The sequence below is a fragment of the Manis javanica genome, chromosome 17, assembly GCF_040802235.1.
Source record: "Manis javanica isolate MJ-LG chromosome 17, MJ_LKY, whole genome shotgun sequence".
In the NCBI taxonomy this organism is placed as follows: domain Eukaryota; kingdom Metazoa; phylum Chordata; class Mammalia; order Pholidota; family Manidae; genus Manis; species Manis javanica.
The window spans coordinates 15,760,531-15,877,160 of NC_133172.1; the positions used below are offsets into that span (position 1 = coordinate 15,760,531).

Sequence of the window (116,630 nt, forward strand, 5' to 3'; positions counted from 1 at the left end):
CAAAAATGGAAATATATAAACCTATACAATTTCAGGTGGCTGTGGTCTCCTCTACACCCATAACTACAGGGAAACAACTCATGCTTAAGAACTCCTGTTCTAGACAGTTGAATTCTGGCTCAGTCCCTTAACTTGCAAACGCACATCACAATTAACCTCACATTTACTTTGCTTCTTAACTATAGAAACTTGAAGAGGAATAACCAGAGTTACCACACTCCTGGGCATTTATTGTTCTCTCCATGGCTACACCGGCTGTGACCTCATACATACAATCACAATGAAGTAAGAAGAGAGAATTCACAGCAGGTTCTTGCCATCAGGGCTCAAGGAACTTTGTCAAACTCAAATATGATGCATATGAATCCCACAGAACTCCCTGAAAGGACAGTCCCAGGGCGGAAACCCCATTTTGAAGTCTCTTATCCACACGTTCCTAGGAGCCTGTCTCGGGGCAATTCTTGATCTAAAACTCCCACCCTAACAACAGGTCTGTACCTTCTTACCAAAAACCTTCATAATGAGCACACTACCTGGTCTCCCCCTTTGGTCATTTGTCTGTGGCAGTCACACGCGACTGACAGGAGGGTGGAGGAAGCAGCATGGGACAGAGGGCCACGGGCCACTGGAGACACTATAGAGCCACTGCAACCCACGCTCACACACAGGACAAACACCATAGTCGAATAGATGTGTGACCATCTGCAGGGCAGTCAGCAATTCCGGTCTGTCTTCATCTGGTATGATTGAAGCTGCGAGCAGCAGCAGCTTGAGCTCCCGCCGGGCGTCCCGCTGGTCCCTGCAGAGCTGTGGCGCTCTCTCGCCCTCGATCCGCCGGGCTTCCTCGGCCTCCCCTCTCAGGCAGCGCGCCGCGCTGACCCCGGGGTCATTCTCCCACAGCGCCTGCGCGGCAGCCCCGCCGGCCTTCTCTGCTCACGCGCGTGCGCTCCTGCCCTCGCTACCCCGAGGCTGCGCTGGCCGCCGAGGCTCCGCCGCCCGGGCCCGCCTCCGGGGCGAGCTCGGGGTATCTCTGGGCCGGGGAGGCAGCGGGAGCGGGACGCTGGGGCCGCCGGGACGAGCCAGGCGGGCGCGGGGGAAGGCCTCCCTGCCCGGCCTCGCTCAGACTCCCGCGCCTCCTTCCCCTGGAAGCGGGGGCCCGCCTCGCCCCCTGCGCCGCCGCCGCCGAGGTTCCCTGAAGGCCTGCGCCCGGCGGCGAGAGCACAGTCACCGCGGCGCCCCTTCAGCGAGCGGCCGCCGCCGGCTCCCCGCGCCCGGCGCTCCCGCCCCTCGCCGCCGCCTGGCACCGCTACGGGGCGCCCTCAGCCCTGCCCGCGCCCACCGCCCGCATGGCGCGCCTCTAATTGTGAGTTAAGTGCTGCTAGATAATTCTAAAATTAATAGTTTTATAATTGAGATATATTGACATATCGCATTGTGTTAGTTTTAGGTGTACAACATAATTTGGAGTATGTATTACACATTGTGAAATGATTACAGCAGTAAGTTTAGTTAACATCCATCACTATGTATAGTTAGGAGTCTTTTTTTTCTTGGGATGAGAACTTTTAATATCTACTCTCTCAACATTTAAATCTACAAATACAACATTGTTAACTATATTCACCATACTATATTTTACATCCCAGGACTACTGCGTTTGGTAACTGGAAGTTTGTAACTTTTGACCATCACCCATTGGGCCTACCTACCCCTCACCCCCGCCTTGTCTGGTTTTCACCAGTCTGTTCTGTATATGTATGAATTCTCTCTTTTTTGTTTTGTTTTAGATTCCAAATGTGTTATCATACAGTGCTTGACTTATTTCACTTAGGGTACATCCATGTTGTTACAAAATGGCAGAATTTCCATTTTTTTACTGAATAATATCTCATTGTGTGTGTATATATATACATATATATATATATAATATATATACACAACATTTTCTTTGTCCATTCATCCATCAGTGGACACTTAGATTGTTTCTATGTCCTGGCTGTTGTAAACAGTGCTGCAGTGAACAGAGCAGATATTTTAAGATTGGGATTTCACCTCCTTTGGATGAATACTCAGAAATGGAATTGCTGGATCATGTGGTAGTTCCATTTTTTATTTTTTATTGAAGCTCCATACTGTTTTAGGTAATATCAGAACCAATTTACATTCTAACAGTGCACTGAAAGGGAACCCTTTTCTGCACATCCTCACCAACACTTGGTATAACTTGCCTTTCTGATAATACACATTCTAACAGGTATGAGGCGATATCACTTTATGGTTTTGATTTGCATTTCCTTGATGATTAATGATGTTGAGCACCTTTTCATGTACCTGTTGGCTATTTGTATGTGTTCTTTGGAAAAATGTCTATTTACGTCCCTGCCCATTTTGTAATTGGGTTGTTTGGTGGGGTTTTTTTCCCTACTGAATTGTGTTAACTCCTTCTATATTTTAGGTATTAATCCCTTATCAGATATGTGATTTGAAAATATTTTCTCTCAATCTATAGATTGTCTTTTTATTTTGTTGATTGCTTCCTTGGCTGTACAGAAGCCTTTTAGTTTGATATAATCCTACTTTTTCTTTTTACTTTTGTTGCCTTCTTTCAGTCTTGGTGTCAAATTCAAAAAACCATCAACAAGACCAGTGTAAGTGAGCTTACCTTCCACATTTTCTTCTAGGAAGTTTATGATTTCAGGTCTTAATGTTTCAGTCTTTGATCCATTTTGAGTTGATTTTTGTGTATGGTATAGGGTTTATCTCTGAGCTCTCTATTCTGTTCCATGGATCAAGGTGTCTGTCCTGTAGTGGTTTGATTATTATAGATTTATTAATATAGTTTGAAATCAGGGAGCTTGATGCCTCCACCTTTGTCGTTCTTTCTCAAGATTGCTTTGGCTATTCAGACTTTTGTGGTTCCATATGCATTTTAGGTTTGTTCTAGTTCCATGAAAAATGCCACTTGGGTTTTGATAAGGGGTTACATTGAATCTGTGGATTGCTTTGAGTAGTATGTGATGATAATTGTTTCAGTCTATGAGCACAGACTCTTTCCATTTTTTTACATATTCTTCAACTTCTTTCATCAGTGTCTTACAGTTCTCAGCATACAGATTTTTCACCGCATTTGTTAGATATATTCATGGGTATTTTATTGTTTTCAATGCAATTAATTATAAATGGAAGTATTCTCTTAATATTTCTTTCTGATAGTTAACTATTAGTGTGTGGAAACACAGGTGAGTTTTGAATATTGACTTTACATTCTCAATATTATTGACTTCATTCAGTTAGTTGTAACAGCTTTTTGAGTCTTCAGGATTTTATATATATAATATGTCATATACAGATAATGACGGTTTTGCTTTTTTTGTTCTGATTTGGATGCCTTTTGTTTCTTTTTCTTACCTAATTGTTCTGGCTAGGACTTCCAGTACTTTGTTGAATAAAAATGCAGGAGTGGCACCTTGTCTTGTTCCTGATCTCAGAGGAAAAGCTTTCAGTTCTTCACAGTGCTGATGATGTTAGGTGTTGTCTTACCACATATGACTTTTATTATGTTGAGGTATATGCCTGCTATACATACTTTGTTGAGTTTTTGTCATGAATAGATGTTGAAGCATTTCTGAAATGCTTTTTCTGTATCTCTTGCAATAATCATACGATTTTTTTTTGTTGGTTTTTAAAAATATTTTTATTAAGGTATTATTTATATACACTCTCATGAAGGTTTCACATGAAAAAACAATGTGCTTACTACAGTTACCCATATCAAGTCCCTATCCATACCCCAATGCAGTCACTGTCTATCAAGTGCAGCAAGACGCCACAGATCACTATTTGCCTTCTCTCTGCTACACTGTTTTCCCCCTGATCCCGCACACCGTGTGTACTAAACATAATACCCCTCAATCCCCTTCTCCCTCCATCCCCACCTGCCCTCACACACCCCTCCCCTTTGGTAACCACTAGTCCCTTCTAGGAGTCTCTCAGTCTGCTGCTATTTTGTTCCTTCAGTTTTGCTTCATTGTTATACTCCACAAATGAGGGAAATAATTTGGCACTTGTCTTTCTCCGCCTGGCTTACTTCACTGAGCATAATTTCCTCTAGCTCCATCCATGTTGTTGCAAATGGTAGGATTTGTTTCTTTCTTTTGGCTGAATAGTATTCCATTGTGTATATGTACCACATCTTCTTTGTCCATTTATCTACTGATGGACACTTAGGTTGCTTCCATATCTTGGCTATTGTAAATGGTGCTGCGACAAACATAGGGGTGCATATGTCTTTTTTAGTCTGAGAACTTGTATTCTTTGGGGAAATTCAAGGAGGGAGATTCCCGGGTCAAATGGTATTTCTATTTTTAGTTTTTCGAGGAACCTTAACATTGCTTTCCAGAGTGGTTGAACTAGCTTACATTCCCACCAACAGTGTAGTAGGAGAGTTCCCCTTTCTCCACATCTTCGCCAGCATTTGTTGTTCCTAGTCTTTTCAATGCTGGCCATCCTTACTGGTGTGAGGTGATATCTCATTGTGGTTTTAATTTGTATTTCCCTGATGATTAGTGATGTGGAGCATCTTTTCATGTGTCTATTGGCCATCTGAATTTCTTCTGTGGAGAACTGTGTCTTCATATCCTCTGCCCATTTGTTAATCATATTATTTGCATTTTGGGTGTTGAGTCGTGTGAGTTCTTTATATATTTTGGATGTTAACCCTTTGTCAGATATGTCATTTACAAATATATTATCCCATATTGTAGGATGCCTTTTTGTTCTGTTGATGGTGTCCTTTGTGGTACAGAAACTTTTTAGTTTGATGTAGTCACATGAGTTCATTTTTGCTTTTGTTTCTCTTGTTCAAGGAGATGCATTCAGGAAGAAGTTGCCCATGCTTATATTCAGAAGATTTTTGCCCATATTGTCTTCTAAGAGTTGTATGGTTTCATGACTTATATTCAAGTCTTTAATCCATTTTGAGTATACTTTTGTGTATGGGGTTAAACAATAATCCAGTTTTATTCTCTTACATGTAGCTGCCCAGTTTTGCCAACACAATCTGTTGAAGAGGTGTCATTTCCCCATTGTATGGCCTTGGCTCCTTTATCATATATTAATTGACCATATATGGTTGGGTTTCTATCAGGGCTCTCTAGTCTGTTCCATTGGTCTATGAGTCTGTTCTTGTGCCAGTACCAAATTGTCTTGATTACTGTGGCTTTGTAGTAGAGCTTGAGGTTGGGGAGCATAATCCCCCCAGCTTTATCCTTCTCAAATTGCTTTGGCTATTTGCAGTCTTTTGTGGTTCCATATGAATTTTAGAACGATTTTCTCTAGTTCATTAAAGAATATTTTTGGTATTTTGATAGGAATTGCATTGAATCTGTAGATTGCTTTAGGCAGAATGGCCATTTTGACAATATTAATTCTTCCTATCCATGAGCACAGGATGTGTTTCCATTTATTGATATCTTCTTTAATTTCTCTCATGAGTGTCTTGTAGTTTTCAGAGTATAGGTCTTTCATTTCCTTGGTTAAGTTTGTTCGTAGGTATTTTATTCTTTCTGATGCAACTGTGAATGGAACTGTTTTCCTGATTTCTCTCTCTGCTAGTTCATTGTCAGTGTATAGGAATGCCACAGATTTCTGTGTATTAATTTTGTGTCCTGCAACTTTGCTGAATTCAAATATTAAATCTGGTAGTTTTTGAGTGGATTCTTTAGGGTTTTTTATGTACAATATCATGTCATCTGCAAATAGGGATAGTTTAGCTTCTTCCTTTCCAATGTGGATGCCTTTTATTTCTTTGTGTTGTCTGATTGTGGTGGCTAGGACATCCAGTACTGTGTTGAATAGAAGTGGGGAGAGTGGCCATCCTTGTCTTGTTCCCAGTCTTAAAGGAAAAACTTTCAGCTTCTTGCTGTTAAGTATAATGTTGACTGTGGGTTTGTCAAATATGGCCTTTATTATGTTGAGGTACTTGCCCTCTACATCCATTTTGTTGAGTTTTTATCATGAATGTATGTTGAATTTTGTCAAATGTTTTTCAGCAGCTGTGGAGATTATGATGTGGTTTTTGTCCTTCTTTTGTTGATGTGGTGGATGATGTTGATGGATTTTCGAATGTTGTACCATCCTTGCATCCCTAGAATAAATCCTACTTGATTACAATGGATGATCTTTTTGATGTATTTTTGAATTAGGTTTGCTAATATTTTGTTGAGTATTTTTGCATCTATGTTCATCAGGGATATTGGTCTGTAATTTCCTTTTTTTGTGGTGTCTTTGCCTGGTTTTGGTATTAGAGTGATGCTAGCCTCATAGAATGAGTTTGGAAGTATTCCCTCTTCTACTCTTTGGAAAAGTTTTAGGAGGATGGGTATGAGGTTTTCACTAAATGTTTAATAAAATTCAGTGGTGAAGCCATCTGGTCCAGGAGTTTTTTTCTTAGGCAGTTTTTTGATTACCAGTTCAATTTCATTGCTGGTAATTGGTCTGTTCAGATTTTCTGTTTTTTACTGGGTCAGCCTTGTATTTTTCTAGAAAGTTGTCCATTTCTTCTAGGTTATCCAGTTTGTTAGCATATAATTTTTCATAGTATTATCTAATAATTCTTTGTATTTGTGTGGTGTCTGTAGTGATTTTTCCTTTCTCATTTCTGATTCTGTTTATGTTAGTAGGCTCTCTTTTTTTCTTGATAAGTCTGGCTATGTGTTTATCTATTTTGTTTATTTTCTCAAAGAAACCAGCTCTTGCTTTCATTGATTCTTTCTATTGTTTTATTCTTCTTGATTTTATTTATTTCTGCTCTAATCTTTATTATGTCCCTCCTTCTACTGACTTTGGTCCTCATTTGTTCTTCTTTTTCTTGTTTTCTTAATTGTGAGTTTAGACTGCTCATATGGGGTTGTTCTTTCCTGAGGTAGGCCTGTTTTGCAATATACTTTCCTCTTAGCATGGCCTTCGCTGTGTCCCACAGATTTTTATGGAGTTGAATTATTGTTGTCATTTGTCTCCATATATTGCTTGATCTCTGTTTTTATTTGGTGAATGATCAATTCATTATTTAGGAGCATGTTGTGAAGTCTCCATGTGTTTGTGGGATTTTTTATTTTCTTTGCATAATTTATTTCTCGTTTCATACCTTTGTGGTCTGAGAAACTGGTTGATACAATTTCAATCTTTTTGAATTACTGAGGCCCTTTTTGTGGTCTAGTATATGATCTATTCTTGGAAATGTTTGATGTGCACTTGAGAAGAATGTGTATTCTGCTGCTTTTGGATGTAGAGTTCTGTAGATGTCTGTTAGGGCCATCTGTTCTAATGTGTTGTTCACTGTCTCCTTTTTTATTTTCTGTCTGATTTATCTGTCCTTCAGTGTGAGTGGAGTGTTGAACTCTCCTAGAATGAATGCATTGCTTACTATTTCCCCTTTTAATTCTGTTCATATTTGTTTCTCATATGTAGGTGCTCCTGTGTTGGGCACGTAAATATTTATAATGGTATATATCCTCTTGTTGGAATGACCCTTTTATCATTATATAACATCCTTCTATGTCTCTTGTGACTTTCTTTGTTTTGAGGTCTATTTTTTCTGATACAAGTACTGCAACTCCTGCTTTTTTCTCCCTATTGTATGCATGAAATATCTTTTTACATCCCTTCACTGTTAGTCTGTGTATGGCTTTGGGTTTAAAGTGAGTCACTTGTGCACAGAATATAGAAGCATCTTGCTTTTTTATCCATTCTGTTACTCTGTTTCTTTTGATTGGTACGTTCAGTCCATTTACATTTAGGGTGATTGTCATAGACATGTACTTACTGCCATTGCCCGCTTTTGATTCGTGGTTACCAAAGGTTCAAGGGTAGCTTCTTTACTATCTAACTGTCTAACTTAACTCACTTATCACGCTATTATAAACACAGTCTGATGATTGTTCATTTCTCTCCCTTCTTTTTGTTTCTCCTCCTCTCTTTATAGGTTAGGTATTTATTCTGTACTCTTTTGTCTTTCCCTTGAGTGATTTTGTGGATTGCCCATTTTATTTTGCATTTTATTAGTATTTGGTTGGTCCGCTTTCTTTGCTGTGGTTTCATTTTCTCTGGTGACATCTACTTAGCCTTAGGAGCACTTCCATCTAGAGGAGTCCCTTTAAAATTCCCTATAGAGATGGTTTGTGGGAGGTGAATTCCCTCAACTTTTGTGTATCTTGGAATTGTTTAATACTTCTTTCAAGTTTAAATGATAATCTTGCTGGATACAGTATTCTTGGTTCAAGGCCCTTCTGTTTCATTGCATTGAATTTATCATGCCATTCCCTTCTGCCCTGTAAAGTTTCTGCTGAGAAGTCTGATGATAGCCTGATGGGTTTTCCTTTGTAGGTGATCTTTTTTCTCTCTGTGGATGCTTCTAATACCCTGTCCTTGTTTTGATCTTTGCCATTTTAATTATTGTATGTCTTTTCCTGGTGTTGTGTTGTCTTCCTTGGGTTCCTTGTGTTGGGAGATCTGTTCAAATGTGTTGTTCAGTGCCTCTGTCTCCTTTTTTGGTCCGAGAGACTATTTCCTTCCCCAGATTGGGGAAGTTTTCAGCTATTATTTTTTCAAAGACTTTCTATCCTTTTTCCTCTCTCTCCTTCGTCTGGTACCCCTATAATGCAAATATTGTTCCATTTGGATTGGTCACACAGTTCTCAATATTCTTTCATTCCTCGAGATCCTTTGATCTCTCCCTGCCTCAGCTTCTCTGTATTCCTGTTCTCTGATTTCTATTCCATGAACAGTCTCTTGCACCTCATCCAGTCTGGTCTTCAATCCTTTCATTGTTTGTTTCATTTCGGGTAACTCCCTCTGGAATTCATCCCTTAACTCTTGCATATTTCTCTGTAGGTCCATCAGCATGCTTACGATTTGTGAGTTCTTTTTCATGAAGATTGGTGATTTCGATGTTACCAGGCCCTCTGTCTGGTGTTTGAGGGATTTCGGACTGAACAAGGTTTTTTTGCCTTTTCATGGCGATGCAAGTGATCGCCAGTGAGTGGTGCATGTGTCAGCTCAGAGAACAAAGTTCTTTCCTGTTTGCTGGTCGCCTTGCCCGTCTCCGATGCCTGTGCTGGTCAACCGCACACAGGGAGCAGCTTCTGGGTTAATCCCCTGAGCTACCGTGGGCTGGGTGGCCCTCGGGATGGTCTAGGGCACTGGCTGCAGCGTGTGTTCATTGCAAAAATAGAGCTCCTTTGTACCTTCTGGACTCTGTGACTGTCTCTGGTGTCTGTGACGGTCAACTGTGGGCAGGGGGCAGCTTCTGGATCTGACCCGGTCAGCTGTGCACTGGGAGAAGCCTCTGTGTGGTTGCTGTGGGCAGTACTGCTCCCAGGCTGCTCTGCAGCAATGGCCAGTCAGCTGGTTTGCTTGAAGTGCCGGCGGCGGTGAATGAATGGCAGCCTGCTGATCGCTGTGAGGGGTTTTGGAGCTGCGTTGCCACCCAGGAGGTTAGGGTGCCTGAAGTTCCTTAAAGTTCCCAGCCTGCTGGGCTGAGTGTGCCATGACGATTTGTTAAGCCCTTGTCCCTTTAAGACTTTTCAAGTGCTCACGTTTCTTTTGTCCTAGGGCAGCCGGCTGTGGGAACCTGTTCGCAGTCTTAGTCTTAGATTTTACTTTTCTGTTCCTCTAATATCCAGTACACCATGCAATGTGTGTCTGTGCTCGTGGTGCAGATTACTAGGGCTGGTTATTTGGCAGACCTCTGCTTCCATGCCCTCCCCACTCTGTTTCTTTTCCTCCCGCCAGTGAGCTGGGGTGGGGGTAGTGCTCGAGTCCTGCCAGGTCATGGCTTTGTATCTTACTCTTTTCATGACATGTTAAGTTCTTGGAGATGTAGATGTAGCCTGGCTGGTGTACTGTATCTTCTGGTAACTCTTTTAGGGAATAGTTGTATTTTTTGTATTTTCAAAATATATATGGTTTGGGGAGGAGATTTCTGCCAGCCTACTCACACCATCATCTTGAGAATCCCTCTACTTGCCTACTATTATTTGTATGATGAGTGCCACACCTGGAGGGGTAATCTTAGTACAGGAACAACATCCATTCTTACCTACTGCATTCTTACAACAGCTAATATATTTTTGAAAACAAAAATATGTTCTGTTCCTCTAATAGAATTGATTGGACGGTATAAAATGGAAGAATTTACAACCCCCAATTACTTCCCATGGCACTTGAAATTAAAAATTCCAAATTCATTACCATGGCTTACAGTGTGACTCAGTCCCTTTTGTCTCTCTGACCTCAAACCCCCTCTCCTCCTTGCTTTCTCCTCTCTAGCCACATTGTCTGAATCTACTGCTCCACCCAAGAGCTTTCCACAGTTTTTTTCTCTTCCTGGAATGCTCTTATGCTGATCTTCGCCTGGCTGGCTCCATCATGTCATTCATGTCTTGCTTACATGTCTCTTCTCAAAGATAACTTCTCTGACCACCCATTCTAAGTAGCCACCCAGTCATCCTCTATCAACTGGTCGTGTTTTAGCTCTTTTCAACGTCATTACCACTGTCCACTATGATCTGGACTGTTCACTGTATCTCATTGCTCTGAGAATGAAATCTCCAGGAAGACAGGAACTTCTCCCAACTTGTATACAGCTCTAGCCCCCATGCCTGCAACATCCTGGGACCCCAGATGACACTCCATAAAGATTGTCAGATCCTCAACTGATGTTAAAATAAGTGTTTTCTCATTGTCACCAAAATGAATTACAAGGATGGGTAGACAATTATGGTGATAATTGAGATGAACAATGAGAAACCTTGGCCATTATGCTCTAGGGACCAAATCTTCTTTACTAGGCAGTTAAAGCTTCACTAAAGAGCAAATATTTAATGAGTACCTATCACATTCATGGATCTGTGTCAGGCAATAGGTCTATAATAGTGAGCAAGAAAAACTCAGTTCTTGTTGTTTCAAAGCCCTCGTGGACAAGGGCTTATAGCTGTCAAAAGGAAGAAAATCTTGACCTTTTAGGCCATCATAGAGACGTTGGCTTTGACTCAGAAAAATGAGGAACCATGGAAGGGTCTGAGCAGGATAGAATCTGCCTTATGTTTTGAAAGGATCGCTCTGGTGGCTATGTGACAAATTAGAGAGGCAAGGCTGGGAAGCCAGGTAGGACTGTAGTTCACAGCATAAATAGGGGAGGCCCCCAGGACACCCCAGCAAATTAACCAGGGTGCCACAAGATACTTCACAATTTTGAAGGATGCACAGCAATACCTGCCATCTGTCAGATACGACATGAGCTTCTCGCTAGTTCAGTAGTTTACAGACTGAACATCAAATCATGCTGTTGTCCTTTCAGTGCCCTCACATTTTTTTTTTAAGATTTTTTTATTAAGGTATCATTGATATGCACTCTTATGAAGGTTTCACAAGAAAAACAATGTTGTTACTATATTCACCCATATTACCGAGTCCCCCCCATACCCCATTGAAGTCACTGTCCATCAGTGTAGTAAGATGCCAGTCACTATTTGTCTTCTCTGTGCTGCACTGTTTTCCCTGTGACTCCCCCACACCATGTGTGCTAATCATAATACTCCTCAATCCCCTTATCCCTCCCTTCCCACCCATCCTCCCCCACCCCTCCCCTTTGATAACCACTAGTCCCTTGTTGGAGTCTCTGAATCTGCTGCTGTTTTGTTCCTTCAGTTTTGCTTCCTTGTTATACTCCACAAATGAAGGAAATCATTTGGTATTTGTCTTTCTCTGCCTGACTTATTTCACTTAGCATAATACCCTCTAGCTCCATCCATGTTGTTGCAAATGGTAGGATTTGTTTCTTTCTTAAGGCTAAATAGTATTCCATTGTGTATATGTACCACATCTTTATCCATTCATCTACTGATGGTCCCTTAGGTTGCTTCTATACCTTGGCTATTATAAATTATGCTGCAATGAACATAGCGGTAGATACGTCTTTTTGAATCTGAGAACTTGTTTTCTTTGAGTAAATTCCTACCTCTGAAGAGCTTTAAATGGGAGAATCTGGTTCATTCTAAGAATATCACTCTGACACCTTTGTGGACAATAAATTGGAAGTGGGCAAAAAAAACTACTGGGTGGATGAGTTAGGAGGCTTTTGCAGCAGGTCAGGCAAGAGAATACAGTGATTTAGAAGGGTGGTTGTGGTAGTGGAGAGTTCTTGAATACATCCTATGTGCAAGGCTAGGAATTTTACAGGCATGTTCTCATACATTGAATGTCTCCAGCATCAGGTCTATATTCAAACTCATCAGGATGCCCTTCATTTCTCTCTGCTTCTGTTTTTGTCTTCTTTTTTCTCAGGAACTTTATCAGTTAGTATTAATTTTTGGCTGCAGGAAACCCAAAATAACGGAAGCTTAAAAAAATAGAAGTTTCCTTGTTGTGCAAAAGAAGATGGGAAAGGGTCAGTCCAGAGCAGGTATAGTACTTGATGGCATCAGACTCCTTCTCCCTTGTTGCCGTGCCAGCCTTTGTATACATGGCTTCTTTCTCATAGTTCAAGAAGGTTGCTGGAGCTCCAACCATCCCATTTATTTTCTAGCCAGCAGGAGGGAAAAGGGACAAAATAAGCTGTACTTTTTCTCTATAAAGATGTTTCTTAGAAGCAACACATGTCATTTCCATTCATATCCATTGGTTATTCACATTGCTGGAAAAAATGTAGCCTTTATTATTGGAAGCCATTGCTCCTTCCTGGGTTCTCTTACCAGTGAAGGAAAGAAGGTCTGTTGGGACATAACTGTAGGCTCAAAACCATTTGCCATCCTTATACCCACACCCAACTCTATTCAACCGTCTATTCAGGCATTAAGCCTATGATTCTTTTTTTTTAAATTTTTTTCTTTTTGGTATCATTAATCTACAATTACATGAAGAACTTTATGTTTACTAGGCTCCGCCGTTCACCAAGTCCCCACCCCATACCCCTTCACAGTCACTGTCCAACTGTGTAGTAAGATGCTGTAAAATCACTACTTGTCTTCTTTGTGTTGCACAGCCCTCCCTGTGCCCCCCACGCACTATACATGCTAATCGTAATGCCCTCTTTCTTTTTCTCCGCCCTTATCCCTCCCTTCCCACCCATCCTCCCCAGTCCCTTTCCCTTTGGTAACTGTTAGTCCATTCCTGGATTCTGTGATTCTGCTGCTGTTTTGTTCCTTCAGTTTTTCTTTGTTCTTATACTCCACATATGAGTGAAATCATTTGGTACTTGTCTTTCTCCACTTGGCTTATTTCACTGAGCATAATACTCTCAACCTCCATCCATGTTCTTGCGAATGGTAGGATCTGTTTTTTTCTTATAGCTGAGTAATATTCCATTGTGTATATGTACCACATCTTCTTTATCCATTCATGTACTGATGGACATTTAGGTTGCTTCCATATCTTGGCTATCGTAAATAGTACAGCGATAAACATAGGGGTCATCTGTCTTTTTCAAACTGGAGTGCTGCATTCTTAGGGTAAATTCCCAGAAGTGAAATTCCTGGGTCAAATGTTATTTCTATTTTGAGCATTCTGAGGAACCTCCATACTGCTTTCCACAATGGTTGAACTAATTTACATTCCCACCAGCAGTGTAGGAGGGTTCCCCTTTATCCACAACCTCGCCAATATTTGTTGTTGTTTGTCTTTTGGATGGTGGCCATCCTTACTGGTGTGAGGTGATATCTTGTTGTGGTTTTAATTTGCATTTCTCTAATGATAAGCGATGTGGAGCATCTTTTCATATGTCTGTTGGTCATCTGAATTTCTTCTTTGGAGAAGTGTCTGTTCAGATCCTGTGCCTATTTTCTAATTGGATTATTTGGTTTTTGTTTGTTGAGGTGTGTGAGCTCTTTATATATTTTGAATGTCAATCCTTTATCGGATCTGTCATTTATGAATATATTCTCCCATACTGTAGGATATCTTTTTGTTCTATTGATGGTGTCCTTTGCTGTACAGAAGCTTTTCAGCTTGATGTAGTCCCACTTGTTCATTTTTGCTTATGTTTCTCTTGCCCGGGGAGATATATTCATGAAGAAGTCACTCATGTTTATGTCCATGAGATTTTTGCCTATGTTTTTTTCTAAGAGTTTTATGGTTTCATGACTTACATTCAGGTCTTTGATCCATTTCGAATTTACTTTTGTGTATGGGGTTAGACAGTGATCCAGTTTCATTCTCTTACATGTAGCTGTCCAGTTTTGCCAGCACCGTCTGTTGAAGAGACTGTCATTTCCCCATTGTATGTCCATGGCTCCTTTATTGTATATTAATTGACCATATATGTTTGGGTTAATGTCTGGAGTCTCTATTCTGTTCCACTGGTCTGTGGCTCTGTTCTTGTGCCAGTACCAAATTGTCTTGATTACTGTGGGTTTGTAGTAGAACTTGAAGTTGGGGAGTGAGATCCCCCCCACTTTACTTCCTTCTCAGGATTGCTGTGGCTATTCGGGGTCTTTGGCGGTTGCATATGAACTCTTGAACTATTTGTTCCAGTTGATTGAAGAATGCTGTTGGTAATTTGATAGGGATTGCATCGAATCTGTGTATTGCTTTGGGTAGGATGGCCATTTTGACAATATTAATTCTTCCTAACCAGGAGCATGTGATGAGTTTCCATTTGTTAGTGACCTCTTTAATTTCTCTTAAGAGTGTCTTACAGTTTTCAGGGTATAGGTCTTTCACTTCCTTGGTTAGGTTTATTCTTAGGTATTTTATTCTTTTTGATGCTATTGTGAATGGTATTGTTTTCCTGATTTCTCTTTCTATTATTTCATTGTTAGTGTATAGGAAAGCTACAGATTTCTGTGTGTTAATTTTGTATCCTGCAACTTTACTGTATTCCGATATCAGTTCTAGTAGTTTTGGAGTGGAGTCTTTAGGGATTTTTTATGTACAATATCATGTCATCTGCAAATAGTGACAGTTTAATTTCTTCTTTACCAATCTGGATTCCTTGTATTTCTTTGTTTTGTCTAATTACCATGTCTAGGACCTCCAGTACTATGTTAAATGACAGTGGGGAGAGTGGGCATCCCTGTCTTGTTCCCGATCTCAGAGGAAAAGCTTTCAGCTTCTCGCTGTCCAGACGTTGGCTGTGAGTTTATCGTATATGGCCTTTATTATGTTGAGGTACTTGCCCTCTATACCCATTTTGCTGAGAGTTTTTATCATGAATGGATGTTGAATTTTGTCAAATGCTTTTTCAGCATCTATGGAGATGATCATGTGGTTTTGTCCTTCTTTTTGTTGATGTGGTGGATGATGTTGATGGATTTTTGAATATTGTACCATCCTTGCATCCCTGGGATGAATCCCACTTGGTCATGGTGTATGATCCTCTTGATGTATTTCTGAATTTGATTTGCTAATATTCTGTTGAATATTTTTGCATCTATGTTTATCAGGGATATTGGTCTGTAGTTTTCTTTTTTGGTGGGGTCTTTGCCTGGTTTTGGTATTAGGGTGACGTTGGCTTCATAGAATGAGTTTGGGAGTATTCCCTCCTCTTCTATTTTTTGGAAAAGTTTAAAGAGAATGGGTATTATGTCTTCTCCGTATGTCTAATAAAATTCCGAGGTAAATCCATCTGGCCCGGGGGGTTTGTTCTTGGGTAGTTTTTTGATTACTGATTCAATTTCATTGCTGGTAATTGGTCTGTTTAGATTTTGTTTCTTTCTGGGTCAGTCTTGGAAGGTTGTATTTTTCTAGGAAGTTGTCCATTTCTCCTAGGTTTTCCAGCTTGTTAGCATATAAGTTTTCATAGTATTCTCTAGTAATTCTTTGTATTTCTGTGGGGTCCGTCGTGATTTTTCCTTTCTCATGTCTGATTCTGTTGATGTGTGTTGACTCTCTCTCTTAATAAGTCTGGCTGGAGACTTATCTATTTTGTTTATTTTCTCGAAGAACCAGCTCTTGGTTTCATTGATTTTTTTCTATTGTTTTATTCTTCTTAATTTTATTTATTTCTTCGCTGATGTTTATTATGTTCCTCCTTCTGCTGACTTTAGACCTCATTTGTTCTTCTTTTTCCAATTTCGATAATTGTGGTGTTAGACTATTCATTTGGGTTTGTTCTTTCTTCTTTAAATATGCCTGGATTCCTATGGACTTTACTCTTAAAACTGCTTTTGCTGCATCCCACAGAAGTTGGGGCTTTGTGTTGTTGTCATTTGTTTCTATATATTCCTTGATCTGTATTTTAATTTGGTCGTTGACCCATTTATTATTTAGGAGCACGTTGTTAAGCCTCCATGTGTTTGTGGACCTTTTTGCTTTCTTTGTATGATTTAGTTCTAGTTTTATACCTTTGTGGTCTGAAAAGTTGGTAGGATTTCAATCTTTTTGAATTTACTGAGGCTCTTTTTGTGGCCTAGTATGTGGTCTATTCTGGAGAATGTTCCATGTGCACTTGAGAAGAATGTGGATCCTGTTGCTTTTGGATGTAGAGTTCTATAGATATCTCTTAGGTCCATCTGTTCTAGTGTGTTGTTCAGTGCCTCTGTGTCCTTACTTATTTTCTGTCTGGTGGATCTGTCCTTTGGAGTGAGTGGTGTGTTGAAGTCTCCCAAAATGGATGCATTGCATTCTATTTCCTCCTTTAATTCTGTTAGTATTTGTTTCTCATATATTGGTGCTCCTGTATTGCGTGCATATATGTTCATAATGGTTATATCCCCTTGTTGGACTGAGCCCTTTATCATTATATAATGTCCTTCTTTATCTCTTGTTACTTTATTTTGAAGTCTATTTTGTTTGATACTAGTATTGCAACACCTGCTTTTTTTCTTGCTGTTGTTTGCATGAAATATCTTTTTCCATCCCTTGACTTTTAATCTGTGCATGTCTTTGGGTTTGAGGTGAGCCTCTTGTAAGCAGCATATGGATGGGTCTTGCTTTTTTATCCATTCTATTACTCTGTGTCTTTTGATTGGTGCATTCAGTCCATTTACATTTAGGGTGATTATTGAAAGATATGTACTTATTGCCATTGCAGGCTTTAGATTTGTGGTTACCAAAGGTTCAAGGTTAGCCTCTTTACTACCTTACTATCTAACTTAACTCATTTGTTGAGCTATTATAAACACAGTCTGATGATTCTTTATTTCTATCCCTTCTTATTCATCCTCCTCCATTCTTCATATGTTGGAGGTTTTGTTCTGTGCTCTTTTTAGGAGTGCTCCCATCTAGAGCAGTCCCTCTAAAATACCCTGTAGAGGTGGTTTGTGGGAGGCAAATTCCCTCAACTTTTGCTTGTCTGGGAATTGTTTAATCCCTCCTTCATATTTAAATGATAATTGTGCTTGATACAGTATCCTTGGTTCAAGGCCCTTCTGTTCCATTGCATTAAATATATCATGCCATTCTCTTCTGGCCTGTAAGGTTTCTATTGAGAAGTCTGATGATAGCCTGATGGGTTTTCCTTTGTCGGTGACCTTTTTTCTCTCTCTGGCTGCCTTTAATACTCTGTTCTTCTCTTTGATCTTTGCCATTTTAATTATTATGTGTCTTAGTGTTGTCCTCTTTGAGTCCCATCTCTTGGGAGTTCTGTGTGCCTCCGTAGTCTGAGCAACTATATCCTTCCCCAGTTTGGGGAAGTTCTCAGCAATTATTTCCTCAAAGCCAAACACTTTCTATCCCTTTTTCTCTCTCTTCTTCTTCTGGTACCCCTATAATGCGGATATTGTTCCTTTTGGATTGGTCATACAGTTCTCTTAATATTGTTTCATTCCTGGAGATCCTTCTCTCTTTGCACCAGCTTCTATGCATTCCTGTTCTCTGGTTCCTATTCCATCAATGGCCTCTTGCATCTTGCCCATTCTGGTTATACATCCTTCCCGAGTTTGTTTCCCTTCTGTAATCGCCTTCCGGATGTCTGTAATCTCCCTCCGGACGTCATCCCTTAGCTCTTGCATATTTCTCTGCAGCTCTGTCAGCATGTTTATGATTTTTATTTTGAATTCTTTTTCAGGGAGAGTGGTTAGGCCTGTCTCTGCAAATCCTCTCTCAGGTGTTGTCTGAACTATCTTGGACTGGACTAAATTTTTTTGCCTTTTCATGGTGATAGCCATGGCTGTAGGCAGCTTGCAGGTGTGTCAGCTGGGAGAAGAAAGTCCTTTCCTGCTTGCTTGATTCCTTGCCCTTCTCCTCTGCCTGTGTCGGTTACTCGCACTCCTGGAGCAGCCACTGGGTTAATCCCCTAAGCTGCTGTGGACAGGGTCTCCGTCAGGGCAGGGAGGAGCCCTGCGGGGAGTGGAGTCACGCCAGGTGTGCTTCTCCATGATAGCGGCACCCCTGCCAGGCAGCTGTGTGCCAACAGTGGCCTTTGGGTTTGACCCAGGCGTTTGTGCATTGGGCTGGGATTCCGGTTGGCTGCTGGGAGCCCATCTGCTCCCACTGGCACCACTGCAGGTGCGCATGGGGCTCTCCCGTGTGGACCTCTCCTGGACTCCTCTGGCTCCACTGCCGCCGGTGCTCACGAGCTGCACCCGGGCTGTTTGGTAGCCGCTGTTGCGGGCTCGCACAAGCCTTTCCTGGTCCTCTCTGGCACCGTTGGCGCATGATATCTGCTCCCGGTCCCTTCCGGCGCCGCCTTCCCCGGCACGTGCTGACACTCTCCCACTACTGGGCTGGCATGTCGGGGTTCCGCGCTGTTTGGAGAAACGACTGGCAGGCTGCTTAGTGTCGTGAGGGGCTTCAGAACTGCGCTGCTTCCCAGGGGTTTAGGGGGCCTAAAGTTCCCTGGGAATCGGAGCTGCCTGCTAAGTGTGCCGGGACAACTATGTCCAGCTATGGGGTCCTTGTCTCTTTAAGACTTGCAGAAAGCACTCGGTTTTCTTTTGTCTCAGGGTGCCATTTGTGGGGACCTGCCCACAGGTTTTGCTTTTCCGTTTGTCTAATATCCAGCACTCCGTGCATCTTGTGTCTGTGCTCCAGGTGCGGATTTCTAGAGCTGGTTGTTTAGCAGTCCTGGGCTTTCACTCCCTCCCTGTTCCGACGCCTTTCTTCCCGCCGGGTTCTGGGGTGGGGGAGCGTTTGGTTCCCGCCTGGCCTCAGCTTGTATCTTACCCGCTTCGTGTGATGTTGTGTTTTCGCAGATGTAGATGTATCCTGGCTGTTGTACTGCATCCACTGGTGTCTCTTTTAGGAATAGTTGTATTTATTTTATTTTCATAAATATATATATGTTTTGGGGAGGAGATTTCCTCTGAACTACTCATGCCGCCATCTTCCCTTGATCCCCCCTCATATTCCTTTGAAACCAGTTTTTGGCAGTAGCTGTCACAGAAAGCAAGTACTGTTTGAAAATCGATGTGAAACAGGAAATAAGGCTGGCAGTTCAGTTACTTCTAAGGTTTTGGAAATTGTACAGTGCCCAAGAATCACACACTTTCCATTAGCATGGTAATTGGGGTTAAGATTGAAATAAAAATATTTTTCCTTTTATATTATTATTTGTAAGTGTCTAGTTGTTGCTATAATATACTGTATCACTGGATCATGTTTCCTGTGGCTGCTCTAACAAATCTCCACACGTCGGCAGCTTAAAAAAGTAGAAATTACTTTATACAGTTCTGGAAGCCACAAGTCTGAAATCAGTATTACTGGAACAAATTTAAAGTGTCATCAGGGCTGCACTCCCTCCGCAGGCTCTCAAAGGAGAGTTCATTCTTTGCCTCTTCCAGGTTCTGGTGGCTGCTGGCATTGCTTGCCCAGTGACTGCAACACTCCAGTCTTTGCTACATGATCACATTGACTTCTCCTCGTCTGTCTGTATCAGATTTCCATCCGCCTCCATTTTGTAAGGACATGTGGTTGCATTTAGGGATCACCCATTTTGTAAGGACATGTGGTTGCATTTAGGGATCACCCTGATAATACAGGATAGCTTCCTCATCTCAAGATCCTTAATTTAATCAAGACCAAAACCCCTTTTTCTAAATAAGGTAGAGTAATATTACAGGTTTCAGAGATTAGGACCTGATCTCTTTGGGTGGTCATTCATTACCCAGCCTACTACAAGCATAAATACTTGTTAGCTTGTTGGCAGCTAACTACTTAATAAATGGAATTATAAAGTATTTCTTTCAGCCTAGAGGTAAGACACCAAAGGCTCAGTGAATCTAAAAACTTTGGGAACCTCTGAGGTAGGAGGCTCTCCCAGTAATCCTGGCAGAAAATGATGGGGCTTGAACTAGAGTGGAAGGGGATAAAAGTGATCGGACATGGGAAAGTTCTGGGAACAAATGGAAGGTAAGGCAAGGTAAGGCAGATGGAATTTGCTGATGTTCTGAATGTGTGGTTGGGAGGGAGAGAGAGGACTCAAAGGACTTTAAATGTTTGTGGCCTGAGCAATTAAAAAAAAGGATTACTATGAACTGACATGAAGAAAACTGAACCTGGACCAGGTTTTTTGCTGGGGAGGAGGACAGATTGGAGATTCCATATTGTACATGTTTAGGAAAGTAGATACAAGGAGAAAGAAAAGAGGGAAGGAAAAGACACAGTTTTTTCCAGACTTCCCAAGTGCCCACAGGTTTATTCCACCCCTTGTGGTGGCCAGATGTCCCTCCACTCTTGAGCTAGTTATGTTGTTATGTTTTGACTTCTTCACAACATGGACTGAGCAAATGCAGACATGAGGTGCCATGTAAGACAAAGGAGACACAGAAAGCCTCATCTGACCCAGAGTCCTAACAGGAGAGGGCAAGAGGAGCTCTGCTTTGGGGGACTTCACCACCTTCATAAGAGTGTGTATCAACGATACTTTAATAAGAAAATGAAAAAATGAAACACCATGTGGTCACTACATTCACCCATATTATTGAGTCCCTACCCATACCCCATTGCAGGCACTGTCCATCAGTGTGGTAAGATGCCACAGAGTCACTACCTGTCTTCTCTGTGCTGCACTGTTTTCCCCGTGATCCCCCGCCCCCACACCATGTGTACTAATCATAATACCCCTCAATCCCCTCCTCCCTCCCTACCACCCACCCTTCCCCACACCTCTCCTTTGGTAACTGCTAGTCCCTTCTTGTGGTCTATGAGTCCAGTGCTGTTTTTGTTCCTTCAGTTTTGCTTCATTGTTATACTCTACAAATGAGGGAAATCATTTTGCATTTGTCTTTCTGTGCCTAACTTATTTCACTGAGCATAGTACCCTCTAGCTCAATCCATGTTGTTGCAGATGGTAGGGTTTGTTTTCTTCTTCTGGCTGAATAATATTCCATTGTGTATATGTACCACATCTTCTTTATCCATTCATCTACTAATGGATACTTAGGTTGCTTCCATTTCTTGGCTATTGTAAAAAGTGCTGCGATAAACGTAGGGGTGCATATGTCTTTTTCAAACTGGGCTGCTGCATTCTTAGGGTAAATTCCTAGGAGTGGAATTCCTGGGTTACATGGTATTTCTCCTCTATACCCATTTTGTTGGGAGTTTTTATCATGAATGGATGTTGAATTTTGTCAACTGCTTTTTCAGCATCTATGGAGATGATCATGTGGTTTTTGTCCTTTTTGTTGATGTGGTGGATGATGTTGATGGATTTTTGAATTTTGTACCATTCTTGCATCCCTGGAATAAATCCTAATTAATCATGAATGATAATCTTTTTGATGTATTTTTGAATTCGGTTTGCTAATATTTTCTTGAGTATTTTTGCATGTATGTTCATCAGAAATATTGGTCTGTAGTTTTCTTTTTTGGTGGGGTCTTTGCCTGGTTTTGTTATTAGAGTGATGCTGGACTCATAGAATGAGTTTGGAAGTATTCTCTCTTCTTCTAATGTTTGGAAAACTTTAAGGATGATGGGTATGAGGTAAATGTTTGATAAAATTCAGCAGTGAAGCCATCTGGTCCAGACATTTTGTTCTTAGGTAGGTTTTTGATTACCAGTTCAATTTCTTTGCTGTTAATTGGTCTGTTCAGATTTTCTGTTTTTTTCTGGGTCAGCCTTGGAAGGTTGTATTTTACTAGAAAGTTGTCCATTTCTTCTAGGTTATCCAGTTTGTTAGCATATAATTTTTCATAGTATTCTCTAATAATTCTTTGTATTTGTGTGGTGTCTGTAGTGATTTTTCCTTTCTCATTTCTGATTCTGTTGATGTTAGTAGGCTCTCTTTTTTTCTTGGTAAGTCTGGCTATAAGTTTATCTATTTTGTTTATTTTCTCGAAGAACCAGCTCTTGCTTTCATTGTTTCTTTCTATTGTATTCTTGATTTTATTTCTGCTCTAATCTTTATTATGTCCCTCCTTCTACTGACTTTGGGCCTCATTTGTTCTTGGTTTTCTAGTTTCATTAATTGTGAGTTTAGACTGCTCATATGAGATTGTTCTTCTTTCCTGAGGTAGGCCTATATTGCAGTATACTTTCCTCTTAGTACTGCCTTTGCTGCTTCCCACAGGTTTTGTGGTGTTGAATTATTGTTGTCATTTGTCTGCATATGTTGCTTGATCTCTGTTTTATTTGGTCATTGATCCATTGCTTACTTAGGAGCATGTAGTGAAGTCTCCATGTGTTTGTGGGATTTTTCATTTTCTTTGCGTAATTTATTTCTGGTTTCATACCTTGTGGTCTGAGAAACTGGTTGGGACAATTTCAATCTTTTTGAATTTACTGAGGCTCTTTTTGTGCCCTAGTATATAATCTATTCTTGAAAATGTTCCATGTGCACTTGGGAAGAATGTGTATTCTCTTGCTTTTGGGTGTAGTGTTCTGTAGATATCTGTTAGGTCCATCTGTTCTAATGTGTTTTTCAGTGCCTCTGTCTCCTTTTTTATTTTCTGTCTGGTTGATCTGTCCTTCAGAGTGAGTGGAGGGTTGAAGTCTCCTGGAATGAATGCATTGCCTTCTATTTCCCCTTTTAATTCTGTTAGTATTTGTTTCACATGTGTAGGTGTTCCTGTGTTGGGCCTATAGATATTTATAATGGTCATATCTTCTTGTTTGATTGACCCTTTTATCATTATGTAATGTGCTTGTTTGTCTCTTGTGAGTTTCTTGAAGTCTATTTTGTCTGTTAAAATTACTTCAACTCCTGCTTTTTTCTCCTTATTAGTTGCATGAAATATCTTTTTCTATCCCTTCACTTTTAGTCTGTGTATGTCTTTGGGTTTAAAGCGAATCTCTTGTAGGCAGCATATAGATGGGTCTTGCTTTTTTATCCATTCAGTGACTCTGTCTTTTGATTGGTGCATTCATTCCATTTACATTTAGGGTGATTATTGATAGGTACCTATTTATTGCTATTGCAGGTTTTGGATTTGTGGTTACCTTACGTTCAAGGTTAGCTTTCTTACTATCTAAGAGTCTAACTTAACTCACTTAATATGCTGTTGCAAACACAATCTAAAAGTTCTTTTTTTTTCTCCTCCTTTTTCTTCCTCCTCCATTCTTTATATATTGGTTGTCATATTCTGTACTCTTTGTCTATCCCTTGATTGACTTTGGGGATAGTTAATTTAATTTTGCATTTGCTTAGTAATTCACTCTTCTGCTTTCTTTACTGTGGTTTTATTATGTCTGGTGACAGCTATTCAACCCTAGGAACACTTTCATCTAGCAGTCTTTCCAAAGTACACTGTAGAGAAGGTTTGTGGGAGGTAAATTCTCTCAGCTTTTGCTTATCTGGAAATTGTTTAATTCCTCCCTCAAATATAAATGATAATCTTTCTGGATAAAGTAATCTTGGTTTGAGGCTCTTCTGCTTCATTGCATTAAATACATCATGCCACTCCCTTCTGGCCTGTAAGGTTTTTGCTGAGAAGTCTGATGATAGCCTGTTGGGCTTTCCTTTGTATGTGATCTTCTTTCTCTCTCTGACTGCTTTTGATAGTCTGTCCTTATCCTTGATCTTTGCCGTTTTAATTACTATATGTCTTCCTGTTGTCTTCCTTGGGTCCATTGTGTTGGAAGATCTGTGGATCTCCATGGCCTGAGAGACTATCTCCTTCCCCAGATTGGGGAAGTTTTCAGCAATTACCTCCTCAAAGATACTTTCTATCCCTTTTTCTCTCTCTTCTTCTTTTGGTACCCCTATAATGTGATTATTGTTCCATTTGGATTGGTCTCACAGTTCTCTCAGTATTCTTTCATTCTTAGATATCCTTTTTTCTCTCTGTGCCTCAGCTTCTTTGTATTCCTCTTCTCTAGTTTCTATTTCATTTATTGTCTCCTCCACCATATCTAATCTGCTTTTAATACCCTCCACTGTGCTCTTCAATGATTGGATCTCCGACCGGAATTCATTCCTGAGTTGTTGAATATCTTTCCGTACTTCCGTGAGCATGTTAATGATTTTCATTTTGAATGCCTTTTCAGGAAGATTCATGTGGTCGATGTCATTAAAATCTTTCTCAGGAGTTCTATTAATAATTTTACTTTGAACCAGATTCCTTTGGTGTTTCACATTTGTATATGGTGCCCTCTAGTGCCCAGAAGCTCTAGTCTCTGGAGCTCCTCAGCCCCTGAAGCAATATCGGGGGTTGCAGGGATTGGTATTTGTACCTGTGGGGAGAATAGAGCTGTTTCCTGCTTCCCGGCCGCTATGCCTGTCTCCATTGCCTGAACCAGTTGGCTGAGCACACAGGTTTAAGCCTCTATGCTTTCTGTTTGTAGTTGGTGTAGACAGATCTTCCCTCTGGCTGGTCTAACGCCATGGTAGGGTTTGCTGGTTTGTGAGCCCGGTGGGGCTGGCTGGGAGAAAGGCGCAATAGGCTGCATATCACGGAGGGGGTCCTTGGAGCTGTGTAGCCATCCAGGGAACTGGCACACCTAGAAATCATGAAAGCTCCGAACCTGCTGGGCAGAGGGCACCCAGACCATTTTGTCTACCTGTCCTTTCTCCTGAGCAGTAAGCTCTGTGCAGTCTTTGCCCCTTTAGCCAACCCTCTTGCTAAGGGCTTCCTTGTTAGGGAGTCTTTCAGACTGCCTGCCTTTCTTTTGTCCCAGAGCAGCTGGATATGGATCACTGCTTTCCACGAGTGGCTGAAATCTCAGTCTCTCTAGGAATTATACCTGTCTTAGCTTTCCAACCCCCTAATCATGAGAGTACGATGGAAGCACCATGAAATGTAGGTTTGTGCTCCCAGAGCAGAACTCCGGAGTTAGGTATTCAGCAGTCACAGGCCTCCACTCGCTCACCACTCCATTTCTCTTCCTGCTGGTGAGCTGGAGTGGGGAAGGGCTTGGGTCTTGCCGGGCCACAGCTTTGGCATGTTCTGTGAGGTCTGCTCTTTTCTCCAGGTGTATACAGTCTGGTGCAGTTCTCTTTCCTGTTGCTCTTTCAGGATTAGTTGTATTAATTATATTTTCATATTATATGCAGTTTTACAAGGAAGCCTCTGTCTTACCTCTCATGCCGCCATCTTTTATCTGATCTCTGTATGTTCTTAATGTTATATTTTCTTCATGGGTTGGCACTTTTTATCAGTAAATAATCCCCTTCAATATCTCTTGTAACAATTCCTTACCTAAATTCTGTTGTCTGATATGAGTGTAGCCACTCAGCTTTCTCCTGATTCCTACTTGCATTGAATATCTTCTTCGGTCCTTTGACTTTCACTCTCTTTAGATCTAAAGTGAGTCTTTTGTCAAAATTATGTAGGTTATGTTGTTTCTTAAATTCATTCTGCCATTTCTACTTTTAATTGGAGAGTATAGTCTATATTTAAAGTAATTACTGATAGGAGAGGAGTTAATTTTACCAGTGTTTATGTCACGTCTTTCTACCTTTTTCAGATTCCCATTACCACCTTCTTTTGTGTTTAATTGACTTTTTGTAATGTCCCATTTTGATCCCCTTCTCATTTCCTCTCCTTTATACTTTTTAGTTATTTTCTTTGTAGGTGCCTTGGGGATTACAATTAACATCTTAAACATGTAACAAACTAATATGAAATGATAATCAATTTAGCTTCAATAACATGTAAAAATTCTCCTTCTATTCATCCCTGCTTCCACCCTTTATATTGTTATAGCCACAGGTTATATCTTTATACTTTCTATTCCCATTAACATAGATTTATGATTAGTATTTGATGCATTTGTCTTTTAAATCTTAGGGGAAAAGAAAAGGAAGTTATGAACTGGAAATACACTGTTACTGATTTTTATATTTACCTATGTAATTGCCTTTACCAGTGTTCTTGTGTAGGTGGCCTTGCTCCTGCTTAAGTTTTCACTTAGTTGCCATGAGCCTTTGATCATCTTACAGAGTTCTGTTAAGGTTGATTTGACAGTTTTTGCCAGGTATTTTGGTGTTTCTAGGGAATGGACAGGCCTCTCGGGTCCTCTTTCTACCATCCCTCCAAAGCAGTTTGTACCCTTCCACGAATAGCTACTATACGTCTTTCCCAGGTCTGCGCCATAACAGACTCTTTTGTAAAACTCTTCCGTCTTTCTCCTTATGTAGTTTTTGCAGTAACAGTCAGCAAGACTGTGTACAATCCCCCAGTTTCTGTGCCTCCAGTGGCCTCACACTCTCATGTATGTACACTTGGTTTCCCCCACTCAATACAGGCTCCAGCCTTCTGAGTGGTGTCCAGTTGTGTCTCTTCCAGGTAATCTGGTACTCATATTTCCTGTCTCCTTGCAGGCAGCAGTCTCCTTAGCTTTGGGGCCAGGGTTAAGCTCTGATGTCAGCTTTTTGATGGCTTCAATAAAAGTCATGAACTTAAAGTTGGAATATTTTTGTTGTTTTTGTTGTTGGTGGTAGTAGTGGTAGTGGCAGTGTTACAAGGATGGCAGGTAGTAGTGGTAGTGGCAGTGTTAGAAGGATGGCAGGGCTGTCATATTCAACACTTTAGATCCCCATATGGAAACTAGGATTTTGACCTGTGGTATTTTTTTAGTAGTATTTTCTAGATGTTCTATAATTGTAGTTTTGCATTTCCTATTTGACTCAAGCAGAAAGTTTGTTTAGGGGAGTTTTTGTTGTATTTCTATGAAGTTGGGTTCATTGTTATGAAATAAGTATTTATAATTTCGATGTATCCTGATCAGAGATTGTATTTGATTCTACTTCTGTTTTAAGGATATATAGAGATTTTCTTTGTGGCTTTGAGACAGGGACCCTGGGTGTAGTCAGAGTAGGGTGAGGGCCTCCAGGAAAAGCAGGGCAGAATATATATACTGTCAGAGCAATGTAACAATGGGCAGAGAAGTCCCTCATGAAACTGTGTTAAGCATTATGCAAAGGCAAGGTCACACTAATTCTCTAGGGAAAAGATACCAGACTAAGAATAAAAACATCTTCAGTGAGATCAGTTAAAGGTCAAATGACCAGGAGCAACTTGGCCTGGAATAGTTGAGTGTCCCACAAGGGTATCTTAGCCATAACTGGTGACTTCACTGTAAAGAGCCCTAGCAAACAGACAGTAGCCCAGCCCACCTTGAGGGCTGGGCAGGTGGTTCAAGTCCACACCCTAAGCCCCCAATTCCCAAAAATTCTCAACTGCCTATAAATCCCCTAGACAACACACCACCCACCACCTGGGGCTCTCTTGTCCCCTCCTGGTGTGAGCTAGGAGCTCTTTCCTCTCACTTTATTTCTAAATAAAAGCCTGTGCCCTTGCTCTCCTACCTTGACTGCTTCGACTCAGCAAACAAGAACCCAGCATCATCTTAATGTATGTGTAAGTATTCCATGGTTGTCATAAAGGAGATACAGTCTCCATAATAGAGAATGGCATTCCAGTTATATCAAATCATTCACTTTTATTAATTATATTAGTTAAATTATTTTCAAATATTGGTTTTTGTGATCTGTTCAAGACCTGTTAGAACCTCCAGTACTGTGTTGGGAAGAATATCTTGTCTTGTTTCAGATTTTAAGGAGAAAGCTTTTCAGTGATTATGCATGATGTTAGCTGTGAGTTTTTAATAGATGCCCTTTGTCAGGCTGAAGAAGTTCCCTTCTGGTCCTATTTTACTTAGTGTGTTTAATCATGGAAGGGTTTTGGATTGTGCCATACTGTAAGTCTGGGGAGAAGAAATTCCGGGACAAAATATCTCTAAAAACCGAAATCAGTCAAAGGGAGAAATGAAGTTTAAAGTCCGTTTATTGCTCACAAAGTGCAGTCTGGGGCCATTTTTTTCTTTCCTGCTCCAAGCAGAAGCCAAAAACCGGCCCTGCCCCTCTCTTCACAGATACAGATAAGCCCTCCTTTGCCCAGGTAATTACCCATTGATATGGAGATGAACTTCTCTCCACCCCTGAGGAATGAGCAAATGCCTTAAAGCCATACTTCTTTCCACCATTGTACGCCTATTGATATGCAGATGTACTAAAGCCAGGTGAGATATTCCAGAAATGTTACAATTTTAACCTGCACATACACTTTTTCTGCGAGTATTGAGATGGTCACATATTCTTTCGTTATAATATGGTGTATTACTTTGATATTCATATGTTGAACCAACCTTGCCAAAGGATAAATTCAACTTGGTTTTGATGTATAAGACTTTTTCTATGCTGCTGGTTTCAGTTTGCTAGTATTATGTTGAGGGTTTTTCCATCTGTATTTATAAGGTGTATTGGTTTGTAGTTTCCTTGTGTCTTTGTCTATCTTTGTTATCAGGGTAATACTGGCCTCTAAGTATGAATTGTGCCCCTTAATGAAAAAACACTCATTTTCATAAGTTTTATTGGTGTTCTTATATTAAAAATTTAGTCTTAAATTCTCTCCTAGGCAGTAAAAGGGATTGCTGAATACCTCAGGCCATCAAGTTTGCGTAGAGAGTACCAAAACAAAGAAGTGGAAATTTTCATTAGTTTTCTTTGCTTCGCCCGATTTAGAAACCCTGGTTAGTTTAGGCTGGACTCAGATCAGCAATCCCTTCTTGAACGCTGAATTTGTGTGAGTGTGGTAGAAAGGGTATCTAGCAGGAACCCCTACCCCAATCAAAATTATTCTAAAACCGAAAGGCAGCTTGAGTATCAGTCTGTTTAATGGCTCGGTTCCCACGCTACCGCGTCAATCTAACTGGACCAAACGGCGGACTTTTCCTCAGGCGGCGGTGCTACCGCTCTAGGTCCTAAATTCTCCCCAGTGCAGGTGAAAGTCCGTAGGCAGGGGCGGGGCGGGGCGGGGCGGGCGCCTGATGTGACGTTCCCGGAAGCTCAGAGTGTCATCTGCCGGGACAAGCGGGAAAAGGTCCTGGGAGTGTGACGGGGGCCGGGGACCGAGCGTTGGCGGGCTGTGGAGGCGAGCGGCCGCTGGGAGTGTGGGCCTGCAGCCTTCTCCTGCCGTGCGCCCTCTACCCGGGCCGCCGCGCGCGAGGCCCTTCGTGGTTCCCGTCCCCAGCCGGGTCCAGCGCGTCCCCGCCTGCCGCGCCCGAGGGACCCGGAAACCTTCAATGTTTTTGCCTTCGGTTGGCAACTTGGTCCTGACTGCCTTCAAAAAGGGAGGCTCAAGCAGTTTTCAGGCGGCCCCTCTCGACAGTATACTCCCCCTCCGCTGGTCCCCTGCCCCCTTCAGGCCTTTTGGCCACTTTCCTCCTGTGTCTGTGGACACTGCATCTCCTCTTAGGGATGTTGCGCAGCCCTGTGGTACCAGGCTCCGCCTGGCCTCCTTAGGGGATTCCATTCTCCTCCCAAAATATCCTCTCCCGAGAGGTGATGACCACCCACTGCTTTAGTTTGCTTTGATGGGCTCTGGGCTGTTTACTAATTAGGCAACTTGGGGACGTTTTAGATTTGCTAGCGGCTTTCTGAGCCCCTAAAAAAGGCTTGATGGGAGATGGGATGACTCTGTGTCTGTCTCTTGTTGTCTCTACAGCTTTTTGTACTATTAGTGGGTGTTTTAGAGAGCAAGTTTGGTGCAAGAAGCATGATCTAGGGATAGAACTGGCCGAGGGAAGACTATCTCTGAGGGACGGTTAGAGTGGAACACAGAGAAACGGGATAGGCTAGTGATTGGTGAGGATTTCTGGGCAGATCAGAATCCTGACTGAAGTAGAAGATCTCTTTTGGGAAGAAGGAAGGCTTAAGACTGAAAAGATAAAATGAGACCTGTTGACCTAGGGCCTTGATTTCCAAGGTGAATTCAATAATAGCTTGTATATTTTTGAGCATGCGAAATGCTAGGGTGTGCTGTGTTTTGATGTGTATCAGATACCCAGATTCTTTTTGGAAATGGTGTAGAGTTATATCTGATTAGAAATTGGAATCTGATTCTAACAGCAACAATATCTAGAAAGATTGTAGAATTACTGCAGCTTGAGACCCAGGGAGGGAAACTCCCAGGTTTTTTGTTGGTTTGCCTTTGGCAATGCAAGTTACTTTTGTGCCCTTTTGTTATTCAAAGAGTGCTCACTCATTGAAGATAGATTTGAATAAATTGTTTTCAAGATCTAAATTCCTTGCCCTGATATGATGAATATAATGTTATAGATTGACTGGAATAGTGGTTTAGTGAGCAGAGTTAGAATTATGAGTGTAAGATAAATTTTAGCCAAAATAAGCAGGCGAAGAGAGGCAACAAAGGGCCAGGTAGTTTATTTGAGCGCAACTCCCCGGTGATGTTCCGCGGTCTGGGTATTACAGGCTGGGAAAGTCACACCTGGTCAGGGAGGTGGGGGCTTATAAGGGATTAGGAGGGGGAGGAGTAGGCAAGCTATCCTAGGGGGTGTGGAGAGGTATGATTGGCTAAAGGTGACATAATAGACAACTAGAAAGTTTTTTCCTTCCAAGAGGGAGGAGGCTGACATCCGGGTCTTAGTTGGCACATCAGAAGGATGTAATTCAGGAAGAGCTGTCCTCTTTCCATATAAGGCACAGACCTTGGAGTCTGGTCTGTTTTCCCCCTGTGGCATCTCTCTGTTCTGTTTGCATGTCCTTGTTTTTCCTTCCTCCAGCCTAACATTCCTCCCCAGACCAGTTCCTTTAACTTGTGCTCAAATATGAAAAAAGTACACCATAGAAAAATCTTAGTTGCTCTCACATTAAATACAAATAATCAACCTGAGGTCAGTTAGCCATTACCATGACAGTTCATTGAGTATACTCTGCCATGAGTGGATTGAAGTGGGTATCTAGGAAGAGAAATCATGCAAAAAATTTAAGATACCATCCCTCCTTTTATGGTGCTGATGGCTGGGCCACCTAATGGTAGGGAATGATAAGCATGCAAAGTAGATGTAGATTATATTCCTTGTACCCCCTACTTCTGGCACAGGGATTATGAGTTTCTGAGTCGGCCTGATCACCACTGTGATCAGGGCGTCTGTGAGGGTCTCAGCCTTTTCATGGGAAAGAGACCTCATTTGATACGAGCTATATGATAGGGTATTTTTCTCTTAATTTCTTTGTCATGTAGAGGTTTGTGGGATGAACACTCTGTGTGCTAGCTTGTGCTGGCCAATGGGGCCATGGTTGATGCCGCCCTTTTTTTTTCTTTTCTGCTCAGAACTTGGTCCTGATGTTTGATCATGCAGATGTGAGTCTTCTGCCCGAAGACCAGGTGAGGGCTCTCTCCCAGATGGATAGTGAAAGGGTATCTTGCCATGACCCTCCTTACCCAGAATGACTCAGGAGACACAGGCCCACACAAGAGACTTTATTATCTGAAGGAGAGAGTGGCTGCCCCAGAGGGGGTTGGAGAGAGAGAGGGAGAGAGAGAGGGAGAGCAGGGAGAGAGAGCAGGGAGAGCGGGGGACAGAGAGACAGAGACAAAGAGAGAGAGAGAGCAGCAGCGGGGTGCAGAGCGTTGTGCCTTTTATTGTGGCGGATCCGCTTGGCCTGTTGCCTTGGGGGGAGGGTCGGGATGTTTAGAGATAAGGTGGAGTAAGCCCCAGGCAAGCCCAGGCATAGTTCTCACCTGCTTATGTGCTTGGGACCATGGGGCAAATGGAGGATAAATTACTATATTCTTACATTCCTCCCTTTTCTGTTTTATAAGTGGTAGAGGATTTGGGAAGGAGTGAAGGTTAGTCTTCAGTAACTGCTTCCTGCTGATTAGGGGCGATGAAGTTCATTTTTGTATTGATGGTGGGGGGATTCTCAGATGAGCCCTTGGTGTGCAGTGGTGATGGCATTTTCCAGGTTCAATAAAAATCATTGTCTTTGGAGAGGGGTTGGTAATCCTGTAACATAAGCTGGTTAAGGTTTGGTTAGAAATTTTTTGCATTTGGGTGGCTGAATTAATAGCATTCTTTGGGACATATGTGTAGGCAGAAAGAGAAAAAAGGGCTGGTGTTGGGAAGATAGGTCTGGTGGGAGAATAAGTGTTGAGACCAGGGTTAACAATCCTGAGGCATGAGGCATGGCGGTTGTAAGGGAGGTCTTAGGACTCTGTGCTGGCAGAAACTTCTTCAGTGATGAATGGAAGTGGAGATGAGCAGCGCGAAATGCGGAGAGTAAGAGGTCCCTTCAGGGTGGAGGAGTAGAAACCTGTGGGAGATTTGGTGGGAGGGGAATAAGGGGAGACAAACGGCTTAAGGTGGAAGTTGTGTATCCAGTGGGGAAGACCCTGAAGTTTAACTGCAGTTGGCATGGAAAGGATTACTGTCTATGGTCTTTACCATTTGGGAGTTAGGGTTGGTGTTGCTGGGTGTTTGGAAGGGGCATGTTTTGGAGAATTTTTTTCCTGTCTATGGTAATGGCTTCATAGCGCGGGGAGAGCTGAACTCCCAGGTATGTGACCGGACTGGTAGACAGCTGAATTTTGGAGGGTGAAACTCGAAAGCTATGTTCTGAGAGAAAGTTTAAAAGGAGAATAGTATCCTGTTGAGAGGTTTGTAGGGAGGGACTGCACGGGAGGAGATGATCTACGTATTGAAGGAGGGTGGAGCTCGAGAGAGTAAGGGATTTGAGGTCTTGTGTTAGAGCCTGTCCAAAAAGGTGGGGACTATCTCTAAAGCCTTGGGGAAGGACTTGTTAAGTGTTCTCTGAATATTAAAAATTAACTTAACATAAGGAATTTCCTGCCTTGATTTTTCCCTGGGATACTGGCGTCTTGGTCTGGGAGCATATCAAAAGGCTGCCTGCTCAGCTCCCAAGGTGGGCTGAGGTATTGTCTATTTGCTGAAGAATCCTGCCTTTTACTATGCCATCTGCTGCTGGGTCTGCATGCTAAGTTAGCTGCTCAGTTTGCAAAATTACCTTGTCAGATCTGAAGGAGGAAAGACAGCACGTAGGCCTGGGCCTTTGAGTATGCTAAAGTGAATCTTATACACGATTACAAATGATTAGCATAATAAAACATGTGCTACTCTTCATTATCTGGGGAACATTAACTGATATCACTGAAGAAAGATTCTAGAGCTTAATGTTCAACATAGTTTTAGTAGGGGGGGTTTCCTAGCATGTAGTTACATTGCTCTGACTGCAAATATCCTGCCTTGCTTTCTCCAGAGGCTCTCACCTTATTCTAAGCCTATGGTCCCTGTCTCATTCTCCCCGCTACAGATAGAGACTCTAGCTGCTGCTAGGGAAAGGGGGCGATGACCGCTCTGGCTGCTTCACGCTGAGAGGGGGCACAGTAAAGGGTGCAGCTGGGTCTCCATCACTGGTCAGTTCAGAGGGCTTCGGAAGGTTGGCGCTTCTACTCTGGGTTTCATTTCTATTACTATTTGCAGTTTTGTGGCTTCTAGGCAAGATAGAACAAATTGTTATTAGGTTAAGTAGCAACATCTGGAGTTGGATTTTCCATTCTGGAAGGACAAACTTGACGAGATTAAGAATACATGGCTGAATATGAGAACTAGAAATATGAAGAGTCTTATTGAGAATCACAGCCAGGTATCATGGGGAAACTAGAATTCTGGATCGAGTTTACATCTCAATGACTAGTATTAGGATTTAGTATAGATAAGACTGCAATATTGAAACAATACTTTTCTCTAAAATCACCCTCATTTTTTAAAAAAATTTTCTTTTGGTATCACTAATCTACAATTACATGAAGGACATTATGTTTACTGGGTTCCCACCTTCACCAAGTCCCCCTCACATCCCTGTTCACAGTCACTGTCCATCAACATAGTAAGATGCTGTAAAATCACTACTTGTCTGCTCTGTGTTGCACAGCCCTCCCCATGCGCCCCCCACACTATACATGCTAATTGTAATGTCCCCTTTCTTTTTTTCCCGCCCTTATACCTCCCTTCCCACCCGTCCTCCCCAGTCCCTTTCCCTTTGGTAACTATTAGTCCATTATTGGGTTTTGTGCTTCTGCTGCTGTTTTGTTCCTTCAGTTTTCTTTTGTTCTTATACTCCACATATGAGTGAAATCATTCGGTACTTGTCTTTATCCACCTGGCTTATTTCGCTGAGCATAATACCCTCTAGCTCCATCCATGTTGTTGCGAATGGTAGGATTTGTTTTTTTCTTACGGTTGAGTAATATTCCATTGTGTATATGTACCACATCTTCTTTATCCATTCATCTACTGATGGACATTTAGGTTGCTTCCATATCTTGGCTATTGTAAATAGTGCAGCAATAAACATAGGGGTGCATCTGTCTTTTTCAAACTGGAGTGCTGCATTCTTGGGGTAAATTACTAGAAGTGGAATTCCTGGGTCAAATGGTATTTCTATTTTGAGCATTTTGAGAAACCTCCATATTGCTTTCCACAATGACTGAACTGATTTACATTCCCACCAGCAGCGTAGGAGGGCTCCCCTTTCTCCACAACCTCGCCAACATTTGTTGTTGTCTTTTGGATGGTAGCCCTCCTTACTGGTGTGAGATGATATCTCATTGTGGTTTTAATTTGCATTTCTCTGATGACAAGTGACATGGAGCATCTTTTCATATGTCTGTTGGCCATCTGAATTTCTTCTTTAGAGAACTGTCTATTCAGCTCCTCTGCCCATTTTTCATTGGATTATTTGGTTTTTGTTTGTTGAGGTGTGTGAGCTCTTTATTTATTTTGGATGTCAACCCTTTATCGGATCTGTCATTTACGAATATATTCTCCCATATTGTAGGGTACCTTTTTGTTTTATTGATGGTGTCCTTTGCTGTACAGAAGCTTTTCAGCTTGATATAGTCCCATTTGTTCATTTTTGCGTTTGTTTCCCTTGCCTGGGGAGATTGGTTCAAGAAGAGGTCACTCATGTTCATGTCTAAGAGATTTTTGCCTGTGTTTTTTTCTAAGAGTTTTATGGTTTCATGTCCTACATTCAAGTCTTTGATCCATTTCGAATTTACTTTTGTCTATGGGGTTAGACAGTGATCCAGTTTCATTCTCTTACATGTAGCTGTCCAGTTTTGCCAGCACCATCTGTTGAAGAGACTGTCATTTCCCCATTGTATGTCCATGGCCCCTTTATCAAATATTAGTTGACCATGTATGTTTGGGTTAATGTTTGGAGTCTCTATTCTGTTCCATTGGTCTGTGGCTCTGTTGTTGTGCCAGTACCAAATTGCCTTGATTACTGTGTCTTTGTAGTAGAACTTGAAGTTGGGGAGTGAGATCCCCCCTACTTTATTCTTCCTTCTCAGAATTGCTTTAGCTATTCGGGGTCTTTGGTGTTTCCATATGAATTTTTGAACTCTTTGTTCTAGTTCATTGAAGAATGCTGTTGGTAGTTTGATAGGGATTGCATCGAATCTGTATATTGCTTTGGGCAGGATGGCCATTTTGGCAATATTAATTCTTTCTAGCCAGGAGCATGGGATGAGTTTCCATTTGTTAGTGACCTCTTTAATTTCTCTTAAGAGTGTCTTATAGTTTTCAGGGTATAGGTCTTTCACTTCCTTGGTTAGGTTTATTCCTAGGTATTTTATTCTTTTTGATGCTATTGTGAATGGAATTGTCTTCCTGATTTCTCTTTCTATTAGTTTATTGTTAGCGTATAAGAAAGCCACCGATTTGTGTGTGTTAATTTTGTATCCTGCAACTTTGCTGAATTCTGATATTAGCTCTAGTAGTTTCGGAGTGGAGTCTTTAGGGTTTTTTATGTACAATATCATGTCATCTGCAAATAGTGACAGTTTCACTTCTTCTTTACCAATCTGGATTCCTTGTATTTCTTCGTTTTGTCTAATTACCATGGCTAGGACCTCCAGTACTGTGTTGAATAACAGTGGGGATAGTGGGCATCCCTGTCTTTTTCCCAATCTCAGAGGAAAAGCTTTCAGCTTCTCGCTGTTCAGTATGATGTTGGCTATGGGTTTATCACATGTGGCCTTTATTATGTTGAGGTACTTGCCCTCTATACCCATTTTGTTGAGAGTTTTCATCATGAATGGTTGTTGAATTTTATCGAATGCTTTTTCAGCATCTATGGAGATGATCATGTGGTTTTTGTCCTTTTTGTTGATGTGGTGGGTGATGTTGATGGATTTTTGAATTTTGTACCATCCTTGCGTCCCTGGAATAAATCCTACTTAATCATGAATGATGATCTTTTTGATGTATTTTTGAATTCGGTTTGCTAATATTTTGTTGAGTATTTTTGCATCTACATTCACCAGGGATATTGGTCTGTAGTTTTCTTTTTTGGTGGGGTCTTTGCCTGGTTTTGGTATTAGGGTGATGTTGGCTTCATAGAATGAGTTTGGGAGTATTCCCTCCTCTTCTATTTTTTGGAAAACGTTAAGGAGAATGGGTATTATGTCTTCTCTGTATGTCTGATAAAAATCCGAGGTAAGTCCATCTGGCCCAGGGGTTTTGTTCTTTGGTAGTTTTTTGATTACCACTTCAATTTCGTTGCTAGTAATTGGTCTGTTTAGATTTTCTGTTTCTTTCTGAAATCACCCTCAGTTTTATTAGAAGTAGCCAGACTAAGAAAATAATTAACAGTTGACTTGATTATTTGCCTAAGTGCAGCAAGAAGAGTAATTGATTACATGGGATCTTTTAAATGTGCTTTGCTGGAACTTTTTATAAGGAATTTCAGATTGAACTTTTAAGGGCTTCTTGAGGACAGAAAGCCAAGCCAGACTTTCCATCAGGTGGTGCCTGCAGTACCTGTAGATTTGGGTGAATTCCTCTCTTCTTGAGGTTCCCAAGACATTCCTCAGGTTCCTGCGTCTGCCAGGAAGTGACCTTCCTTACTCACCTGGTAAGGCTGCTGGGAACTCTGTAAGCAAGGTACCAGGCCAGTTCTTCTAAGGGGCTTTGTTGGCTTTTTAAAGTCAATCATAGTTCCTTAAAGCTGTCTGTTCATATCTGAGTTTACACCTGTGTCTCTCAGGTATGACGTTCCAGTTAAAGCCTTGGTAATATAACCAGTGTTTTTATTTGGTCCTTTTACAAGGAAAGCAGATTATTATTGTTAGGAAAGAGTATAAAACTTAAATGTGATTTATTCCCACTAGGATGTTTAAACATTTTAACAGTAAGGTATTAACAAAGGTCCACGTGGTGGAAGCTTCTCGGGCTGAGAATGGGGGTGGGAGAATTGATAAGGGCCTGGCTATACCTGTTTGAGTTTTTTAAACCTACCAGTAAGGATAAGACAAATGTAAAGGAAAGATATAACGGACTTAGGCGACATCTGGGGAAGACTGTGTGAACCCTGTAGTACTCAGCCAATGAGGGACCAGGGGAGGGACTCGTGCACTAGGAGATAAATTATTGGCACCAGACTCCCCAGGTGTGCCTGCTCACCAAGACACCCGATCTTGCAAGACCGTTATTAAAGCCTCGCTCCGCTATTCTCTTTGTCTCCGTGTCCACTTATTGAATTTGGACCAGTGTGTTTCTCACATTATTGAACTTGTGAAAATAAACATACTGCCATGAAATATAAAAATAGTCACTAAGAGTTTTTAAATTCTGGAGGGATCAGGTAGAGAGAAAGATAAAGTTTCAATTCTGTTTATAAAGGCAGTCATTTACTAAACTGTTGTCAGCTTTAGAGAAAAAGCTTGAAACACTTTATCAACAGCATTTGAAACAAAAGCCACAAAAGTATCTTCCTTAATTTACTTAATCCTATGTGACTAATACCTGTTCTGCTGAAATCTAGTTTTTTACTAGTTTAGGAGTAATAAAACAGTGAGTATAGATGACAAAAGACTTACAAATGACAATGGTTAAAGATCTGATGAGAGCTTACTGTAAGACAGTTGTCATAAGGAAATTTAGATCTTTCTGTAATACAAAACATTCAGTAACAAAGTTTAGCATCATTCCCTGTGACAGTGCCTTCTAGGTAATTAAGCAGGTAAATAAGCCAGATTAGCCAAATGTTTTCTCCAATGAGAAAAAATTCCTCTGACATGTTCCAGGGGCCCTCTGGAAAATATCAGAGTGAACTAGAGGTAAAAAGCACCTTTTTGAATTTCATTTTGGGAAGCTGTTAAAAGTTTTAAGGCACTTGCTTAAATAGTAACTCACATTACACAAAGCTACACTTCACTTTAAGCATTTTTCTTTGAAAGATTTAACAGATACCATCATCTTAAATGACTTTAGGTAAACTTAGGCAGCTGATAACCATAAGGACATGTCTATTCTGTTCAACTTAACTTAGCATTAATGCTTAATATCTTCTATTAGAATTTTCTGGAAATTTTAGAATGCCCAAATTTTACAAGTGCTTGTCTTTAAATCAATTTTTATTAATACCATCCGGAGGTAGAAAAATATTTTTCATTTACACACTTAGACACAAACATATAGATTGAGACATAATGATACAGTGAGAGGACAGACAGAGCTCCTGGCATGAGCCAGGAGGGGACAAGAGAACCCATGCTGGTGCATTGTTTAGGAGTTTTATAGGCAGTTGAGGATATTTGGAAATGTGAAAAAAGCTTAGGGGTGTGGACTTTAAGGCAAGTAGTAGGTGTTTAGGATTGCAGGAGAGACAGAGAGAGAGCTTGGTTCGGAGGTAGGAGAAAGCCTGGATATATGGGGTCTCTTTCCATTTCCCCATGCGCTCACGGAAGTTGTATAAGTCGTGGAGAATTTTAGGATTTAAAGAGCCATTTGGGGGCCATTTAGACTGATTGTGGCCAGATCTCATTAGAGTAGCGAACTGGTTTGAGGTCTGGAGTGAGGTGGAAGGGCTTTAGATTATTGAGTAAGCACCCTAGCGGTGAATCTGCAGGAATGGAGGGGCCAGATCCCATGGTGAGAACGAGACCATTCAGAAGTCGCTCAGGACGTTGAGAAGGTTGCAGAGAAGACCAGGCACAGTTAAGGGGTCATCACCACCTCTAACTGCGGGGTCGAGGCGAAAACGCCGGGAAGGCTCGGTACCTGATACCAGGAGTTTATGAGTAGAAACGTAGATAAAGGGAGACCGGGCCTCAGTGGATGACGATTCTCACCATGGGGATGCAGAGAAGGGTCAACTATGGGGATCAACCATGACTCTGAAAGTCGTGGTTGGGGGTGCCCCTGTCCCAGAGGAACCCTAGGGGGTGCCAGACACTCAACTGTCACTTCCCAGGTTCCAAAGGGACATTTAAGTCGACCGTGAAGGAGAGACTCACCAAATCGAAGACCGGTGTTGGGCGAGAAGATGAGCGACCGGGGAAATGGACAGTGAGCCCGTGGAGGAGGATCGGGCAGTGAGGGTTCCCAGAGCAGCTCAGGTTCCCAGAGGAAGAGCAAAGTCAATGGGAGAGCCTCATCCGAAGTCACGGCACCAATGAAAGGATATCTCGTCGTGACTCTCCTTAACCAGAATGACTTAGGAGACACGGGCCCACGCAAGAGACTTTATTATTTAAAGGAGAGAGTGGCTGCCCCTGAGGGGGTTGGGGAGAGAGAGAGGGAGCAGAGAGGAGAGAGAGAGAGAGACAGAGAGAGCAGGGAGAGCGGGAGAGAGAGCAGGGAGAGCAGGGGGACAGAGAGACAGAGACAGAGAGAGAGCAGCAGCGTGGTGCAGAGCATTGTGCCTTTTATTGTGGTGGATCCACTTGGCCTGTTGCCTTGGGGGAGGGTCGGGATGTTTAGAGGTAAGGTGGAATAAGCCCCAGGCAAGCCCAGGCATAATTCTCACCAGTTTATGTGCTTGGGACCTTCGGGCAAATGGAGGATAAATTACTATATTTTTACAGGCAGTACGGTGCAGTAAATGAATATATTCTACCCCGTTGGTACATCTGCTCTGGAGTTGATATGATCAGAATGGCCTCCATTTACTGTGAGGATGGCAACCTGAACATGCCTTCATCCCTTACAACAAGCACATCACATAAGACACCTCCGGTTTCCTTCTTCATTTCTGGTGACTGATGCCTCACTCTTTCTGCTCTTGTGCTCCTTTATTCTGCTCAGAATTGCTGAAACTGGAGAACTTGACACTATCATTAGTATTGATCATTTTTACTGGCAACCCCTACGTACTGGCTATCCTTGACATTCAAACACATGGGTACCAAAAGTATTATTCTTAAGACAGTAATTTCATGAGTAAGAGACCTAGCTCTTTGACCTGCTCCCTGTGGCCCAGCTGTTAGGCAAGAGAGTTGGTGATTAAATTATACAGGTTTTGTTTTGAATAATGTTTTTCTGTTTTAAGGCAGCCCATCATAGGATTGTTATTAAGATTAGCAGAGCCAAGATTCCTCATCTCTGCTTATTTTATAGCAAGTTGAGTGATTCAGGAAAAATTTTTTCTTCTTAACCTTTATCGTAATCATGCAAATCATCAAATAAGTATGGAGCACCTACAGATTGTGTGGCTTATCGTAAGACCTTCCCCTGAGTTACTTAGATCTTAGGTAGGCAGCATAAATAGAAGATTTCAGTGCAGTTGTTAGGCAACAATTCCTAAAGCTGCAGTGATAATGAAATGATGTGTAATTTAGGAAGGGAATAATGTTAAAGTCTCTCATTTACATTTTTAGTCTTTATCTTTCATAATACTAGGTCCTTCTTTAAAAAAATAATAGTGTTTTGTATAGTTTTTAATAGTTCATAGAGTATTTCACCTCCTTTACTTCATTTGGTCTTCACAGTTCAGTGTGCTCTGAGTTGGGCGCATTATCCTCACTCTGTAAGTAAGGAACCATTCTCTGGGTCTAGTGACATGCTTTGTTCCACAATTTGGAGTAATAAAACCTGGATTTCTAGCTCCTTCAGGATTCACTCGGCATTATACGCAACAATCTTTTTGTTTTACTTTTGGTAATTCTCTGTGAGCTGAAGATAGTCTATGGAAATTATAGTCTAGAGCCACACGGACCACTTTTTGGTTATTTTAAAATTATTTTTTGAATAGATGACATGTACATATACAAACTTCAGAAAGCACAAACCGATGTGTGTGTGTATGTGTATGTGTGTGTGTGTGTGTGTGTGTGTGTGTGTGTGTGTGTGTGTGTATGTGTGTGTGTGTGTGTTTAAAACTAAAGTCTCCCTACCGCTCCTCTTTTACCCCAAACCCTCACTTCCCCTGCCCTGAGACAGTCACTCTTACTAGTTTCTTATATGTCCTAGAGATGATATATGGGTAGCAATTATATCACATTAGATTTTTTTTTTTGAGAGGACATCTCTCATATTTATTGATCAAATGGTTGTTAACAACAATAAAATTCTGTATAGGTGGGTCAGTGCTCAATGCACAATCATTAATCCATCTCAAGCCTAATTCTCATCAGTCTCCAATCTTCTGAAGCATAACGAACAAGTTCTTACATGGTGAACAAATTCTTACATAGTGAATAAATTCTTACATGGTGAACAGTACAAGGGCATTCATCACAGAAACTTTCGGTTTTGATCACGCATTATGAACTATAAACAATCAGGTCAAATATGAATATTCGTTTGATTTTTATACTTGATTTATATGTTGATCCCACATTTCTCCCTTTATTATTATTATTATTTTTATTTTTAATAAAATGCTGAAGTGGTAGGTAGATGCAAGATAAAGGTAGAAAACATAGTTTAGTGCTGTAAGAGGGCAAATGTAGATGATCAGGTGTGTGCCTATGGACTAAGTATTAATCCAAGCTAGACAAGGGCAGCAAAACATCCACGGATGCAGAAGATTTCTCTCAAAGCAGGGGGGGTGAGGTTCTGAGCCTCACCTCTGTTGATCCCCAATTTCTCACCTGATGGCCCCCCTGCGACTGTGCCTGTCTTAGGTTGTTCCTCCCTTGAGGAATCTTACCCGTCTCTGGCTAACCAGTCATCTTCCGGGGCCATACAGGGAAATGTAAAGTTGGTAAGTGAGAGAGAAACCATATTGTTTGAAAAGGTTAGCTTTTTACTTCTTTGCAGATTTATGCCCTGTGGCTTCTATGCCCAGCACTTGTCTCGAGGTATCTTTACCACCTGGAGGAATTATGATACTCGGTAAATTCGATATGAGGCACGAATTCTATTTAAGGGTTGTAATTAGGAAGGAAGAAGAAAAGCTACAGATGTAGCATATGGAAGGAAACATGGGAGGATTGATTATTTCTTTGACATATCTTCTTGTAGAGTACCTTAAGTATGTATAGGTTTTAAACTACTAACTTGTTTGCACACACATATTAACATAATAGGAATACGGTGACATAAACAAAGGAAATCTATAATTACCATCCATCTCCAGTGAAGCCAAGAAAACCATTTAGGCACCCTAGGCATTTGTGAAAATTTGTCTATGATATGATGGATATTGTCCAACTGTACTTGAACAGTCTGAGAGAAATCAAATTAAAGCAGCCCATTTCTGGGATCTGTTCACATCCCATATGTTCTTTAAACCGTAGATAGTCTATAGTCGTAAGATTTTGGAGTGCTACAACTTGCACCCCTCCCAACTCCTGGTTGAGTTCCAACAGTACAGATCCGGTCAAATTCGTTGTCTCACTGTATGCACATGCCAGCCTAGACATCTCCCTCCTCATTCCAATGGCAAGTCCAGGAAACGGTGGGGTGGACGCAGCCAGGACCGCAGCATCACCCAGATCCCTGTGGAGGCTGTTTGTTGATCATCCCCCGGCACAAGTCCTCCAGAGAGTGCTGATGCCGGAAGCTCCTCCTCATATCGTATCTTAGTTCATTTTCTGGGTATCCAAGCTAGGCCTTGATCTTCTGCATAGAAACAAACAGACCATTTGCCCACACTTTGACATGCCCTCTCTACCACTGTGCAGAACTCATTGGAGGTCAGCACACAGGAACTGCTTTTTTTTTTTTTTAAGAGAAAGGAATATTATCAGAAAAGAGTACCTCAATAGCTGATCATCTGACACCCTTTAAGTGATCAACATTAAGGATATTTAAAGCATGCATTGATCTTTGATTTACCAATAGATTTATCCTATCAAGGAGTAATCCCCCTTTTCTTTCTTTTTTTTTCTTTTTTTTTTAATCTTTAATCTACACTTACATGAAGAATACTATGTATACTATGCCCTCCCCTATATCAGGTCCCCCCTAACAACCACTGTTGAATTCTGTTTGCTAATATTTTATTGAGTATTTTTGCATCTACATTCATCAGGGATATTGGTCTGTAATTTTCTTTTTTGGTGGGGTCTTTGCCTGGTTTTGGTATTAGGGTGATGTTGGCTTCATAGAATGAGTTTGGGAGTATTCCCTCTTCTTCTATTTTGTGGAACACTTTAAGGAGAATGGGTATTATGTCTTCTCTGTGTGTCTGATAAAATTCTGAGGTAAATCCATCCGGCCCCGGGGTTTTGTTCTTGGGTAGTTTTTTGATTACTGTTTCAATTTCTTTGCACATAATTGCTTTGTTTAACTTTTGTGTTTCTTCCTTGGTCAGTCTTGGGAGGTTGTATTTTTCTAGGAAGTTGTCCATTTCTTCTAGGTTTTCCAGCTTGTTGGCATATAGGTTTTCATAGTAGTCTTTAATAATTCTTTGTATTTCTGTGGAGTCTGTCGTGATTTTTCCATTCTCATTTCTGATTATGTTGATTTGTGTTGACTCTCTTTTTCTCTTAATAAGTTGGGCTAGAGGCTTATCTATTTTGTTTATTTTCTCAAAGAACCAGCTCTTGGTTTCGTTGATTTTTGCTATTGTTTTATTCTTCTCAATTTTGTTTAATTCTTCTCTGATCTTTATTATGTCCCTCCTTCTGCTGACTTTAGGCCTCGTTTGTTCTTCTTTTTCCAGTTTTGATAATTGTGATGTTAGACTATTCATTTGGGATTGTTCTTCCTTCTTCAAGTGTGCCTGGATTGCTATATACTTTCCTCTTAAGACTGCTTTCGCTGCATCCCACAGAAGTTGGGGCTTAGTGTTGTTGTTGTCATTTGTTTCTATATATTCCTTGATCTCTATTTTGATTTGTTCAGTGATCCATTGATTATTTAGGAGCATGTTGTTAAGCCTCTATGTGTTTGTGAGCCTTCTTGTTTCCTTTGTAGAATTTATTTCTACTTTTATACCTTTGTGGTCTGAAAAATTGGTTGGTAGAATTTCAATATTTTGAAGTTTACTGAGGCTCTTTTTGTGAGCTAGAATGTGGTCTATTCTGGAGAATGTTCCATGTGCACTTGAGAAGAATGTATATCCTGTTGCTTTTGGATGTAGAGTTCTATAGATGTCTATTAGGTCCATCTGTTCTAGGGTGTTGTTCAGTGCCTCTGTGTCCTTACTTATTTTCTGCCCGGGGGATCTATCCTTCGGGGTGAGTGGTGTGTTGAAGTCTCCTAAAATGAATGCATTGCAGTCTGTTTCCCTCTTTAGTTCTGTTAGTATTTGCTTCACATATGCTGGTGCTCCTGTGTTGGGTACATATATATTTAGAATGGTTATATCCTCTTGTTGGACTGAGCCCTTTATCATTATGTAGTGTCCTTCTTTATCTCTTGTTACTTTCTTTGTTTTGAAGTCTATTTTGTCTGATAGTAGTACTGCAACCCCTGCTTTCTTCTCACTGTTGTTTGCCTGAAATGTGTTTTTCCATCCCTTGACTTTTAGTCTATGCTTATCTTTGGGTTTAAGGTGAGTTTCTTGTAAGCAGCATATAGATGGGTCTTGCTTTTTTATCCATTCTATTACTCTGTGTCTTTTGATTGGTGCATTAAGTCCATTTACATTTAGGGTGACTATTGAGAGATATGTACTTATTGCCATTGCAGGCTTTAGATTCGTGGTTACCAAAGGTTCAAGGTTAGCTTCTTTAGTATCTTACTGCTTAACTTAGCTCGCTTATTGAGCTGTTATATACACTGTCTGGAGATTCTTTTCTTCTCTCCCTTCTTATTCCTGCTCCTCCATTGTTCATATGTTGTGTGTTTTGTTCTGCTCTTTTTAGGAGTGTCCCCATCTAGAGCAGTCCCTGTAGGATGCCCTGTAGAGGTGGTTTGTGGGAAGCAAATTCCCTCAGCTTTTGCTTGTTTGGGAATTGTTTAATCCCGCCATCATATTTAAATGATAGTCGTGCTGGATACAGTATCCTTGGTTCAAGGCCCTTCTGTTTCATTGCATTAAGTATATCATGCCATTCTCTTCTGGCCTGTAGGGTTTCTGTCGAGAAGTCTGATGTTAGCCTGATGGGTTTTCCTTTATAGGTGACCTTTTTCTCTCTAGCTGCCTTTAAAACTCTTTCCTTGTCTTTGATCCTTGCCATTTTAATTACTATGTGTCTTGGTGTTGTCCTCCTTGGATCCTTTCTGTTGGGGGTTCTGTATAATTCCATGGTCTGTTCGATTATTTCCTCCCCCAGTTTGGGAAGTTTTCAACAATTATTTCTTCAAAGAGACTTTCTATCCCTTTTCCTCTTTCTTCTTCTTCTGGTACCCATATAATACGAATATTATTCCTTTTGGCTTGGTCACATAGTTCTCTTAGTGTTGTTTCATTCCTGGAGATCCTTTTATCTCTCTCTATGTCAGCTTCTATACATTCCTGTTCTCTGGCTTCTATTCCTTCAATGGCCTCTTGCATCTTATCCATTCTGCTTATAAATCCTTCCAGGGATTGTTTCACTTCTGTGATCTCCTTCCTGACATCTGTGATCTCCCTCCAGACTTCATCCCATTGCTCTTGCATTTTTCTCTGCATCTCATCCCATTGCTCTTGCATTTTTCTCTGCATCTCTGTCAGCATGTTAATGATTTTTATTTTGAATTCTTTTTCAGGAGGACTGGTTAGGTCTCTCTCCTTCTCAGGTGTTGTCTCTGTGATCTTTGTCTGCCTGTAGTTTTGCCTTTTCATGGTGATAGAGATAGTTTGCAGAGCTGTTGCGAGTGACCGCTATAAGAGCTTCCCTTCTTCTTGGTTTGTGGCCTTCCTCTCCCCCTTCGCAAGGCGCTGGGTTCTTGCAGTTGTGGATGTGGTCTGGATGTTGTCCTGTGTCCTCTGGTCTGTATTTTAGGAAGAGTTTTCTTTGTTATATCTTCATAGCTCTATGTGTTTTTGGGAGGAGATTTCCACTGCTCTACTCACGCCGCGATCCTGGCTCCACCCCCACATTAGATTTTTGATCACATACTACTGGAAGGGTTTGTCAGTGGTATTGGCACTTGGGGTGGAATACTTCTTTGCTGTGGGAACTCTCCTGTGTGCTATAGGCTGTTTAGCAGTGTCCATGGTCTGTACCCACTAGATATCAGTAGCACCCCCACTGTGACAACCAAAAATGTCACCATACATGACCGCATGGATTCTGAGGGGCAAAACTGCCCTGGTTGAGAATCAGTGCCCTAAAGAACAGGAGGCGGGAGAAAGGGACTGCTGTTGTCTTTTATTTTTATTTTATTTTCTTATTATTATATTTTGAATAAAAAATTTTAGAGTTGTGTATTAGGACTGTCATTAAAAAGTGAAAGAGTCTACATTCTCCAGAGGGAATGTTGTTATTTATGTATTTATTTTATTAAGGTATCATCGATACGCAATCACATGAGCAACATTGTGGTACCAGACTCCCCCCATTATCAAGTCCACACCACATACCCCATTACAGTCACTGCCCATCAGCATAGTAAGATGGTATAGAGTCACTACTTGTCTTCTCTGTGCTATACCTCCTTCCCTGTGGCCCCCCTATGTTATGTATGCTAATCATAATACCCGTTAATCCCCTTATCCCTCCTTTCCCACCCACCCTCCCCAGTCTCTTTCACTTTGGTAACTGTTAGTGCGTTCTTGGGTTCTGTGACTCTGCTGCTGTTTTGTTCTTTCACTTCTTGCTTTGTTGGATATGCCACAGATGAGTGAAATCATTTGGTACTTGTCTTTCTCTGGGAGTCTTATGTCACTGAGCATAATACCCTCTAGCTCCATCCATGTTGTTGTAAATGGTAGCGTTTGTTTCCTTCTTACGGTTGAATAATATTCCATTGTGTATACATACCACATCTTCTTTATCCATTCATCTACTGATGAACACTTAGGTTGGTTCCGTTTCTTGGCTATTGTAAATAGTGCTGCAATAAACGTAGGTGTGCATGTGTCTTTTTGAAATTGGGCTCCTGCTTTCTTAGGGTGAATTCCTAGGAGTGGAATTGCTGGGCCAAATGGTATTTCCAGTTTTAGTTTTTGAGGAACGTCCAAACTGCTTACCGCAGTGGTTGAACTAATTGATAATTTACATTCTCACCAGCACCATAAGAGGGTTCGTCTTTCTCCACATCCTCACCAAGATTTGTTGTTGTTTGTGTTTTGGATGGTGGCCATCCTAACTGGTGTGTTCTGATATATCATGTGGTTTTCTTGATTTATTAATTTTTTAAATTTTGGTATCATTAATATATACACTTACATGAACAACATTGTGGTTACTAGATTCCCGCCATTATCAAGTCCCCCCACATACCCCATTACAGTCACTGTCCATCAGTGTAGTAAGATGGTACAGAATCACTACTTCCCTTCTCTGTGCTATACTGACTTCCCTGTGCCGCCCCCCACCCCCGCGTACATTATGTGTGCTAATCGTGCTGCGTCTTTTTCCCCTTATCCCTCTCTTCCGACGGGTCCTGCCTAGTGCCTTTTCCTTTGGTAACTGTTAGTCCATTCTTGGTTTCTGCAAGTGTGCTCCTGTTTTGTTCCTTCAGTTTTTGCTTTGTTTTTATAATCCAGAGATGAATAAAATCCTATGATACTTTTCTTTCTCTGCCTGGCTTATTTCACTGAGCATAATACCCTCCAGCTCCATCCATGTTATTGCAAATAATAGGATTTGTTTTCTTTTTAAGGCTGACTAATGTTCAATTGTGTATATGCACCACATCTTCTTTATCCATTCATCTATGGATGGACACTTAGGTTGCTTCCATTTCATGGCTACTGTAAATAGTGCTGTGATAAACATAGGGGTGCCTCCATCTTTTTCAAACTGGGCTCCTCCATTTATAGGGTAAATTCCTAGGAGTGGAAATCCTGGGTGAAATGGTATTTCTATTTTGAGCTTTTTGAGGAACCTCCATTCTGCCGTCCACAATGGTTGAACTAATTTACCTTCCCACCAGCAGTGTAGGAGGGTTCCCCTTTCTCCACATCCTCGCCAACATTTGTTGTTTGTCTTTTGGATATTGGCCATCCTACGTGGTGTGAGGTGATATCTCATTTTGGTTTTAATTTGCGTTTCTCCGAAGATTAGCAACGTGGAGCATCTTTTCATGTGCCTGTTGGCCATCTGAATTTCTTCTTTGGAGAAGTGTCTTTTCAGCTCCTCTGCCCATTTTTTAATTGGTTTATTTACTTTATTGTTGATGGTGTGTAAGCTGTTTATATAATTTGGATGTCAAACCCTGATTGGATATATCATTTATAAATATATTCTCCCGTAGTGTAGGACGCCTTTTTGTTCTACTGATGATGTCCTTTGATGTACAGAAGCATTTTACTTTGATATAATCCCAGTTGTTTATTTTTGCTTTTGTTTCCCTTGCCCAGGTAGATATATTCAGGAAGACGTTGGTCATGTTCATGTCCAAGAGATTTTTGCCAATGTGTCTCTCTAAGAGTTTTATGGTTTTATGACGTACATTCAGGTCTTTTGATGTTAGAGCCACATCATGGAGTATTATAGAGTCATAAAAAGGAATGAAAATATACTGACATATGGTATAACATAGATGTATTCTGAGAACATTAGCCTAAGTGAAAGCAGCCAGACACAAAAGTCACATACTGTATCATTTCATATGTATGAAATGTCCATACAAGCAAATCCACACACAGAGAAAACAGAGTAGAGACTGCCAGGGTGTGCAGAGAGGAGGGAATGAGGAGTGCCTGCTAATGTGTAAGGGGCGGTTCTTTGGGAAATGATGAAAATGCTGTGGGTTAGATAATGATGATGGTTGCACAAGCTTGTAAATGTGCTGAGTGCCACTGATTTTACTTAAGTTTCTAGAGGTGAATTTTATGGTTTGTGAATTATATCTCAATAACTTTCATAATGTATATCACCAATTTTACCAAGGTGATTATCTGCTGTTCTCCTCTCCTCCCGTCCCCACTCCATTCCCTTTCCTGTCTAGTCCCGTGCCCTCCCCGTGGCTGCCCCAAGGGGCCTTCTCCTGAGGAGCGCATCTGGACCATCCTGAGCCTTGGGCCTCCAGTTGGTGGCAGGGCAACCCACCACGCACACACTCCCATCGCTCACACCTGGAAGAAGTGGGTGCTTCCAGGGAGATATTTATTGTGGGCTTAGGTGTTTAGTGATGTTTAGAGGAGGCTGCACGGGCCAGGGTTGATGGAGGAGGACTGTTCCTGTCAAGTGAACATTTAGGCCCATCCGAAGTTTCATCTGGTCTGCCATGAAGCTCCAGGTGCCGTGCTCTGAAAGCCAGGTTGGCCACCTAAGGGCACCTGAAATACCAAGGACTTCGGAGGCATATAGGCCTCAGATTGAGGCCTTGCCCCTCCTCATGCAATGTGACCTCAGTCCATGGTGAACCTCACTAATGAAGTGGCACAGTGATAGAGACAGTAGTGTGCTCTCGGGCCTGGTGCGCAGGTGTTGAGTAAACGGTGATTTAAATCCCAGGCCCTGCTCTGGCTGGGGCTCCTGCCGCAGCAGTTCGCTGGGCTCAGCCCCTGTTATCAGCTGCCCCCAGGATAGCTCTGAGCCCCTGCCATTCAGCTGGCAGATTCTTCTCTGATTTGTGCTCGCCGCTCCCGGCCATAATCATACATGGATTAGGCAGCCCAAAGTTTTGGAGTTGTGTCCTGAATCCCTTGTTTTCCAAAATATTTACCTGGTGGTCATGAGATATGATGTCAGCCCTCATGAGAGACTTTCTAGTTTCTCCTGGTCAACCTAGATGCATCTCCTGCCATCTTCAACTATTCAAAGGGGTTAACCCTGACCCTTAGCCCTGATGCGCTTCTTACTTCTTCCATTTCCCACATGCCGGCTCCCTTTTTATAAACCTGTAACCTCTCCCCCCCCTTTGGCCTTCATGACCCTGGGCCGAGTTCCTTCCTCTGTCCCCAGTTCTTGCCCCTTTTACCTGACATGCCGTCCACCTTCCAGGTCTTTCTTTCTCATACAGGCTCTCATCCCCACTCCCACCAAAAAGAAACTACAGTTGAAAGCATATCAAAACTCCAAAGGCTTCTTAGTATTCCTCTATTAATTCTATTAACATTTATTGTTTTATTGTTTTAAAATCTATGAGTATAAATAGAGGATCTTATATCTATCTATCTATATGTGGAAACCTATCTGTCTATCTATGTGTGGAAACTTTTATCTATCTATCTGTCTATGTCTGGAAACTTGTTATCTGTCTGTCTACAGCTGGTAACCAAAGTGGCACCAACAATCCTATCAGCTCTTACTTTATGTAGCCATATAAGTCAGCAACTCCCATTTCCTTTTCCCTCCCAATGAAAAACTGTATTTTCCCCGCAAAGGTGTATTTGGCAGCATTCTCCCGCTCTCGTTGAGCCCGCCTCTTCATAGCCTCCCGCTCTGGCCTCTGCTCTTCTGTGATGGGCTTTGATGTTACTGGTCCAGAAATATCAGGTGTCCCCCATGGACGGGGTTGGAAGCAGAATTCTTGGGGTGGAAGCAGGGTTTGAGGCTTGGGTGGAGGCTCGTGCTGGGGCACAGCAGTGGGAATGGGCTCCTGCTGGAGGGAAGTGTGAGATGATGTTCTGTAGTTTGCCGGTCTAGAAGCAGCGGACTGGGTGACCCTGGGCTGGGTAGAGTTGGTCAGGTGTGGTTGGGTTGAGTTGGTCTGGACTGGACCCAGAGATGAGCAGGCAGGACCTGTCAAAGATGCACTTGCTTGCCGGGACGAACCGACTGCAGTAGGTTGAGCTGCGTCCGTAGTTCCAGGCCGGGTAGAGGAAGCCAGAGCTGGCCGGCGTGAGGCCAGAGACTGTGGCTTCCGAGGAACTCGGCGAGCTTGAGGCCTGTCCTCAGTCAGAAAAGGCAGAGGCACCAACTTGACCTTCCCAGGAGGTGGCCGTTCATCCTGGGATGGAGATGGACACTCTCTTTGGACACAGCCGTGTGGTTTCTGGGCTCTGGCATGAGTTTTCCGAAGGCCTCTACCGTCATGTGGAGTATTCAGGCACGGTTTGGTGGCCGGGGGTGCCTGGGGTCTTTGGGGTTCCTTGAATTTCCCAAAGCCTGCGAAGAAGAGAATCCAGTTTCCTTATCAGCCTTCTTCCCCAGCGCGTGAAGAACCTGCACAGGCTCCAGCGTGTGCACGCCTAGCGTGCTTCGATGTTTTTTAAGGTTCTCTTGGCTGAGCTCAGGTTGGTTTTTCTTGCGCTTCATCCTGGGCATGGTTGGCTTTTCCTCTGCCCGGACTTTGCTCCTGGACGGCTCACCCTCCTCAGCTTGCTTGGAGTTGCCTTTTCTCTGTCCTCTCCCCGTACTTCTCTTTTCACCTAGTTTAGATAGAACACTTCAAAATGTGTGGATATTACTTTTTAAACATCATTAAATTAAAACATAGAAAATTTGAAACACTAGTGGAGGGAGGGCGGCCACTACAGATGATACATCTCAGTACATGCTGCCAGTTTTCTACACCACCTTGTTTTCCCTTGTTTTTGTGGAAAGACTTTCAAGATGCCTCTGATTTCATTTTCTACATGGGTGCCCGTTAAGACTCAATATTGGAAGAGAAAGGGACCAGAGAGAAGCAATCTGCCATCCTAATGGAACAGATGAGCAAAAGCCAGATTTTCTTGGAGAGTCAGTGACTTGTCCAAAGTCACACAGCTAGTAAATGTCAAAGTCAAAAGTGAAACGAGGTCAACACTTTCTCCCATTATTTCATGCTATTTTAAACCTGCTACTAAATTTAGGGGCAAAAAAATCTAATGAAAATCTTTTAGGAGTTTCTTTCCTTACCTGACATGGTCAGAGAAGAACAGGAAACACCAACTGTGGATCCCAGAGATGAGGAGAAGATGCTAGAGGATGTCTGAGTGGCTGAAGCCAAAGAGTACGTGTGTCCAGCAGGAAGATTACCGGTCACTGGTCACTTGCTGTGGTCCAAGTCTGTTTACAGACAACTCCGTGGGAACCCCAAGATTCTACAGTTGGTGATAGGTTGGTGGGGGAATGATGTCGCAAGCAGGCAGTTTAAAGGTACGAGGTAGCCAATAGGGAGGTCAGCTTCCCAACAAGAAGACAGGATTGGGTGGAGGCAGTAGTAGGCGAGCTAAAACAACACCTAAATGGCTGTGCTCTGTGAAGGGGGAATCCTACAGGACAGGTGTGATAGCCCCCATTCCCCCCAGGATCTTATGTTAGGGAAATCATCCCAACATTTCTTACAGATACTCATTAATATAAAAAGCTAATAATTATTTGTAATACATTTTGTGACATAACACTACCCATTATATGTACTGTTAGCTAATATAATATCCTTAGGAAGGAGCAACATTTATGTTGAACAGTTGGTTACATTTGTTCCGACATCGTATCAGTTGATCTGCTTAATGAACTTGCCCTTTTTGAGGCGCACAAGAAGGGATTGAGGAGCTCTTTTTGTAACTTGGTCCAAGAATTGGATGAGTTTGTTGAGTGCACCTTGCGAGGAGAGATGTGGTCCAAGGATCTTTCCATTTGGTTTCCTCCCCTTGAATCCTGTCTTCTTTGGGCTGGTGTGGGCTACGCCAGGTTGCACTTGCATATCTCTCTCTCTCTTCTGCTTTCTTTATTTTCTTCATTATAGGCATTGTTTCTGGGACAAGCCTTGAACTGGCGTTCTTCCGCTCATGAATGTTACTTTCCGTCAACTTCCAGCAGCAGGGGTGCTCTTTCTCAGTTCCTGATGCTTCTCAAAATGAACTCTGCCCATTAGATGCAAACACCAGACAGCTAGAAGACATCGCTGATTGCAGGCCTTTCCTCTTCCAGCCTTTGGTTGCAGTTCTTTTGCCCATGATTCGTTGCCTCTGGCTCCTTGGGCTGCCTGGGCACCCTGCCATCACACTCTTTTTTATACACGAGAGGCATTGCTTTCTCTTCCCTTTTCCTTCTCACACAGTGTACCCAGTGTGGCTGAGTAGCCTCCTCCCGCCTTGCAACCCACCACTGTAGAATCTTGGGTCCATGCTTGGGTGCAAGGCAGGCAACCTGAAGAAGAGAATAGTTAGAGAAAGAGGAGGCCCTTCCTGGAGAACAGGGAACAGGCAAGATGAACAGATAGAGGAAAAGAGAGATTCGTGTGGATTTTCCAGTTTCTGAAAGAATTAAGTTGACACATTTTTGGCCTCTTATTAACAGAAGAGACAGTTCAATATATATTACATATATTTTATGTAGCATGATAGTGTAGCAATTGCCATGAATTCTGTACCCTAAAGAGAATAATCTTAAATATATCTTCCCTCTTTGTTTGATGTCAGAGCACCTCATTTACTCACTCACTGGCAGGTGTGTACACTATGGGTGGTTTTTAAATGCTGTGGTTTCGTCTACATGGTTTGTCCTTGTCCCATTTTTGAGGAACCCAAGATTGTACGACATGGTGCATGTTTTCCTCCTGATGGTTGTTATTTTGAAGCATCGTGAACTAACCTGACTTGATGGATTTAGTGGAGAGATTTAAAAGGAGTCTGTGAAAGGGTCGTTTTGGTGAGTCCCAATGTGCGTGCAAACATAAGGACAGATGCCTGCAGCCAGTGGCTGGATTGCTTCTGTTTTTGCTCCCTTGTTTAGTGGAACTCATTAAAGGCTCTGTGACTGTGACGAAGTGAGGTAGGGCTGAGTTGCTAGCGATCTGTATATGTGGTGTAAGCTGGTTTGGTGGAGGAAATGTATGCATCTATTCCTTGTGGCATGCTTTTAGAGGTGCCTAGATTGATCTGGGGACGTTTCCAGTGTGATGAGCACGAGGTATGTGATATGACGTGCCAAGAATCCACCTGAGGATAGAGCATAGATGGAACTTCTTTTTCCTTTATAGGTCACATATTCACTTGTAGACACATATTTCACTTGTAGACTTACTTTTCCTATTAGGAGATATGAGATTTTTCATTGATGGAGGGTGATGCTTATCTGAGAAGAGATTGTGAAGGGTACTGAAGTGTAGAGATAGACCTTTTGCTTAGAAATGTTTGTTAAAATTTTCTCCCTAAGCTTCATATCTGAGATAGCCTTCTTCCATGATATTAGCATGTAATGTGAGGCTACTGACATATGGTAAATGTCTGTAAGCCACACAAGTCTCTCTCTATCTAACAGTCTGGAACTTAACATTAAGCCCTTCCCTGACTTAAAGACTTATATTTATGGTTAGGTATTGCCTTGTCCCAGAGGCCCACCTGCTGTATTTAGTACTCTTCTTCAGGATAACTGGTAGTGTCTTGGTATAACAGAACAAGTCCATCCACCCCTGAGGCTCTTACTCTCCCCATTGTCACTTTTTGATTTGATTCAAGACTGGAATCCCTTAAACCCCTGCGGTTTGGTACCTGGGGGCCCTCCCAGATACCAGTAGATTTTGTTAGTATCAATTATGTTGTTCAGTGCTCCAAATATCCCCCATTCCTGTATTTCCTATCCCACTACATACCTATTAAGGCTTTCTTTTACCTCATGCTGAACGCAGTCCCATCCAAAGACCCAATCGTTGTTAGTTCACATACTTTCTGGAAACTCTGTTATGCCTCAGTCTGGATTTTCTTGTGTCAGTTATGACTGAGTTTGTTTCCACTTGAAGCTTCATCTTTTTGGAAAGTGGAAGTGCAGGATCAATACAGTTTTTCTAGTTTCTGATAGATTCATGCCACAGTTTGTATATAGTCATGTCTGTAGATATTTGTACCATTTGTTCTTTTGGGCTCTACATGCCTATTGGTTATCTTGTTCATGAATTCTAATATTTTATGATTTTATTCTAAAAGCGTATTTTTTCATGAATTCTAAAAGAGTATCAATCACTAAAGTTGAATTACCTAATTGTAACTTTGAATCCATGCCAGGCTAATTTATGTCTTTTCATTTTCCAAATAGCAATTTACTGACATTGACCCCCCTGTTAATCATCATAATTCAAATTGTAAATGCTTGTGGATTTAAATTTGGTCAGAATATGACTGTCCCAGCAATGTTAAGCTAGTGGTCTTTTCACCCATTGATTGATTGATTGATTGATTGATTCATTCATTCATTCATTCAATAACCCTGACTTCTCTGTTTTCCCATCTGTAGATGGTTGCAACAAACAGTAACTGTGTATATAAGGTACTTCCAGAAATTAGAAAAAAAATTCAGTATTATAATTTTCTACATTTTAGTCTGTCATTTAGTACTGTACTCTGCCTTCAGACACACTGTAGGACATGCTGTCTTTGCTGTTCCGCTGTGGTGGAATTTATAGTTTTTCTAACAAGTACAGTTCCTTATGCCTGGTACTGTGTGCAAATTTCAGACTCAAGCTTCACTCTCACCTCTCTGTTTCGTCTTTATACTTTCTAAAATGTAAATACGTACTTGTCCACCTCTAGCGTGACACCTGGCACATGACAGGAACCCAAAAGAACTTTCACTAAGAGTGGGAAGGTAGGTTGATACAGTATTTTTGGAGAGTAGTCAGTATCTTGCAAAATTTTCAGTTTCCATATGCTTCATTCCAGCAATTCAACTCGGAATTTAGATATAGTTGTATACATGTATAGGGATGTTCACATTGCAGCCTGTCTTTAAGGAGGACAGAAAATTGACAACAACTGGAAGTTAATCAGTATTTGGGAAGATTATGTAAATGGTGGAACTTATGATCAGTGGAGTACTTTGCAGCCATTAGAAAGAACAGAAAGGCTGTTTGCATAAATTGACCAGGAAAATCAGCATCTAAGATAGGTTGAAGAATATATATATCTAGTGTGGTGCTTTTATATAAAATAGAGGACACCCATATATGTACAAGTAGGTACTGATGTATTTAAATACATATACAGTTAATGGTACAAAAAAAAAGCCAAAACAAACATCAGTTTAAAAGATTAAAAAATATATATATACAGCAAAAATGAACGTATGCCCTTAAAAAATGTTCGAAAAACCGCACAAAGAAATGGAGGGGTGGGATTTCACTTTGATTCTGTCTGTGACCTGTGTGCTCTTTGGATTCCAAGGGGTTTGCAGGCTCATCGACCTGCGCTACCCACCGCCGGCTGAGGAGGGCGCTGTAGCCCGCAGAATCCCGTCGGCTGGCGCGGCGATGACAGCACCGCGGGCGGTGCCGCATGCGCAGCACCAGGAGCCGAGGCGCAGCGGCGTGAAGTCTTCCCGTCGGAAATCCAGTTGTCGCCGAGGGCGCTGCCAGGGCGGCTCTGTCGCTCTTGGCGTTGCGTGGGCGGCATCTTGGGGCGCAGAGGAGCCAATGGCATCGTGCCCGCCACCGCTGGGGCCAGAGACGCGTCTTTTCCGGACGGCCCTCCGGCAAGAGGAAGGGTGCAGGCCACGCCCCCGAAAGGTGAGCAGCCTCGGCCCGGTGCGGGCCCGTCCCGCCCGCAGCTCCTGGGCCTCGGTCGCTGCCTGAGCGTTGCCGCCGCCGCCGCGCGTGGCCCGCCCGCCTCTTCCTGGGAGTCTGTGACGCTTTCGCTGCTCCACTCGCAGGCTGTGACGTGGACAGCCTGGTTTTTTAATTTCTTCCCGTCCTTCTGAACACGAGGTGCGGGCCATGGTTCCCCGGGTGAAATAGAGAGACGGACTGCTCTCTAAGATGGGCCTGTCAGTGTTGGGGACAGCCCTTACTTACCGAAATGGGGTCCGCCGCATTCCTCAAGCTGTGCTATCTTGGCACAGAAAATAGGAGTAAGAAGAACAAAGGTTGAAAGAAAAACCCACCAGTACAACCAGACTTTTCACCGAAAAAATGTGTGTGTTGTTCCCAGGAATCGCCAAGGGCATCCTGTTGCTTTCTAAGAGGTCTCATTTGAGAAATCGGCTTCCGTATATTCCAACGATTAATTTTGAGGCTTTCCTTTTATGTCCAGTGAGCTCTTCTTCCTTGAGACCTTGCTTTCCCCCATCTCGTACCTCATTAAATCCCCTTCCTTCGTGTTATGAACTTAATATATTTTTTTATGAGAAAATTAAAGTTTATTTGGCTTTGGAATTACATTATAGCATGACCTGTTATACATGAATCCAGAGAAGCAATAGTTCAAATCAAACTCTCCTTCTCCACCACCATCTACTGGACCAGCCATGGAACAGACTGGTAGCAAAGTTCCTGCCCCTGGCGGCCTCAAACCGTGCCTCTGTGACTACTTCCTGGGGGATATGTTGCAGAGGGAATTCTCAAGTCTACTAGAATAAAGACTACAAACTCCAGTGCCTTCAAGGCCTGGGAAGGCAATGGATGGGGGAACTTGGCCAGCTGTGGACAGGTGAGTATGTGGCAACTGCTCTGCAGTTCATGCAAGTGTCAGCAGGCCAGGAGGCAGGACCAGTATGGCCAGATTGTGTGATATTTCTAAGAGAAGGTAGAACCTTTAATTTGTATCTTAATATCTCTCAATTCTTAAATATTGGCCAGTCATTTGAGTACCAGTTGGAAGTTCTTTTTTTTAATTTTTTAAAATTTTGTCATCATTAATCTACAATTACATGAAGAACATTATGTTTACTAGGCTCTCCCCTACCCCAAGTCCCCCCACAAACCCCATTACAGTCACTGTCCATCAGCATAGTAAAATGTTGTAGAATCACTACTTGTGTTCTCTGTGTTGAAAAGCCCTCCCCTTTCCTGCACCCCCCACATTGTGCATGCTAATCACAATACCCGCTTTCTTCTTCCCCGCCCTTATCCCTCCCTACCCTTCCATTCTCCCCACTCTCTTTCCCTTTGGTAACTGTTAGTCCATTCTTGGGTTCTGTGAGTCTGCTGCTGTTTTGTTCCTTCAGTTTTTCTTTTGTTCTTATACTCCACAGATGAGTGAAATCATTTGGTATTTGTCTTTCTCTGCTTGGCTTATTTCACTGAGCATAATACCCTCTAGCTCCATCTATGTTGTTGCAAATGGTAGGATTTATTTTCTTCTTACGGCTGAATAATATTTCATTGTGTATATGTACCACATCTTCTTTATCCATTCATCTACTGATGGACACTTAGGTTGCTTCCATTTCGTGGCTATTGTGAATAGTGCTACGATAAACATAGGGGTTCTTCTGTCTTTTTCAAACTGGAGTGCTGCATCCTTAGGGTAACTTCGTAGTAGTGGAATTCCTGGGTCAAATGGTAAGTCTATTTTGAGCATTTTGGGGGAACCTCCATATTGCTTTCCACAATGGCTGAACTAATTTATATTTCCACCAACAGTGTAGGAGGGTTCCTCTTTCTCTACAACCTCGCCAACATTTTTTGTTTGTCTTTTGGATGGTAGCCATCCTTACTGGTGTGAGGTGATATCTCATTGTGGTTTAATTTGCATTTCTCTGATAACTAGCGATGTGGAGCATCTTTTCATGTGTCTGTTGGCCATCTGAAGTTTTTCTTTGGAGAACTGTCTGTTCAGCTCCTCTGCCCATTTTTTAATTGGATTATTTGGTTTTTGTTTGTTGAGGTGCGTGATCACTTTATATATATTGGATGTCCAGCCTTTATCGGATCTGTCATTTATGAATAAATTCTCTCATACTGTAGGGTACCTTTTTGTTCTATTGATGGTGTCCTTTGCTGTATAGAAGCTTTTCAGCTTTATATAGTCCCACTTGTTCATTTTTGCTTTTGTTTTCCTTGCCCGGGGAGATATATTCATGAAGAAGTCACTCATGCTTATGTCCAAGAGATTTTTGTCTATATTTTTTTCTAAGAGTTTTATGGTTTCATGATTTACATTCAGGTCTTTGATCCATTCTGAATTTATTTTTGTGTATGGGGTTAGACAGTAATCCAGTTTCATTCTCTTACATGTAGCTGTCCAGTTTTGCCAGCACCATCTGTGGAAGAGACTGTCAGTTTGTCATCGTACGTCCATGGCTCCTGTATCAAATATTAATTGACCATATATGTTTGAGTTAATGTCTGGAGTCTCTAATCTGTTCCACTGGTCTGTGGCTCTGTTCTTGTGTCTGTACCAAATTTTCTTGATTACTATGGCTTTGTAGTAGAGCTTGAAGTTGGGGAGTGAGATCTCCGCCACTTTATTCTTCTTTCTCAGGATTGCTTTGGCTATTCGGGGTCTTTGGTGTTTCCATATGAATTTTTGAAATATTTGTTACAGTTCGTTGAAGAATGTTGTTGCTAATTTGATAGGAAATGCATCAAATCTGTATATTGCTTTTGGCAGGATGGCCATTTTGACAGTATTAATTCTTCCTAGCCAAGAGCATGGGATGAGTTTCCATTTGTTAGTGTCCTTTTTAATTTCTCTTAAGAGTGTCATAGTTTTCAGGGTATAAGTCTTTCACTTCTTTGGTTAGGTTTATTCCTGGGTATTTTATTCTTTTTAATGCATTTGTGAATGGAATTCTTTTCCTGATTTCTCTTTCTATTGGCTCATTGTTAGTGTATGGGAAAGCACAGATTTCTGTGTGTTAATTTTGTATCCTGCAACTTTTCTGTATTCCGATATCAGTTCTAGTAGTTTTGGAGTGGAGTCTTTAGGAATTTTTTATGTACAATATCATGTCATTTGCAAGTAGTGACAGTTTAACTTCTTCTTTACCAATCTGGATTCCTTGTATTTCTTTGTTTTGTCTAATTACCATGTCTAGGACCTCCAGTACTATGTTAAATGACAGTGGGGAGGGTGGGCATCCCTGTCTTGTTCCTGATCTCAGAGGAAAAGCTTTCAGCTTCTCGCTGTCCAGTATGATGTTGGCTGTGAGTTTATCATATATCGCCTTTATTATGTTGAGGTACTTGCCCTCTATAGCCATTTTGCTGAGAGTTTTTATCATGAATGGATGTTGAATTTTGTCAGATGTTTTTTCAGCATCTATGGAGATAATCATGTCGTTTTTGTCTTTCTTTTTTTGATGTGGTGGATGATGTTGATGGATTTTCAAATGTTATACCATCCTTGCATCCTTGGGATGGATCCCACATGGTCGTGGTGTATGATCCTTTTGATATATTTTTTAAGTCGGTTTGCTAATATTTTATTGAGTATTTTTGCATCTCTGTTCCTCAGGGATATTGGTCTGTAATTTTCTTTTTTGGTGGGGTCTTTGCCTAGTTTTGGTATTATGGTGATGTTGGCTTAATAGAATGAGTTTGGGAGTATTCCTTCCTCTTCTATTTTTTTGGAAAACTTTAAGGAGAATGAGTATTATATCTTCTCTGTATGTCTGATATAGTTCCAAGGTAAATCCTTCTGGCCCGTGTGTTTTTTTCTTAGGTAGTTTTTTGATTACCGCTTCAATTTCTTTGCTGGTAATTGGTTTGTTTAGATTTTATGTTTCTTGCTTGGTTAGTTTTGGAAGGTTGTATTTTTCTAGGAAGTTGTCCATTTCTCCTAGGTATTGCAGCTTCTTAGCATATAGGTTTTCATAGTAGTCTCTAATAATTCTTTGTATTTTTGTTGGGTCTGTCGTGATGTTTCCTTTCTCATTTCTGATTCTGTTGATGTGTGTTGACTCTCTTTTTCTCTTAATAAGTCTGGCTAGAGGCTTATCTATTTTCTTCATTTTCTCAAAGAACCAGCTTTTGGTTTCATTGATTTTTTTCTGTTGTTTTATTCTTCTCAATTTTGTTTATTTCTTCTCTGATCTTTATTATGTCCCTCCTTCTGCTGACGTTAGGGCTCATTTGTTCTTCTTTTTCCAATTTTGATAATTGTGACATTAGACTATTCAACAAACGTTCTTCCTTCTTTAAATATGCCTGGATTGCTATATACTTTCCTATTAAGACTGCTTTCGCTGCGTCCCACAGAAGTTGGGGCTTTGTGTTGTTGTTGTCATTTATTTCCATATATTGCTGGATCTCCATTTTAATTTGGTCGTTGATCCATTGACTATTTAGAAGCGTGTTGTTAAGCCTCCATGTGTTTGTGAGCCTTTTGGCCTCCTTGGTACAATTTATTTCTAGTTTTATACCTTTCTGGTCTGAAAAGTTGTTTGGTATGATTTCAGTTTTTTTTAATTTACTGAGGTCTTTTTGTGGCCTAGTATGTGGTCTATTCTGGAGAATGTTCCATGCGCACTTGAGAAGAATGTGCATCCTTTTGCTTTTGGATGTAGAGTTCTATAGATGTCTATTAGGTCCATCTGTTCTAGTGTGTTGTTCAGTGCCTCTGTGTCCTTACTTATTTTCTTTCTGGTGGATCTGTCCTTTGGAGTTGAGTGGTGTGTTGAAGTCTTCCAAATTGAATGCATTGCCTTCTATTTCCTCCTTTAATTGTTAGTATTTGTTTCACATATGTTGGTGCTCCTGTGTTGGGTGCATATATATTTATAATGGTTATATCCTCTTGATGGACTGAGCCCTTTATCATTATGTAATGTCCTTCTTTATCTCTTCTTACTTTCTTTGTTTTGAAGTCTATTTTGTCTGATACTAGTACTGCAACACCTGCTGTTTTCTCCCTATTGTTTGCATGAAATATCTTTTTCCATCCCTTGACTTTTAATCTGTGCATGTCTTTGGGTTTGAGGTGAGTCTTTTGTAAGCAGCATATAGATGGGTCTTGTTTTTTTATCCATTCATTGACTCTATGTCTTTTGATTGGTGAATTCAGTCCATTTACATTTAGGGTGATTATTGAAAGATATGTACTTATTGCCATTTCAGGCTTTAGATTCATGGTTACCAAAGGTTCCAGATTACTTTCCTTACTATCTAAGAGTCTAACTTAACTCACTTAGTATTCTATTACAAACACAATCTAAAGATTCTTTTCTATTTCTCCTCCTTTTTTTCCTCCTTCATTCTTTATATATTAGGTATCAAATTCTGTACTTTTTGTCTATCCCTTGATTGACTTTTGGGATAGTTAATTTAATTTTTCATTTGCCTTGCAATCAGCTCCTCCACCCTCCCTATCGTGATTTCACTACCTCTGGTGACATCTATCCAACCCTAGGAACCACTTCCATCTATAGCAGTCCCTCCAAAATAGATGGCAGAGATTGTTTGTGGGAGGTAAACTCTCTCAGCTTTTGCTTATCTGGAAATTGTTTAATCCCTCCTTCAAATTTAAATGATAATCTTGCTGTATGAAGTAATCTTGGTTCTAGGACCTTCTGCTCCATGGAATTTAATACATCATGCCTCTCACTTCTGGCCTGTAAAGTTTCTGCTGAGAAGTCTGATGTTAGTCTTATGGGCTTTCCTTTGTATGTGATCTTATTTCTGCCTCTGGCTGCTTTTAACAGTCTGTGCTTATCCTTGATCTTTCCCATTTTAATTACTATGTGTCTTGCTGTTGTCTTCCTTGGGACCCTTGTGTTGAGGGATCTGTGGATCTCCATGGCCTGACAGACTAAGTCCTTCCCCAGATTGGGGAAGTTTTCAGCAACTACCTCCTCAAAGACACTTTCTGTCCCTTTCTCTCTCTCTTCTTCTTCTGGTATCCCTATGATGCGAATATTGTTCCGCTTGGATTGGTCACACAGTACTCTCAATATTCTTTCAGGTTTAGAGATCCTTTTTTCTCTTTGTGCCTCAGCTTCTTTGTATTCCTCTTCTCTAGTTTCAATTTCATTTATTGTCTCCTCCACCATATCCAACCTTCTTTTAATACCCTCCATCGTGCTTTTTAACGATTGGATCTCTGACCTGAATTTATTCCTGGGTTCTTGGATGTCTTTCCATACCTCCATTAGGATGTTGATGGTTTTTATTTTGAACTCTCTTTCAGGAAGAGTCACGAGGTCCGTATCATTTAAATCTTTCTCAGGAGTTGTATTAACAATTTTACTCTGGAGAAGGTTCCTTTGGCGTTTCATGTTTTTATATGTCGCCCTCTAGTGTCCAGAAGCTCTATTCTGGAACTGCTGAGCCCCTGAAGCAATGTTGGGGTTTACAGGGGAGCGGTACTGGTGCCTGGGGAGAGGAAAGAGCTGTTCCCCACCTCCTGGCCGTTGTGCCTGTCTCCACTGCCTGAGCCAGTGGGCGGGTCACACAGGTATAAGTTTTTGTCCCAGAGCAGCCAGATATGGATCCCTTCTTTCCACAAGCGGCCGGAATCCCAATCTCCCCAGGAACTCTGCCTGTTTTAACTTTCCAACCCAGTAGTCATGCGAGTCTCATGAAAGCACCAAGAAATATAGGTTTCTGCTCCCAGAGCAGATCTCCGGAGCTAGGTATTCAGCAGTCCCAAGCCTTCCACTCCCACCCTGCTCCGTTTGTCTTCCTCCTGCCGGTGAGCTGGGGTGGGGGAGGGGCTCAGGTTCCTTGGAGCCACAGCTCTGGTACGTTACCCCGTTCACTGAGGTCTACTCTTTTCTCCAGGTGTGTGCAGTCTGGTGCCGTCCTCTTTCCAGTTGCTGTCTCAGGATTAGTTGCCCCAATTAAATTTTCTAATTGTATCCAGTTTTAGGAGGAAGCCTCTGTCTCTCCTCTCACACTGCCATCTTTAATCCCGTTGTCCTGAATATCTTTTTAATCTGTCCTCTCTCCTCCACCAGCATCCTAATATAGAACTTGCCTGATCTGTTTACTGCTTTTAGGTCCTGATGAGTGTATACATTTATCGATTCTTGTTTCCTTCTGGTCCATTCTTCACACAAGACATTTTTTTAATAGGCAACTTGGAAATTTCTCATGAATATCACACAAAAACGTTGCTTTAAGAATAAAAACAAACTCTTTTCCATCACCTTTAAGACTCTGCGTGGTCTAGAATCCCCTCTCTTTGCCGAGCCCCATCTTGTGTCACTTTTGCCCTCACTTTCTATACTTCAGGAATGCTGAACTAACCTTAATTGATTCTATATAAATCCTAACGAAGGCAGCTCAGATACTACCATTTTACTACCACTCCTAGGCTTGTTAAATGAAGTTCATGGCCCCTTTTTTATCAGGTTTTTCTTTTAAAATATGGACTTGAGGTTCACTCCTGGTTGCATTTGATGGCATCCGTTGTGTTAGGACCAAAAATAAAGTGTAAAGATGAAAGAATTGGAGTTAAAGGTTTCAGTCAACATGTGTGTATTAATGACACCTTAGTGCTCACGATTGGGCTAGATTTTATTGGGGACGCAGGAGTTCTGGCCACCTGTGATCTTAGATGTGTCATATTTGTTGAGCCCTTTGCACTGTTCTGTTGCCTTGTCTGTTTTCAAGAGGTGGAAGCAGACAGAGGGTGAGTATAGATCGCTACCAGGTGGGGTTGAATAAGTGGAGCATCAGAGTGCAGAGTAGGGAGAAGAGAGGACCTACTTTTGGGTTCTGCTTTTCATTTTCAAGGAGACTTCATTCTATGCAGAGAAACTGGTTGATCTAAAATTTGTCTCACAAGAAAATGTATTAACAGGTGGAAAGACTATCCCAGTTGGACAGCACATGCCAGGGACTCGTTTCTTCGCTGTCAAAGTTCCTTTGAAAAAGGTAAGCAGTATTCTTTCAGAAATCCACATGCACCGTGTAGAACACTGGTTCTCAAACCTGTCACACCCCATTTTCCTTTTTTATAGCAAATAGTTTGTAATGCCCCTTTAGTATCATGAAATGAAGTTCATGTAAGTACAACCTACTCCCTTACATAATTTTAAGGAAAGGAAAACGATGTAATGCTCTAAGTATAGCATAAAGAATGCGATAATGGAATGATAATGTAATATGTATTTACACGTCAATAAGTAAATGTTTGGCCATAACTATGCTAGAAATAAGGAAATAGTTACTTGTTCCATGAGATCAAAAAACTAAATGCGGACTGATCTAGGTGAGTCATTTTGCCTAAGTGGCTGGAGTTTCCATGATAATGAACAGCTTTTAGTAGATTTCCAAATAATACAAAGTGTTCACTTGGTTGATAAGGTGATTACTGTCCTGGAAAATGGATTATACATTAAAACTGCAAAAAAAAGCCTTTATATTTATTCTTGAAATGAAATTGGATTCTAAGGCTTAACTTTCGAACAGTTTTTTCACATACATTAATGTTGACTAGAACATTCCCATGTCATTAGGGTGTAAGACATATTTGTCAGACTGTTCTGAATTTGGCCAGATGTCTAGCATCTGTGACCCTACCCACTAAATGCCCTTGAGACTCCTTTGCTGCCGTTGTCACAACCCCAGAAATAACCTGAATCAGCATGGTCATGATTTCAGCATGGAAACTCTGACAATTGAACTGAGAAAGGAAAAGGTAGGGAAAGCATTTGACTGACATAAGAAAGGTGAGAAGAGGTTTATGTGTCTAATTAAACTGCCCAGCGTAGCATGGATTTTTCTCTGGAAGAGCTCAACTTTTAATATAATGAGAATCTATGTAATTTGTGATTCATAGGTTAGAGTTCCTTTTTTACTTGTGTTGTGCCCCATTTCTTTGAGTACCCATGCGGAGTCGCAGTCACCAAGCTCAGTCGCGAGATGCAAAAACAGAACAGGTTTTTATTGGTAGTTCAAACCAGGGTCTCAGCAGCCCGAACACTGGACACAATCTGAGACCCTGAACAAAGTTCCCTTTTTGCTTTTATACCTTGGTAAGTGGCAAATACAGCAAAAGCAGTTAGCAAATACAGCTAAAATGGTTAGCGGCTTTCCAAGGGGCAGATCTAGCAAAAATGGATAATTACAGTTTCAGCAAAATGGACATTTACTCATTGTGGTTTTCTAGCTTGTGGCTTTCCCAGGCATAGGGTACTTCCTTTCTCTTACTTTTCTTAGGACTGTAATTTTACTGATTTTGCTTACAACTAGAGTTTTAACACAAGATGGTTAAAAGCTTAGTCAGGCTAAACTTTGCAGAATGGAGTAAGTTATGTCAAGCTAACTTTCCAGGGGTCTCACACTTGGTATGTCAGTTCTTTTGCATCTCTGTACTTAAAAACTTAGTCACTTCCTAAAGATAAATGTGGTTCTTATTTACATCCACCGACCCCAAGCATAGTGTTTGACATATAATAAATAGTTAACAGTTTTTGTTGAATGAATAGACTCTCCACCCACATTTGCAGTTCCTGAGAAGTTGCTCCTGTATTCCTCCTTACTGTATGATTGCCTTAACTCCTCAAGTCCCTATTCCATGGCCTCTAAAAGTGGATTCCTGCGGTTACACGAGGGTCCCTTCTCAGTGTCTGTCTGAAAGTCCATCAGCAAGAGAAAGCACAGGAAGACTTCAGTTTCCTTTCCTTCACATAGCCCCAGATCTTTCTTATACGCTGTCATTATAAAAAGACTCTTCTGGCTTTGTATACTCAAGTAGGTATATTCAGTGTTGGTATTAAGTTACCATAAAAGGATAACAGGGTTGTAGAGCCACTCCCAGTGCAATCCCTATTCATGCAGTGGAGTTAGGAAGATGAAATACCTCTGTGTGGCAGTGAAATGTAACATTAGTCTCCTGTGTGTTTTATGGAAGTCACCCAAGTAAAAGCAGCCTCACCACTTGCCAGTCTCTCCTCAAGCACACTGCAAAACAGAGTAGAATGTGTTAAATGTGAAATAATTACCATGGTGAGAAATACCTAGGAATTCAAAGGAGGGGAAAACCATAGTAGGGTTAATCAAGGAAGGCGTCCTAAAGGGTCAACATAAATTGGTTATCTGAAATTATTTATTGTTCAGATAGGTGAAGGTGGTATTTGAGCCATCAACTCCAATTTTGCAAGAAAGTGGAGAGATTATATGCCTTTATGTAATTAATTTACTCTTCCAAACTGGTACAATATTATGCAGAAGACTCAACACCATAAATCTGTCAAATCTTACGTTATCTATAAATTTATTATCATCTCAAATATTCTGATTCTAAAATTCATATAGAAGAAAGACTTAAGTAGCCAGCAAAATTCTGAAAAAGAAGAATAATAGTGGAAGGGGGCCATCTAGCCCTACCAGATATTAATCTATATCAAAGTGTTACTGGAGCATAGGTGTTTTTTAGGGCAGTGAAACTATTCTGTCTGTCACTATAAGGGTAAATACATGTCATTATACATTGGTCAAAACCTATAGAATATACAATATGTTGAGTGACTCATAAACTAGGGACTTCATTTGATAATGATACATCAGTGTTGGTTCATTGATTCTAGCAAATGTACACACACTGTTAGGGAATGTTGATGGTAAGTCTTTGTTGGGTGAAGGAGAGAGGGTATATTTGGGAGCTTTCTGTGCTTTCCACTCAGTTTTGCTGTGAACCTGAAACTGCTCTAAAAACTAGTCTCTTGATTGAAAAAAAGAAGTATATTGCTAGCACTTGAATAACCAAACATATCAGTATGGGAAAGAGTACATAAGTAAGCCAAATACATAAAAATACGTTTAGCAATAAAAACCACCCTTCATATATATAAATATTGTAGAAGTATTTATGAGTGCCTATTTATAGGCACTCCACTTGGAGTTGGAAATGCAGTGTGGAACAAAATTGATGTGGTCCCTCTGGGAGTTTACTGTCTGGCCTGGAGACCCAACATAAAACAAATAAACACAGAAATAAATATATAGAAGTGAACTTATTTTCTTCCCTGTAATCTTTCTGGAAGAAAGCATTATATCATAGCTTGTAAATTCCAGAAGAGTGGGCATTTTCCTTTTCATCTATCTAATTGTTAGCATCCTGGGCCCTGAATAAATGGGTAATAAAGGATTTTAAGCACATATTTGCTCTTTCTTGTCTCATTCTTTCTGAAAGAGTTTTGAAGAGAATCTTGCTCCAGAAGAATGTTTTTCCCCCTTGGATATTTTAAACAAAGTCCCAAGAAGAGAGTGAAGAAGAACTTGGACTGATTATTGATTTAACTTATGCTTGCCACTATTATAAGGCAGAGGTAAATAGAACCCCTAATTGAAAAGAACCTTTCAGATACTGTATTAGTTCATAGTATTTCCGTAGTTATCATCTTACACTAAGGTGAATCCAGGCCTTCTTTCATGGGTGGTAGTTCAAAAAGGGAACCAAATGGTTTCCTTAATTATACGTTTCTAATTGCTGACTCAGAATGAGATTACAGACATGAACTGAACTAATATTTGGCAGTAAGCTTTATATGTGCTTAAGAAATTCTGCAAGCTTTCGTGTTCTATATTTTGAAAATGAAGTAAACTTTCAGCAAGAATAGTAGTAGTCTAATAGAAAGGAATGCCTTGTATGTCCATAGCACTTATTTTAAGCAGTTGCCTGTGCATGTGTAAGCACCACTGGAAAACACAGTTCTCTCAGTTGCATGCTTTTCTTTTTCTAATACCTTTTGCTATTAATACAGAAACCCATACAATCTGTTGGCCCATGTGGCATATCAGTGGGAAAGAAGCTTCCTTCTGATATTTGTATGGCGTTGGGAAACAGTGACACCTAATGTGTGTTAGTATTTGCGTAGCCGTTTGCCATGTTAACTTAGGTGCACATACATTAACTTAGGTGATCCTCGCAACAATCCTTTGCTGATGAGGTAGCAGTACTATTTCCTAGTGATTGTCTTTCTGTGATATTAGCAGTCACTGATGATTGATAGCTATGTCCATTAATTTGTTTGGAACTTTGAAAAATGGTGAATTCTATTCATTTTTTTCATTTATTAGCTGGGTATATTTCTATCAAGAGAAGTTGCCCCTCATCATCTATTTGGTTCCCTAGTTGTAGTGTCATGGTTCTTTCCTTTCATTTACCAGTTTTCAAAATAATGGGGTGATTCACTAGTATCCTCCAGTGATGACCAATGAAATTTTATTTTGTTCATTTATTTGTGTCACTGTGGACTCCATTGCAGTTATTATTCTTATTGAGGCCCTATTTCTGGCCAGTTAGAGCTTCTCAGTTTGTTCCTGAGTCCTTTTTATCACAGCTAGGTCAGAGCTAGGACATGCATTTATATGTTTGCTTTTAAAATAAAATACATTATAAGTTCACACTGATAGTTTTCATTTAAGTTCAAAACAATGTGATTTTCACTTAACCTCTTCTGTCCTTTATCAGTATCTACTTTATCTCACCCCAAGCAAAGCAGTTCTCAACGTCTGAAATTTGCTGTACCTCACAATTCAAATCCGAGTTCTTCTCTGACTCTGTATTCTACTTAAATCACAGCTGCTTTGTGGCTCTTGAAATGTAAATTATTAGGTAGACTATTTATGTAATGTTTGGTTACATATATATTCGTTCACATGGACTTTGTAGTTTTATATGCCTATTGACTATCCACCCTGTAGTTTAGATGAAAATCAAGTGATACTTCCAGGTTGAAGCAGCTTTGGGGAAAAAGATGGCTCTTTTAACAGAATTTCTGACATACCAAGTTTATTATAATCTCTTGGTTTTATTGTGGCTCCTCTAATTCATTTTTATGTCTTCCCCTACAAATGAAATAATAGACATTTTAATTGTTTTGCATCATAGGACTTACCAGAAACTATTCTTTACTTAAAAATTTATATGAATTGGCATCAGGTACCTGATGATGACACTATTTTTATTTTTATTTTTATTTTTTATTAAGGTATCATTGATACACACTCTTATGAATGTTTCAGATGAAAAACAATGTGGTTACTACATTCACCCATATTACCAAGTCCCCCCCACACCCGACTACAGTCACTGTCTATCAGTGTAGTAAGATGCCACAGAGTCACTACTGATGACAGTATTTTTAAATTCAAATATGCTGTTAATGGGTTTTTGAAAGAAAATAAAGATAATGTTTTTTTTTTTCTTACCTGAACTTTGGTATGTATTTTGAATGGGGTTGGAAGTTTTTTATATTTTTAATAGTTTTGACATTGGGCCTGTTGTATTTGATATTATTAAAGTGGTAATGTCAGATGTCAGATGCTAATAGAGTGGGGTATTACCCCATTTAATGGCCACAAACAATTTTATAAGTTAGTTTGGAAAGTGATTTTAGTGAAAAATATGAACTGAACCAGCTTAATCTCTTTCTTAAAAATTTGAATGGGAAATATAAAAATGTTGTTTATTGGTTAAGAGATTAGACATAAAGGAAAAGATGAAGAATCTCAGTGTCTGAGAGTATATAAAAGAGACAACAAAAGGCAAAGGTTTGGACTGAGACAGACCCCTAGAAGTGAAAGAAAATGGAGTGGCATCCTCATCATCTGTATTTAAGATATTCCTGTTTTTCCACTCGGGTTCAAGTGGGGAAGGACACTGCCACTTTTACTGTCATTCTGCAGACAGGAAGAACTCGAAAAGGCCAGTGTTTTCTTGTTCCTGCTTTAAAGACTACATTACTCCGTTGAAAACAGATCTTAATAGCTTCTGAATTTTAAGGATCCGTGTGCCTTTTTCTGGCATGTAACTATCAGCAAGAATATTGTATTTGTCATGTTTTAAAACTTAGGTCTCTTGTCTTTGGAAAGTTACTGGGCACAGCATGAAGTGTTCGTTTTGCCCTCTTTCTAAATTTAGCTTGAGGAATATACACTGTATTGAGCTGGACAGAGAGTAATATTCCATGTGTGTGTGTATATGTATATATATATCAACAGGGAGTAGGGGAAAAAGAATAGAAATGGCAGTGGGAAGATAGGGGATGAAAGAGACAGGAATTTTAAGATTAACTTTTAAACTACAACCTGGTCGTTTAATGTGGCACTAGCTCTTAAATATCGTAAGCCCCATTCACATATGTTCCGTGCACTTTCCTTTAAAACTTGAGAGGCTGAGCCTTGAGCTGGGCATCTACAGAGGAGGTAAATTTTCTAATTTGTGTGAATTGTAGTCACAGAAGCATCACCTCCTATGATGTTAGGGAGCAGCTGCCGGCTCGCTCGCTCCTTCCAGGCCCCTTTATCTGGAACTACCATACGGCACTGCGTGTGTTCCATGAGGGGTAAAGGTCCTTAAGAGTGCCGGAGAACACACTTGTACATCTTGGTTGCTCACGGGTGTAGCCTGTTGCACAAACTGGCCCCGTGTTGGTCATCTCCGCGTATGGTGCTAGCTCCACTGGGCTCTGCCATAGCAGTCTCAGGACCTTGCTTATCGTCCATTTTGGCCACCTCTGTGCTAGGCCCCTCCACAGACACCAGCTCCCAGATGAAGAGGACACTATGTTTTCCACCTCCTCGAACTGGTAGGGACTCAAAAATAAACAATTCAGTAGATGCTGAGAGCCTCTTAGTTTTATTGTTAGGACATGCGAATACAGTGTGAATAAGATTCTGTTCAGTAGAAGTGTATAGTTGTCTAGGACATTAAGCATGTAGCAACTGTAAGAGACTGGGTTAATTATAATAAAGGAATTAAGTGCAACGGGAATATAGAGGAGAGACTGAGGAAGGCCTCACTGAGGAGACAGCATCTGGGCTAGGTGGTGAGAGGATTTCACCTAAATGAGGAAAGCACAGCCCAGGTATCAGGAACCGTACAAAAGGCACAGAGCTTGAACATGTGCCATGGAGAGGCAGCCTCTCCTGTGTGAGGGCATACTGTGAAAGGGCGTGGAATTCATATGTTCACTTCCAACAAATATTTACGTGATGCCTTCTAAGTTGAAGGCACTGCTTTAGGAAGTAGGAACAGAGGAAAACTCTTGCTCTTACATACTTTACATTCTCGCGGGGGAGGGGTAATGCAGTAAACATATGGAATGTTATAACGGTAAGGACTTTGGAGAATACCCAACAGGATAAAGAGGTGAGGGAGTGTGGTGGGTGATCAAGGAAGGCCTATGAAGATGTTGTTTGAGCAGAGCCTAAAAGGAAGTGAAGAACCAAGCCAGTGGGTATTGGAGGGGTGGTGGAGAAGTGTGCTAAAGCAGAGGGAATAGTGATACAAAGCCTCTGAGGCATGACTATGCTCAGCATGTTTGAGGACTAGTAAGGAAGTCAGTGTGGCTGGAGAAGGGAGAGAGCATTGAGTTGAGGCCAGTAGAAAATAGAATCAGAGAGGTTGACGGTGGGCAGGAGGGAGGTGGGTTACGCAGGTCCTTGTAAGTCAGTTTGGATCATTGTGGAATTAATTACAGGTCACTTGGAGACACAGATAGATATCTGTTTCTAAAGAGTTCTAAATTCTATGCTGAGAGTTTGGGCATTATTGTATGCTAAATGAAGATTTTTAAGCAATGGAGTAACCCAACCAAGTTTACATTTAGGAAAGGTATCTTCCATATGGAGAAGCAATTGAAATAGGTAGAAATAATAGGTAGAAATAGGTAGAAAAAAAAATTGGGAGGTAGTAATCCAGACAGGAAAAGACAAGTCCTTTCCTACCAGATACCAGCTAGTGACAGACATAAATTTTGGAGACATAAATAAAAAGCTACAGTTTTCAATTTTAATTTCTATATAATTTTTAAAAATGATGGACTAAGAAATACTGGGGCACACTTGGAGAAATTTTAGACTTAATTCTGGTCTTTGTTCTGTTTGCCTGCTGTGTAGCTTGGACTTACATATTTCCAAGTCTTGCTTTTTCATCATAAATAGGAACAGAGCTGTTCACCTGGATACTTCACGGGGCACAGGGGCCTGTGGCGCAGGGAGCAGCCAGTGAGAGGAGGAGCTGGAGCACCTTGGGGCCTGAAGGGAGCACTGCAGGAGCTGTTCTTTTTAATGCTCAGCATCAAAAGTGAGGGCATCCCATTTGTGTCTCTCAAACCAAATTTCATTCTTCTTCTAGCCTGTTTTTTTTTCTCTGTTCCTTCTCCTATACTTCAGTCAATTACTGACAGGCATTCTCTGTTAAAAACAGATGGGTTTGTCTCAGTATGGTTTAGCTGTTTGGACCTAACCAGGCCTTCTCCCGTCTATACTCTTGCGTCTAACTGGGGGCTCTGCACAATATCCTGGAGACAGTGAATTTTGACTTTTGTTAGATAGTTCTTTATATAAACTCTTCAGAGTTACTCCTTTTCAGGGTAGTGGTAGTGTTGTGTGACTAAGAAATGTTATTCTTCAGAAAAGTGCATCACTTGGTAGTGTGTCAACTTGACATTTTTTTATCTCTATTCCCTGCTTTACAGACAAGCTTATTGGCATCCACTGTGCCCATGGTGTAAACAGGACTGGCTACCACATCTGCAGGTGAATTGCCAACCGTGAGAGGCAGACCTGGTTCCAGTTGTTTGGTTTACAACAGTAATGTAAGCTAGTTGCAGAAAATAAGTGTAGAAGTTTATGAAGGAGAAAGCAGTCTTTCCCGCACCCAGAGATACCAAGAGCGATGAGACTTAAATGCAAACATAAGCATATACATGCACTTTAATGGTGTAATATTTATTTACCTATTTATTTTGAGAAGGGACTTTATTTTTTATTTTTATTTAAAAATTTCCATTGAAGTATAGTTGACATACTAGTTCCAGGTTAATGGTATAATATTTAGACATCCTCTTTTATAATTTAGTGTATGGTAGATATCTTCTTATAAAAGTGTTTGGAGACCTCATTCTTTTTTAAGGTTACCTTGCTCCTTCACTTGCTGATGAACATAAGAAAGTCACAAGTTGTTGATATTATAAAATATTGAGGTAATGAATATTTCTGTATGAACATCTTTGAATATATCATCTTCTCAGAGACAGTTTCACTCAGAATGGAATTTCTGAATCAGAGCATTTATACCCTTGTATTTTTGTGGATGTTGCTACACTGCGCTAGTTTATGTTCATTCAGAAAATATTTTTAGGCATCTTCCCTGTGTAAGCACTGTGCTGGGTGCTAGCAAAAAGACTTGTGAGACTTTGTGAGCAGGGGCTTGACCAGCCTTCTATGAATCCTACCAGTCTAGGGAGGGACTAGATACTCAGGAATCACATAATTGCCTATACAATTACAACACTAACAAGTGCCAGGACAGACCAGACATGGTACTGTGAGAGCATGGTAATAAGGAAGATTTGGCCTCATCACAGAGATTAGAGGTTTCCATACAGATAGAGCTGATACCTGACAGATGAGTAGGTATTAAGCAGATAGGGACATTGGGGCGAGAATCCTGGGTGGAAGGAACAGCAAAGACTGACAGCAGGAAGGCATGTGCTGTGTTGGAGGGAGTGGCCAAGGGCCTGGGCCTGGGGAGTATGGCATTCAAATGGAGCTGGAAGTATGGAGCTAGGTCGTGCAGGCCCCTCTTTAAGGTTTTAGACTTTGTCTTAAGAGTAACAGAAAACTGTTGAACTCTTTTTGTTGAGGGTGAGTGTGTGTCTATGATCAGATGTGCATTTTCAACCTATCTTTTTGCCACCGAGTAGAGAATACATTGTAGGGGAAAGAGTGGAAGCAAAGAGACAAGTTAGGAGGTTTTTGTAGAAGAGGCATAATGGTGGCTCAGGTGTGGGGCGGTCGGTCATTTTGGTGGAAAGATGTGAACATATTCTAGAGATACTTAGGATATACCCTTGTTACAACTTGCTGGTGGGTTGAAGAGGAGGGTCAGGAAGAAATGGCTAACAGTGATGGTGACTTCCAAGTTTTTGGCCTGTATCGTTGGTTAGATAGTATTTTTTAGATAAGATAATATTTTTCCCCAGTTTGCCTTTTGGTGTTTGTTCATTACTGATAAATACACCATTATACTAATTAAGTCTTATGTTTTTAATATAAAGCTTTTATTTTTGCTTAGATGGTAGATTTTATTTCTTTTTTTTTGAAGTCACTTACTCTAAGAGTTTGTTTATTTTTCTTTTTTTTTATTTTGGTATAATTAATCTACAATTACATGAAGAACATTATGTTTACTAGACTACCCCCAACACCAAGTCCCCCCCCACATACCCCATTACAATCTGTCCATCAGGTAGTAAGATGCTGTAGAGTTACTACTTGTCTTCACTGTGTTGCACAGCCCTTCCTGTGGCCCCCCCTCATTATACATGCTAATCATAATGCCTCCTTTCTACCCCCCATCCCTCCCTTCCCACCCATCTTCCCCAGTCCCTTTCGCTTTGGTGACTGTTAGTCCATTCTTGGGTTCTGTGAGTCTGCTGCTGTTTTGCTCCTTCAGTTTTTTCTTTGTTCTTATACTCCACAGATGAGTGAAGTTATTTGATACTTGTCTTTCTCTGCCTCGCTTATTTCACTGAGCATAATACCCTCCAGCTCCATCCATGTTGTTGCAAATGGTAGGATTTGTTTTCTTCTTATGGCTGAGTAATATTCCATTGTGTATATGCACCACATCTTGTTTATCCATTCATATACTGATGGACACTTAGGTTGCTTCCATTTCATGGCTACTGTAAATAGTGCTGCAATAAACATAAGGGTGCATCTGTCTTTTTCAAACTGGGCTGCTGCATTCTTAGGGTAAATTCCTAGGAGTAGAATTCCTGGGTCAAATGGTATTTCTATTTTGAGCTTTTTGAGGAACCTCCATACTGCTTTCCACAATGGTTGAACCAATTTACATTCCCACCAGCAGTGTAGGAGGGTTCCCCTTTCTCCACAACATCACCAACATGTGTTGTTGTTTGTCTTTTGGATGGTGGCGATCCTTACTGGTGTGAGGTGATACCTCATTGTGGTTTAATTTGCATTTCTCTGATGACAAGCGATGTGGAGCATCTTTTCATGTGTCTGTTGGCCATCCGAATTTCTTCTTTGGAGAACTGTCTGTTCAGCTGCTCTGCCCATTTTTTAATTGGATTATTTGCTCTTTGTTTGTTGAGGTGTGTGAGCTCTTTATATATTTTGGACGTCAACCCTTTATCAGATCTGTCATTTATGAATATATTCTCCCATATTGTAGGGTACCTTTTTGTTCTATTGATGGTGTCCTTTGCTGTATAGAAGCTTTTCAGGTTGATATGGTCCCACTTGTTCATTTTTGCTTTTGTTTCCCTTGCCCAGGGAGATATGTTCATGAAGAAGTCGCTCATGTTTATGTCCAAGAGATTTTTGCCTATGTTTTTTTTCTAAGAGTTTTATGGTTTCATGACTTACATTTAGGTTTTTGATTCATTTCGAATTTACTTTTGTGTAATATGGAGTATTTTGATAAAAAAATTACTTTTATTTTATCAGGGTTTTCTTTAATCGTTTTTAACCATTGGCCAACTTGGTCCTATACTGTCTTCTTTTTTGTTTATTTTTTAAATTGGTGTATTAATGTAAATTATTATAGTAATACATTTTTCTAGAGTTGAGTCATCCTTTCATCCTTCTAGGTTCACGTTTTCTTCCCGGTTCACGTGTCTCCTCCAAGGGCCATTGATCTGGGCGAACAGCATTGTATGAAATGTTAAAAAAAAAAATGCCCAAGGAGCCTAGGAAATGTGGTTCTGGCACCCTGGAAGTGGGCAGCCAGACCATGCACACTGACCTCAGGCGGCACAGGTAAGCTAGGCTCACCCAGGTCAAGTCTAGACCCTGTGTGCCCTTCCCACAACAGAAACCAGAGTCTGGATGTGCCAGGGAGCCTGATCCGGTTGAAGTGGGTGTGGCCCTGGGCAAAGCACGTGAGGAAAGGGGCAGCAGGGAGATGTTGGGCTGGTACTCCCGGCTGGAAGCCACACCCGGCTTGCATCCTGGAGGGTAGGAGGATGCGCCAGTACTGACAGGGACCACAAAGGCTGTTTTTGGGGAGAGTGGGATTGGCTTGGACGAATTTCCTGCTTAGTGGTTAGAGTGGTTCTAGTCTAGTGTCCCAGGATTTAGTGGGGAGAGAGGCTGAACTTGGGGCAAATAGCAAAAGGTACCTGGTGGTAGTAATAGCATGGTGAGGACCCACGGCCTGATCCAGAAACCCTGGGGTTTTTATTCGAGACTGCGGGACAGTTGCTCTTTGGAGGTAATTTACCTGGTAGTGTTGATGGGGGGAGGTGTAAAAAGGATGTATAATTTTAGTTTTGTTCATGGATTTTTTTTGCAGTTAATTTTGATTTTTTAAAATAATACATTAAAATATTTATCTTGACTAATGAGGCTTTTTAGGTGCCTCCTTAAATTTTCCAAAGTTGTCTCTAAGAAAAGGCATAAACAGATCTGATACTATATTGCTAAGCTTAAAAATAAAGCTGTCAGATACTATTAATAGCAAAAAACTAAAAGCTTTTCCTCTAAGATTAGGAATAAGACAAGAATGTCCACTGTCACCACTTTTATTCAACATAGTACTGGAGGGCCTAGCCACAGCAATCAGACAAAACATCATTTTAAAAGGCACCGAAATCTGTAAGGAAGAAGCTAAACTGTCACTCTTTGTAGATAACATTGAGGCAGGTGATAGTAGGACACAGGGAAAGTTCAGGGCCCTTGTAAATTTCAGGAAGTTTAAAAACCCTTGTAAGTTTCAAAAAACAAAAAAACATGCCACAATCCAATTCAGCCTTCCAAAAGTATACTTAGATAGACCTCAGCTGTTCTGACTGTATTTCCTGTGCAAATTAAGCATTGTGCTTTCACCCAAACAGGAATGAGCTGTGATGTCATTAGTTCAGTTCTCTACTGGGGATTGGAGATGGGGAGTAGGACTTCATCCTGGCTGGAGGCAATATAAACCCCAGACACCACAGCCCTGAGGGAATCCTCTCTCCCAGCCCCTCCTGATTAGCAGGAACTTCCTCTTTTCACTCATTAAAAGAGCTGTGCTGGTTACTCCATACTCTTTGTCTGCTGGCTTCATTCTTCGTTGCCTCTTAGATACGATCCTGGGAAAAACAGCATTCCGGCTGGTAACAATGTCATATTATACATAGAAAACCCTAAAAACTCCACCAAAAAACTGCTAGAATAACTGAATTCAGCAGAGTTTGCAGGACATAAAATTAATACACAGAAATCTGTTGCTTTCCTACATACTAACAATGAACTAGCAGAAAAAGAAATAGGAAAACAACTCCATTTACAAGTGCATCAAAAAGAATAAAATAACTAGGAACCTAACCAAGGAGGTCAAAGACCTATAGTGTGAAACCATAAGACACTCATGAGACAAATTAAAGAAGACATCAGTAAATGGAAAAGTAACCTGTGCTCATTGATAGGAAGAATTAATATTGTCAAAATGACCATCCTTTCCTTAGCAAATTACAGATTCAATGCAATACCTATCAAAATATCAACAGCACTTTTGAATGAACTAGAATAGTTCTAAAACTCATATGTAACCACAAAAGACCATAAAGAGCCAAAGCAATCCTTAGAAACAGGAATATCTGGGGTTATGACACTCCCCAACTTCAAACTCTACTACAAAGCTACAGTAATCAAAACAGTTTGGTACTGGCACAACAAAAGACCTATAGATCAATGGAACAGAATAGAGAGCCCAGATATAAACCTACCTATACTTGGTTAATTATATGGGATAAAGGAGCCATGAATATACAATGGGGGAAAAAACAGCCTCTAAAACAGCTTGTGTTGGGAAAACTGGAAAGCTACATGCAAGAGAATGAAACTGGACTATTGTCTAACTCTATGCACAAAAGTAAACTCCATATGGATCAAAGACATGAATCTAAGTCAAGAAACCATAAAACTTAGAAGAAAACTTAGGCAAAAATCTTTTGAACATGAGTATGAGCAATTTTTTCCTGGACACATCTCCTTGGGCATGGGAAACAAAATAAAAAACGAACAAGTGGGAATACACCAAAGGACACCACCAGCAGAACAAAAAGGCAACCCTACAGTATGGGAGAACATACTTGTAACAGACTCATGTGATGAAGGGTTAACATCTAAAATATATAAAGACTTATATGCCTCAAGAAACAAAAAACAACCTGATTAAAAAATGGGTGGAGGTCCTGAACAGACATTTCTCCAAAGAGGAAATACAAAGGGCCAACAGGCACATGAAAAGATGTTGCACAGCTCTAATCATCAGGGAAATACAAGTCAAAACCGCAATGACATATGACCTTAGAGCAGTCCGAATGAATGAGAAATAACAAATGCTGGCAGGATATGGAGAAAGGGGAACCCTCCTACACTGTGGGCAGGAATGTAAATTGGTGCAATCGCTGTGGAAAGCAATATGGAGGTTCCTCAAAAATTAAAAATAGAAGTACCATTTGACCCAGTAATCCAGGAATTTACCCAAAGAAAACAAAATCCCTGATTTGAAAAGATACATACACCCCTATGTTAATCACTGTACAATTGGCAATAGTCAAAATACAGAAGCAACTTAAGTGTCCATCAGTAGATGAGTAATAGATAAAGAAGATGTGGTTCATATACACAGCCATAAAAAGAAAAGAAATCCTGCCATTTGCCACAACAGGGATGGAGCTAGAAGGTATTCTCTTCAGTGAAATAAGCCAGGCAAAGACAAATACCATATGATTTCACTTATTTGTGGAATATATAAACAGAACAAAACAGCATTAGACTCAGACACTAAAAAGTCACTAGTGGTTACCAGTGGGAAGGGTTGGCACGGGTGGTAGGGGAATGGGAGGGAGATAAAGGGGCACAATAATTCACAATCACAATATAAGGTGGTCATGGGGATGGTAGTACAGCATAGAGAATATAGTCAGTGATTCTATAACATTTTTCTATGTTGATAGATAGTAACCACACTAGAGGGGGTGGGGATTTAGTATGGGTAACTGCTGAACCACTCTGTTGTACATTTGAAACCAATATAAGATTCTTTATTGCCAATACTTTAATAACAAAATAAAAATAAAGCCATCAGTTATTTTACCAGTAAAATGGGTCTGTTCAGGAAAAGAGAATTGCAAATCAAAAAAAGCAAACTATGGCAAAGCCATAGGCAGTCTAGAGAACAAAGGAAAGGAGGAGGTTTTTATAGAAGAGAATGGGGAGTGTTCCAAGTAAGAAGTCCATTGGAGGATACTGGGAGTCCCATGTGTTGTAGCTGTTAATCAGCAGAGTTGTAACAGTTGCTCATTAGCTGAGCTATTGCTGGAGGCAGGAACCTTTGCCTCCTCTCCTGGGTGGTGAAGTAGCCAAAATAGTAGTTACAAGGGTCCTCCTCCTTGAGGGGTCTGCAATTGAGCAGGCATGATGGGCATGGGAGCGCCCCCTGCAGGCCACCAGACACCATGTCTGTGAGGTTTCCCTTTACCAATTTTTACTATATTAACCTCACTGGTACCCATAGGCCTGTAGCCTTGATAGAGGTGAGGGCCTGGCTTCTGGATATTAAATAGCCATGGAGGCATTCAGGACTTTATCTTGGATTGTTGAATTGTGAGGGATCTTACCTTTTCTTTCATTCTTTAATATCCACAGCTTCCTGCTAACCACCTCTCCCAAAGCCCCACTGCAAGGCACCTCCAGGACCTATCATGGTGCAGATATTAACAGATTTCTCTTAGTCACACATGCTTCTAGAATCTCTTCCAATATCCCGTCACCTGGAAAAGTAGAATCACTGTAAATTGTGAAATGCTTGTAACAGAACTCAGAGGGAACCAAAGTCAGGCATGGGGCTGTGAGGAGCACAAATGAAATGCAGAGAGTGAAAAACTTGAGGGAATTGGGGAGGAGGAGGGAACCAGAGGTGGGATCCTGATATCATCAGGATCCCTGTATGTAGGCGTGTGTATATTGATGAGAGAGACCCACGCTGATAGATTATCTATAATAAACATAATATAACAGCAGGTGATAATGGGACTCTGGCAACTTTGTCCCCTCAGGGGGGTGGAGGGAGCTGGAGGCTGAATCAATAGCCAATGGCAATGATTTTATCAATCATGTCTATGTAGTGAAGCCTCCATAAAAAGCAAGAAAGGGTTCAGAGAGCTTCAGGGCTGGTGAAGATTCAGAGAGAATGGCACACTTAGAGAGCTTTGCACCCCTTCCCCATACCTTACTCTATGCATCTCTTCCACCTGGCACTTTCTGAGTTACATCCTTTTATAATAAACTGGTAATATAGTAAGTAAAATGTTCCTCTGAATTCTGTGACAAATTAACAAACCTGAGCAAATTAAACAAATCTGAGGAGGGGGTTATTAGAACCTCCAACCTATAGCTGGTTGTTCGGAGCCCAGGCGGCAACCAAACTTCTGTGATTGGCATCTTGAATGGGGGATGGGAGGAGTCTTGAGCCCTTAACCTGTGGAATCGGATGATGTCTATACGTAGACAGCATCAGATTGAGTTGAACTGTAGGACACTCAGCTGGTATCCAAGAACTGCTTCGATGTGTTGGGAAAAAACCCACACGCTGGAATAGGGGATTGTGGAACTCCTTTACCCTAGACCTGAGCTTCTCACCTCCCTGCCACCGAAGACTGCTGGCTATTCCCGCCACCCTCAGGCCGTAAGATTGGGGGACTCACCTCTCCAGATGTGCGCGTGTATGTCTCAGGCCCCAGGCCGCCATGGTGCCTTCCCGGATCGCAGCCCAGCGGAAGACCTGCTCTGCCCTCCTGCGCCGCCCGCGAGCAGAGAGGTGCCGGTGCCTGGCAGGGAGACCTCATTTTCCAGAAACCCGTGCACAGGCCTAGGTCCCGCCCGAAGCCCTGCCCCAACGTGCGGCGGGGGTGTGACAAGGCCACCACAGGTGAGCTCAGAGTTTCACCTGGGAGCATCCCGTTTGCAGAAGCCAGGCGCCTAAGCCCCAAAACACTAGGTCCTCCATGCGCCGTCCACTGTCAGGAAAGAACAAAACCATAATTTCTCCATTCAGACAGAGCTATACTTAAGCTTATATCATTTCATATAAATACTTGTGTCTTCCTAAGCTGCTTTTAAAACGAAATCGTTGTTGAACATTAAATGTTCTTCCCGCAATATTTCTTACTTTTACATGTTATTTATGTAATGAATGTCTTGTCTTGTTATTGTTGGGTTGTTTAAAATTACTGGCGTTACAGCCACCATCACTTGTGTTTGACGAGACTCAAAGGCATTCAGGAGAGCAGGAGTGCAAAAGGGCCGTCTCTGGGGTTACTCTGATCGGAGGTCATTGGCATAGAGAAGCCGAAAGGGGGCTTAACTAGGAGCAGTGCATCGTATGTGACTGATTTGGGGATTGGTATGGCTTTCCCTGGTTGGTCCTGAACTGGAAGCAGAGGCAAAAAAATAGGGAAGCTGGCCGTCACCGACCAGTCCTGAGTGTTGCGTGCTGATGGCTGCCAAGGTTGTAGCTCGGTTTTCTTCCTGAAAACCAGTTGGCTGCTGCAGAGTTTATGGGTCAGAATTCTTTGTCATGTGTCATGTATGAGCTGGAATTATCTTTACATTCAGTCTCTCTACTTTAATGGTTTTAAACACCAGCTATCATTTATTATCTTCCATTGTTCCTCTGGGTCAGTTCAGAAACAGACTGGCTGGACAGTTCAGGTTTTTCATGATAGTTGAACCTGGAACAGTGTGGAGTTCCAGAAGCAACTGGGAGCTGGCTGGACATCTCTCTTATTCCATGTAAACCAGAGTTTCTCCATGTGGTCTTTCCATGGGTCTAGTCTGGTCGCCTTAACCAGCATGGTAGCCTCAGACATCTTACTTTGCAGCTCGAGGTTCTAAGGCAAGAATCGTAAGAAATTCCCAGATGGAAGCTGGCTCCTTGGCCAAGGCAAGTCACATGGCCAAATCCAAAATCAAGGGCAGAAAAATTGTATCTCCCACACACTTGCTTCTGGCAAGAGTGTTGTGGCTGCTTATTTTTTCCAAATAATCACAAGATCTTCCCATCTCACACATGTTCTTTCAGTATGACTTTGAGGAGGAGAGAAAGCCAGTTCCTCCTCTTGAATCTTGTTGAGCCTGTAGTTGGAAATGAAAGCATATGACATCCGAGGATGGGTCATAAAGGACAATGTAGGCAGGTGCTGACTCCAGAGCCCCTAAAGCAGTGTATCTGCTCTGCCAGCTGGCTTTTGGGGATTCAGCCTGGGGGACCTGAATCAGACCGCACGCCCTGGCACCTGGGCCATGGCTGCAGCAGAGAGACCCGCCAGGGCAAACCTAGCCACAGGGCCCTTGAGTGACAGGTTTTAGGGGCTGCTACTCTTCTCAGAGTTAGGTCTCACCCACCCCTATATTGTTGTCTGTGTATGTTGGAAGAATACATTCTGGAGCATCTAACATAGCCTCTGGGTGAAATATGGCTTTTATTCATGAATGACTTCTTCTTGACAGAAGTATTTCAAAAGAAAAATCTTTACAATGGCCTCTGAGGCACTTAGTACTGTTCCCACCACCTATTCCTGTTTTGTCCTGTTACAAATGGAGAATGACTGTGGTTCTAATCTTGAGCCTGGAAAAGGCAAAGATTGGAACACAGGAAATACTTTGGGAAGCATATCAACTACAAATGGGAAAAGGAGAGAAAAGAAGGAACAGCAAGAGACTGAAGCATATGAGCCCAGGAATTGTGCTTCTGAGAAAATTCTTCAGCAGTTCTCCCATGCTCTGTGTGATGCTTAACATGAGCTTTTGTTGTTAAACTGAGCACTGAAGAATTCAGGAGAAAACTGGCAAGAGTGGAGACAAGGACAGCATCTCAAATGTTTGAAGCAAAGCTTGAGAAGGCGTCTAACTTACAGTTAGAATATGGGAGGGCACAAAAAAGTAAGGAATGCTGAAAATGCTTAATTCAATCACAGGGTCTGAATAAAAAAGATAGTTAATTATATCTCAATGAAACTGGAAAAAATGTGAAAAGTTTTTTAAAAGATAAAAGATTTGTCAGGGTAAAAGGTAAACCTCTCACAGTATCATTAAAAGATTGTTACTCTGAAAGCCTGTCTTGGTTTGGGCTGCTATAACAAAATAACACAGGATTTGTTATAAATTATAGATGTATTATAAGTTATACATTATATTTTATAATAAATATAAATTTATTACAAATATAATAGACAATAAATATAAATGTATATTATAAGTACTATAAATTACTGTTTATAAGGAGAAATTTATTGTGCACATTTCCCGAGGCTGGAAATTTGAGACTGGGGCACCAGCATGATTAGTCTTCAGGTGTTTTGCTCCTTCAGTTTTTTTCTTTGTTCTTATACTCCACATATGAGTTAAATCATTTGATACATGTCTTTCTCCACCTGGCTTATTTCACTGAGTGGAATACCCTCAAGCTCCATCCATGTTGTTGCAAATGGTAGGATTTGTTTTCTTCTTATGGCGGAATAATATAGCATTGTGTATATGTACCACATCTTCTTTATCCATTCAGCTACTGACAGACACTTAGGGTGCTTCCATTTCTTGGCTACTGTAAATAGTGCTGCGATAAACATAGGGGTGCATAAGTCTTTTTCAAACTGGGCTGCTGCATTCTTAGGGTATATTCCTAGAAGTAGATTTCTTGGGTTAGGTGGTATTTCTATTTTGAGTTTTTTGAGGAACCTCTATACTGCTTTCCACAATGGTTGAACCAATTTACATTCCCACCAGCAGTGTAGGAGGGTTCCCCTTTCTGCACATCCTAGCCAACATTTGTTGTTTGTCTTTTGGATGTTGGCCATCCTAACTGGTGTGAGGTGATATCTCATTGTGGTTTTAATTTGCATTTCTCTGATGACAAGTGATGTGGAGGATCTTTTCATGTGCCTGTTGGCCATCTGAATTTCTTCTTTGGAGAAGTGTCTGTTCAGATCCTCTGCCCATTTTTTAAAAATTTTATTTTGTTATCATTAATCTACAATTACATGAAGAACGTTATGTTTACTAGGCTCTCCCCTACCCCAAGTCCCCCCCACAAACCCTATTACAGTCACTGTCCATCAGCATAGTAAAATGTTGTAGAATCACTACTTGTCTTCTCTGTATTGCAAGGCCCTCCACTTTCCCCCACCCCCCACATTATACATGCAAATCATAATACCCCCTTTCTTCCCCGCCCTTATGCCTCCCTACCCTCCCATTCTCCCCAGTCTCTTTTCCTTTGGTAACTGTTAGTCCATTCTCGGGTTCTGTGAGTCTGCTGCTGTTTTGTACCTTCAGTTTTTCTTTTGTTCTTATACTCCACAGATGAGTGACATCATTTGGTATTTGTCTTTCTTTGCTTGGCTTATTTCACTGAGCATAATGCCCTCTAGCTCCATCCATGTTGTTGCAAATGGTAGGATATGTTTTCTTCTTATGGCTGAATAATATTCCATTGTGTATATGTACCACATCTTCTTTATCCATTCATCTACTGATGGACACTTAGGTTGCTTCCATTTCTTGGCTAGTGTAAATAGTGCTGCGATAAACATAGGGGTGCTTCTGTCTTTTTCAAACTGGAGTGCCACATCCTTAGGGTAAATTCCTAGAAGTGGAATTACTGGGTCAAATGGTATTTCTATTTTGAGCATTTTGAGGAACCTCCATATTGCTTTCCACAATGGCTGAACTAATTTACATTCCCACCAGCACTGTAGGAGGGTTCCCCTTTCTCCACAACCTCGCCAACATTTGTTCTTGTTTGTCTTTTGGATGGTAGCCATCCTTACTGGTGTGAGGTGATATCTCATTGTGGTTTTAATTTGCATTTCTCTGCTAACTAGTGATGTGGAGCATCTTTTCATGTGTCTGTTGCCCATCTGAATTTCTTTTTTGGAGAACTGTCTGTTCAGCTCCTGTGCCCATTTTTTAATTGGATTATTTGCTTTTTGTTTGTTGAGGTGTGTGAACTCTTTATATATTTTGGATGTCAAGCCTTTATCGGATTTGTCATTTACGAATATATTCTCCTATACTTTAGGGTACCTTTTTGTTCTATTGATGGTGTCCTTTGCTGTACAGAAGCTTTTCAGGTTGATATGGTCCCACTTGTTCATTTTTGCTTTTGTTTTCCTTGCCCGGGGAGATATGTTCATGAATAAGTCACTCATGTTTGTGTCCAAGAGATTTTTGCCTATGTTTTTTTCTAAGAGTTTTATGGTTTCATGACTTACATTCAGGTCTTTGATCCACTTCGAATTTACTTTTGTGTATTGGGTTAGACAATGATTCAGTTTCATTCTCTTACATGTAGCTGTCCAGTTTTGCCAACACCAGCTGGTGGAGAGGCTGTTATTTCCCCTCTGTATGTCCATGGCTCCTTTATCATATATTAATTGACCATATATGTTTGGCTTAATATCTGGACTCTATTCTGTTTCAGTGGTCTGTGGGTCTGTTCTTGTGTCTGTACCAAATTGTCTTGATTACTGTGGCTTTGTAGTAGAGCCTGAAGTCAGGGAGCATAATTCCTGCCCTCCCAGTTTTTTCTTCCTTCCCAGGATTGCTTTGGCTATTCTGGGTCTTTTATGGTACCATATGAATTTTAGAAATATTTGTTCCAGTTTGTTGAATAATGCTGTTGGTTTTTTGATAGGGATTGCATTGAATCTGTAGACTGCTTTAGGCAGGATGGCCATTTTGACAATATTAATTCTTCCTAGCCAGGAGTGTGGGATGAGTTTCCATTTGTTAGTGTCCTCTTTAATTTCTCTTAAGATTGTCCTTTAGTTTTCAGGGTATAGGCCTTTCCCTTCCTTGGTTAGGTTTATTCCAAAGTATTTTATTCTTTTTGATGCAATTGTGAATGGAATTGTTTTCCTGATTTGTCTTTCTGCTAGTTCATTGTTAGTGTATAGGAAAGCAACAGTTTCTGTGTATTAATTTTGTGTCCTTCAACTGCTGAATTCAGATATTGTAGTAGTTTTGGAGTGGAGTCTTTAGGGATTTTTATGTACAATATCATGTCATCTGCAAATAGGGACAGTTTGACTTCTTTACCAATCTGGATACCTTGTATTTCTTTGTCTGATTGCTGTGGCTAGGTCCTCCAGAACTATGCTGAATAACAGTGCGGAGAGTGGGCATCCTTTTCTTCTTCCCAATCTTAGAGGAAAAGTTTTCAGCTTCTCACTGTTAAGTATGATGTTGGCTGTGGGTTTGTCATATATGGCCTTTTTATGTTCAGGTATTTGCCCTCTATACCCATTTTGTTGAGAGTTTTTATCATGAATGGATGTTGAGTTTTCTCAAATGCTTTTTCAGCATCTGTGGAGATGATCATGTGGTTTTTGTCCATCTTTTTTTCATGTGGATGATGTTGATGGATTTTTGAATGTTGTACCATCCTTGCATTCCTGAAATGAATCCCACTTGGTCATGGTGTATGATCGTCTTGATGTATTTTCTAATTCAGTTTGCTAATATTTTGTTGAGTGTTTTTGCATCTATGTTCATCAGGGATAATGGGCTGTAATTTTCTTTTTTTGTGGGGTGCCTGATTTTGGTATTAGAGTGATGCTGGCTTCATAGAATTAGTTTGGAAGTATTCCCTCTTCTTCTATTTTTGGAAAATGTTAAGGAGAATGAGTATTATGTCTTCTCTATATGTCTGATAAAATTCAGCAGTGAGCTGATGTGGCTCAGGGGTTTTGTTCTTGGGTAGTTTTTTCATTACCTATTCAATTTCGTTGCTGCTGATTGGTCTGTTTAGATTTTCTGTTTCTTCCTTGGTCAGTCTTGGAAGGTTGTATTTTTCTGGGAAGTTGTACAGTTCTTCCAGCTTGTTAGCACATAGATTTTCGTAGTATTGTCTAATAATTCTTTGTATTTCTCTGGGGTCCATTGTGATTTTTTCTTTGTCATTTCTGATTCTGTGTGTGTAGATTCTCTTTTCTCTTAGTAAGTGTGGCTAAGGGTTTATCTGTCTTGCTTATTTTTTCAAAGAACCCACTCTTGGTTTCATTGTTTTTTTCTATTGTTTTATTCTTTTCAATTTTATTTATTTCTTCTCTGATCTTTATTATGTCCCTACTTCTGCTGACTTTGGGTATAAATTGTATTTTTATTTTACAATTTTACATTGCTAGTCTACAGGTATAAATTCAGAGTCAATTGATTTTTTGTTTGTTTATTATCATTAATCTACAATTACCTGAAGAACATTATGTTTACTAGGCTCCCCCCTTCACCATGTCTCCCCCACAACAATTGATTTTTGATAGAATTTCTAAAGCAACTCTGTGGAGGAGATGAAAGTCTTTTTTAACAATAAGTGCTAGAACAACTGAAGATGTATATAAGGAGAAAAAATGAACCGCAATCTATACTTCATACCACAGACAAGTATTTAGGTGAATCATATACCTGAAATTAAAAGCTAAGACTCTCAAGCATCTGGGAGAAAACAGGATTTTCTATGTATGTTTAATTATTGAGGTTCTATTCATATTAAAGAATATAATCTGCATGGTTAGTCCTTTGACAGTTACTCAGTCTTATTTTATGGCCCAACATGTGGTCTGTTTCCTGCATAATTGAAAAGCAAGTATATGCTATGGTTGAGAGTACCATTAAATAAATGCCATATAGGAAAACTGGTTGATAATATTTAATTCTTTTGCATTCAGGGATCTTCCAGATCTCATCTATCCAGAAGTTCCTAAGTATCATTTTGGGCTGTACTAATTTCTCTTTGTCTCTGCAAACCTTCTTCACCTGTCAGGACTATTTCATCCACCCATGCCCATACCCATATCCACACCATGCACTGAACCCAGCTATGGAAAGTCAAGGAGCAATCTGTTCACCTATAAAGGACTTACTTTTCTACCAGGAATTCAGCTCATGTCTTCCTTGCCTCCACCACTCTTAGATAGGACCATATGGAAGTGCAATTTTTATCTTCTGATGGTTTTTCTTGCTGTTGTGGGTGTGAAATCCTTCCGTATTCTACATTCTAACTGCAGTCAAAGTTCGAGTTTTGTTCTTGTTTTAATAACCTCTTTTCCATGTCCCACTACAGCTTCACTATGAAATGCATGGCAGTGACTGGATTCATTCATTGGCTGTATTTTAAAGACTCTACAAATGAGAAGTAGAGTATAAATGGATGAATGCAGTGACTCTGCATCAGGTAGGAGAACTCCTAAGTTTGTTTATAAAATCTATCCCATTCTATCAAAAACAGCTAAGAAAAAATAAGGGTGTACCTAGAAGATATTTTGTTTATAGCATTTCAGTTATTTGAACTCCAGAAACTCCATGTCAGTTTTCTTGTTTTGTATTCCAAGAATCCCTTGCTATCTAAATCTGTTTAGTTCTTGAGTTCAGATAATAAGCAATGCTATTATCTTAATCAGTTTGATAGCCAAGTTTCAGAAAGTGAGCAGCAAGTTTGGATAAGGATTTATCAGAAAGGTTTTATTCCTAAATTCAGATTGTGACAAATATTTCCTTCCAATAGACTACTGGATTTAATTTGCTAATTTATAAAATTGCATGTTCTCATAACTGATTCTGGGTGCATTATCTTTTTGTGTTCTCTTAGGAAGTTTTAATGTAAGGGTTATAAACTTATAAGTAACTTCCTTTCTCAGTCTATGTCCTGGAAGAGTTCCTAAAACATTTCATAGGTTTCACCTATTAATTAAATATATCTAGTTTCGTGTCTTATTTAGTGTGTCTGTGACATTTTAAGTATTTTTGGGCCTGATTTTAGAGTGTTCCTTTTTAAGGGGAATCTATTAAGATTTCACCTATTAAGTCTGATGTCACCAATTTTTCTTTATAAAAATTCCACACTGTACGTATTTTCAGATATACTATAAAAATGTCTAGTACTGTTTTTTGTTTCTTGAGGTAAAATACATATACCATTATATTCACTCTTTTAAGGAAAACTGTTCAGTTTTTAGTATACTCACAAAGTTGTGCAACCTACACAGCTAATCCCAGAACATTTTCATCATCCAAAAACATAGTCCTCATAAATTTAAATATGTATTCAAGTTCTCATTTACAATGCCGCTCATTTGTCTTCCTTAATTCTCCACCCAACTCACTTAACTATGTCAACATTTTTTTAGTCAAATAATCAAATTTTCTTTTTTTTTTTCATTTCTTAAATTTATAATTAATCATGCCTTTCCCCCCATGTTTTAGAGTTATTTTAGCCTGTTTTAGCTCCTTGTATTCTGTGTTGATTTTATGATCTTTCTAGTAGTCCATATATTTTCATTCACATTAAAAAAGTTAAAGATTTTGTTCCTTAACTCATGTTAATCAGGAGACACTGAATTACTAAATATTCAGATATTTGATGGTTCTGTTGTTACTGTTTCTCATTCTGGCCAAATAATGTAACCTGTATCTTTTGTCTTTTTTGAGAACTTAATTATTAGGAAATATTCTCATCTTTTCCTGCTTTTTTGACAGCTGCTATTTCAACTACCCATTATGATATCCACAGGGTTGTTGAGACTGCTATGAATCTTTGTGCAACATAAAAAGATGAAGTCTGAATGAAGACTACTCACACATTTTTTTCTTTTTAAAATTCTATGCTGAATAATGAGTGATGGGAAAAGCTTTCATATACTCACTATATTCACTTCTTTTTACGTTATAAATTCTTTGATTCAGAGGTAAACAACATGTTTAAAATCCTTCCCATAAATAATGAAGATAATATTTCATTGGTATCAATGATAGTCATACGGATAGCTTTTCCTAAACGTTCACTATGTGATAGGAATAGTTCTAAGCACTTTACATTTATTAACTGAATCCTCACAACAAATCAATACATAGAGCATGATTATATTTACTAATACTTAAGAAATCAAATGCCACTACAGCCCTACATAAAAACTAAAAAAAAAAGAAAAAAATCTCAAAGGATAAACAGTAATTTGATGAATAGTAGTTAATTACCACTGTATGAGATGAGTTTAGTATTAATGAAAAGGAGCAGTTTACAAATAGAATATGTGGATAATTTCAGTAATTATAATAGATGTTTTAAGAGAAAAAAGCAAGCATCCAAAAATAGATTTTGGGAAATACTACTCAGGGCACATTTTATATCTACAAACATGAATAATAAAGTCTTTTTAAAAAGTCATTATAGTCATTAGAAAATAATAAAAACCATTTACTGATATGGCAATCATATTTTCTGGTGTGATAAAAGCAGAAGGTACAACATGCCATGATTATACATCCTTTAAAAATAAAAAATCTGGCAGGATTTGCTCTACTGACTAGACAGCAGTCATCTATAACTGATATGATCACTACTGACCTTGGATTTTTAGTTTTTGGTTTTATGATATGTTTGTGAAATGAAGCAAAAGAGTAACACTAATTTCAAAAACAAAGTTATAATTTCAACAAAGAATTTAAAAATACAGTCACACAATTTAACAGGGTGAAGTTGGTGTAAGCAAAATATACAGATCAAAGAAAAGACAGCCCTGAAACGCAAGCAAATATATAAACAAGAATATAACATCACAAAGAAGATAGACCAAAACAAAGGAGACGATAATTATTTCCACAACTGCCATTAGTATAAGGTTTGGGAGTGCGGGGAACAGGCTAACTTCAATTTACATCTGAATTAAAAAGAAATGTAAAATAAGAAAAAAATAGTGAAAGAAGTATAAGGAAGATGACAAGAGCTTTAACCTTTATTATTCATCAATATGAATTCCCTGATGACGAATGAGATTCGAACCACTACTAAATGCCTTTCCACATTCTTTACAGTTATAGAGCTTTTCACCAGTATGAATTCGCAGATGTCGAGTAAGGTTTGAGCATTTATTAAAGGCCTTTCCACATTCACCACATTCATATGGCTTTTCGTCTGTATGAATTCTCTGATGTTGAAGAAGTTGGGAGTTCTGAGTGAAGGCCTTCTCACATTGAAGACATTCAAAGGGTTTCTCACCAGCATGAATTCTCTGATGATGAAGTAGTTGTGAACTCTGAGTAAAAGCCTTCCCACATTCCTTACAATCATAGGGTTTCTCCCCAGTGTGAATCCTCTGATGATTCGTAAGTGCTGAGGCATAACTAAAGGCTTTGCCGCATTCCTTGCACTCATAAGGTTTCTCACCAGTATGAATTCTCTGATGCTGAACAAGCTTTGAGCTCTGAGTAAAAGCTCTGCCACATTCCTTACATTCATATGGTTTTTCACCTGTATGAACTCGCACATGTTGAAAACGTTGTGAGCTCTTAGTAAAGGCTTTCCCACATACTTTACATTCATAGGGCTTTTCACCAGAGTGAATTCTCTGATGGTCCATAAGATTTGAGTAATAACTAAAGGCCTTTCCGCATTCCTTACATTCATAGGGTTTCTTACCAGTATGAATTCTCTGATGTTGAGAAAGGTATGAGCTGTAACTGAAGGCTTTTCCACATTCCTTACATTCAAAGGGCTTTTCACCAGTATGAATTTTAAGATGTCGAGTAACGTGTGAGCCACAACTAAAAAATTTCCCACACTCTTTACATTCATAAGATTTCTCACCAATATGAATTCTCTGATGTTGAATAAATTGTGAATTATGACTAAAGACTTTTCTACATTTCTTACATTCATAGGATTTTTCTTCATTTTTAGTTATCTGATGAGGTGTAAGGAATGTCTGTTGAATAAATGTGGGTGCTTCATGAGTTAGTACTTCTTGGCTGATATGCCCATTTTGATACCCTAGTTGTCTTTCAAAGTGGCTTCTACATTCCAAAACATCTCTAAAATTGGAGTACTCAAGACCATGATTTGTAAGTCCCATTAACTCCCTCTGGCATGATTCTATTTCATAAACTTCCTTTTTTAGAGATAATAACTTGGTTTCACACATTGATTCCAGATCTGAAAGAAAATGAAATGGAAAATAAAATAAGTATTCTTGGGACCTGTAGTATATAATAAAGGATAAATTTGGTATTTCTCCCCAGTTCCTAGCACAGAGCTTCAGAAACCCTGTGAATTTTCTCAATGATAATGGAGTGTTTTGTTATGCTAATGAGGTGATTCATGCTGCCTCTCAAATGGCTTCTACTAGGGGAATGGTCAGCAGAAAGCCCAAGCATGGGATTACAGGGATGAGACTTGCAGCTACATGACCCCTACAGAATAAGGAAGGGCCAGAGATTGGTCAGTAACTTAATCAATCATGTCAATGCAATTAAACGCTGGACACCAAAGCTCAGTGCTTTCTGGTTGGTGAAGATATTGACATGCTGTGAGGGGACACACTCTGACCCCACAAGGAAAGGGTGTGGAACCCCTGCATCAGAAAGCCTATCAGACTTTGCCCTAATATGTATCCTCTATAGTGAAACTATAACTTTCCTGCATTCTATGAATAATGACAGCGAATTATTGAAACCACAGGGACCATAGAAATCCCTGGATTTATAGATCAGAAGTAGGAGTGGTCTGAGGATCCCCTGAGACTTGCAGCTGACAGCTGAGGTGAGGGCAGCCTTATGCAGGACTTGCTGTTACCCTGTGAGGTCTATGTGAAGTTTGGGTAGTTAGTGTCAGAATTTCAGCTTACCAGTTGGGGTAGAAACAGAATTAACTCCATAATAAAGGATATATTGGATTAAAGAGATTACAGAGGATCAGCCACTTGAGGAAAGAGCCTGAGGTAAATCTAAAGTATTAACAAATTTGATGTGAGTGGCACAGAGGGAACACTCAGAACATGTTATATGCTGAGTATTCAGTGAAAATACCATTTGTCTTGGAGCTCTGTGATGATGATCTTGGGAGAAGAGAGACTTGCTCATGTACTAGTGTAGTGACTGAAAGAGCAGGCAGCTAAAATTTCAGGCAGACAGCAAGAAACAATGCAAAATACTGCCACGGAAAGATGACAGGAATCAGAAGCACACTGATGAGCAGTGAGTCACAAGTCTGACAGTTATTCACTATATGTTCCCAGGCAATTACTTGACTTTTCTAAGTCCCCATTTCTTCATCTGTAAAAGGGAGATAGTCCTTAACTCATGATTACTGGAGAGTAAAGAACAATGTATGTAAATATCTTTGAGTTAAATATTCAGTATCTGATGCCTACCATTATGAAAGCATTTCTTACCAAAAATGGGGGTCTTAAGTGCATTAAATAGTTTGAAGGTATCAAAATGGAGGCTATTGGAACATCTCAAGCCAGAAACAGGGAATTCTGTCCAGCATAATCAGTTTTCTCCTATCCCTATATGAACTTTCAGCAATTTTCATCTAGTTGAGCTCCTAAGCAACTTCTAAAACTGTCCTCTTCTAAAGTAATTGCTGAAAACTTCCCCAATCTAGGAAAGGAGATAGTCTCTCAGGCCATGGAGGTGCACAGATCTCCCAACACAAGGGACCCAAGAAGGACAACACCAACACATATAATAATTAAAATGGCAAAGATCAAGGATAAGGAGACTATTAAAATCAGCCAGAGAGAGAAATATGATCACAAAAAAAGGAAAACCCATCAGGCTATCATCAGACTTCTCAGCAGAAACCTTACAGGCCAAAAGGGAGTGTCATGATATATTTAATGCAATGATGCAGAAGGGCCTTGAAACAAGAATATTTTATCTGGCAAGATTATCATTCAAATTTTAAGGAGGAATTATAAACAATTCCCAGATAAGCAAAAGTTGAGGGAATTTACCTCCCACAAACCATCTCTACAGTGTATTTTGGAGGTAGATAGAAGTGTTCCTAAAGTTAAATAGCTGTCACTAGAGGTAATAAAAAGGGATAGACAAAGAGTACAGAATATGATACCTAATATATAAACAACGGTGGAGGAAAAAAGGGGAAATAAAAGAAGAACCATTAGATTGTGTTTGTAATAGCATACTAAGTGAGTTAAGTTAGACTCTTACATAGTAAGGAAGTTACCCTTGAACCTTTGGTAACCACGAATCTAAAGCCTGCAATGGTAATAAGTACATAACTATCAATAATCATGCTAAATGTAAATGTTCTGAATGCACCAATCAAAATGCATAGAGTCACTGAATGGATAAAAAAAACAAGCCCCATCTATATGCTGCCTACAAGAGCCTTACTTCAAACCCAAAGACATACACAGACTAAAAGTGAAGGGATGGAAAAAGATATTTCATGCAACTAATAGGAAGAAAAAAGTAGGTGTTGCAGTACTTGTATCAGACAAAATCTACTTTAAAACAAAGAAAGTGACAAGAGACAAAGACGGACATTACATAATGATAAAGGGGTTAATCCAGCAAGAGGATATAACCGTTATAAATATATATGCAGCCAACACAGGAGCATCTACATATGTGAAACAAATACTAAGAGAAGTAAAAGGGGAAATAGAATGCAATGTATTCATTCTAGGAGACTTTAACACTTCACTCACTCCACAGGACAGATCAACTAGACAGAAAATAAGTAAGGACACAGAGGCACTGAACAACACATTAGGACAGATGGACCTAATAGATATCTACAAAACTCTCCACCCAAAAGCACCATGATACACATTCTTCTCAAGTGCACATGGAACATTTTCAAGAATAGATCATATGCTAGGCCACAAAAAGAGTCTTGGTAAATTCAAAAAGATAGAAATTGTACCCACCAGCTTCTCAGACCACAAGGGTATGAAACTAGAAATAAATTACGCAAAGAAAACGAAAAAGCCTACAAACACATGGAGGCTTAACAACATGCTCCTAAATAACCAAATAAAAACAAATCAAGCAATATATGGAGACAAATGACAACAATAATTCAACACCGCAAAATCTGTGGGATGCAGCGAAGGCAAAGCTAAGAGGGAAGTATATTGCTATACAGTCCTACTTCTGGAAAGAAAAACAATCCCATATGAATAGTCTAAACTCACAATGAAACTAAAAAAAGAAGAACAAATGAGACCCAAAGACAGTAGAAGGAGGGACATTATAGTAAAGATTAGAGCAGAAATAAATAAAATCCAGAAGAATAAAACAGGAATCAATGAAAGCAAGAGCTGGTTATTCAAGAAAATAAAATAGATAAACCCCCAGCCAGACTTATACTAACAAACTGGAAACCTAGAAGAAATGGACAACTTTCCAGAAAAATACAACCTTCCAAAACTACCCCAGGAAGAAACAGAACATCTGAATTGACCGATTATCAGCAAGGAAATTGAATTGATAATCGAAAAACTACCTAAGAAGAAAACTCCTGTACGATGGTTTCACTGCTGAATTTCATCAAACATTTAGTGAAGACCTAATACCCATCCTCCTTAAAGTTTTCCAAAAAGTAGAAGAGGAGGGAATACTCCCAAACTCATTCTACAAGGCCAGGATTACTCTAATACCAAAACCAGGCAGACACACCACAAAGAAATAAAATTACACACCAGTATCCCTGATGAACATAGATGCAAAAATACTCAACAAAATATTAGCAAACCAGATTCAAAAATACATCAAATAGATCATCCATTATCATCAAGTAGAATTTATTCCAGGGATGCAAGGACGGTACAACATTCGAAAATCCTTCAACATCATCCACCACATCAACAAAAAAGACAAAAACTACTGGATCATCTCCATAGATGCTGAAAAAGCATTTGACAAAATTGAACATCCATTCATGATAAAAACCCTCAACAAAATGGGTATAGTGGGCAGGTACCTCAACATAATAAAGGCTACATATGACAAACCCACAGCCAACATTATACTCAACAGCGAGAACGTGAAAGCTTTTCCTTTAAGATTGGGAACAAGAAAGGGGTGCCCACTCTCCCCACTTTTATTCAGCATAGTTCCAGAGGTCGTAGCCACAGCAATCAGACAACACAAAGAAATAAAAGGCATCTACTATGGGCAAGGAAGAAGTTAAACTGTCTCTTTTTGCAGATGACATAATATCGTACATAAAAAACCCTAAAGAATCCACTCCAAAGCTACTATATCTAATATCTGAGTTCAGCACAGTTGCAGGATACAAAATTAATACACAGAAATCTGTTGCATTCCTATATACTAACAATGAACTAATAGATAAAGAAATTAGGAAAACAATTCCATTCACAACTGAATCAAAAAGAAGAAAATACCTAGGAATAAACCTAACCAATCAAGTGAAAGACCTATACCCTGAAAACTACAAGACTAATTAAATAAAGAGTTCTTGGTAGCTGACATAATCATTAAACTGGCACCTGGCTGACTAGGTCTCTTTGCACAAATCAGGGAATAAAAAATGTTGGATAAACGTACAAAGCATGACAAACTGACCAAAAAAATCAGTGGTAGGTACCTATAATGAAGAGCACTACTTAAAGAGGAGGGAGGCAGTGCAGATACACAGATGTGTGCCTGTGCACACACTCACACACCAAATATATTATTTTGGGGGTGATAATAGAAACATTTCAGTGAGTCTAAGAGGGAGAAAAGCCAAAAAGGAATTGAATCCAAAATATGAGCAAAAGAGTTTTTTTTCTTTAGAGGGCACTTTCTATTTGAAATTAAGAAAAAAATAGTGAGAGAAGGAATGAAAGTGGTCATTTATAAACTCATGTAAAGGACTTAGCTTTTCCCAAAAGCCTTGGGTTTTATTGGGAGCTTCCATGATAACATCTCAAAGATGCTGTTTCTCCACTGACCAGTGGAGTTGTTATCTGTAATGCTTTGCTTGCTTCTGTCCAATTATTTCTCACTCACCTGAACACAGTCCTCTAGTCAGCTCTCTGCCAACCATCCAGGGCTCTTTCCCTTGTTCCAATAAGGAGATAACTTGAGGCTTAGGAATGTTAAGTCCTGCTCACAAGGAGAGAATATGGAACATGGTTATGCTGTTGGGTAAATCAGATCAGAAATAAGACCCAGTCCTTGATGACCACAAAAGAGACACCACTACAGGAACAGCCAAAGAGAGAAGACGAAGCTTCCACCACAGCCAACTGGAGCTGCCCATTTCCCTGTCTTCATTTCAGCTCAAACCATTTATTTGAGAATAGGGAACAGAAATTCACCTGAGAAATTCACAGTGAAAGAAACAGATATTCCACAGAACTCTAAATTATTGGCACAGATGCCCTTACCCACGGACACCAGGTTGCTGTAGTTCTCCAGCATCACATCCCTGTACAAGTCCCTGTGAGCAGGGTCCAGGCCCTCCCACTCCTCCTGAGAGAAGTCTACCGACACATCACTGAACACCACTGATCCCTGAAACAGTAAACGTGTGTTACAGGTGTAGAAAAGAAATACTTCAGAGACTATTGTGCTTGTATTGCAAGGTAAAACAAATGAGCTATCATATTGGTGTTAATGAGAACCACTATGTCTGGATCTCAAAACAGATGCAAAAGTAATCATAATCAGTTCATTTTATATGAAAAAATCCCAACTGAATTTCATCAAGCCTATGGACTTAACTATTTTCAGGCAACACTTAAATGATACACAAAGATGCAACCAGCAAATTTCAAACAATGGACAATAAACAAGTTTTTTCCTTATCTAACAAACTGCACAGAAAGAAAAATAGATGGAAGGCACACCTGCAAAGTAAGAGACTCAAGCAATATGTCAATCAATTGCAGTGCATAGTTCTTACTTGGATTCTAATTCAAATAAATGATTTTTTTTGATGAGACAGTTACGGACATTTAAACACTGGGTGCTGATGACATTAACAAACTATTTTTAACTGTTTTAAATGCACTAATGACATAATGGTTGTTTTAAAAACATAATCCTTATCTTTGAGAGATGCATACCAATTTGCATTTGCTTCAAAACAATGCTGTTTTGGGGAGTCAAGACAGGGGGTTATGCACAGAAGAAAGAAGTATTAGTACATAAAATAAGACTGACTGAAAAGTACTGAAGCTGAATGGTAAGTATATGGTAGTTCTTAATATTACTCTTCTTTCCTGTATCTGAAATTTATTGATAAAGTTTTTTTAAGGAGAGGTGGTAGTGAATAATTGCAACAATATTTACAAGGTCCCAATCACGAGTATAGCCCTGATTTAAATGAAATTGTGATGTAGCAAATCTAATTCATATATATCTTGTAAAGAAATAACTAGAAAATGTCTAAAAATGGATTGATCAGAAATTGTGAAATAGGAATATTAACTTAAAGTATGATAAATTCCATTGTCTTAACTAAAAGAGATGAGGGTACCTTCTTTTAGGGAGTATCATGAGGTGGCACTCCTAGTAATACTACCTGAACATTGACAATATATAATTTGACAAATACATTTTAAAACAGCAATATCTCTGAAACAGCATATAACTGAGGTTTTTCATAAACTCTAGTTCACTCTGTTACAAGAATAATTTCCTATTAATACAAATTCTTCAATATAACTTTTGCTAATGTCAGAATTTTTTACATTGTAGATATTATGAGACAATATTTAGAAGGTTCTTCCAAGAGCAGATAGCATGATCTCAACAATTCATGAGTTGGCTGAACTCACTGTAAGCATCCATCATCCTTATCCTTATTTCTGAGATAAAGAAAACTGGTGATTCACACAGAAATACCTCATGCCCCACAGATCCTGCTCCACCTCAGACAGAACTTCACGTGCAGATGCCCTAACAGAGTCGCAGCGATCTGGCTCGATCAGCTGCCAATTCCACAATCCTCCGAGCCTCATAAACCAGCTGACCTTGCAACAGTCTAACATTTGGAGCTACCAACACCACCTCCCATCCTCTCTTACTGGTGATTACTGATCTGTGGAGATAATCCTGGCTTTTCCATGTGTGTTCCCAGCTAAGCAACTCATACCTCCACTTCACCAAATCACTATCTAGACAACACAAGTTCATTCTACAGATCTGCCCGAGAGCACATGTCCTCTCCATTATAGTCTCTGGGAGAGGGCTGAGCAAAGAGCGGCTCAGTTCTTTACTGAAGGAAAATATTAATGCTGGGCCAAAAGAGGGGTACTTGGGAATGGGATGGGATTATCTGATTAGAATGAGGAAATGGGGACCAGGATCCTTAAGGGGAACCCTGATAAACCAGGAATATCAGGAGAAGGAGAGCAAATGCTTACGTCCTTTTAAATTTTTGTTTATTTGTTTTTTAAGAATTGAATGACAGGAAGGTCAGAAAAAGCATCAACTCACCTGGGCCATGGCTGTCAGTATTGCAGGAGAGGATCAGTCCTCTTTGGGGCTGTTTTCCTGAAAAAGGATAGTGTTCTGAGAAGACAGGAAGGAGGAAGCATGGGAATGCTCTGGAAGTCACACTGGCTTTACAACTCTGACTGACCAGGTGCACTACCTTTACCTCCCTGGGCCTGGTAACTCTGCCTAGTGGGAGAAGGGAATAAATCCTACTCCTTCAACCCCAGAAACTGCAGGTTTTAGCTGCAGCAAGTTGTATTCTGGCTACTACATCCAAAGGAAAACAGATGCAGATTGACTCTCCTTCACCCAAGCAATCCAGGGTCCTGCCTCAGCAAGTGATTCAGGCCAGACTTTGCCCCACTTTAGTGATGTTGCTCGGAACTCAAGACAGCGCTGATATGACCTGCCCTGAGTGGATCCCTCCTCTGCAACCTCACGCCCAAGCCACATTCACCCAGATGCTGTCCTTTGGCTAGGAACACAGTACATCCTGATCAAGAAGGTCTAAAGACTTCCTTAATCAAGTCTTTTTCGCTTCGCAAGTCCAAAACAATCAATCATCTTCTACCCCCAACCTCACCCCTACCCAACCCCAGCCACACAGAGAGGTGCACCTCATTCTTACCCTCTAGCTGTTTTGTAACATAAAGGAAAAAAAAAAACTCTGCTTATATATTTCTGCCATGCAAAACAATCAGCCTGTCAATTTTTATAACTTTTGGTAAGATCTTTTTTACCTATGCATATTTATATAAATTTCTCTTTTTAAATGCTTTAATTTGCTACGCTTAAGTCTTTAATCAATTATTTTATTTTGGTATAAGATTATTTGTTAAAAGACTCTGGTATAATATTATCAATTATGATTTTATTTTAATATAATTTATGAGTTAGGAATCCATTTAACTTTTTCCTCTAAGGCTGGCTACCTAGCTGTACCAGGCATACATGAATACATGAATAATATTTCATGGGACATAACATGCAGCATTATTTTATATGCCATTTCTATGTTGTGTTTTCCTACATATATATATATATATACCCATAACAATATTATACACAGCAGTAATAGTAATATAACTTCGCTCAGGTTCCCAGACCAGATTCCAATTTGTGTACGTGTATTGGAAGGGGGTTCTTCCCACAGATAACACCAAGCAATTCTCGAACACCAGTAGGGGTGTCTTGAGAACTCAACTCAGTTCTGATGCCATCTGCCTGGAGACAGCACCAGATTCCCCAGGTTCAGGGCGCCGTCCTACAAGACTGCCCTCCACCTGCCACCCCAGACACCAGTTGCAAGCCCCAGGCAGTTCCCTGTGCTTCTGCACTACCGGCTATAGACTGGAGGTTCCCACGACCTCCCTATTTAGATTCAATTAATTTGCTGGAGTGGCTCACAGAACTCAGGAAAACAGTTTTACCAGTTTAACAAAGGTACTGTAAAGGATACAAGTTAACAGCCAGCTGAAGAGCTACAGTAGGGCAAGGTCCCAAGTAGAGGAGCTTCTATCCTTGTGGAGCTTGGGGCCTGGCTCGGTGGCACACGGGAGCATTCTGGTCCCCAAGCGTAGAAGCTCACAGAGAAGCAGTATCCACCTGGGCAGAGAGCAGTGAGCTCTTCTGGGGTTCATGAAAGGGCTTCACTGCATAGCCATGATTGACTAAATTATTGGCCACTGGCTGATTCAACCTCTAGCCCTTGCCCTCGGGTGGGGTCCAAAAGTCTCTCATTAATATGACAAGACACCCATTTCACCTTTAAGACTCTGCAATGTTTTCAGGAACTGTGACTGAAGATCAAAAATACCCAGGAAATATTTGGTTACATGAATGAACAAATATGTATTTCTTATGACTCATTATATCACAGCCACTATATAAGCTATAACCTGACTTTATATATGTTGAGAGAAAAAAAAACAGTGAGCCTTAGACTAGATAACTATGGAGAATATTTTCCCTATTATTTAAATGCTACCTTTTATCATTAGTGATACATATTTGGATCTATTTGTGGTTCTAGTTTGATTCAGTGATCTATCTGTTTATTATTTGGCCAGTATCACACTCTGTAATTACTGTAATTTAAAGTACATTTCAGTGTCTTAATAAATGTCCCCTCTACCACATACCTACTAGAATGACCAAAATCTGAACACCAAATGCTGGCAAGGAACTACAGGAACTCTCATTCATTGCTGGTGGTAATGCAAAATGGTACAGCCACTTTGGAAGACAGGTAGTTTCTAACAAAACTAAACATACTCTTACCATATGATCCAGTAATCGTGCTCCTTGGTATTTACTCAAAGGAGCTGAAAAATCACATTCACACAAAGACTTGTATGCAGATGTTTATACAGCTTTATTTATAATTGCCAAAACCTGGAAGCAACCAAGATGTCCTTCACTACATTAACTGTAAAAAGAACTATGCTATATCCAGACACCGGAATATTATTCAGTGATAAAAATAAACGAACTATGGAGCCATGAAAAGTCATGGTAGAATCTTAGATGCATATTACTAAATAATAGGAACCAGTATGAAAAGGCTACATACTGTGTTAATCAAAGTATATGATATCCTGATGAAGGCAAAACTATGGAGACAGTAAAAACATCAGTGGTGGCCAGGGGTTGGGGGAGCCATGACTAGATGGAACACAAAGGATTTTATGGGGCAGTGAAACTACTCTGTATTATCCTGTGATGAATACATGTCATTATACATTTGTCCACACTCATACAATGCACAACACAAGAGTGAACAATAATATAAACTATAAAGTTGAGGTGTCAATGTAGGTTCCTCAGTTGTACCAAATGTACCACTGTGGCTGGGGATGTTGATAATGGGGAAAACTATGCATGTATGGGGGCAGGGTGTATATGGGAAATGTCTGTACTTTGCTTTTATTGTAGACCTAAAACTGCTTTAAAATAAAGTCTTTAAGAGTTTGCCTCTGAAGCTAGACCATGTAGATTAAAAATAAAGAACTAAACAATCCCTCATAACTCATCTTTTTAAAACGTTTCTTGATATTCTGACTTACATTTTTTTTTAACACAGATTGATTACAAAAGTTGTATTGGTATTTTTCTTGGGACTGAATAAAATGAATGCACTGACTTAAGGAATTCTGGTATCTTTGTGATGTTGGGACTTGCTTTACAGAACACAGAAAACCTTTCTGTTTATTCAAGCCAATGTCTGTGTCCTTAGGAACATCTAAGTTTTCTTCATATGTGTCATTATCTTTTCTTTTTGAGATCATTCCCAGGTATTATAATGTTATTTATGGCTGTAATTATTTTATATAATTAATTTGTAATTATTACATATTCCTGTTATACATAATTATGTTATAATATAAATTACAGGCATACTGTGTCTTACTGTACCTCACTTTTTTGTACTTCGCAGTATTGCATTTTTTACAGACTTACTGAAAGCTCAGATGATAGCATTTTTTAACAATAAAGTTATTTTTAAATTAAGAATGTACCTTTTTTAGTAGGTACAATGCTATCATACACTGAATAGACTACAGTAGAGTATAAACATGACTTGTATATGCACTGGGAAACTAAAAAAAATCACTTGAGTCACTTTATTGCAATATTTGTTTTATTGCAGTGGTCTGGAACTGAACACAGAATATCTCCAAGGTATGCCTGTATTTATTCGTTTATTTTTGTAATTATAATTATACTTTGCCCAATGTGTGGAACTTGGGGCCTGGCTCAGTGGCCCATGGGAGCATTCTGGTTCCCCAAGCGTAAAAGCTCACAGAGAAGCAGGATCCACCCGTGCTTATATCTGCTATATATATTATATATACTATTGCTTTTCGTATGTTGACTGTGGACCTTTTTGAAGTCTCATTATTTGCATTAGTTTTCAGTCTATAACAGGCTGTTAAAATACGCCTCTCTCATTCTCAGTTTAGGACAAACCTGGGGAAAGAGAGCAAAACAATAGGGACCACGAAACCCTGCATTCCACAGTGAGAACTTTCGCTGTTTAATGAATCATGTGATGCAAAAGGAGCGGCTGGAAACTGATTTTGTGCCCTTGGTTCAACTCAAGATCTACTCTAAAGGTATTTTAGATACTGGAGTGTATGAGAAGACTGTCCTTGAGAGAAAGATCTATATTTGTAAAGTACTGGTGTGCTTTCCTACTTCATAAGGAAAAGAGGGGACCCCAGTGTCAACGGGGTTCCACGTGCAGTGTGATGAGAATTCTAAGGAAAACTTTCCTGGTGTTCCCAGAGTTTAGAAGACACAAAGTCTGGGGCCTAATTCCGTCCTGGGAGTAGATATGACCCCACAGTAGGAGCTGGCCAGGGTCTGGGTTTATTCCAAGCCTACCAGGAGCATTTCCAGTCGGGGTACTTGTCCTCTAGAAAAGGGCCCCACAGAGGACTAATGCCCAAAGGCTGGATGTAGGTAGGGTCTGTAAGCAGCCAGCTAGAGTAGAGCCTTTGCCCTCTCCTCAGAAAGAATCGATGTGAACATGCCCCAAGGCAAGAAAGGACCAGCGTCAATACAATTAAGATTTCTCTTGTCTAGTCCTCTCTTTTCCCTGCCTCCAACCTCCAGAAATTGAGAATATCTAGTGAAAATAGAGAAGAAGTTCAAGAGGAGGAAAGACAGAAACAGTCATCAAGGCTTTCTCACTGCAAACTTCTAGCTCAAGGGCCAATACCAAAAAGATTTATGGTGTATTCATTAGTACAGTGAAATGGACACTATAATTACTAAAACAAGACTGATTTTGTGACTGAAAGAAACCAGAGGACTGTTTGTTACCCAACATTGACTGAAAAACTTATCCTTGGGGAGGAAGTCAACTGGCCACAGAGAAGCTTGATAGAAGTTATAGGGAAGAAAAAAGCAATTGTTTCCTAGTTGTTTCCTATGGAATACTGTTTCTCTAATAGGTTAGAAAAAAATATTAATACTGGTGATAGTACCTTCTTTCTGATTTTCTTCCTGTGAATGTTTCCAATATTTCACTAATAGGGTATTAGGTTAGTTTATTAAAAAAAATTTTAATACAGAAATTTCCAAACAAACACAAGTAGAATTTAAATAGTCTCAAACCCGTCATGTATCCACTCACTAGCCTCACTCACTGTCAAGTCACGGCCAGTGCTCCTCTACCTGGTCTCTCACCCACTAATTTTAGGTTAGCTTTCATTTTTTTGAACAGCTTTTATTAAGATATGCCTCACATAGCATATAAATCACTTAAAGTACACAGTTCCATGTTTTCTACTCTATCTAAAAATCACAATCTAATTTTGGAACATCTCCCCTAAAAGAAACCCCATGAACAGTCAGTTGTCATTTTCCCTAAACAAACACTAACCTACACTCTGCCTTCTATGGACTTGTGTATTCTAGACATTTCTTATAAATGGAATAATACAGTCGCCTTTTGTGACTAGATTCTTTTACTCAGCATGTTTTCTAGGTACATTTATACTGTAGCATGTATCAGAACTCATTCCTTTTTATTGCCAAGTAATATTCCATTGTGTGGATATGTCGTCTTCTGTTTTTCTATCCATCAGTTGATGAAAATGTGGATTATTTCCACGTGTTGGCTATTGTAAATAATATTGCTTGAATGGTTATATACATGTTTATGTGTGAATATATGTTTGCATGTATATCTCTTGGTATATACCTAGGAGTGGAACTGTTGGATCATATGGTAACTCTTAACAGTTGAAGAACTGCCAAACTGTTTTTTGAAGTGGCTGCACCATTTTATATCCCACCAGCAATTTCTCCAGATCTTCACCAACACTTTTTATTGTCTGTCTGTGTTATCATAGCTGTCCTGGTAGGTATGAAGTAGTATCTCACTGTGGCTTTGGTTTACATTTTCCTCATGATTAATGATGCTCAGTGAAGTTAGCTTTTAAGAATCCAGTTCTCTGGAATGTTTTTCTACTGCAATTTCCACTATACTCCCTTACTTTCCAAAGGCATTCCCATTCACGCTGGAATAGGCTATAACTCTGTTTCCTATTAAGGAAAAGAAATTGAGAGTGTGATGAACATTTTGAACGGCTAATGGGAGTGGGGAACCAGTGCATCTTTGCATGCTTTTGGCCTGGAGAAGGAATTGAGGAAATTAGGATAGAAAGAGCTTAGGCCCCAAACACTGGAGAGACTGATGCTCACCCTAATTCTCTTGAGTAAAACTCTAGGCTTTCAGTTAAACTTTTCACTTGCACCACCCAAATTACTTTAATTCAGAGGAAGCCTGCTCAAATTGCCATGGTTTATTTTGAAAAAATCTATCTGTATTCTAACTCTCCTACTTTTGTGCCTAATTTTTACATTAAACAGAATCAGAAGGAAAGGTAACAGCCTTATGGAGTCACCACTGGAGTGTTCACTCACTGTGTAATCAAGCTAATATTTAATAGCTGTAGGTACCTGTCATGCTCACAGTCCATTTCCTGAGGAAGAAGGTGCCCACCTGAGTGTGAAATTTCTTTTAAGTTTTCTCATTTTAAAAAAGCTAATTTTACTTATTATTCCATAAATTGCATTTATTATAGAAATGTCTCAAATTTACTTACTTCTTCAATTAAATGCTAACTTATCAAAGTATGATAAAATTTTGAAGGTTGAAAAATCCCTTACCACAGGAAACAAGGAAAATCAATGTGAACAGAAAACCTTAAAAAGAAGACTTCTGAGCTCTGGCAGCACTTAAAGTTAGTCCAACAATAGCTGCACTTTCACCCAACACAAACTCTCAGGCACCACATACATATTTAGTCCTTTATTCAATCTCAAGAAAGAAGAGAAGATGAAAGAGGGCTCCTGGATAACAGCTGACTCCAAGTCTTAGAATAGAACAAAAAAACTGGCTGGATCTAGAACGTTCTACTGTTGCCAAAAGGTGATGTTATTGTCAAAAATATCAGGTGCTATGCTGAAATGATTCCTTTTAAGAGTCTCCTAAGAGAAGTCCTCACTGGCCAAGTAATGAAATTTATGCAACGTAGTGTGAATATACCTCCTGCCACTTCTCCTTGTACTATGATGGAGTCTATGACAATCAGTTAATTAAAATACTGGAAAAGGCTCTAAGTACACAGTACCATGGGAGAGAAAAACAGGAAATCCATGAAAGAAGAGGGTAAAGTTCCTTTTTTTTTAAATGGCCATAGTAAGTTTATGTATGTTTTCTTCTTTTCCTATGCTTTATATTTCTGGTATAAACTACTTCTTTCCTTTTGTACAATCTGAGAAGTATAAACTCAGGGAACTCTGAAAAAGGAAAAACTACCAAAACCAAGAAGGACCCACCACACCTGTAGCCTCACACACTAAGATAGAAAGGGTATTCCACAGTTGGTCTGCACCACTGGACACACAAAAATCCAATAAGGTACAATAAACAAATAAGCTGAACGTCCCAAATGAGAGCTTATTGCATACACAAACCATTAGCATCTAGAAAATGAACATTTCACTAACAAGATTAAACCCCTAATAGTTATATAGTGGTATTAATTAGGACAATTTACGCTTTTTAAAAAACACCACTAAGCCCAGGTCAATATATCTTCAGGACAGGACCTCTAGTTGTAGTAACACTGCAGAGCATGCAAAACTTAAGAGCACACACACATCAAGTCCAATAAAGAAACAGAGTCACAAAAATAAAATTCTATATAAACACAGAAATTTACATGTCCAATGAAGTGTAAAAAGGGACTCAGCATAATGATCACACACTCGGGTTCAAATGATCTTATATTGTGGAGCTGAGTCCAAGGTACCAACCATGAATAGTTGACAATTCAGCCTTAAAGCTAGTCCTTGGTTGTTTCTTTCCTCCCTCATATCTGATTTGGTAATTTATATCTTATCTCCTTTATTTTCTTTTGCGTTTTCCTAGAGGTTTATCAATTTTATTAATTCTAAAAACTTGAATTATGGCTTTGTTAATTTTTTCTATTGTACGGACTTTATATTTCAAACATATATTTACATTTGAGCTCTTATTACTTCCTATTTTTTGCTCTTTGGGCCTAATTTAGTATGTTTTTCTTAACTTGAAATGAATACATACATCACTAATTTTTCAACATTCTACATTCTTTTTTACTAGCATGTACATTTGTGGCTATATGCTTTCCCCAGGTCAACTTTAGTAATACCCCAATTTTGATATATTTTCATTATCATTAAATTTAAAATATTTTAAATTTTTATTGCAATATCTTCTTTGATTCACAATTTATACATTGCTTAAATCCCAAACATTGGGATATTTGTAAATATCTTTTTGCTATTTATTTCTGGCTAGATTACACTCTGATCAGAAAACATACCATATTATCTCAATCCTTTGAAATTTATTGAGATTGTCACAATCACACATTCCTTTTATAGTGCTGCGTATAATAAATTTGGGTAAATGTCTCATATGAATCTTAAAATAACAGTGTAGTTGTAGGGAACACTCTTCTACATGTAGCTATTAAGTCAAGTTTGTCAATCACATTGTTCAAATATAATACAGCTTTACTGGATTTACATTAATTGATCTATCAGTATTGAGAAAAGTGCTAAAATCAATAATGGATAGAAAATAAATTTTGTAACATTAAGACAATGGAGTTTTAAACAGCAAGAGTAATAGTGACCTACAGCTACGTGAAGCAACATGGATGAATCTTGCAAATTCAAACTACATAATATTATTACATAGTACATTCTTATTATACATGAAATGTAATGTTGAGCAAAAGCAGTGAAGCATGAAAGTAGATATTATGTGATTTATGTAAGATTCAAGAACAGGTAAAACTAATCTATGATTATAGAAAACACAATAATGGCTAACTTTGGAAGAGTTGGATAGTGAATGGATGAGAAAAAATTTGGGGTTCTGGAATGTTGGTAATGTCCAATTTTTCTGTTTTGAGCTCTAGTTGAGTATGCTCATTTTGTAAAATTCATTAAGTCATGTACTTTGATTTTTGTACTTTGTGCAATTTAAAACCATATGATATACCTTTATGTCAGCAGATCCATGAAAAAATACTAAGTGACCAAGTATTAGACAAAATAAGGGACCTGTATGGTTGTAAATAGCTAGCAGGAATTTAACTTGGATAACCATATTGAAAATCAGTTTGTCATTATTTAGGAATTTTTAAGATACACACATATCCTGTGGTCCAGCAATTCCATTTGTATGTCTATACCCTAGGGAAGGATGCATATGTGTAGCAGGGTACTTACAAAAGTATGTTTAGAGCAGCCCTTTCTAAAGAGCCAAAAACTAGAAAAAAACAATGTCCAAATTACAGCTACATGTACCAACTTACATGAGTAAGCCTAAGGAATAAAATATTGTATAAGAAAAGCAATACTCAAACAGTTTGTTTAGGGATGTATGGATATGTGATAAACATTAACAAAAACAAAAACTGTCATCAAAGTCAGGATAAGGGTTACCTAAAGAGGTGAAAAGATTAGGTATATTCTGGGGGCAGAGCTAATGGGCTTCAGGAGTGTTGACACAAATGTTTGTTATATAGAAGTTCCCTTATAATTACTTCTTAAATTGTATGTCACTATTTCAAGCACTTTTTTGTATATCTGTAATATTCAGGAATTTCTTTTTAAAAAGAAAGAAAAACTCTATAATAGCTACAAATAATTTTTACTGAAAACATAAAATGAAATAGTAACTGCTGTTAAGATTCCAGTCTTGAAACTAATGTATACCATTTGTGCATAACAGACTTAGAAGGAAATCAATTAAAATATTGACAGTGGTTATGTTGGGGTGGTTGGAGTTTAGTTTTGCTCTTTGTAACTTCCTAGTTTACAAATTCTTTAAAATAATCATGTTGTAGAATTCCTGATTAGAAAAGACATATGCACCCCTATGTTTATTGCTGTACTGTTTGCCGTACCCAAGATATGGAAGCAATCTAAGTATCCATCAACAGAAGAATGAATAAAAAAGATGTGGTATACATACACAATGTATTATTATTCAGCCATAAAAAGAAAAGAAATCGACTTCATGTAATTGTAGATTAACTACACCAAAAGAATTTAAAAAAAAAAAGAAAAAGAAAAATCATCCCATTTGCAACAATATGGATGGAGCTAGAGGGTATTATGCTCAGTGAAATAAGCCAGGCAGAGAAAGACAAATACCACATGATCTGTGGAGTTTAAAAAAAAAAAAAGAGATCACACACCTCAACACCCAGAAAGAAAATAACTTGATTAAAAAGTGGGCAGAAGATATGAACAGAGACTCCTCCAAAGAAATATTCAGATGGCCAACAGGCACATGAAAAGATGCTCCACATGGCTAGTTATCAGGGAAATGCAAATTAAAACCACAATGAGATATCACCTCCACCAGTTAGGATGCCAACATCCAAAAGACAAACAACAACAAATGCTGGCGAGGATGTGGAGAAAAGGTAACGCTCCTACACTGCTGGTGGGAATGTAAAATAGTTCAACCGTTGTGGAAAACAATACGGAGGTTCCTCAAAAAACTCAAAAGAGAAGTACCATCTGACCCAAGAATTCCACTCCTAGGAATTTACCCAAAGAAAACAAAATCCCAGATTCAAAAAGACATATACACCCATACACTTATCACAGCACTACTTACAATAGCCAAATTAGGGAAGCAACTCAAGTGTCCATCAGTAGATGAATGGATAAAGAAGATGTGGTACATAATACACAATGGAATATTATTCAGCCATAAAAAGAAAACAAATCGTACCATTTGCAACAACATGGATGGAACTAGAGGATATTATGCTCAGTGAAATAAGCCAGGCAGACATAAGAAAAAAACAGATACTACCATTCGCAACAACATGGATGGAGCTAGAGGGTATTATGCTCAGTGAAATAAGCCAGGCGGAGAAAGACAAGTACCAAATGATTTCACTCCTATGTGGAGTATAAGAACAAAGGAAAACTGAAGGGACAAAACAGCAGCAGAATCACAGAACCCAAGAATGGACTAATAGTTACCAAAGGGAAAGGGACTGGGGAGGATGGGTGGGAAGGGAGGGATAAGGGCGGGGAAAAAGAAAGAGGGCATTATGATTAGTATGTATAGTGCATTGGGGGCACGGGGAGGGCTGTGCAACACAGAGAAGACAAGTAGTGATTTTACAGCATCTTACTATGCAGATGGACAGTGACTGTGAACAGGGATGTTGGGGGGACTTGGTGAAGGGGGGAGCCTAGTAAACATAATGTTCTTTATGTAATTGTAGATTAATGATACCAAAATAAAATTTAAAAAAATAATAATAAGCCAGGCAGAGAAAGACAAGTACCAAATGATTTCACCCATATGTGGAGTATAACAACAAAGCAAAACTGAAGGAACAAAACATTAGCCAACTCACAGACTCCAAGAAGGGACTAGAGGTTACCAAAGGGAAGGGGTTGGGGAAGGTGAGCGGGGAGAGAGGGAGAAGGGGATTAAGTAGCATTATGATTAGCACATATAATGTAGGTGGCCCAGGGCAAAGCAGTATAGTACAGAGAAGACAAGTAGTGACTGTAGCATCTTACTGTGCTGATGGACAGTGACTGCAATGGTGGGCGGGGGGATAATATGGGTGAATGTTGTAACCACAATGTTCATGTGAGACCTTCAGAAGATTGTATAACAATGACACCTTAATAAAAATACATAAATAAAAATAAAGTGAGCCTCTTGTAGACAACAAAAAACAAAGCAAAGCAGAAGGAACAAAGTAGCAGTAGCCTCAGAGACCGAAAATGGACTAGTGGTTACCAAGGGGAAGAGGTTGGGGTCAGTTAGGAGAAGGAGGAAAGGGATAAAGGGGCACAATAATTTGCAATCACAATATAAGCTAGTCACCTGGGCAGTAGTAGTACAGCCCACAAAATAGTTCAAGATTCTGTAACATCTTACTATGTTGACAGATGTAGTGACTGCACTAGAGGTGGTGAAGATTTAATAATATGGGTAACTGTTGAACCACTGTGTTGTGCATTTGAAACAAACATCAGATTTATATCAACGATACTTTTAAAAAAATGTATGTGTGTTTAAAAGGAAACTAAAACAGTACATAGAGAAACTGAGCTCTTTTCTACATTAATATATGAATATTACATAGAAGTAAATGAGGGAGAATACTGAGATATGTGTGTCCACCCGGAGGGCTTCCCATCATTTCTTGAATAGAAATTTGTAAGAACCAGGTCACTTGATAACTGTGTTAAACAAGACCATCCCAGGAGAAGCAAAGCAAAAAGGAAACCCCGCTGCACCTTGTATTTGGTTTGGCCAACAGCCATTCCTCCTCCTTCCTCTGGGGACCCTTCTGAGAAGAGCAGAGCTGAGAAGAAGAAAGGAAATATGAGATGGCAGGCCTTTCTTGTGGCCCAAACTGCCCAGACTGGAAGCAGTTCTGGACCCGCATCAACCACCCATGAAGACAAGGAGAGAGGTCAAAAGCGTCAAGGCTGTCCTGAGCATTCCTAGTGTCAGAAGGGGAGAAGTTTCTGCTACCCAAGACCTCAATCTGACCTGACCTCACACGAGTAACCACTGGTACACACACGCTATTACCCCGGCACGATTACAACTACCCTGCAAGTGCACACGCGAAGTTGCACGATCACACACACATCCTCACAGTCACAGGCAGCGCACTTAGTGTTAACATTCATGCCACCGCCGTCACACACAACCGGCAGACAGAACCGCATGATCACAGATTCTGACACAATGTCACACAAAATTACACGGACCCAAACTCACAGCCCCATCACGGGGACAGTCTCACCTGCACACACACAGTCAGGCGGTGTCACAGCAACACGGGGATATCCACAGTCACCTGCCAGCAGAGCTCAGAACTCCGCACACGGTCACGGTCACAATGACACCCGCACACAGCGCCACAGTCACATTATGCCACAATCGCACACATGGAATCCTACACCTCTTGTCCCCTCCACCCCTCAGCGCGACCAACTCACACAGGGCGGAGACTCCAGACCCGGCCAGACAGTTCCTGCAGACTCCCAGGGACGAGCCGGAACAACCTAGTCGGAACCCCAGTACCTAGGCCCCTCACTTTGCACTTCTTCTCCGGAGACCGAGCGTCCCGCAGGCAAGTGAAAAGGCAGCCCGGGTCCCCGGGGGGCTGCTGGGAAATGTAGTTTGGAGCCGGATCCGCTGGGGCAAGACGGCGCCCCGACCTCCGGTTTTCCGGCTGATGCACAGGCTGAGCCAAGCCGACATCCTTGCTTCCCTCTCAGAATCGCTGCCAGGAATCTTCGAGATCAATATGCAGTCTCTGGGTGAGGCTCCCACACGAGTGCAGGCCCCACGTCCTGGAGACAAGCTTCCTCCACCAACCCTGCCAATTCCAGGGAGCCATGTTCCCTGAGAAATAGAAAAGGTCGCTGGATTCGCAAGTTCTTCTGGGAAATGTAGTCTAGACCGGAAAGCGTGAGGTACCCGCCAGGAAGATTGTCTTAGAAGACCTGCTCTGGACTTGCCCGCAGTCCTTTCAGGGAGACCAGGAGTTTATCTTGAAGGATAACCTTTAGAGAAGGAGCTTCCATGAAGAGACGAGAAGTCAAGCATAATGACATCAGGTGGAACCTATGTGCCAAGATCAGGATATACATGTTTATGTTTAAGGGAAGATTGATCCCAAAAACTACGTCTCAGCATGATTTTGGTAGGAATTGACAAGCTGACGCGAAAATTCAGATGGCCTGGAAGGGACCCAGAAAAGCCAAATAATCGTGAAAATGAAAAACAAAGTTAAAGGACTCACGTTTTCTAATTACAAAACTTACGCAGTTACAGTAATCAGTATTATTGGCATAAAAATAGATTTCTAGCATTGAGTGCATAAATAAGCCCTTATATTTACAGTCTATTGATTTTCAACAAAGGTACCAAAGCAACTTAATGCAAGAAAGAATAGTCTTTTCAACATATGATACGGGAACAACTGGATAGAGACATGCAAAAAAAAGTTACTCGAAATCTAATTATTCTAACAACATTTGTTGACAGTGCTATTACCTTTCTCAAATCTGTGGTAGCAAGATAACAGGCACCCCAATATGACCACATTCTAATTCCTGGAGCCTGTGAATATGTTACGTTATATGGCATAGGGCATCAAGTTAGCAGATGGAATTAAAGTTGCTAAGAAACTGGCCTTAAAATAGGGAGATTTTCCTGGATTATATGGTTGGGCCCAATGTAACAGCAGGGTCCTTAAAAGCGGAAGAGGAAAGCCAAGCATAAGAGTCAATGTCAGAGTGGTATAATGTGAGATTCAACCAATCATTATTGGATTTGCAGATGAAAGGGGTCCACCAGGTGAGGAATGCAGGAAGTGTGTCCAAGCTAGATAGGGAAGGAAACATCCTCTCCAGCCTCTAGAAAGGAATGCAACCATGTCAACTCGATTCTACAACTGTGAAATTCATTTCAGACTTTTGACCCAAAGAATTATAAGATAATAACTATGTTGTTAGTGCCACTAGGTGGATGGTAATTTGTCACAGCAACAATAGGAAACTAATAAAGCAACTTTATTAATCAATTATCCATGTATCTGTGAGTCTAATTCTGGAATCATGTATATGTCTGTCCTTAGCAAATACTAGCCTAGTGTGAATACTCTTTATTGAGAAATAATTCACATAGAATGAAATGCACCATTTTAAACTGTACAATTTGATGGATTTTGCTACATTCACGTGGTTTGTGCAACCATTGCTGCTATCTTATTCCTGAATATTTTTATCATCTCAAGAGAAACCCTGTACTTGCAGTGTTCACTCTCCATTGCCACCTTTCCCCCATCAACTGGCTTCCAAAAGTAGATTTCCTGTTTGTATGGATTTGTCTAGTCTAGACATTTCACAAAAATAGAATTAAATGAGGCCACTTGTGTCTGTCTTACTTACTTAGCATATTGTTGCCAAGGTTCATCCAAGTTGTATCAGTACTTCATTCCTTTATATTACTAAATCATATTTCATTGTACAGATATACCACCTTTTTTTAGCCATTCCTCAATTGATGGACTTCTGGGTTGTTTCTAATTTATGGAAATTATAAATAATGGTGCAGTATATTCATAGGCACATTTTTAAAAATTTTGGTATCATTAATATACAATTACAGAAAGAACACTATGTTTACTAGGTTACCCCCTTCACCAAGTCCCCCCCCCACATACCCCTTCACAGTCACTGTTCATAGGCACATTTTTTATGTGAAAATGTTTTAGGTTCTCTTAGGTATGTACCTAGGAGTGGCATTACTGGGTCCTATGGTAATTCTGTTTTAACTTTTCAAAGAAAAGCCAAACTGTTTTCCACATAGAGTTTTAGTTTTGCAAGATAAAAAAATTTCTGGAGATCTGTTGCACAGCAATGTGAATGTATATTATACTACTGAACTCTACACTTAAAGATGTTTGCAGTGGTAAATTTTATGTACATTTTATAACAATTCTTTTAAAACTCTGTACACAAATATAGTATTCTATAGTAGTTTTATTTATAATAACCAAAACCTGGAAACAATCCAGATGTCCTCCAATGGTGAACAGTTAAACTGTTGTCATCTATACCATGGAATACTACTCAGCATTTTTAAAAAAAATGATCTATTGATACACACAACCTGTACAAATATCTAGAGAATTATGACAAGTGAAAAAACCCAATCACAAAAGATTGTACACTGTGTGATTTCATTTTCTATAACATTCTTCAAATGACAAAATATAAAAATGAAGGACAAAGTAGTAGTTACCAGTGATTAAGGAGGGTGTGAAGTTGGGAGGAAAATCAGTGTGACTAGGGAAATATGAGGCATCCTTGGGGAAATGGACATGTTCTGTATCTTGATTGTATCAAGGTCAATGTAGATCTTGTGATATTATCGTATAGTGTTGCAAATGTTACCATTGAGAGAAACTGCATAAAGAATACACCAGATCTCTCTTATTCTTTCAACTGTATATAAATCCTCAATTATTTCAAAATAGGAAGTCAAGCTAAAAAAAATATTAGGGAGAATTTTCCTAAAAAGAACTTTAAGCCTTTCATTTGTTCAGGTCAAGTTTTGTTTCTTGTGGGAGTGTTTTAAAGTCTATCTTCTATAAAAAGTGCATTTCTTAAGTTTATTTCTAGATATTTTATATTTTTGTGCTGTTGTGATTGTTTCTTATCTATCATACTTCCTGTTTTTTAATGTATGAAGACTTGAATTCTGTATGTTATCTCTTGCCATACTACTACATTTTGTTATTGTTTTTAGAATTTTCCATTAGTTTTCTTAGATTGTTAAATGTATACTAGCATATCATCTGCCAGTAGAGATTGTTTCAAC

The 116,630-nt window shown here is 40.1% G+C and overlaps 2 protein-coding genes across 2 annotated transcripts; one reads left to right on the forward strand and one right to left on the reverse strand.

The window, feature by feature from the left end:
• Positions 1-280: 280 nt before the first annotated feature.
• On the forward strand, positions 281-77,990 carry LOC140846973 (uncharacterized). The gene is made up of 5 exons (XM_073225592.1): positions 281-285; positions 753-1,363; positions 56,439-56,779; positions 64,737-64,810; positions 76,510-77,990. Exons 1-4 carry the CDS (start codon positions 281-283, stop codon positions 64,803-64,805), a joined length of 1,026 nt encoding a protein of 341 aa, XP_073081693.1. The 3' UTR covers positions 64,806-64,810; positions 76,510-77,990.
• Positions 77,991-91,672: 13,682 nt separating this feature from the next.
• LOC140847100 (uncharacterized) lies at positions 91,673-113,283 on the reverse strand. The gene is made up of 6 exons (XM_073226273.1): positions 113,237-113,283; positions 112,523-112,590; positions 100,166-100,222; positions 98,110-98,236; positions 97,730-97,825; positions 91,673-92,891 (listed from the first exon to the last, which is right to left on the reverse strand). The coding sequence occupies exons 3-6, from the start codon at positions 100,172-100,174 to the stop codon at positions 91,699-91,701; spliced, it is 1,425 nt and encodes a 474-aa protein (XP_073082374.1). The 5' UTR covers positions 100,175-100,222; positions 112,523-112,590; positions 113,237-113,283; the 3' UTR covers positions 91,673-91,698.
• Between the last annotated feature and the right edge of the window lie 3,347 nt (positions 113,284-116,630).

What these genes read in the sequence shown, in the direction of transcription:
- LOC140846973 (XM_073225592.1), top strand. An exon ending in CGCATGGCGCGCCTCTAATT is followed by an intron (nt 1,364 to 56,438) that starts GTGAGTTAAGTG and finishes TTGGATTCCAAG; the next exon opens with GGGTTTGCAGGCTCATCGAC. An exon ending in GCAGGCCACGCCCCCGAAAG is followed by an intron (nt 56,780 to 64,736) that starts GTGAGCAGCCTC and finishes ATGTATTAACAG; the next exon opens with GTGGAAAGACTATCCCAGTT.
- LOC140847100 (XM_073226273.1), bottom strand. An exon ending in CAGCAACCTGGTGTCCGTGG is followed by an intron (nt 97,826 to 98,109) that starts GTAAGGGCATCT and finishes CCTTGTGAGCAG; the next exon opens with GACTTAACATTCCTAAGCCT. An exon ending in GACTAGAGGACTGTGTTCAG is followed by an intron (nt 92,892 to 97,729) that starts GTGAGTGAGAAA and finishes ATTTTCTTTCAG; the next exon opens with ATCTGGAATCAATGTGTGAA.